Source organism: Triturus cristatus, chromosome 4_1, assembly GCF_964204655.1.
Source record: "Triturus cristatus chromosome 4_1, aTriCri1.1, whole genome shotgun sequence".
NCBI lineage: Eukaryota > Metazoa > Chordata > Amphibia > Caudata > Salamandridae > Triturus > Triturus cristatus.
Window position 1 is genome coordinate 706,117,484 of NC_140585.1, and position 144,179 is coordinate 706,261,662.

The 144,179-nt window shown below is 45.3% G+C and overlaps 1 protein-coding gene across 2 annotated transcripts; it reads right to left on the bottom strand.

Annotated features, from left to right (window-relative positions):
* Positions 1-25,228: 25,228 nt before the first annotated feature.
* On the bottom strand, positions 25,229-108,898 carry SAMTOR (S-adenosylmethionine sensor upstream of mTORC1). Of its 2 annotated transcripts, XM_085653175.1 has the most exons (5): positions 108,668-108,898; positions 97,395-97,536; positions 78,495-78,656; positions 61,507-61,621; positions 25,229-27,098 (listed from the first exon to the last, which is right to left on the bottom strand). In XM_085653175.1, the coding sequence occupies exons 1-5, from the start codon at positions 108,831-108,833 to the stop codon at positions 26,469-26,471; spliced, it is 1,215 nt and encodes a 404-aa protein (XP_085509301.1). In that variant the 5' UTR covers positions 108,834-108,898; the 3' UTR covers positions 25,229-26,468. The 2 variants fall into 2 exon arrangements, with proteins under 2 accessions (XP_085509301.1, XP_085509302.1); XM_085653176.1 differs by lacking the exon at positions 78,495-78,656 and having other exon boundaries at positions 108,668-108,888.
* Between the last annotated feature and the right edge of the window lie 35,281 nt (positions 108,899-144,179).

Consider the following 144,179-nt stretch of genomic DNA (forward strand, 5'->3'; position numbering starts at 1 on the left):
GAGCATTAGCGACTACGATGGAATCCAGAGGCAACTGGCCTCTAATGTACGTAGGGTCTCCAGGCGCCGACCTATATTTCTTGTCGATCCTGGGGTTTATCACTCTTGCCCTGGTGGGTTCTTTGAAAATGTCCTTTGCTGGTTTGAGGACACCTTTCAACATGGGTAGAGTTTTGATATTCCTTTCTGAGGATGCGAAAGTATCCATTAGAAAATCGTCCTCGATTGTGTCAGAGTGGAGTTGCACACCATGATTGGCCGCAGCACGTTCAATGAGGGCGTTGAATGCGGCAGTGTCCTCTGTGTGAGACGTTTTCGCGCCATATAGCTGCGTGTCCTGTGTATCCATAGGTGCACCCGGGTCTACAGGGTCATCCCAAGCCTGGTCAGGGTCCTGTTGGCCTTCAGGGTCCATCTCTTTGGGGTAGGGGACGTCGTCACCCATGTAGTCCTCCAAAACGTCGGTTTCGGAGGGTGTCAGAGAGAAGGGCTGTGGATCTAGGTAGGAGGTATGGAGACGTTCGTAAAGAACTGGTTCCGAATCTGCTGGCAGCTTTTTCTTTAGCGGGATCTGGTAGGAGTCCAGAGGTCGCTCGGAAGATATTCTCCGCTTGTGGAGCATAATTCTGCCGGTGTCGGCATCGATGATGTGGGACGGTGACGTCTCCGTAGGAGAGCGGTCGGCAGGTGTGATCCTAGTTTGGGTGACACGTGTTCTGATTTCAAACATTTTGGGTGCCGTGGATGGCGGCAGGCCAAAAGTGATGTCGGGTGTTGCAGGAGAAGCTTTTTGAGCTTTTTTCGGCTCGGAGCCCGACGTGTCCTGGAGGGCTGCCTTCTCTTTGATGCGTTGCAAGGACGCTGCAACTTGTCGCACCTGGAACGCCGACGGTTCTTTGGCGCCGAGCGGTTCTGTAGAGGCAGGCGTGGACTTCTTCGGGGCCACGGGGTCATCGAGTCGAGGAGAGGTAGTAGCCGTCGACGGCGTCGATGATTGGGCCTTAGGTGCTGCTTTCGAAGTGGTATGCGACGCAGCGGCCATTTTGACCTTCGTGGCCGGAGCCGATTGTTTCGGTGCCGGGGCGGTTTGGCGGTACCGATGGCCTTTTTCCGTGTGTCGGCGCCGACGTCGGCTGCTGCGAGTTCGGCACCGAAGTCCCGTTTGGTGCGGTCGGTGCCGACGGGTTTGGCTGGCGTCGAAGGTGTAGTGGGCTTCGATCCGACCAGTGTCACTTTCAGTTTCGGTTTCTGTGGAACCGATACGACTTTTGGTTTCGGTTTCGAGGAAGGGAAACCAGTCGTTTTGGGCACTAATAGCTGTCGCTGAATGTCCGAGGCCGGGCCCGAAGAACTGCGGGATAGGTCTTGGGTAAGGCCCGAAGGCGATCCCTCGACCGGAGCCATAGACTGACGCACTGGGATATCCTCCGTCTGTACGGGTAGGCCTTGCTCGTCACCGGAGCTACTTTCTTCGGCCCCTAAGGCCTCATCGTAGTCTCCTACCTCGGTGTCGGCTTCATCCCTGTGAAAGAGTTGTTCTTCGATGTCTTCCGATCCGGAATCGTGTTCGGAAGCGGGGCTGGAGGGTAGGTTCTCCACGCCTTCCACATCTTCGTCCTCGGCGCTGAAGATGTTGGTCGGGGCCGGTGCCGCTTGCTGCGCTTCAAGTCTCGCTGCTCGTCGATTCCGGAGAGTCTTTTTGGATTGGAATCGGGCACAGGCCATACATGTGGATTCGTCGTGATCCGGTGAAAGGCATTTGTTGCACACCGGGTGGACGTCGACATGGGGATATTTCGCATTGCAAACAGGACACCGCTTGAATGGTGTCCTCGATTCCATCGTCGATGTGGTCGATGGTCGGATATGATGCGAAAAAGTTGTTTTTGAAGTCAGTAAACTAACAAGTAACTGTCGATACCGATCAGGAACTGTACCGACGCGAACTAAAGGCCTTTTGGCCAGAAAAAAGTTTTCCCTAACTTGAGTCAAGATAAGCACATCCGAACCCAATGGCGGAAAAAAACAATCTGAGGATGGAGAGGATGCCCATGCGCACTGTGGTCCAGGGGAGGAGTCACCTATCTCAGGATACTTCGAAGACTCTACCAGGACAACAACGTGCAAACATCCGGACCCAACACTAGGCGGCGATCTATGCACAAATATAAATTCAGCAGCCCACATGCCTCGAACATGTCTGTTTCTGTCTAATGGTTGTCACAGCACACATCTTATACTAGAATGACGGTGGTTCAATAAATGCTTATTGAAAACGTCTCCATCGTGTATTTTGTATGTCTCTCTGAGAAGTGAGCATGAGTGACTGAGCAAAAAGCACTGTACCGTTTCCAAAATCCCTGAAGGATCAAGGGTTGTCATGTTCGATAGTTGCCTGGAACTATTAGCTCATGCGTAAGGTTAGCGGGCTTATAGTGGCACTGTAAGCTGGCTGGTCTAAAGGCTAACATATCCTTTGGGGGTGTCTTGATACAGTCCAGACACCAATCCCTTAGTTTATGTGGTCTAAATGTGCAGATCCTATGTATTACTAGGAACTACACAACATGATGCCGCCCACGTTGGTTTGGTTCTTCTTCAACGGTCAAATCTGAGTAGTTCAGTCATGCGTTCAAGACTCCTACTCACATTTACCCAGAGAGCAGGTATATCCTATGTATTGGCTGTGGGTGTGTTCAACTTGAAGGATTATAGTTCCCTACTTTGTTCATAAACCTTATCCCTTTTTTGTAAAATACTTCCTCTCATCATGTCTCTAACTGGAGATGCTGGTACGAGTGGTACTAGTGGTATCGGTGCAGAGGAAGCAGAGCTTGAAGGAGCTCTTAATATTTCAAGGAATTGCCGAAATGCACTTATGATAAAATTAGCAGATTATGGGGTCTCATCATTGGGTGGGACCGTAACCTTTGCGATTGAGGCACACAAGTCATACAGGGCAGAGGTGTTCTATTCTTGGGTTGAATTCTTATACTCCGGATGAAATACCAGATGAATACCTGAAGTTCTGTTAACCTACCAAGAGCATATCAATTGGTTTAAAGGCACCCTTCCCCAAACCACAGATAAAGTGAGACTCGGTTTGTTCAGCAGACTTGGCCGGTCCTAGCTGCTTGCACACCACATCCAGACATTGATACATTACTAGCAGCAGACTTCCGTCCACTTCACAAAGAAATAATAAAACTATACAGAAATCTAACAGTTCGTAATGTGAACTCTCACACTACAACCTACACGGGTCACTTAGGCAGGTCAAATACAATGGACTGCAACAAAAATCACCCCACAAACGCTGAACGTGATTATGAACAGAATGACCAATAAACGTTAGCAAATGCCATTCTGGATAGCACAGAAAATAGCAAAGCTTGAAACAGTTTTTCCACACACTGTCCCCAAATAAAAACAGAATACTGACAGCTGGTTGCCAATGGGGAGAGCTCCCCCGATAGAGGAGTACTGTTCTACTTGGGGTACAGTTTTTGCTGCAGTTTATACCAGAACGCATGGTACCCCCTCAAAACGAGTGATACCAGAAGTATTGAAACAAATACAGATTGAGTACGGGGCAGAACCTGCCCTTGATTTAGGGTTGAAATTGATAGGCAATTTTGCCCAGGTATCAACAATTATGTTGGCTAACATAAAAGGGGAGGCAGCAACGGTGGCTATACGCCAACACCAAACGGGAATGCACTCCTGCACAACAGGAGTGAGAATTACCGAAAATTATTAAAAATACCTACGCATCACTGGGTAGAGATTATTTGGGAGCTAGACCAGAGAAACCACAATTGATGGGTAATCCTGAAAAGGATAACTCAAAGCAAACACCTGATTCTTCTAAAAAGAAATGGGAAAATAAACAAACAAAAAACAAGCAAAATGCATCACAATCACGGGGTGGTCTACTCAACAGAAGCCTTATGACAGTAAATATAACCTCAGAAACCATGACAATAAACTGATACACGTTCCTCTTGTTCCCTTCAAGGTTCATCAAAAAACTCAGAGAGAGAAGTATGGTCAGAACACAGATCAGAAGAGTGAGCAAAGCCAAGAGACACACATCGCACTACAGTACCAAAAAAGAAGATAAACCAAAAAGTAAACCTCAACTTAAAAAGGTAGCTGGCCTTAAAATAAGAAATCCCCAGGCTACTGAGGACTCAACTATTGAACAGGGAATGGGCTCTGACGATGCTAGCCAGTGCAGAAGAAGTAACAATAGCTTCCCTGAATATGATGGAATTTCTGGTGACAGCAGCGTTGAATGAACATATCAAGGTGGAAACCCCTGATACAAGGGTAAGTTTCCCAAATCAGTTAAATGAAATAACGCTCCAAATGGAGGGGGACATACCTAGAAAAGTGAAAGGTCTCTTATGGGAGAACCTTACTTTTGGTTACGATATCCTTTTGGCGGAAAGAGATTGGCCACCTGATTACATAATGGATTGCACAAAGGGGGAAGAGGTAATTTTACCAGCTTTCTCCGACCTGGTTTCAGAATCACTAAAACACACACATGCGCATGAGTGGGCAGTATCACTAGCTCCAGCATTATACCGCAATCATGTAGGGCGGGATGCTGAGTTACCTCTCCATGAAATCCCAGTTAAAACTACTCCTACACCACAAAGGCAGTACCCAAAAACATGACGCAAAGAAACAGGTCCGGGAGATCTTAGATCAACTTGAATACCAAGGTGTAATCGAGAATCGCACCTCCTCCATGAATAATGCTTTGTTTCCCGTAACGAAAACCGACAATTCATACAGTCTAGTTTTAATCTATAGGCATTTGAGCACATGCACGAAAACATTTACAGTACAAAATGCACACAGTGCCACATTAACGAATAACATTGTGAGGAAGGAATACAAAACAACACAGGCTATCTATAATGGATTTTTTGGCCAAAATGTAGTACTTGAAAGCAGATATTTCACAGCCTTTTCAGCACTCGGTTCTCAGAGTCAATTCTGTAGACTGCCTAGACTGCCTATTGGGTATAAGAATAGCCCCAGGTTGTTCTCAGCAAGAGTAACAGCGCCACTTTAAAATGTGATGGGGAGGCATTTTCCTATTTAGATGATATTTATCTGATGGACTATGAATTATTGGATCACTTACACAAGGTGAACAACATAATTTTGGGGTCCGCCGTTGAGGGCTACAAATTTACCTTTCAAAAAAATTGCCCACCTCAATGTCCTACTTTTAGGATATGAGATCTCGAGTGAAGGGAAACGCCTGGTAACTATTTGTTTTTAAATGCTCCAACCTCCAAAGACTTTAGGATTCCTAACTTTTGGCAGAACATACATTTTGGATTACACAGAAAAAGTAAAACCTTTCGGCAACTTTATCAGGCCTGATTTTTCAGTTCGACATTGGACACAGGAACACACAGAAACTCTACGCTCCTTACAAGCTGACATGATAGCTTCCAAACACTTACATGCATGAGAAAATACTACAAATTTGGTGATCTGTGTAGTCGCAGGTCAATCTGGGAACACCTACCTCACTTTCAATGAAGGCGAAACGGTACCGATTGCATACAAATCTCATTTGTACACAAATGCTGAAATGTGTTTTGCATCCACAGAAAAAAATACTGAGAGCAGTAGAGACTGCTGTAGTGAGAGTAAGAGCACTAGCTCAGGGAAAATTAATAATTGTTGTGACTCCAGTACTGAACGTAGAGGTTACGAAAGCACTGCATCCAAGATGCATACAGTGGGCTAATTCTCTCACTGCAACAGATATATACTACAAGTTCGATTCTACATGAAAAACACAAGCATTCCTACAATACGAACAAAAATATCTTCTCCCACATGAAATAATGCCTCTAGATCAGTATGAATACATCATTTACACTGATGGATCTGCCCAGACTGCCGTAGAAAGTAAACTGCAATACAGTGCAGTATGTGCTATTGTAAAAGGACGTATGTCCTAGCAATAAGCATACGTAGTCTCTTGGAGATTGTACAGCACAGCTGGTAGAACTAAAAGCCCCAAAACTGGCACTAAAAATATGGATCTGGAATTCCCCACACTTGTTGTGTGCGATTCATTTTACTGTGTCCAGTCATACAATGAATATATTCACTATTGGGACCAGAATGGGTTTAGAGATTCCAAAGGTTGCACAATAAAGCACAAGTTGCTTTAAGAACAAGTGGCGGAGCTGAAAAAGGGCTTGCCACAGGCTCATGTGATTCCTACACTGAGTCATCAGCGTGTTGGTGTTCACATTGAAGGGAATCGTTTTAGTACAAGAATAGACGGACAGATAACTGTAGCTGTGAACGCTATGCGTAACAGCTTAGCCTTGCCAAAAGTTTATCCACTGAAGTACTCCTACAAATTAGATGCTCAAAACATTCTGTATGCTCAATTTCCAGGAGTGAGGGATAGAGTAATACCAAACACGGATCGCAGTTTAGGTTTAATTCTAGTTGCACGCAAGGGTCTTGGTTCAGCACACGCAGGTATTACTGCAACGGTTTCACTACTGAAACAACGTTACTGGTGGCCAGGTCTAACAAAACAGATGTAAGGTTTTGTCCTCGAGTGCAACATCTGTCAGCAGATGAAGGGTTCCACTGTAGCACGCCCACCACAAACACCATTACTGAGATCAGACAAACCTCTTGCATGCATCTATTTTGATCACTGCGGCCCCTTACAATCTGACAAGGTTAACAGGTACATCCCGGTGGCCCTGGATTCATGCTCTAGATTCGTCTGACACTCGAACTGTTATAAACGATTTGCAAGTCTTTGTAGGGACATACACAATGGCCACATTACATTCTGACAGTGGCCCAGCATTTAGCTCTTATGCTTACAAAGAAGCTATGGAAAGTTTGGTTGTGGTCTGTGGTACTCCTCTCCATATCATCCCGAGGGAAATTCGATTGTGGAGAGGAAAAAACTGGGGATTAAAGCAGTCCTTAACAGCAAGTATTAGGCTCGGGTGGCAGTTGGGTCAATCACCTATATGGTGTCCACAGGGCACTTAATACCATGCCAAGAAGCTCCCTGGGGGGCCGTACTCCATATGAGGTCCTGTTTGGAACTAGAATGTGGGTATGCGCCCTCTATTCTGGCAGCGCAGTGGTGGATAAAAATGCATGTGACATCAATGATCTTTGGCAGTTTTACAGGAACGCAATGAATTCCGGGCATTACAAAGTCAAAGTAAAACGCACCACTACTGGGTAAGTGAAAGCTGTTAAAGCAAGACCTGCATGGGTCCAGAAGATTGGGGACCTGGTCAGAGAGACAATTGTGGACAAGAAAGAATTTGGGTAGTCTTAGAGAGCGCCTGTACCTGACCTGGCCTTCGAAAGAACAAAAACAGTACTTCTTCCGCCTCTTGCCGGCCAGAAAGAAAAGAGATTAGTCTTCACTGATCTGATCAAACCACACTATGTGGCCGATACTGAATAGAAGGCAGCGTGGGCTCCTGGGTAGCCACAGATCTCCTCTAGCTACAATACAGGAAGTTCAGACAGAAAGATTAATAACCTTCGAAGATCCTATTCTACAAAGTGATGAAGTTACCAACAACTGAATGGAACTTGTGCCTGTTGAAATTGAACAGCAACAAAATACAAATGAAACCAAGATCTCGATTCCACCTAATACCGACATCTATGTGAGTATGTCTTGAAAAAAACATCTGCCAGTTCTATAAAACCTGCAGAGCTACCAAAAGATAGATCGAAAAGCGTCTGGCTACTTCATCAATTCTGATACTTTATTAAATCCAAGTGAACCTGATGCACCGGCAGCTTCGGTTTTCCACAATCAAAAAATACACGATGTTGGACTTGCCCCTTTTTGCAGGGTCATCCCTAAACTTTTTGCCTTCCTCCTGTATTTTTTCTGACCTGGTGTTGGCTGTTTTATGGCTCTGGGCACCTTACCACTGCTGACCAGTGCTAAGGTGTGTGAGACCTGGCACCATTGGAGTGGGTCACCCTTCCATGTCTGTCTGTGCCTCAATGTGTTTTGTGTTGGTGTTAGCTGCTCAGGGCACTGTGCCATTGCCATCCAGTGCCACAGTGCAAGTGCTCCCTATGGTAAAATGTATTATGTGAATTGACTTCCACGTTTGGTTTATTTGGTTTACTATCAGTCCCTAGTAGAGTGCACCAGGGGTGCCAAGGGCTTGTATATCCAAATGCTGCTAGTGGGCTTGCAGCACTGATTGTGCCACCCACCGAAGCAGCGGGGTAAAATGTGTCTAGGATCTGCCACTGCAGAACCTGCGCGCGGTCGGGTACCGTCGCGCTGACTGAGCAAGTGTCCCCACTTGCCAGTCCCTAAACCTTCCCTTAACTACATGTTAGTCACCCCTCTGGTAGGCCTAAGCGCAGGGTGCATTGTAGGCATAAGGTAGGACATGCCCTGATGGGTGTGGCATGTCTTAATAGTGAATTACAGCCATTTTCGTTTTTCACTATTGAAGGCTACCTGCTCTCCATAGGTCAGAATGGGCTGCTGGGATCACTACACGCTGTGACCCCAGTGGACTCAGAGAGCATGGTAGAAAGTCATGTTTAGTATGCCTGAACTCGGGATAATAAAATACATCTTTTAGTAAAGGTTATTTTAATATCCTGGGTTTGCAAATGCTACTTTTAGAAAGTTAGCCTTTGCGTGCCTGACCATCTCAGTCCGCCTCTGCTGTGGTTGTGTGTTCTGCCTAGCAACAGTACAGGAGCAGGGCTGGGGGATTCCAGGAGACAGGTTGGCTGCCAGGTGGTGGGTAGAGAGATTACACCAGGATGGGTGGGAGGAGTACACCTTGACTCTTGAATAGACCTGTGCTCTGCCACCACAAAGCCGGCTCCGCCCCCCTGTGGAGCGGCTGATGTCTCTGCCCTGCTGCTGAAAGGAAAGAGCCGAGTCACCAAAACAAAGTACTCCAGAACTGGACTGAGCCAGGCCCAGGCCCCCTGGCGCTAAAGAACAAAAGAATCACTGTATAAAAGTAGGAGCCTGGCTCCTAAGAAATCAGATCCAGATTGAACCACGAAGGAACTCTGCCCGACTAGAAGGACCTGGAAGAAGCTGAAGGAGGAGTAACTTTCCCTGACCTGAGGGACTGGCCTGCAGTAGGTGCCTTGCTGAGGAAGGAGAGGAAAAAGACTGAAAGAGACTTTTGCACTTTGTTCTTCAACTATCTCCAAGGGCTTGGAAGAAGAGCTTGCCCCCTGAACTGAACCCCAAGACCAGTGGGTTCACCGTGTCTCCGCTCGTCTGAGAACTCGAGCCGTGTGCTTTTTACCGCCGGAGTGCTCTGTGCACCTTGCCACCCCTCCTAGGGCCGTGACACCCAGAAGCCTGGCCGCCTCCCCTCGCCAAGAGCCCCGCTCTACCTGAGTCGCTCTGGACCCATCGAGGCTGGCCGCCCCGCTTCCCTGTCACCTGCCTGCCAATGGAGCGTGCCTGGTGCCCTCTCGCCCTCCCGCCGGATTTCTAATTGGGAAGTGAAATCAAGCCTCGGACGGCCGCCCGTACGTCGTAACGTATCCGGCCGCCCCGCTTCACCTCCCAGCCTGAGTCTGACCGTGCCGCCCTCCGCAGTGACCTCCCGCACAGTCCGTGTCGGAGGCCCTGGGCCGCACCTGTCTACCGAGAGCCGCCCGCTGAATTCTTGATCCGGAAGACCCGCGAGGTGCAGAACCTGCATCTCCTCCGAAGACTCGTCCAAGCACATCGCACGTTCCCAGGTACAGTGAACTCTCGATCGGACTCGGGGTCCGCAACGTTCGGATTTCCCCGTATCACTGTACCCCGGGTGCACTGCGCATCATCGTGACTGGACCGACTCAAACGAGCCCTGTGAAGCGCTCGTGATCGAATAAGTTCCCAAAGACAAGAACAGTGCCTAATTATCATCTTGTGGCTTCCATTTCACAACCGTTATTGATGGTCTTGTACATGCCTGCGTAACAAAGAATCTTTTATAAAGCATCCGTATTTTTGATACAACTTACGCCTGGTGTCCATTTGTGGGGGATCGTTGTGGTTTACTGTGTGTGATCATAAATGCTTAACTGACTAGCGCCCTGAAGTTTAGCCCTGACTGCTCGCGCCACACTACCTATAGGGTGAGCAGGGGTTGTTCGGAAGGGGTAATTCTCTCGCCCTGAATAGAAGAAGGGACCACTGCTTGTCACAAGTACCTACCTGTGCCAACCAGAGGTTCCCCATTCTAACATTGGTGGCAGCAGTGGGATTTCGAATTTGCATTTATGATTTACATACAGTGAATTATTGATCACCACATAGAGCAGACCTATAACGCAGCCACAGATTGATTGACAGTTGTTGCTGAAGAAGAATCTCCACCTTAAGAAACCATGCCTAGCTCAGTCAATGGAGGCGGAGCGTCCTCTGTATTCTCTGGAGTGGATGACATCGATTGGGAGCCCGAGGCACTGAGGAAGTGCACAAATGATGTCCTGAAAGGATATCTCTCCAAGTACAGAATTAAGCAAAGTGGACTAAGCACCAAGGATCAGTACGTAAAAGCACTGAGAGCCTGGCACGAATCAAAGTTCCCCGAGAATGCACGGGAGGTGATACCCCCAGAAGGTGTTTTTGAGCATAGCAGAGGCCTGTCGCCCGAGGAGATGGCCGACAGGAGTGCGGCACGAGCACATGAGGTGGAGATGGCAAAACTGCGAATGGAGATGGAAAGGCAGAAACTGGCCATGGAGCATGAGGTAAAAATGAGGGAGTTGGATCTCAAGGCCAGGAGTTTAGACAATTCACCCTCTGGTGGCAGCAATTCAACAGAGTCAAGGGTGCACATTCCTAAAGATGTAGTCAAAGAATATTATAAGCAGGATGATATTGGGCAGTGGTTCAGGGCCTATGAAGTAGCCATGTCCTCCCACCGGGTCCCTGAGAAGGATTGGGGAGCGGGGTTGTGGGGAAGGTTCCTGAGTGAGGGGCGGGACACACTGCTAGACCTCCCCTCGGATGTCCACACATCCTATCCACACATGAAGGAGGCTCTTATGACAAGGTATGGGTTAACTCCTGAATTGTAGAGACAGAGATTTAGGGATTGCACCAAGAAACCTGGTACCACTTATGTAGAATATGTGACCTTTTTTTGCAGAGCACTGGATGGTTGGGTGAAGGGTAGCAAAGTGAATGATTACCAAGGGCTGTTTGATTTAATTGCATGGGAGCACTTGTCGGATAATTGTTTTCCTGAGCTACGCCAGCACCTGATCGATAGCAAGCTGTCCAACCCGAGGAAGCTTGCTGAGGAGGCGGACCGCTGGATCAGCACCAGGGTCCACAAGGGTCCCGTGGGAGGCCCCGCCAAGGGTGTTCAGGGTCCCCAGCAGAAGAGTGGGGGGGACAAGGGTAAACAGAGGGAGTTCTACAGAGGGCCCCAAAGTAATTCCCAAGGGAACCAAGGGAAAGGTTCTCAGCCACCCCCACCCCCGAAGCAGACCGGGGCTCCGACATGTAACCCTGTTCAAAGAGGGCCCCTCAGATGTTAAAAGTGTAACAACCTGGGGCACATTTCCGTGGATCCCAAGTGCCCCCTGTATGGTAAACCAGCACCCTCTGGTGCTCCACCCCCCAAGCAGGTGAATAGTGTAGCCTTGGGGAGGGAGATAGATGCCCAAGGGGCGGGGGATCCCGTACAGATGACCCTAGTCTCATTAGGAGACAGTGAGATGGTCGCTGAGGCCCAGCTGCCCCCCAATACTCAAAAGTATGGGCAGTGGGTGACCATAAATGGCAAGAGGGTGGGGGCTCTTAGAGATACAGGAGCCAGTGTGACTGCTGTCAAGCAACACCTGGTGTCTCAAGAGCAGGTTGTCCCGCAAGCATTCTGCCGTGTTGTCAACGCCGACAACACAGAGAGTCAGTGTCCAATGGCTCAGGTTCCCTTTGAGTGGGGGGGGGGGGGTCTCTGGTACTCTGCAAGTGGCTGTGAGAGAGGCCATGCCTGTTGATTGTCTCCTAGGTAACGATTTGGAGAGCTCCCCTTGGGAGAAGGTGGAGAAGACAACTCACCTGCGGATGGTGGGCTTGCCTGATTGGGCGTGCGTGACCACCCGGTCGATGGCAGCCGGTAGGGGTGTTGAAGGAACCCTGGAGCCTGAGGGAGAGGCCCAGGAACCGGCCTTAGAGAGAGGGCAAGGGAGGCACGGGAATCCGGCTCCTGAAGTTCCCACGGCCCAGGAGGAAGCAGACCTTGAGGGGGATGCCCTGGAGCCGACCGGGGAACAGATAGCCGAACTGGGGGACCTGCCTGAGCTGACCCATTGGCAGCAAGAAGGAGGCCCCACCAGGGAGGAATTCTGCAGGGAGCAGAAAGAGTGCCCCTCTCTAGTGGGTATGCGGCAGCAGGCTGCAGCCCAAGCCAATGGTGATCAGTCCGGTACTCACTTGATCTACTGGGAGAACGACCTCCTGTACTCAGAGCCTAAGGTTGCTGAACCTGGGTCAGCCCGTGCGCTGGTGGTACCCCAGAAGTTCAGAACCTTCCTACTGGGGCTGGCTCACGACGTACCGTTAGCAGGACATTTGGGGCAGGACAAGACCTTTGAAAGGCTTGTCACCCACTTTTATTGGCCCCAAATGCGCAGGAGTTCTGACACTCACTGCAGGACATGCCAGACTTGCCAGGCAAGTGGCAAGAGTGGAAGGAAGCTGAGAGCTCCACTCCAACCTTTCCCTGTGGTCAGTACCCCATTCCAGCGGGTGGGGATTGACATTGTGGGGCCACTGGACCCCAAGACAGCCATGGGCAACAGGTTTATCCTGGTCTTGGTGGACCATGCCACCCGGTACCCTGAAGCCATCCCTCGAAGGACAGTGACGGCCCCCGTGGTGGGACGGGCACTGATGGGAATTTTCTCACGAGTAGGATTCCCTCTAGAGGTGGTGTCTGACAGGGGGACCAACTTCATATTGAAATATATGAAGTCCCTTTGGCAAGAGTGTGGTGTAACCTACAAGTTCACCACACCTTACCATCCCCAAGGAAATGGGTTGGTTGAGCCCTTCAACCGAACCCTGAAGGGCATGATTATGGGTCTCGAGGAACCCATGAGGCGTAAGTGGGACGTCCTCTTACCATGCCTTCTCTTTGCGTACCGCGAGGTGCCACAAAAGTCTCTAGGGTTCAGTCCCTTTGAGCTTTTGTATGGCCACCCAGTACGAGGACCTCTTAGTCTGGTCAAGGAAGGCTGGGAGCAATCTCCCAGGAAACCTCCCCAGAATGTATACAGTTACATGCTGGCTTTCCGGAACCAGACTAGGCGTTTCAGGCAACTTGCTGAGGCAAACCTGGAAGCCAGCCAGGAGGAAATGAAGCGGTGGTACGACCAGAACGCCACTCTGGTTGAGCTTCAACCTGGCCAAAAAGTGTGGGTCCTGGCCCCTGTGGAGCCCTGTGCACTCCAGGACAAGTGGACCGGACCCTTTGAGATTGTGGAGCGCAAGAGTTCTGTCACCTACTTGGTGAACTTGCGGTCTCCTAGGAACCCCTTAAGGGTCCTACATGTCAATCGACTGAAGCCCCACTTGGAGAGGTCCGAAGTGGGCATGCTCTTGGCCACCGATGATGGGACGGAAGAGGAGTCCGAGCCTCTTCCTGACCTCTTGGTAGCCTCCGAGCGAGACGGGTCAGTGGATGGAGTTAACCTCTCACCCACCCTGACCCCTGAGCAACAGGGTGACTGTCGCCAGCTGCTGGGGCAGTTCCCTGACCTGTTCTCCCTGGTTCCTGGTATCACAAACTGGTGCGTCCATGATGTGGATACAGGAGACAGCTTACCTGTGAAGCACAAGGCCTACCGGGTAACTGACAGGGTCAGAGCCTGCATCAAAGAGGAGGTCTCGAAGATGCTTGCCCTAGGGGTGGTTGAGTCCTCCAGCAGTCCTTGGGCCAGCCCAGTGGTCTTGGTCCCAAAGGCTGCAGCGCCGGGTGCCACGCCCGAACTCCGGTTCTGTGTGGACTACCGAGGACTCAACTCAGTCACGAAGACTGACGCGCACCCCCTCCCCAGAGCCGATTAGCTCATCGATCGGTTAGGGGCTGCACGGTACCTCAGCACGTTTGATTTAACGTCTGGGTATTGGCAGATCGCCTTAACTGATGGGGCCAAAGAGAGGTCCGCATTCTCTACACCAGATGGGCATTGCCAGTTCCGGGTGATGCCCTTTGGGATGAAGAATGCCCCTGCCACCTTCCAGAGGTTGGTCAACCAGGTGTTGGCTGGGCTGACCGAGTTCAGCGCCGCGTACCTGGATGACATCGCAGTGTTCAGCGGCACATGGGAAGAACACCTGCAACATCTCTGGGAAGTGTTGATGGTGCTGCGCAAGGCCGGCCTCACGATCAAGGCAAGCAAGTGTCAGATCGGGCAGGGTTCAGTGGTGTACTTGGGACACCAAGTGGGGAGCGGCCAGGTGGCGCCCCTCCAACCCAAAGTTGAAACCATCCTGGCTTGAGAGCCCCCAAAGACCCAGACGGAGGTGAGGGCCTTTTTAGGACTCACAAGGTACTACAGGAGGTTTGTCAAGGGGTATGGCAGCATCGTTGCCCCCTTGACAGAGCTGACTTCGAAGAAGCAGCCCAGAAAAGTGATATGGACTGACACCTATCAGAAAGCCTTCGACACCCTGAAAACTGCCATGTGCACGGCGCCCGTGCTCTTGGCACCTGACTTCTCCAAAGAGTTCCTGGTGCAGACGGATGCATCAGAGCATGGTGTAGGGGCTGTTCTCTCACAGATCACTGAGGAGGGCTTTGACCAACCCGTAGCCTTTATTAGCAGGAGGCTACTTCCCCGGGAACAAAGGTGGAGTGCGATAGAACGAGAAGCATTTGCTGTGGTCTGGGCGCTGAAGAAGCTAAGACCCTACTTGTTTGGGTCTCACTTCCGGGTTCAGACCGACCACAGGCACCTCAGATGGTTGATGCAAATGAGGGGTGAGAACCCAAAACTGTTGAGGTGGTCCATCTCCCTACAGGGTATGGACTTTACGGTGGAGCATCGCCCTGGCACAGATCACGCCAATGCTGACGGTCTGTCCAGGTTTTTCCGCCTTAGTGATGCAGAACTCCCTGGGGTAGGGTAGTTCTCCCCACTTTTCAGCAGGAGGGGACACGTGTTAGACCTGGCACCATTGGCGTGGGTCACCCTTCCATGTTTGTCTGTGCCTCAATGTGTTTTGTGTTGGTGTTAGCTGCTCAGGGCACTGTGCCACTGCCATCCAGTGCCACAGTGCAAGTGCTCCCTATGGTAAAATGTATTATGTGAATTGACTTCCACGTTTGGTTTATTTGGTTTACTATCAGTCCCTAGTAGAGTGCACCAGGGGTGCCAAGGGCTTGTATATCCAAATGCTGCTAGTGGGCTTGCAGCACTGATTGTGCCACCCACCGAAGCAGCGGGGTAAAATGTGTCTAGGATCTGCCACTGCAGAACCTGCGCGCGGTCGGGTACCGTCGCGCTGACTGAGCAAGTGTCCCCACTTGCCAGTCCCTAAACCTTCCCTTAACTACATGTTAGTCACCCCTCTGGTAGGCCTAAGCACAGGGTGCATTGTAGGCATAAGGTAGGACATGCCCTGATGGGTGTGGCATGTCTTAATAGTGAATTACAGCCATTTTCGTTTTTCACTATTGAAGGCTACCTGCTCTCCATAGGCCAGAATGGGCTGCTGGGATCACTACACGCTGTGACCCCAGTGGACTTAGAGAGCATGGTAGAAAGTCATGTTTAGTATGCCTGAACTCGGGATAATAAAATACATCTTTTAGTAAAGGTTATTATAATATCCTGGGTTTGCAAATGCTACTTTTAGAAAGTTAGCCTTTGCGTGCCTGACCATCTCAGTCCGCCTCTGCTGTGGGTGTGTGTTCTGCCTAGCAACAGTACAGGAGCAGGGCTGAGACGGGTTGGCTGCCAGGTGGTGGGTAGAGAGATTACACCAGGATGGGTGGGAGGAGTACACCTTGACTCTTGAATAGACCTGTGCTCTGCCACCACAAAGCCGGTTCCGCCCCCCTGTGGAGCGGCTGATGTCTCTGCCCTGCTGCTGAAAGGAAAGAGCCGACTCACCAAAACAAAGTACTCCAGAACTTGACTGAGCCAGGCCCAGGCCCCCTGGCGCTAAAGAACAAAAGAATCACTGTATAAAAGTAGGAGCCTGGCTCCTAAGAAATCAGATCCAGATTGAACCACGAAGGAACTCTGCCCGACTAGAAGGACCTGGAAGAAGCTGAAGGAGGAGTAACTTTCCCTGACCTGAGGGACTGGCCTGCAGTAGGTGCCTTGCTGAGGAAGGAGAGGAAAAAGACTGAAAGAGACTTTTGCACTTTGTTCTTCAACTATCTCCAAGGGCTTGGAAGAAGAGCTTGCCCCCTGAACTGAACCCCAGGACCAGTGGGTTCACCGTGTCTCCGCTCGTCTGAGAACTCGAGCCGTGTGCTTTCTCCCGCCGGAGTGCTCTGCGCACCTTGCCACCCCTCCTAGGGCCGTGACACCCAGAAGCCTGGCCGCCTCCCCTCGCCGAGAGCCCCGCTCTACCTGAGTCGCTCTGGACCCATCGAGGCTGGCCGCCCCGCTTCCCTGTCACCTGCCTGCCACTGGAGCGTGCCTGGTGCCCTCTCGCCCTCCCGCCGGATTTCTAATTGGGAAGTGAAATCAAGCCTCGGACGGCCGCCCGTACGTCGTAACGTATCCGGCCGCCCCGCTTCACCTCTCAGCCTGAGTCTGACCGTGCCGCCCTCCGCAGTGACCTCCCGCACAGTCCATGTCAGAGGCCCTGGGCCGCACCTGTCTACCGAGAGCCGCCCGCTGAATTCTTGATCCGGAAGACCCGCGAGGTGCAGAACCTGCATCTCCTCCGAAGACTTGTCCAAGCACATCGCACGTTCCCAGGTACAGTGAACTCTATCGGACTCGGGGTCCGCAACGTTCTGATTTCCCCGTATCACTGTACCCCGGGTGCACTGCGCATCATCGTGACTGGACCGACTCAACCGAGCCCTGTGAAGCGCTCGTGATCGAATAAGTTCCCAAAGACAAGAACAGTGCCTAATTATCATCTTGTGGCTTCCATTTCGCAACCGTTATTGATGGTCTTGTACATGCCTGCGTAACAAAGAATCTTTTATAAAGCATCCGTATTTTTGATACAACTTACGCCTGGTGTCCATTTGTGGGGGATCGTTGTGGTTTACTGTGTGTGATCATAAATGCTTAACTGACTAGCGCCCTGAAGTTTAGCCCTGACTGCTCGCGCCACACTACCTATAGGGTGAGCAGGGGTTGTTCGGAAGGGGTAATTCTCTCGCCCTGAATAGAAGAAGGGACCACTGCTTGTCACAAGTACCTACCTGTGCCAACCAGAGGTTCCCCATTCTAACAAGGTGCATATGCTCTCCCTTCTGAAAAGTGTATTATGTGAATTGACTTTCATGTTTGGCTTATTTGGTTTACTATCAGTCCCTAGTAGAGTGCACCAGGGGTGCCAAGGGCTTGTATATCCAAATGCTGCTAGTGGGCTTGCAGCACTGGTTGTGCCACCCACAGAAGCAGCCTGGTAAAATGTATCTAAGGTCTGCCACTGCAGAACCTGCATGCAGTCTGGTACTGTCATGCTGACTGGGCAAGTGTCCCCACTTGCCAGTCCCTAAACCTTCCCTTACCTTCATGTTAGTCACCCCTAAGGTAGGCCCTAGGGCAGGGTGCATTGTAAGGATAAGGTAGGACATGCCCTGAGGTGTGTGGCATGTCCTAATAGTGAATTACAGCCATTTTCGTTTTTCACTATTGTAAGGCTACCTGCTCTCCATAGGCCAGAATGAGCTGCCAGATTATAACACTCTATAATCCTAGCAGGCTCAGAGAGCATGGTAGAAAGTCAAGTTTAGTATGCCTGAACTCAGAATAATAAAATACTTATTTTAGTAAAGTTTATTTTGATATCCTGTGTTTGTACATACTACTTTTAGAAAGTTAGTATTTACTGACCTGGCCATTTCAGTCCGCCTCTGCTGTGTGTGTGTGTTCTGCCTAGTAACAGTAAAGGAGCAGGGCTGGGGAATTCCAGGAGACAGGCTGGCTGCCAGGTGGTGGGTAGAGAGATTACCCCAGAATGGGTGGGAGGAGTACACCTTTGACTCTGAATAGACCTGTGCTCTGCCTCCACAATGCCGGCTCCGCCCCCTGTGGAGCGGCTGATGTCTCTGCCCTGCTGCTGAAAGGAAAGAGCAGAGTCACCACAACAAAGTGCTCCAAAACTGGACTGAGCCAGGCCCAGGCCCCCTGGCGACAGAGAACAAAATAATTGTGCTATAAAAGAAGGAGCCCTGCTCCTAAGAAATCAGATCCTGATTGAACCACGAAGGAACTCTGCCTGACTAGAAGGACCTGGAAGAAGCTGAAGGAGGAGTACCTTTCCCTGACCTGGGGGATTGGCCTGCAGTTGGTGCCTTGCTGAGAAAGGAGAGGAAAAGACTGAAAGAGACTTTGTACTTTGTTTTTCAACTATCTCCAAGGGCTTGGAAGAAGAGCTTGCCCCCTGAACTGAGTCCCAGGACCATTGGACTCATCTGCCTTCAAAAACTGAGTTGCCTGGACAATTCTTGCTTGTTTCCCGCTGGATTTGGCCCCAGTACGCCTCGTACTACATCCGCCGCGAAGCTGTGTCTTTGCCGCCCGGCACCGTGTGTCTACGCTGAACCAAAAGCGTTAGTACGCACCGTATCCCTTCCGGCTGCATTGCACCTAACCTTCCCCGTCGATTCGAGACGTACATCCCTGGCTGCCGAACCCTGTACGCCGGACTCAAGCTTCGCTGTCCCGCAGGTACGGTCCGTACGCTGCTAACGTACTGCACCATGCCGTACTCAGAGCCGAGAAGCCGCAGTACGCTGATCATCCCCATACGCTGTACGGCGCCGAGAAGTGTCGCCGCTGATCCGCACCGAAGGTACGGCCCAAACGCCGACGCCACGGACTCTGCAAGCTGATCCGGCTCATCCGCCCGTACCCCTGACGGTCCCGTACCAACGCCGCGTCCCGACGCCGCGACCAGACCAGACCGAGTACGCCGCCAAACTACGACCCGGACCCATCAACTTGTCCCGCACTGTCCGTCGCGGACCCCACAAACTAAAGGTACTTTTTCAGTTCGCACCGCCGTGTGCCCGTCCCGGACCCCGGAGTCCGCACCGATTGTTTGACTCGTACTTTATTTGTTTTGAATGCGGACGAGTCGTACACCCAGGTACGAACCGTACAAAGCCTGAAAAGAATTGAGTAAAAGAAGCCTATTTTTGCATTTTAAGCCTTTTTGCAAGAACATTGAACTTTGAAATAATACTGTGGTCCTTTTAATAGTTATTCTGGTCTTGTGCTAAGCCTTATATAAAGAGAACTATTTTTGATATAACCTTGACTGGTGTCCATTTGTGGTGTGTCATTGTATTACGGTATGTGTTCACAAATGCTTAACCTATAGCGCCCTGAGAATAGTCTTGACTGCTTGCGCCACACTACCTAAAGGGTGAGCAGGAGTTATTTGAAAGGGTGATTCCCTTATCCTGACTTAGAATTGAGAGTCCCTGCTTGTCACAAGTGTATACCTGTGCCAACTAGAGACGCCCATTTCTAACACACGATTTCTACCTTTGACTGAAAAAGACTTACTTTGTTACACCATGGATAGAGCTCTGGATTGCAATTGTTCTACTTTTCCTAGTCCTTTGGATTGGTTTCGTGACCGTCTTATTCCAGCTCCTGAATGGACATTCTCTCCCAGAACGCTCCGCAGTACAACATGTGAACTTGGTTCTGAAACTGCATGCATCAACACACCGTTAACAGAGACCTGTCCTTAGTGATTATTACAGCAGTTTCGGCTCCTGAGGGAATAGTATGGGATAGGGTTGCATATGATGTATATGGTCCAACTGAACTTTTGAAAATACCATACTTGTTTAAAATTTCTTTGAGTGATATCAACACCTCCAGTACTTTCTCTGAGGATTGGAACTTTGAAACTGTACATAGTATGCTGTCAGATTTAGAACAATCAGCTGCGTTTCAAAGTAGTGAGCTGTATGAAGATAAATCTGATTTTGACACCATGTATTGTTTCCAACAACATGGTCATTTCCTGCACACAGCAAGTATTGCATGTAATATTTTCTCTTACCATCAATAGGAACATTAACCGACACCATCTAAAAGTAGTTCACAGATGTTTTCACAAAAGTCTGCTTATTTTTCTGGGTTTTACACTTCAGGACAAAATTTTATAAGCTTGCACCTACATCTGCAAAGAAGAATATGCTAATTAACACTAAACAGATATATTCTGCCTCCTTTATTTCCCAGCTGTCTTTACAGGGTTTGGACTTTTGGAGGGACACCATAGACACAAAATCTGTCTGGGGGACTAAAGACTCAAGTTCAGGGAAATGGGGCCTAATTTAAAGCGTGCTTCATACCACAGAAAATGATCTTCCTGAACACAGTGCAACAGAATTCCTGTCTTAGACTAGCCAAGATGAAGGACCTGAACACACCTCTGATTCCCTCACTTACACACTTTGAGGGGGTTGTGAAATTATACCAAACATAATGAGAATACTCTAGATGACATTATACACAATGGTTCATACAATTCATCAGACCCCAATTGGAAGGGATGGCTGATTTGGCCTATTGACACAAATAGGTGTCAGTCAAGATTCAAGAGTACCACTGAAGGTTTTAGTATTCATAGGCCTGACCTATGCTACGTACAAACGGAACACTCAGGGATGAAGAGATCTTACAGTGTTTGGAAGTTATGCCTAGAGTGGTTAGAAACCTCAACACTGTCCCAGGTGAAACAACACTTGTCCTTATTCTCCGATGGCATGGATCTTAGGGATTTCTTGCTAGGTCCCCAGAAGCCACATCAGAAGCACTTCCTTTACTCTATTTATAACAAGATTTGGAAAATCTCCCGCCATGAGGAGGCAGAGAGATTACGTGAACTTGATAGGGTTAACCTAGAAAAGGCTTTGGCAGTGGTCGACAATGGTATGACCACTCTGACATCCAGGATTTATTCACTGGGCAACAGTGTCTTCTATGACAGATATGATAGAGCAGGATTTGTCTATTCTTCAACATGGGCAATCGCAATTGCGATCCATTCTATTATTGAGCTGGACGCTGCAACCACTGCATTCTGGTCATGTGCCTTGCAGTATATTAACAGTACGTCTCTGTTTTCTGCATACAATCTGACAGAAAGACAGACAATAATGGCACAGAGAGATTCAAATTACACAATGCTGCACATTGAAAAATTGGACCAATTACCTTTTACCGTGGCTGAATCATCCTCCACAGAATGGTTAACCCATGGCCATATTACATTGCCAGTCAAGACATTCCAGTACTGTCTACAGTATCACCAGGTAGGCAGGTATTCAACGTTGGGGAATAGGTACATACATGAATCTTGGGAATTGCCGTACAGATTTAAATGCAGGAAGGGGGACACTGAAGTTTTTCTCAGCGGTTCAGACAGTGAGAGTTCTTTAAGTGGGTCTCTAATTTGTCAGGATATTGCGCTTCAAGGAGCATGTAATGCTTCAGTTGCAAACCCAACGTGTCACTTGAAAGGGTCCCCTGCTGCAGTGATTCACCCGGTTTTCAAACTTCTCTCAAATGGGAGTTATTTGATGTTGAATGATCAAGGTTGTTGTGGGATGCTGCCTGGCATCGCATATCTGATCACAGTAAGTTTGAGTTACTTGTTGTATGCAAGTAATGCCAGTATTGTTTCCACCAGCTCATACAGTCAGGGAGGCACCGTTATGGCCTTCATTTAATGTTTCCCTAATTCAGTTTAATCCTCTGAGCAGAATGAGAGCCATGCTTTTACAGAACGATGTGGCCTTAACCTCAGCCCGAGACACTTGATCTCCAGGATGCAAGGTCTTCAGCTGAGATACAGGGATTAGTCTGAACAAACTTTCCGCTCCATTTCGGGGAAATGGTACATCGTATCTTTAACATGTCCGATACGAGTGGGATAGTGCACCTACTTAAGAGTAATTCCAACATTAATACACTCCGTGTTGGAAAGCGTTTTTGGGTGGCTTCCGCTGGTCCTACTACTAATAGTGGGTATCAGGGGCGGCTGGTGACATTTGAAAGTGGGGAGGCGTAAAAGCTGTTGAGTGTTGCATAAGGAGGGCTCGGGGGTTCTCCCCCCCCCCCCCCCCGAGAAAAATGTGAAAAAAGGAGTGAGAAAATCCTGCATTATAAAGAAAATTTGATGAAGCAAGATGGTTTAGAAAGCACTTGCTGATAATGTAGACTTGAAATCTTGAAACATATGAAAAATACCCCATAGTTTACCTCAGCCGTGCCTCGTGGGGAGCAATAGCCGATCTCCTTGGCTACCAGCCGGTTACACACATTGCTACCTGTTTGATATGAAACCTACTCTAGCCCGGATCTGAACGGCAGTGGTGTTCCGCAGTATAGAAGCATAGATAGGAAGCCCACTATGAAATGAAAATAATCAGTCACAGATTAAAAAGAAATGAAAAGTAATGGTGACGCGGTACACTAGGTAACTAACTCTAACCGCTGCTCCTCTGTTCACTCAGCCAAACATCATCCCGCCTCGAGCCCGGCAGCGCGGTGTAGCTCCGGCTCTGAACAGCGCGCGCGCCCTTGCTGTCGCTCCCATTAGCCCATGTCCCTGTGTCTGGGCTTTCAGAGGCTCTTATATTTCATCTCTCTGATTTATGGTGCGCCGCTAGGCACAGGGATGGGATTGGAACAGGTGCGATTCACTTAACAGGTTCCAGAAATGGCTTTGAAAATATTAATAACAGTATAGATTATCAGATCAGACATGCCCCATCCGCCCATTATTCCTCTTTAGGCCTCGCTGTAGCTTCGAGCTTGCCTTGTCGGACTGAATTTGTGTTTGTTTGTGAAGTGGCCTGCGCTTTCCGCTCAGATCTAGGCACGGCCCTTAACTAAGGCATCTGAAATAATCCATTCATGATTCAACATAGAACATGCACGCACTACGTGACATAATACGAGCAGCTAGCTTTGTAGCGCTAAGTAAAATTAATCAGTGCTTCTAATTACATTTGCAGGTCAACAAACAGTGTTAAACATAATCCCAAAATTGGGAAGCCTTTCTGAAAAGTGCGCACTCTGGATATATTCTGGTGAAAGCATCGGAGGTAAGGCATGTTCCTTCCACTATTTAAATATCCAGCTATATTTTTAAGAAAGTCGTTAATTCTAAAGAATGGACTTTAGTAAAATTACTCATTCATTCAGACCGATTCTAGAAGAGAACATGGGCATATTGTTAAAGCGATTTGTCCAAGATCACAGTTAGGTTAGAGATGCTGGAATCAGAACTGACTCCCCAGTCAGCAATTTAGCCACCAGACAATCTCAAGCCCGGTTTAGTCCTCCCACTTCAACGGGTCCTCTGCTGCAGGGAGGGTTGGGCAAAGAGACTCTGCAGGCATTAGCTGGGAACAAATCCAAAACCAGCCAATCATATCCTGGAATTAGCAAATAAATATCGCGTCAAACTGGCTATAGCTAGTTCAAAGTCATTATTTTACACAGACCTTGTTAATTTAAGAAATGTTCTCTTCTCACCCGAGCCTTCCGCTGTGACTGCACACTGCACTGCAGTTATACTTTGCACGCCAGTGCTTTCCCTCCTGAACAATGCACATGAGCCAACCCGAACACCTGCTGCATGCTCAATACCACGGAAATATAATCTGAGCTGCGCTGTGTAGACAAACTCCTCCACAGCTCACTCCCCCCAGCTTCCATTGCCCAATCAGGAAGCTTAAACAAACAGTAACGCAAACATGTGCCACTGGATTCAAGATAGCCTGGCTGATGAGGCTTATGAACCCGAAACCGGTGCCAGAATGCTGGTTTCCGGTCCAGGGAAGACATGGCTTGGCAGTTCGGGCTGGACTGTTCCCATGAGGCACAGGGTCAGACTGATTTGCATATGGCCATGTCTGAACTGGGGTGGTGGAGTGAGCTAAAGAATGATGGTGGATTAAACCCTGATCAGTTGACTGGGGGTGAGTGTTTGATTTGCTCAAAAGCTCCGTTCATCATCCCCTTTGGTATCGCTTTGTTCGCCCTAAGTTGGCAGGGTATGCCCAGACGTGGGTCCCTTGCTCACTTTGCCACTGGATTCTAGATAGCCTGGCTGAAGAGGGTTATGAACTCGAAACCAGTCCCAGGATGCTCGTTTCCGGTCCAGGGAAGACATGGCTTGGCAGTTCGGGCAGGACTGTTCACATGAGGCACAGGGTCAGACTGATTTGCATATGGCCATGTCTGAACTTGGGTGGTCGAGTGAGCTAAAGAATGATGATGGATTAAACCCAGATCAGGTGACTGGGGGTGAGTGTTTGATTTGCTCAAACGCTCCGTCCATCATCCCCTTTGGTATACACCATAATGCAGTTCGAGGGTCAGTGAAACAAATCGAACGGTATGTAAATCACCCTTGTAAAATGTTAACAAACTCTTCCCAGCAGAGAGGCTGTCAATCATTGTCTGAGCCAATGGGGATTGCACAAATCTTTGTTGGGTACTTCACTGCTGCTACTAACGAGAAACATGTAAGCACCTCAGGGAATATTCTTTTCTGACAAGAGAAATTCATGCAAGCATATTTCTAGCACTGGCTGAGCAAGTATTTATAAGCCAAAACCTAGCCAATTGGAGGTGAATACCTGATTGAACTGCAAGTAGCATAATGCATTAAAGGGACTCGTGTATTCAGCACAGCCTACAGGACTCACCTACGTTGAGTGTTAACTTTCTTCCAGCATGCTGAACTATTTCAGGTTTTACCTGATCAAAGGTATCACAAAAGTGCATGATCTGTTGATAAAGCGCAAGAGAACAATTTTCATATTTGACCAAAAACAATGGCACTACGGATTCTTAGCATTGTGTTTCATAAAGTATTAGATTAATGCAAGTGGACATAATGACTTCCAAGAATAAATGTGTATCAACGGAAATCAATTTCTCAAAACTAACACAAACTTTCCCAAGTAGACTTTATGTATACAAATGAAACTGACAATTATTAGTGTAAAACCTCATTATGAGGCAACTTTTTATTATTTGCTAAGCACAATAGCCACTTGAAATAATTTCACACTGTGCAATTTTGCAATGGCCCTTTACTTGGAAGCTAGTGGCTGAACACCACATTATCAATTTTGGCACGGTTTGGGTACGTTTCAAACAGGACTATTAACTCAAATAAATGATGCAAGTTTAAAATATTGACTACAAATCATGGTCAATAATTCCTTCAAGAGTCATTTACTTTTGTCAAAAAAGTTAATAGTCAGGACAATAAATTGATCAGTCTGATGTATATTGTTAATATAAGATCAACGGTTATAAAGTGCCAGCAATCCTTTTTCAATGATGGACTAAATAATGGACAAATGCAATTCTTATTCCATGGCGAAAATCATATTCACTCCTCTAGTGGTTAGTCTATTCATATTTGACATTCGCCAAACAAATGAAACACTTGCAAAAAGTCGCATTATTTGCACTCTGGTGCACAGCACAAAATTGTGGATACCATCGTGCAATTTGAATACTTTGAAAAAGGGCTCCTTTTGATCCAATCGTTTGTTTCTTGTATCTATCTCGCGTGGTATAAAATACACGCTATTTATAAAAATACATCATAAATGTTCTTTAGAAAGGAGCTAAACGTTTGCAAAATAAACTGTTTTGCAACAGAAATCAACTGTGAATTCTTAAAAAAAATATAAATAGTCTTATTTCGTTGGCAGCTTTTTAGAATGACCTCTATCACGTTCATCTGCATAATTTCTAGCAGTGCACAAGCTACAAACTTCTTAAGAGGTAAAAAAAATTGCAGGAGCGTGGGTGCTTTGGTATCATGGACACCAACTGAAACGACTTGACTGCTGATCTGCAGTACAACATTACACTAATCTGAAATGTACTCGAACAGCACACACACACTGTAATTGAAATATGCATTAGTGCTCAATGCACAGCAGCAAACATTAAAGGAGCACCTTTTCTGGAAAATGTTAGCATTACATATTGTATTATAGGAAACTGCTCTGTATAACAGGCTCTATGGTGATATTTGTTCGGACAGCATTTTAGCTTCTTATAAGGTGAAACTTTAAATTGTACAGGTAGCAAAAAACAGCAAATTATAAAGGTTCACAATTCTATAAGCATAACTAAAGTTCATCTACTAATATGTTAAGTAGGAGAATTCGTTTGGCAATATAGTAATTCAGTCTTCGTGGATAATTAAACCAATTTCAACTAAAAAGTAATATAGGATCTTCAAGCTCATAGAAAGGTACTGAGCTAGCTTGGCTTTCTCCAGAGTCAGAATCATACGGAGTGTCGGGTAGCTCCATGAAAGTGTAAGCTAGCTGTTCATCTTCCATGTCCGAGCGGGCGTAGCAGGGCATTTCACTGTATGCTTCATCTTCGATGTTGTTGAAGTCCTGTGGGATATACAACATCTCTGGATAGTTCCTACTGACCAAATCACTAATGGTTTTCAGGGATACTTTTCTAAACGCCAATAAATGCATATGAGAAAATTTCGAATATTTGAGACGCTTAAATCCAAGAGACTCTATTGCAATCTTCCAGCTTTTCATCATCATTGCATGGCGGTTCTGGTTGGCGGAATCGGGAGTTATTATAAGTAGCAATCCGTTAAGTGCAAGAAGTTCATGTGCCTTTTTACAGCAAATCCAACGTTGGTAAGGTGCTGGAAAGTAAGAAAGAAGCAAGGAGAACACAACCACATGAAAAAGTTCTCCAGGAAGGGAATCAATGGGATTTTTCAATTGTTTGAGAAAAGCATCTACAGCATCTTGTGCAAGTTGAAGAGGCTGCTGCAGCTGCAGATTTAGGAAATCGCATTTGTAGACGCTCTAGGAAAAAAGAAGAAAAAAAAAACTTTAGTCACTGTCCTGATTAGAATTCTTATGCATTTAATCAGCCAAAAAATAAATGGTACGGCCATCAGCTACTGAAACCCAATATAGATCAGTTACGTAACCCATAAAGTAACAGTTACTCACCATAGCAACTTTAACTCCTAGCGCAAAAATCCTGCTTTTCCAGAGTAATTTGGCACCCTCCCATCAAAAATGCAACTTCAAAAAACAAAGACACTTGGGAAGCCAAGCGTGTGCAATGCAGTTACTGCTCCCCAGCCACAATCATATGCCTGCCAGCTTTCTATTAGGTCAACGCCTCTCATCTCCATCTACTTAACAAGAGAGAGCAGCAAGGAATCGGGCGTTAGTGTTAGGGAAAGGAGATATCCATAAATACAGAAGACCCACTTTGAGGAAAGTGTGTGCGAGTGTGTGGGAGCATGAGCGAGTGTGTGTGTGTGTACGTCTATATATATAAGTCGAGATGGCCGCCTGATTCCGACGCTCCGTTGGTCCGGGGGAAGATGCTGCCCTTCCCGTGTCCTGTGGGGATTGTTTGTGGCTCAGGTTGAGCTTATCCCGCCGCGCATGATGCCGGGCACAAGAGGAGCCCTTTGACGCCAGCCGCTGTCCCTGCATTGGCGAGCTGCGGATCATCCTGCCTCGCGGTGAAATCCGAGGGGAAGGAAACAAGATGGCGCCTCCCCGCTAATCCGAGCGAAATCTCCTCGAGCATAGACTCGTGGTCTGCCCGCAAGTACCCTGCTTGTTTCTCTGATTGTATGGCTGTGTGCTCTCACTGTTGGTGCCTTGCTGGCACGATTTCATAGGCGCCTTGTCTCTACGAGCGGATCGTCTCTAGTCGACATGCCTGACCTTAAAATGGCGGCGGAGGTGACGACGAGACGGAGCGATCCTAATCACCACAAGCAGTCCTAGCATGGATTTCACCACCTCAGCCAACGTTATCCTGACAAAACCTGCCATAGAGAGGGTTGCCCACAGAATTGCCAGCGCGACCCCGGTGCCAGTCTGTCCCAGACCACGATCGATGTCTGTCTGCCCAGTTTCGCTTTCAGACAGCAGTGCACAATAGCGGAATTAGACTCCCACTGCTCCCATTCCTGCTTTCATGAGCTGTGAAGCGCTCTTGGGTTAGAGACTGGGGGAGAGAAGGATCTGTGAGTCGGCCTTTGCCGCGCTGGGTCCCGTGTCCAGTGCGCGCTGGGGGAGATTCAATCGGCGATACATCGGAGGGCAGGATTGGGTCGCCGGACTGGGTGCGACTTTGTCCCTGTAGCTAAGGGTATTTGACCACCTCATTAAGGCTCCTGCTGCCTCAGAGGCTTCGCCATACGGCCTTTTGGTGGCTTACCCTCCAACGCCCCTGTGTCTGGTCGACCGTCTGCAGAGTTGTGGTCATTTGGTCTGCAGGTTTCACGGATAGCATGCGACTCCCTTAAAAATCAGCCTTTCTCTTCTCCAGTGCTCGGCGCTGTTGGAAGTCGACAGTCAATCTTGTCAAATAGTCAACATTGTCAATATTGTAATATTGCAGACCGGGTTCACAAGCCAGCTACACAAGACAGTTTCTCCTCCACTTGTTGCCACGGCCTCCAGAATGGCTGACCGCGAATCTAAACTGGTGCATAAGAGAAACAAAGGTGAACCTGCTCAGTCAGACTCTCCTGTCAAAATGAAACCAGATATCAATAGCACCTTGGAACTAATTCTGAAAAAGCTGGCCGACGTCCATGACTTAGCCAAGTCGACCAAACAAACTACGGACACCATACAACTGGAGATAACAGCCATCAGAGCAGACATGAACGCAGTAAATAACAGACTTTCCGCTGCTGAACAGAGGATCAGTGATGTTGAGGACATTGTTTCCAAATCAAGTAAGGAGATGAAAGCCTTTTCGAACACATCCTCCATGCTCCTGAGACAGACGGCCGAGTTGGAGGACCGCAACCGTAGGGGCAATATCCAAATTCTTGGGATTCCGGAAGGTTCAGAGGATCCTCTGGGCTCCTGTTTAGCCTTCCTGGAGGATTGGATTCCTAAGTTCACTGGCATATCGTTTGACCAGCCCTTTGAATTGGACAGAGCACACAGAATCCCTGCATTCAAATCTTCCTCTAGGCAGGGTGTCCGCCCAATCATTTGTAAGCCTCTCCGTTTTCGCCACGTAGAAGCATTACTTGCCCATGCCAGGAAAAATCACAACCTCAGCTGGAAGGGTAACAAAATCATCTTCACCCAGGACTTTTCGAAACCTACTGTGGACACTCGTAGGGGGTTCCTAAGCTTGAGAGACAAACTAAAATCCAGAGGCATTCTGTTCTCCTTTGTAGGGCCGGCTAGGTTCAAGATCACCGAGGGGGGGAGACACCTCTTTTTCACTGACCCTGGTGCTCTTGCCTCCTACTTGGAAGGCCCTCCTACTCAGGACATGGACTCGTCGCAGCTTCTGGCCAGCAAGAGAAAATCCTCACCGGGCCCGGCGTGACGCATGTACTGACTCCTCTGTTCCTCTTGCTATTGCCTGATCCAGGTGTTCCGAAGGGATATATTGGCTCTTTTGGTATTTGTGTCCTATGGGTGGTATGGATCTTTCTTTGTGGGATTTGCCATGATGATAGGTCAATAGTTATTTGTACGTGAGCTGCATTCTTACCAACGGTTTTTTGAAAGTGGGATACTGGGAAGGTACGTTTACGTTTATGTATATATTTCGACATGTTGTTTCCCCTGGGGGGCGGGTGGACGCTTCTGTCGTCGCACCTCCCACATGCTAGGTTTTGAGGGTGGGGTGGGTGGGTGTGGGGGGAAATGGGATTGAGAGCGCCCATGTTTATACGACCATTTTGATGGTTTTCACAGTTGCTTCCTCAATTGCTCTCCTTCTACTTTCCTGTTGTTTTCTTTTCTCTTCCCTTTCCTCCTTCTGCCTGTCTCCTCTCTCTGCCTGGCGCCTCCTACTCTCTAGTTATGACAAGTGGCCTATGTACCGTATGCTTTGCTCGGGTTGGGGATGTCCGTTCTCCAGATGTGGAATACAGTTATGGTTGTATATTTATATTGGCGTCCACAGTGGGCCTGCGCCGGTGTCATTAGAACTTTCACATTTGTTCTTATGTTACGACCCATATTTGTTGAATTCACCATATAGACACATTACTCATGACAACTAACAAGCAGGGGATCCTTCTGAGTGATCTGAAGATAGCTTCCCTGAATGTCAAGGGCCTTAACCACCCTGTGAAGAGACGTAAGGTCTTGGAGTATTTAGCCAAAACCAAAAGTGATATAGTTCTCCTACAGGAGACTAAGCTCTCCGAAGTAGACAATAATCTGGTAAAGGGCAGCTGGATTTCGCAATTGTCAATTTTTACAAAATTTGAAGACTAAAGTAGCACTCCCACAATATGTGAGGGTTAGGTACCCTACTGATACAGGTTATCAGTTCACGTTCAGGTCATATATGCCTGTCCTATTGCCAAACACATGAAAAACAAAAGGAATTTCCTCAATTCCTTCAGGTGGTTTAAGATATCACGTGAAAAATCCAGGACCCTTTGGATATTAGTTGTTGTTCATCTTTCCTTTATTGATGCAGAACGGTGTTGAACGGTGGGAGAGGTGTTCGGACTTTCATCCGGGTGATGACAAGCAGTGGGTGCTATCTTATCACGGAGTGAGCACGCCACTATCACCTATCTGCGCATTGAAGGAAATAACTATTTTACACGTATTCCTCACTTGGAAATACGACAGCTTAATACTTCTATTGGATGTTGTGATCACATGTACAATATCTATACTTGGGAATTTTCAATTTAAGAATTACAGAGCTGGATATACCATCTACGACCGTATTGAATTTTTTGCCTTGAAAAAGTCTTTTGTTAGACGAAACACGTGTCGGCTGGTCCGTGTATTTGGAGTTTACCACTCTGCATCAATAAAGGAAAGATGAACAACAACTAATATCCAAAGGGTCCTGGATTTTTCACGTGATATCTTAAACCACCTGAAGGAATTGAGGAAATTCCTTTTGTTTTTCATGTGTTTGGCAATAGGACAGGCATATATGACCTGAACGTGAACTGATAACCTGTATCAGTAGGGTACCTAACCCTCACATATTGTGGGAGTGCTACTTTAGTCTTCAAATTTTGTAAAAATTGATATTTGTATGTCTTGTACATATGGATGATGTTCCCAGGTAGTGGACATTAACTGAAGCCTTGAGCACCCCACTATTACAATTCACTTTCTTATATTGTTAACGCCTCAAATTTATTTATATTAGCTACTACTCATATGCAGTTTGGTGTGCCGTTCTTCCCTATGTTTAGGGACGCTACTACCTATTTTCTAATTGTATGGATTTCGCAATTGGCATGCTCATCGGCAGTTAAGAAGAAGCGAGGGGTCTTAACCTTGATCTCGAGATCTGCGAACATCACGCTAGAATCCTCCCAACACGATGATGAGGGCCGTTTCTTGCTTACTCACTTGAGAAGGGGCGAAGACGTATTCCATGTGATCAATATTTATGGGCCCAACACAGATGATCCCACCTTTTGGTCAGGCGTCTCCGACAAGTTGGATGGTATCCCTCGGGAAGATTTGATAATAATGGCAGGCGACTTCAATCTTCCCCTGGACCCGATAATTGACAGACAGTCCACTTGCCAATATCACCCCACAAGCGCGCATGCTGAGCTCACCTCTATTTGCTCAAAATTTAACCTTAAAGATCCCTGGAGACTCCAACACCCAGACTCAAGGGATTATACTTTCTATTCGCCCCCCCACAACTCTTACTCCAGGATCGACTATATCCTTGTCTCCGGTGCATACACCAGTCTCATTGAGTCCTCTAATATTGCCCCACGATTGATTTCCGACCACTCATGCATCTCTCTCACCCTGACCGGTAGCCACAGAGAACAAACTCCCAAACGGTGGCGGTTTAACAATGATGTCCTATCGGATCCTGAAGATAAAAAAAATATTACGGAGGCCATCTCAGAATATCTTGAACACAATAAGGTGTCTGACACTAATATAAACACACACTGGGACGCTCTTAAGGCCACTATACGGGGTACAATCATAGCGATAAAAACTAAAATAAATAAACGATTGAACCAGGGACTCTAGAGACTTGGAGTCCGCACATATTGCCTCCTTGAATGACTCCAATCTACTCTTGACTCTGACACAGAAGAAGTATGAGTACAATAAGATACTGAGTGAACGGGCGGGGGTGTGGATTAATACATTTAAAGCACTGAATCTCTGCGAGGCCAACAAGGCGGGGAAACTCTTGGCTTCATACCTTAAGCATAGACAAAATCAACACGTAATCTCTTCCATCAAGGACGCCAATAACGGAACCCACACATCTCACAAGGCCATTCTTGACACTTTCAAACAATTCTATCAGGACCTATACTCAAATAACCAGATTTTCGACACTGAGAAGTGCTCTGCCTTTCTCCGTGATCTTAATCTGCCATGCCTTTCAGACGATGACTCTGCCATGCTAGCAATGAAAATCAGTAGTTCGGAACTGGATAAGACGGTCAGGTCTTTGAAGGAAAATAAAGCCCCAGGGCCGGATGGCTTCACGGCATCCTTTTATAAGTCTTTCTTAACCCAGCTAGGTCCTGTGATGTTGCAGGTTTTTAATCATATGGCCGACTCTGGACATACACCCGATTCCATGACTGAAGCAAACATTGTAGTTATCCCCAAGGAGGGGAAGGACCCTGTTCTTCCAAAAAACTATAGGCCAATCTCGCTTATAAATGTTGACTGCAAAATCTATGCCAAAATTCTCGCAGTCAGACTCAATTCGGTCCTCCACAAATTGATAAGCAACTCTCAGGTGGGGTTCCTCCGTAACCGTTTATCTAATGACAACACACGACTGTTATGCCACGTACTAGAAAACGCTGCAACCAAAACTGTGCCCTCGATTGCCATCACATTAGATGCCGAGAAGGCCTTCGACAGAGTCTCCTGGCCATTCCTGGAACGCTGTCTGCACTCTTTTAGGCTGGGTAAAGACTTTATTAAAATGATTATGTCACTCTACCTAAAACCGACTGGGCGTATAGCTGTCAATGGGGCTCTCTCGGAACCCTTTCCCCTATATCAGGGTACCAGGCAGGGATGCCCTCTGTCTCCATCACTTTTCCTTCTGGCGCTAGAACCCCTTCTTCAGGCTATCAAACTTAACAGGGATATTGCGGGTGTGGATATCAATGGCATCCGGGTCAAACTGGCTGCGTACGCGGATGACATTTTGATTGTTACAGAGCGTCCAGACTCCTCCATTACTGCTCTAATGGAGACGATTGCAGAGTATTCCCTGCACTCTGGATACAAACTTAACAGAGATAAATCGGAGGTTAAACCACTGAACATTTTTTGTACTAGCGACATACTGGGGGACTCTGGGTTAGCTTGGCAACTGAGTTTCATCAAATACCTGGGGATTGAATTTGGTAATAACGTCTTGGAAACCCTGTATCAAAATGAGAAGGTACTCTTGCAGAAAATCAAAACACTCCTGGAAACCTGGTCCCCTAAATTCATCACATGGTGGGGGAGAATTGAAACTATTAAGATGATGGTTACTCCTTTAGTCAATTATCTCATCAGTATGTTGCCATTGCTACTTACCGACTCCTTTCACCATAAACTAGATACTCTTCTAACGTCCTTTTTATGGCGTGGTAAAAAAGCCAGAATCAGTATCCGTAAACTGAGGCTTGACAAGTCTATGGGCGGTGTTAACCTTGCGGACTTTCGTTTATACCAATATGCCTTCCTAGCGAGACAGGGTTTGCTCTGGGTCTCTCCTCCTGCTCACTATACGCCGGTGTGGCTAGAGGTGGAAGGGGCTCTCTTACAGAACATACGTCCTCTGTCAGTTCTCACGGCCAACCGCCTTACTGCCACCCACTCCAGATCCATCTTTAGGAACACTAAACTGGCTCTCTTAAAGGTGTAACAACGTAAAAGAGAGGGGCTACATTGGGGACCAGGTCAAGGCTTCAAGATTTCCACGTTCTGCAACGGGAAATCTTTGGAATCTCGAGAATACTTGTGAATCGAGATCCAACCAAATACATCAGCTAATGAAGTATGGATATTTAGGACGGATATGCTCTTAAAAGAATAGAGTATTTCCTTACCCTTGAGACGTTTTTTAGACGGGATTGTTCCCTATTTTTATTTAAACCGGTCCCACCTTCCTCATACTATGAGCGCATTTTAAAACGGATACATAGGATGGCAGATTAAGAGGTGTGTTCCCTTATGTACCCTATGAACTTATCGCACTCCCATTAAAGAGAAGTAAGGGAAGGAATCCTCAAGTACCTACCGCTTGGATGTACTGGCTAGAATAGAAGATTCTCTATTTTGTGGGAGACCATAATTAACTGTCCTGAAGAAGGTGGTCTTCTATTTTCTGTTTTCCACCGAAACGCGTCGACGCAACCTAAAAAAAAGGAGACTATAGATCGGAATGACATCTGTTCTCCGGAAAATGCAAACACTAAGTATCTAGTGCAATGAGAATAGTTGATCTAGATCATTGGTCTTCCTTTGTTTTTTGATTAGAAAACATCTTTCTTACTTGTGTTCTCCCAGTGTTTACAAATGATCCTTAGGATGAAATTGGTTTAATATATTTTTACTGTATGTTTTTTATTGTAAATTCTTTATTTGTTAACTGTCCAACAATTATAACATTGGGCGCAGATTTTACTGTCTTGTGATTGCTATAAAGAAATGTTTTATTATGTCATTGTTTCTAATAAAATATAGAAATTTTTTAATTACGAGTCCACATGTGGTTAAGACAAGGGTGCTTGTTCTGGTGAGTGAATGTTTTGTTGTGAGTAAGAATCTTTGAGTTCACCTGATGACGTGCCAAATAGGGGAATTCTTCTCTTGACTTTTTACTCTTAAAGGTGGACAGGTCCTTGGAGGTTGGTATGAGGGGATCCGATATGGAATCACTCTGGCTTAATTCCAAGTTCCTTTATAATGGCGAACCTTTACTCCTTGACTCTTGGTGCAGAAGAGGTATCTTTTTTCCACACCAATTGATGGAGGGCACATATCCTCTGACATTCAGGGAGCTCCAAACCCGCTTCCACTTGGCTGATATCGAATTCTATAATTTCCTGAAAGTAAGGGCTGCCATTACGAAATCCAGAATGTCTCCCAGTTCCCCTTCGCTTCCCAACTTTGTAGCAAAAATTAATAGGCTTGGTCACCATGTCTCCCAAATCTACCGACTTCTGCGCCCCAAATCCTCCAAACTCAATTCTAAGGTGGTAAGCTATTGGAACGATCTGTCTAATTCTCAGCTATCTGACGCTGCTTGGCCCCAGTTATGGAGATCAGTCACACGTAATAAGATTGCCCCAGTCCTCTCCCAAACGAAATTTTGGCTATTACACAAAGCCTTTTGGACACCAGCCAGGCTATTTTCCGTGGGGATCCGGGATGACGATGTGTGCTGGAATTGTAAGCAAGACAAAGGGGATTTGGCTCACCTTATTCTGCACTGTCCTATTGTGAAACCCTTCTGGGATAAGGTCTATCTGTTTTTGTATAAATTATTTAACTGTCTTCTTCCTAGGTCCTTGTCATCCGTGGTAACTGCTTTTTTACAGGAGGATTTGCATTCGGAGGGGGATCGTGATCTCCTTGATCTGCTGTTACAAGTGCTGGATGAACTGGGTCATTCATCTCAGGGGAGCAGATAATATTGTCCTACAACAGTCACCCTGGAAATCATCCACGAGGAACATATGGTCTACCCTGGATAACTACTTTGCTTCCCATAAGCCGCCATGACTTTATTTTCTAGAAGAAAAGTCGCAAATTGTCATCACACCATGGTTACTGTTAGATGGTTACTTGTTGTTGCATCACGGCATTTTATTGTGTAGCTAGAGGCGCCGGATAACTCTCCCATTCTTCTCTTCCCCTCTTTTCTGTCTCTCCATTCACCCTCTCTCCTTTCTCTCTCCTTTTCTTTTCCTCCCCCTCTTCGGGAGTTGGAGTTTCGGGGGGGCATCACTGGAATGGTGTTCGTCTAATGTTGACAACTGTCCGCTGATCCGATGAAACACAGTCATGAGTATTGGGGGCCCGCGCCCTGAGTCCAACTCCTGTACTGTTTATCTGTTTTGTTTCATAAAACTTTTCAATAAAGATATTTTGAAATCAAAAAAAAAAAAAAAACCCTACACATTGGACACATATTGCATGAAGAGCTGTTAGTTAGGTTGTTGTTCGCAAGTCATGCCATATCCAGACGAATGGAAGGTGTTGGGACGTAAGCATACTATACAAGAGGACGCGATTGTTCTCGTAAGCATACTATACAAGAGGACGCGATTGTTCTGTCCCTTGATGCGCGAATGGCCTTTCTTTTTTGTGGTCCTCACAAGGATGGGGTTTGGACCTAAATTCTGTTCATGGGTGAGGCTATTGTATACAACCCCCATGGCACATGTGGTGGCCAATGGTCACATCTCAAGAGAGTTCCCACTGTACCGCGGAAAAAGACAGGGCTGCCCATTATCACCGCTTCACTTTGCACTTGTACTAGAGCCCCTGGCGGCTTGGGTAAGACCAGATCCGGTTATTCGGGGACTCTGCTGGACGGAAAGCTGTGAGGATCGAATATCCCTATATGCCGACAATGTCCTCCTGTATCTGGCCTCTCCACGGCGTTCCCTTTCATGCCTACTCGATATATGTAGCTCTTACGGCAGACACTCAGGGTATACGATTAACTGGGTTAAATCGGTCCTATATGTCCTACACAGGCCTACACCAACACTACCAATGGGCTGTGAAGTAACGATAGTGCAGGATACTTTCAAATACTTGGGAATCCATATCACACATGACCCAGAATGACTCTTAATCTCCAGGAACCCCCTGCAACGATTGCAAAGGGACACGAAACACTAGCAATCGCTGCCACTAACGCTCTTAGGGAGGGCAGCTCTTTTTAAGATGATGGCGCTCCCCAGATTTCTTTACGCACTACAAAACACACCTTTCCTTGTCCCCTTGTCATACTTTCGAGCCATAGAAGAAGAAGTTACCAGGCTCCTATGGGATAATAAACCAGCCCGAATAGCTATGACGAAGCTGTTTCGGACATGGTACGTTGGTGGCATCGCACTCCCCAGTATACAGATGTATTATTGGGCATCCCAACTAACCGTAATCCATCAATGGATTCATGTTTCCCATACAGACCCGGCCTATGGTCTTGATAGAATTGATCTGGGTGAGGAAGGACTATTTTGAGCACTTTACAACAGGACCCGGGCCCGGCTAGGTCCAACGCAACACACATTCCAGATATGGAAATTAGCGCGTAAAAAGCTGGGATGGCATAATAAGATCACACTGGCTACGCCCCTTTGGGTTACAGACAGATTGGGCTGGTTGGGAAAGAGCAAAGGCTTGAAGCGCTGGGATGATATTGGAATCTCCAAGGTGGGGCACCCACGAAACAATTCTGTTATCACTAGATCAAACACGCCCTAGAGGCAGCAATTCCGCCTAACGCTACTCCAACAGAGGCCTCACCACTAGAGTACAGATTGCTAATAGATCACCTACACACTAAGGCAATCTTGCGGACATATCTAAAGATCATAGATAACATGGCAGACCTCATGCAAAAGCTACGGGAAAAATGGGGGGAGGAGGTAGGCGACCTAGACGACACTGATTGGCAAGAAGCAGTGGCGTCACCCAAGGAGGTAGCGATTACATCTCGCTGCGCCTTGTACAGCTCAAAATCCTCCATAGAATTTACTACACAAGAACCGCTTTATACAAGATGGGCAGGGCGGATACCCACTTTTGCCTAAGACTGTGTGAAGCGACTGGTTCCTTCTTTCCCACACTCTGGGCCTGCCCCGCCATAATGCAATATTGGAAATCTGTCATGGATATCATTACAAGAGTCAGCGGGCACCCTGTCCCTCCGGAACCCAAGTGGTGCCTTTCAAACATCTGGGAGGCAACAGATCTTACTGCCAAGGAGCATGAGTGACATTGGGAATGAAGCTAGCAAAGCGGAATATAGCTAAACACTGGGACGTAGCAGCCACTCCCACACACTCTGACTGGTGCAAAGATATGGATATGGCCATGGTGACGGAAACAATGGTATATGCACACAGGGGTGTCCAAAAATGTGGATAAAACTGTGGGGAGGTTGGAATACCTACAGGGGCGAAATATGTGAATGGGCGACAGTGACTAATAACCTAGGAATGTAATAAGATGAAATAAATCAGCATTTTGTATAGATGTAAGTGGGTGGTACGCGGTGTATGCAATGTCTCGGCACCAGCGGTGACAGAAAACTGCCAAAGGAGTGCGAAACTGTACAAAATTCATTATGTAAATGTATAATCTCATACTGCCATATATTTCTAAATAAAAAGATATTTTTTTAAAAAGATCCAATTTGTAACCACAGTTTTTTAATTTTGCCCAGTAATCAAAAAAAGAATAAAAAATGAAAAAAATGATGTTCATAGATGTGAATACAGAATAAGTAAGATACCAGTCAATACATATGTACTGATAGAGATGCAGCAATCAAATATAACCCAGGGGTTTAGGATAAACTTGTGAGACGTACTGAAAAATGCCTAGATCTTATGAACCAAGCTCCAAGAAGAGATCTACTGGTGGAGACCACGATGATACTTTTAAGGATCGGTTGTAAGAATCCTGCGAGCCACCAGGAATCTATTGATACCCAGATTGAGACACAAGGGCAAATTCATTTGCAAAGAAGGTGATGATAAAAGAGCAAAAAAATATGAAGTAATCAATAGCCTCACATTTGTGCCCGCATAGTTTGCAATCAATTGTCGAAGAGAAGTCTAGCGTGCAGTTGCTAGTGAAAGCCCTCAAAGGCAAAATGCCATAGCAGAATTTGATATATAAGCTTTTTGCCACAGGAGTGGTGATCCCATCGAGGTAACCCTCGAATTTTGGGACAGTTTTTCAAGACAGGAATTCGCGAAGAGGAGCGCAGGGATCTTAATTCCACTCAATGTCGAGGTAGTTGACAACCCCATTGATTTATTAAGAGAACAGAGTGTGTGTGAGTACGCACCCGTGGCACACTCCCCTGCTAATGGGAATATGATCTGTCAGTTCGCACTCAGGGCCCCATCTTACCCTAGCAATGTTTGCTTGGTGAAGTCTGATGACAATGTTTAAGATATCAGAGGGAACGCCTATATCACCAAGGACCTCCCAGAGAGTACACCTGGGGATCAGATCAAACGCAGCCCTAAGGTCTCCCTTTTTGAATATGGGGATAACATGCCCCCTGGCCCAAGTTGAAAGTCCGCCCCTTTAAGAATTTCCTCTGATAAGGAGTTGAATAGGGTGTACAAACGACGACCTCGGGTTAAATAGGTTGGATGGAATGGCATAATGTTCGGGCCTTGCCTCGTTGTAAATTATTGAATGCCAGCTTTGAATATGACAGAAAAAAGGACAGGTATTTACACGCCAAGGGAACAACCTGAAAAGAAACAAGAGAATGGTCATTAAGGGGATCCAGAATAAATGGTTGAGAGGTGCTCTGTCCAGACTGCTGATAATATGAATTGATCGGTCTGGGTGGTAGCACTAACATGACCATGCGCAATAATCCGCCAGAATAACGCATCTTGCTTACCCTGGGAATTATCAAGGAGGTCCTGCCATACCTACTCGTCCCATTTGCATCGTTTAGCTTTGAGGATCTTCTTGCAGGATTGGAGAGCAGCAAGGGTAGCAACTATGCTATGATCTTTAATTGTCCTTAAAGGTTACGTCTTAGCACTATGGCAGTCTTTTTCATTCAAACGAGATTTGGATGGTTTATTCTGGAGGGATTTGGATGGTTTAAAAACAAAAAATCTTTAAGAGACTGATAAAAGAAGAACGATTGGCTAGAATCACTTTGTTAGGACAAGATAGAAAGTCATCATTAGCAAACTTGGCCAAGAAAAGGTACAAATTCTGGCTAACATATTGGAGTTGTTTGCGATAGTGGGAAATTTAATGGCCCCCCGTTATTAGAAACAGTTAGAAAAGGTGAAGCTGGAGCTGAATGGAGTGAAAGATTGCAAAAAAACTCACTAGTCAGTATTAGTTCTAGGGTGTTGTGGTCACTCATCTCTAGGCGCAACCTTGACATCACTAAGATTTTTCCAGAGTCTGGTGTCAATGATAAGGCAATCAATGTTATTTCATATCACCCTTCTTGAAGGTAAAAGCTCGAGCTTTATCAGACTCAAATCTTCCGTTGCAAGATCTAAGACCATAGTAGAATGTCAAAGAAGCTAACTGTAGGGCAGCAGTAGACCACACTTTTAGGGGCCTGCTTCCAGAGATGGAATTCCCAAGGCTTCAGCTTTGATTTAAATAATTGATTTTACAAAATGTATAGGGTCGTAGGTGGTATTGACATCGCCCAATAAGAACGTAAACTCAGAATTAGGTTGCGAAGAGAGGAAATGATCCACAATGACAAGAGTTGGTGATTCCTTATTTTTAGGGGTCGTATGATCATAGATATGTAAAATATTGATACAATGCCCTTTAAAGGGGTTAATTAGGCCTAAAACATGAAGAGATAATATGTCCAACCTTGTGCATTGACAATGGTATGAAATTTTGATCCATATAATCAATCCGCCCGAGGCCCTAGCTTTGGAAGATGGTAAGACATTATTACAGAGGGAGAACCTGTTCTATGAAGTGGAGATGCCGCACAAAATTCCTGGATTAGGAAGAAGTGAATAGAATCCAAAAAAACATTCCAAGCAGGGTAAAGAATTTTGTGAGCGATCCCAGCTAAATTACAAGAGATCACTTGAATCGGTTTAATCGAGCTCGGTACATCAAATGTTAACATTTCATTAGGAGGAATCGACAATAGTTTCAAGTGGAGTGGAGAAAAAACAAACAGTGTGCAGAGGGTTTAGATCGAGGTAGTCAATCTATGGAATTAGGTGAACCATTTGGGTTTGAGATGGAGCTCAAAGAATTGCTCAGCAATGACTGATCATGTTATGATGCCGATTAATGTTTGGACATTGAGATGGGATTAAGGGGTTAAACACAGGTGCCAGAGTATAGAGGGACCCACCTGGAAACCATAGTGAAAATGAACAACTAGAACACGAGGGGAGTGGTTGGTGATCTAACCTAGCATTATGGGAAATGTCAAGTTTGAACTGTATTAAGGATCTATGGATGGGAGCTATGGGACGGAAGTCCATGCTAATCTAGCACTAGATAAGACATTCTCTGCCAAGACCCAGGCAACTGCAATACCGGGAACAGTTTCTCATTGGAATCCTGTGTGCCCTAATTATGTCTGGGAAAATAACAGAAAGACTGTGTTTGAAGCAATAAACTACCTTAATAATAAGAAAGTGTTTGTCTTCAAAAGACCTTGGGCCCAGCTTTGGCACGTTGATCATAAATACCTTATGTCCTGGGCAGTGCTGCTGGGTTGGATTAGGTTTATGTGTCAATGGACAATGATAGGGCATATGTAAAGAATGGGGCTTCACAACAAATTACCTAATAAGTGGCACACTCAGATTGGACTGGGAAAAGGGTATGTGAGATTGCAATAATTCTTTACTGAGAGGCCTATGAGCTCAGGGGAGTGAAAAGCTCTAGCTACTATGCTGCAGATTTGGTAATCTAGTAGGACAAGCTTGAGGTAAAGTTACGTAAACTAATTCAGTTGCAGAAGTAGGCTGTGACAAACAAGTAGCCAGAGATGACTGGCAAGGACTATGGTTAGACACAACAACAACATTCATTCGAAGCAAGCCTAATGGATTTTACCTGGTCTGCCAAGAGTAATCTCAAAACCATAATTTTAGGTTCGATATCTCATCTTTAAACATCTGCATGGTGTCTAGAGGTTTTTATATTGAGAAATGGTCCACAACCAGGGGTGCAAGATTACTGCCAGATTCAGGGGGATTTAGGTGCTCTAGCTCTTGAAGAGCTGCATATCTGTTGCTGCATATAACTGGCGTACTGATAAGTGCGGGGCCCGCATTAGAAACGGGAGTTGAGGCAGAAGGAGCCAATGCACTATCAAGAGTAGCTTTTGGGGGAGGAAGCAATGTACATCTGGAAGGTAAAGCTGAGGAACAGCCTTTATCAGACTTATTAAAAAAGTGGGAAATATTAGGAGTAGCTTTTTTGCCATTTGCTCTCTCTAATGAGAAATTCCACCTAATCAATTAAGGTGTCAATCTCTTTTAGGGTACAGTTCTTGGTATTGTGGATTTGGACTTTTTTGATCTTACGTGGCCCGAGAGAGCACTCTTAAGCTTTTCTCTTACCCACGTTTGACAAAAAGATGTAGCAAAACAGCTTACATTTGGGCACAACCAAAGGGCTGCAACCCCCAATGTATTACAGTATATGAGAAAGCTACAAGCGTGTGAAGGATAAGAAAAGTGTCAGAAAAGGAGAGATGAGAAGGTGTAACCCATATACAAGAAACATTTTGCTTGTGAGCACCTAGATCTCACCTGTTACCACAAAATAATATATCAAAAAGAAGTACAATGAAGAAAGAAAAGCGTAACAAATATAAGAGTTAAGAACGTGTCTAAACCCACCCAGCAAGTCTGGGGTCATGTAGAAAATCGAAGAATAAAATAGATTATAAAAAAAGGAGATAAAATAAACAAAATTCGCCTCTAAAACACCTCTAAAGAGAAAATAGTAAAATAAAAACGACAATAGGGTTTAAAAAGCAATATTGCGCTCCACAATGTTCTTACATGTCCCACCTCACTGTTAGGCTCCGTTAGGTCATGCTGCGGCCGCTCCGCCCACGCGGCGCTAATTCCCTGCCTGTGCGGGCGATTAGCGCAGTGGGCGGAGACGTGACGGAACCACTCCGTCATGAGCACAGCTCACCCGAGGCTCGTGACAGAGTAGTTCCGTCACGAGCACAGCACCACCGCAACTGCCCCCAAACCCCCCCAGCGCTGCGGCGGAATTCCTGCCGCGGCGAAGGGGTTAATTAATTTGACTCGATTGGGTAACAGCTTACAGCCCTTCCCAAGACCCCAAGTAAAATCGGGGGAAGGAGGCTAGGGCCAAAGTACGAACAAGATGCAGCTCAAGAAAAGAAGTCATACACCTCGCCATCCCCCAAAGACAAAGTGTCTCAAGCAATGAGTAGCAGGGCATTTCCCCAACCGGCCTAAGAGCCAGTTCAACCCCAGCATCGAGGCCCATAGACAACAAACAATTAAGGGCTGGGCAATGACAAAAGGTCAGATGAGCATGGGTGGGAGGCAACTGTATAAACACACCAGTTAGTCACCAGAAGAGCCCATTCAGAAAGCAGTCAAAGAGATAAGGCCCCTCTGGGGCCTTCCAGGGCAATACAAATAGAGTAACAAAAGTCAGTGCCTCCATAAGCCCACCTGACCTCACTTTTTAATGCAACCAAGCTCGACTAAGCTGAGATGACAGAGCAGGTGACAGCCCGAGGTTTATCCAGCAGGTAGCGAGAAGGTGACAACACAAGAGCTAAGGGGGTGGCCCTACCCTGGCTCTTTCGGGCACAAGACGGGCCCAGGCTTTGCCTAGGCACGTCCCGCATCACAGGTCAGAGTACTGCGCTACATGCGCTCAACTGACCACAGCTGTCGGCAATGGAATGGGGCTCCTTCACCTGCCCCTGAGTGTTCTAGGACCTGGAGTCCCTCAGCTACCGTAAGGAGTAGTTTCTTTTCTGTAACTCCAGTTCTGTAGTAGGGGTATCTCGGTTATAGTCATAATCTAGTGAATAGTCCCGCCCATGTGCGCGGACCCCGGAGCAATAAAAATAATCTCTTAAGTTGTCAAGTCATGCAGACCTGCATCTACACAAGAGAGAATTTCAAAGACAGATAATGCAGCCTATATCCACAGGCTACACTGTCCAGTACTTCAACTAGAAAGAATTCCACCAGCAACCACCAACAGCACTGCCTGTCCAGCTTTTTCCATAGAGAAAAAACCTGCCTCTTCCAGCAAAAGCCTCTGGAATGATAGAGAGGAAGGAATGGACAGACAAGCCCCATAGGCTGCCATTATGTGGCTCAGAACAGGATACTGTGCCTTTAAGAAAACTTTCCAGAACTTTTCCAGTATCCCAGAATGCACAGCAGGTCCCTTTTACTTTCAGTTCTTTTTGAAGACGTAGCACGCCAGACCTGTAGCATTCCTTATATTAACATTCATCTCTCCAACGGGGAGGAGGGCGGACGCTTAAGACTATAACAGACATACCCCTACTACAGAACTGGAGTTACAGAAAAGAAACTACTCCTTCTGTAGTAGGGGATCTCTGTGTATAGTCATAATCTAGTGAATAGAATGGCAAGCCCATCCCCACACAAAAACGGCGGTGGAGAAGATTACACAATAATACCACTACGGTGCGAACAAATTTCGCAGCGAAGCCTGCCCAACCTGAGCATCTGCCCTGGCATCCGCGTCCAGGCAGTAATGCGCAGCAAAGGTATGGACCGACTTCCAAGTGGCCGCCTTGCAGATTTCGGCAATCGGAACATTACGCAGCAAAGCAGCCGTGGCAGCTTTGCCCCTGGTGGAATGAGCCTTAGGTTTACCCCCTAAGGTCTTATTAGCCTTTTGGTAACACAACTGTATACAGGACACAATCCACCGAGAGATGGACTGTTTGGAGGTAGCAAGACCGGTCCTGACTGATCCATAATTGATAAACAATTGGTCTGACCTACGAATATCTTTGGTCTTATCAAGATAAAACTTCAACACTCTCCTAACGTCCAGGGAATGTAGAGACCTTTCCGCTGGAGAAGAAGGATTCTGAAAAAACGTAGGTAAAGTTATGGTCTGGTTAACATGAAAATCAGATATAACCTTAGGAAGAAATTTAGGGTGAGTACGCAGAACAACCTTAGCAGCATGAAATACAGTATAAGGTTCTCGGCAACACAACGCCTGGAGTTCACTCACCCTGCGGGCCGATGTAATGGCCACGAGGAATGCCGCCTTCCAGGACAGGTGCTGCAACGAAGCCTTGTGAATATGTTCAAAAGGCTCCTTCATCAATCTGGACAGCACCACATTCAATTCCCAGGAAGGCGAGGGAAGTCTGACCGGAGGGAACACCTTCTTAAAGCCTTCCAAAAAATCCTTGACCACAGGGATCTGAAAGAAGGAAGTCTGTGAAGGGCATTTCCTGTAAGCAGTCAAAGCAGCGAGATGAACCTTAATGGAGTGGAAATTAAGGCCAGACTGCGTCAAATGTAAAAGATATGGAAGGATGACATCTTCCTTACAGGTCGTCGGGTCAAAGTTCTTGGATTTGCACCAAATGCAGAATCTCTTCCACTTGTAAGCATAGGAAGTCCTAGTGGAAGGACGTTTAGCCTCCTTCAGTATGCCCATACAATCTTCTGGTAGATTCAAATGGCCATATTGCACTATCTCAGGAGCCATGCCGCCAAACTCAGACGAGAGGTTGGGATGCACCATCCGCCCCCCGAACTTCGTGAGAAGGTCCGGCCTGCACGGCAGCCGCATGTGAGGAAGGAGAGACCGGTGAAGCAGATCCGTAAAGCACCACTGCCTGGGCCATTCCGGGGCAATCAGGATCATCCGCGCCCCGGACTTGGACAGTTTGATGAGCACTGCCGGAATCAGGGGAATGGGTGGAAAAGCGTACAGAAAGCTGTTCGACCAGTCGATCCATAGCGCATTCCCCAGCGTCCCCTTCTGGTAGTACCTGGATGCGATGTCTCGGCATTTGCTGTTTTCGGCGGTGGCGAACAGATCTACGTCTGGAGTCCCCCACCTTGCGAAGACTTCTCCTAGTACCTCGTCGTTTATGACCCATTCGTGGTTCTCCTGAAGCAGCCTGCTCAGCGCGTCTGCCTGAACATTCTGCACACCTGGCAGATGCGTGGCCGTGATCATCAGTCCGCGGGCCAGAAGCCAGCGCCAGATCGCCTGCGCTTCCTGCGACAGAGTGCGCGATCTCGACGCCCCTTGCTTGTTGAGGTAATACATCGTGGTTGTATTGTCCGTCTGTATCAGCAACGAGGTGGTCTGGAAGGAAGGATGGAAGGCCTTAAACACCAGGTACACGGCTCTGAGTTCCAGGCAATTGATGTGGTACGTCGACTCCAACGGGGACCACTTTCCTTGTATCTGTAAGTCTCCGGAGTGCGCTCCCCAACCTTGGAGAGACGCATCCGTCACGATAGTCGTCTCGGGAATGTCTTTGTGGAAGGGAACCCCCCTGAGGAGAGTCTCCGCCGAACACCACCATTTCAGAGACTGAAGAGCATGTAGAGACAGCCGGATCTTGTCGTCCCAAGAGCCTGTTCTCTGATCCCATTGATCCTCCAAGCACTCCTGCAGTGGTCTCATGTGCAGCCGTGCGTGCGGCGTGAGGAAGATACAGGAGGCCATCGACCCCAGCAGCGAATACACCTTCCTTACTGTCGGCGATGGAGCGGCCATGAGGTCCTGAGCCTTCCGAAGGAGCGATAACCGTCTCTCCTCCGAAGGAGACACGCTTGCTGACCGTGTTTCGATGGAGGCCCCCAAGTACTGTATGCACTGGACAGGAGTCTGGACATGTTGACGTGTAACCCCAGCTTGTTCAAGAGAACGCACGTCCCCCGGAAGTGCGCCTGCGCTTCCGAAAAAGATGAGGCCTTGATCAACCAGTCGTCAAGGTACGGGTAGACAAACACCTTGTTCCTTCGCAGGTGCGCCGCTACCACTGCCATGCACTTCGAGAAGGTCCTTGGAGCAGACTTTAGACCGAATGGCAGTACTGTGTATTGATAATGATTGGTGCAGACTTGGAACCGCAGGAACTTCCTGTGTTTCCGTGCAATGGGCACATGTAAGTATGCATCTTGTAGGTCTATGGCACAGAGCCAGTCTCCCTGTTGCAGCTGTGGGTAAATCTGATGCAACGACAGCATGCAAAACTTCTCTTTGCGAATCCATTTGTTTGCTTGCCGCAAATCCAGAATGGGCCTGAACTCGTTCTTGTCCTTCTTGCGAACCAGGAAGAAACGAGAGTACAGACATCTTCCCCTGTGAGACAGAGGTACGTCTTCCACCGCCTTTTTCCTTAACAGGAAATGTCTGCCTCCGCCTGGAGCTCTCGCAGTTGATACCGCGAGCTTACCGGCGGAATCGCTGGAGGCGGCCTGATGAAACGAAGACTGTATCCATTGCAAACAATATTCAGCACCCACTTGTCCTGAGTAATTTTTCTCCACTCTGCCGGAAAAAATTGAATGCTTCCCCCCACTGGAGTGGGTAACGGTTGCAGGGGAAGTAAATGTTCAGGGCCGCGACCCGGCCGGGCCCTTGGTAGCAGGAGCGGACTGCTGGCCCCCTCTACCCTTCTGGTGTTTCTGGAAGGGTTTACGGAACTGCTGCTGCTGGTGCTGCTGCGGTCCCGAGGCCTGCCCACGCCCTCTGCCCGCAGACCCGAACCGTCTCTGGAAGGGGCGTTTCTTCTTTTCTGGCTTCTCCAAACCGACAGCCGTCAGGGTCTCCGCCTCTGTCTTCATGCGGGCCACCTCGTCGTCCGCATGCTGGCCGAACAGGGTTTCCCACGAGAAAGGCAGATTGGCCACTCTCTGCTGAGCCTCCGGCTTGAGCGAGGTAGGGCGAAGCCACGCGTGCCGTCGTTGGTGGACGCCATGACAGTACCCATGCGCCGCCAGCATGGACACATCCGCTGCCGCACTGATCACCTGGTTGGAGACTAGCATCCCCTCGCGCAAAGTCTCCAGGAAGTCTTCCCTCTTGTCACGAGGCAGCAGCTCTGCATACTGCTGGAGAGACTCCCACAGGGCACGGTCGTAACGCCCCAACAGAGCCCCGGCACTTGCCGCCTTCATGGTGGTGGCAGCCGTACCACAGACCTTCCTGCCCGCCGAATCCAGCCAGCGGCTTTCCTTGTCGGGCGGAACTGTCGATGAGGGGGTGGTAGCATGCTGCTTCCTTGCCGCCGTCACAATGACTGAATCCGGCTTAGGGTCCATCCTCAAAAAGGTCGGGTCCGAGTCCGGGGCCCGATACTTCTTCATAAGCCGGGAGGGGGCGGATTTCGTCACTGCCGGAGTGAGGAACAACTCCATAGCGGGCTCCACCAGTCCCGGCACGAGAGGCAGCAGGGGGCGAGACAGGTGCTTCTTGTGCAGCGTCTCGAATATCACGGACGTCGTAGGTGTCGGTACCGTCACCGTGATTCACAACTTGGCTGCACCTCTCAGCAGCACCTCCTGGAAGGAGACCAGATAGTCAACCGGCGACACCCTCGTCCCGGGTGAGTCCGACAGTGTCGGTGAGAAGTCCCTGGCCGATGATAGAGTTCACGATCTGGATCTGCGCCTCCTGTGCCGCCGTCTCTATGTTGACGACGAACGCCCACGGCTCCGCGATCTCCCTCTCCATCCGGAGCACGATCTTCTTGGCTTTGGTCTGTCCGCTGGCCTCGCCGGGCCCGGCGACGGTGGCCTGGCGCCGCGGCTTAGGCGTTCCCTGCGGCGGCGGATACCTGGGCAATGAGACCGATCGCGTCGGAACCAGTGGTGGGCCCGAAGGCCTGCGAGGCGGAATAGCAGGAGGAGGCGGAGGAGGAGGAGTTGGCGGTGGTGGTGGCGTCAGCGGCGGTGGCGGAGGAGGAGGCGGCGTATATACCACTGAGTACCCCGAGCCCGGGGACTCCGTCGAGGGACTCCTGGTGTCCGGGCGCCCCCTGCGCCTCCTCGACGTCGATCGCCTCCTCGACGTCGATCGCCTCCTACGGCGAGTGACGCCTCGACGGCGAACGCCTCGACGGCGATCGCCTCCTCTTCGCCGACGACGAACAGCGACCTCCCCTCGACGGTGAGCGCAGACGCTGGGCCTGATCTCGACGTCGATGCCTCGACGGAGACGTTGACGGCGTCGACACCGACAATGCCGAAGTCGTCGATGGCGGTCTGATCAGTTCCCTCGACTTCGAACGTTGACGTCGCTTCTCCCCAGAGCCCTGGGGGGACGGTGAACACACCGTGGTCATCCCTCTCGACGCCTTAGTCGACGTCATCGACGCCGGTGGAGAGTGGGGGCGTTTGCCGGTCTTCCTGCCCCTGGGGAGCCCCCCAGAGGCCTCAGCATGGGCAGAATCAGCCCCTCCTGACCCACCTTGTGCCTTCAGCCTTCTGTCCTCCAGGACTTGGAGCCTGATCTTCATTCTTTCCCTCAGGGTCCTGGCTGAGAACGAGTGGCAGATATAACACTCTTCAGGCACTGGGACTGGGGAAGGCAGCCTATACACACCTTGTGTGGATCTGACTTAACCTTCTTCCTGTCGCACTCTGGGCACTTGTCGAACAAGCCAGGCATGTTGACAGCACCAGAACACTAAACACTTGAAAAATTGACAAAAAACACCAATAAACCCTTGAAAAGGGAGAGCTCAATGCTCCAGGGTCCTGCTAGCAGGAGCCGGAAAAAAGAACTGAAAGTAAAAAGGGACCTGCTGTGCATTCTGGGATACTGGAAAAGTTCTGGAAAGTTTTCTTAAAGGCACAGTATCCTGTTCTGAGCCACATAATGGCAGCCTATGGGGCTTGTCTGTCCATTCCTTCCTCTCTATCATTCCAGAGGCTTTTGCTGGAAGAGGCAGGTTTTTCTCTATGGAAAAAGCTGGACAGGCAGTGCTGTTGGTGGTTGCTGGTGGAATTCTTTCTAGTTGAAGTACTGGACAGTGTAGCCTGTGGATATAGGCTGCATTATCTGTCTTTGAAATTTTCTCTTCAGTGTAGATGCAGGTCTGCATGACTTGACAACTTAAGAGATTATTTTTATTGCTCCGGGGTCCACGCACATGGGCGGGACTATTCACTAGATTATGACTATACACAGAGATCCCCTACTACAGAACCAGCTGTTCAGTAAATCACACAGGGTGGTCATCTTGGAATGGAATTGTGCGTAGTCCACCATTATTGTTCAAATCCAAGATCGCCAACATGTTGCTACTAAACCTGGTGGCCACAGAGGATTGGAAAAACAATGAAACAGTATGGGCAAAACCATTCCAAGATTGCTATCTGGTTTAGAAATAGAAGCTGCATGTGATGCAGTGCACTGCAGATTATTTGAGGAGCACATAAGGGTCCTGGTAGTATCCTCGTGAAATCTGCCGGTGATCTATTAAACAAAATTAAAAGAAGGGACAGGGCACCTGTAAAAGAAGTAAATATAAAACTAAAAGAGTGGTGCGTCAAGGCTAGCATTGATGCACACATTTTAGGTTGATGGAGGCATGCTATTAGGTTAAATGCGGTCACTCCGTCAGCAAGAGAACCAATGGTTGAAGTGGGCTAACACTGCCCTATTCACATTCTACTTCACCCATAGTTTGTGAAAGGGGAAGACCAAAATCAAATCTCTTGTCTCCCTATGGTAATATGGGAACTTCAATAGAACAAAATAACTTTCTACACGCTTTACCGCAGCGTACTAACAATTCACTCCTAAAGGCATATTGGCTTTAACATATGATTTTCACAAGAAAAAGGTGAGGTTTACTGCCTTGGCCATAATGTTTCATGACAAAGAAATCAGGCCTGTGGCATTGGACATAACCCTTACCAATGAAACAATTAAGCTTATAGCCTTTATCACTGCCTTGTCACAGATAAAACTCAAACACACAGAGTTGAGCATGAGCTTTCCCACAAGGAAGCCACCAAGAATAGAGTCATACAACTACAATTTTTTAAGAAGTTACAGTTAGCAAAATAATACACAGACCCTCACAGGGATAATCAAAGTGCACATCTGCCCATCTGGTTTGACAGAGGGAAGTAACCAACAAAACACCCTTGCCTGCTACAGTCATCTGTGAAATTCAGTGTAAAAAAATATCTGTCTACAGCAGGGGTGTGTCATTCTTTTAAAATCTGCTTGCCCAAATGGAAAAATGATTCAGCAATCTACACGCCCTTTAGAGAAATCCGCTTGCCGTACTTATCACCTAAACCTTAATTGGACAAAAACAGACAAGTTCATAGCTCTTAAAAACAAGCATTGGTATAGCCAATAGGTCTCGCCTTTGGGACCTTATAAGTGTTTAGCCATGCAAAAGTTGCATAACGGAATACTTATAAGGTCCCAAAAGCGAGACCTATTGGCTATGCCAAGCGGCCCTGCGGCCGCGAAAGTGATCACGATCAAACATCAAAGCGGCCGTGCAGCGCGAAAGTGAAAGTAATTGCGGTAAAGCACAGCGTGCGCGCCCGCGCACATGCACTGTAGCTCTAGGCTGGCCTGGTAGCACTTTTTGGAGCCCTCTCAATAAGTCTCGCCAGACCAGCGCATGCGCTAGGTCAGGCGAGACCTAAAAATTAATCGCAAAAACATAACTAGAGTTCGGACAGCTTGAGGTGGTCTGGGGTGTGAAATGGTGCAATTTAGAATGTTTTCATTTATTTTTCAAGTTCACGCATTTTAACCCCTTTATACTGATACAGAGCTCCAACTGGCAGTGCCGAGGTGGAATGGAGCTATTTTATTAGAACTGGTACATTAACACACTTTTATAAAAGGAAGATGATTGAAACTTGGGACCAATAAATTACAAATAAAATCTGCGTATGGTGCATTAACCCCTTTAACTACCAAACTAGCACTCAAATTGGAGACCTTCAGTAAAATACGTGGCTCCCTCCAGTAGGTGCATTTACATAGCTGTGTGACTGGGATTAAAACTCAAACCGTAGCTCTGAAGTTGGTTTAAGTATTGGTACCACTCAAAAGTTAATTACATCGATAAATCTTTAAAGGTCACATTCACAAGGCATCTAAATCACATTTTAACACACAATATGCAATTCAACTTTTTACAATTTATCAATAATGTTCTGGGGGGCAGTGGAGTGAAAATCATAAAATATGTAGTTTATTTTGTCAGCAGAGACAACCAGGAAGTCAGGAGAAGGAATTTCTATAAGAAAGAAAGGATCAGTCTTCAGAGATTTGCATTTCTTCTACATGTACCTTTCCACTCATATCAGTGAGAAGAGAGTAAGGGCAGTAGGCATGGTAGACTAGTCTAGTCCTGTAAGCAAAGACACAATATTGAGTATCTTGAGTCTGCTCTACTTACAGCCTCCTGTAAAGTGAATACATCATTCGTGGGAGTCCCCCTGTAAGAAATGTGGGATTCTTGCCCAGTTGGTGCATATACGCGACGTCCAAAGTACATGAGGTTGGAGAAGAAAGCTGCTTCCAAGGTGAGGGGTCGTGTGGCATATCTGAAAGAAATTAGGATTCTGGTTTTGGAGGTCTGCCTTCTCTCAGTCCTCATTTGCCTTGAATGAGAGAGTGATGTTGCTCCTTGCTGCTTGGAGGTGCCCTACACCCAATGCTTTCAATGTCGCCTGAGTTATAGGAATAGCTGTCAGTAAAGCTTTGCTCAAGGATGGTGCATGAAAGGAAGACACATGTAGTGGAAGACAAACAATAACAGTTCCTTTGCCATAGAAAACGTTTCCATTATTAATGTTGTCCAAAGTATGTGTAACGAATAAACAAGGAGAATTCTTTTATTGACAAATTGTGCTACAGGCAATTTTTACTTCCTTTTTAGGTCTTGAATGCACAGCACTTGCAGTGTGCTCGTGAAATCTATTGTTTTTACTATATATTTAAAGGGACTTCAGTTCTTATTGGCTCATGGCCTTGCCAGTTTACTTTCCTCAGTTTGTTGGTTGTAGCCTATTCTCCTGTCTGTGTCACTCCTATCAGTTTCCCGAGGCCTAACTACTCATTCCCATCCGCGTCAGTGGTTCGAACTTTTTTTCTTTTGGTTAAACTCCATACCGTTTACTTTCCTTGGCTGCATGCATTTAGAGCTTGCTTTCTGTTTGTGTCATCCCGTATGACATTTTGTTCCTGCTTTCTCCGTCTTATTTAAACTTTTTTAGCATGCATATCAAGCGTGCTTGTGAACCGACGCCCAGACGAAACAAGCGCCTTAATTAGGCAGGAGTCTGGAGACAGATGGTGAAGGTGACTCTTGCGTTCACTCTTGTGTTTTATTAGAGACCTCCAAGGCATAACGTGGAAAGGAAACTATGAAATCACTATAAAAAAAATGGAGTGATAATTGTTTTGCAAGGGAAGAGACGCTCCGAGCTCACGAGTGGAGAGGAAAATGCTGATGCTCCTTGCTAGCCGAAGAGAGTGAGGCTGTGATGTTAACGTGGGATAATGTTATTTGTACAATGATGGGTGCATCACTCTGTGTGGCGTGCATGTGTTTCTGTAAAAAGTGCTGTACTCGTAGCTAGTGTTTGAGCATTTGTATCTGTTTATATGAGCGTGCGCTGCATATTTGTATTCCATTGCACAGTGTACTGGTTTTGGTCTTTTTTTTCTCAAAGTCTCAAGCTTGGTGTTCCTGTATTTGCCGGGCACGTGGAAAACATCCAGGGAATGTGTGGTATCTATAGTGGGGGGAAGAGCTCTGGTTTAGGTAGTTTTCCTAGGTCTCGCCTAGGCAGCGCATGCGCAGTCTCTTTAAGCAGACCCCCCCAGGATATTGCCAGAAAACAAAAGACACACAATTGGACGGAATGCAGAACAAATCAAAACATTCACCCCCAGTCAAGAGATCTGGGTTAAATCCATCATTCTTTTGCTCACCAAGCCACCCCAGTTTAGACCTGGCCATATGCAAATCAGTCTTGACCCTGTGCCTCATGGGAACAGTCCAGCCCGAACTGCCAACCCAGGTCCTCCCTGGACCGGAAACAAGCATCCTAGGACCGGTTTTGGGGTTTAACCCCTCTTCAGCCAGGATAGCTTGATTCCAGTGGCACAGTGAGCCCAGGACCCACTTCTGGGCATACTTAGCACACTTAGGGCGAGAAAGCAAAAGACACACAATTGATGGACTGAATGCAGAACACATCAAAACATTCACCCCCAGTCAAGAGATCTGGGTTAAATCCATCATTCTTTTGCTCACCATGCCACCCCAGTTTAGACCTGGCCATATGCAAATCAGTCTTAACCCTGGAATGGCAGGGTGAGCAAAAAAACTATGGATTTAGGCCCAGATCTCTGTACTGGGGTGAATGTATGACATTGTTCTGCATTCTGTCCATCAATAGTTCTTTTTGCATTTGTCCCCCCGAGTGGGACGGGTATGCTCAGACATGAAACCTGTGCTCTACATGCCACTGGAATCAAGCTATGCTGGCTGAAGAGGGGTGAAACCCTGAAACCGGTCCTAGGATGCTTGTTTCCAGTCCAGGGAGGACCTGGCTTGGCAGTTCGGGCTGGACTGTTCCCATTGGGCACAGGGTCAAGACTGATTTGCATATGGCTGGGTCCGAACTGAAATGGCATGGTGAGCAAAAAAACGATGGATTTAGGCCCAGATTTCTGTACTGGAGTGAATGTATGATATTGTTCTGCATTCTGTCCATCAATAGTTCTTTTTGCATTCCCCAGGAATGGATTAGCAAATTTAGCGGCACAAATATGGAAATTTAGCTGCACTTTATTTTACTCCTAATCTTTCATTTTCAGCCTGAAATCAATGGAAACTGTTGTAGAAGTATTCCACTTTGCAATAGGCATGTTTAAAGTGTCTGCAGCTCAACTCGTGGGAGGGAGCTGTATTTCTCCCTGGGATGTTCTAGTGTCCATGAATGCACCTCTGCCGGGGCACCCCTGCCTCCCGGATCCGTGAGGTGGGAAACCTCTTCCTATGGCACCCTAGGGTGCAGGATCGTAGTGGCTGATCCAATTAAGTGAGACAGACTGCATAGGGAGGTCACCTCCTGCTTACTCACTGTTCGGACAGGAGTAATCCGATATGGTAGAAAAATATAAGGGGTGAAACCATCTGCTATTTGATGAATTGTGTCTAGAGTTTCATAGACCTCCAGTCGTATACGATTAAATACATCACCTTGAATTATATGGGTGATCAGATCCTCTCTTATGTTTCAAAAGCTGGTTTCAGTTCCCCCTTGAAGGTGGAGACGTAATCATTAGTTCAGCAAGATTCCATATGGATGCAGGCAAGAGGAGTGTTGTGATGGGAGTAAATAATGTAGGGAATTCTCAGCAATATCTTATCAAATACCTATCTCAGTAACATGTTACCCAATACCTATTTCAGTAAGACCTACCCAATACCCCATCTTGCCCAAAACCTACCTCAGTAACATTTCACCCAATACCTATTTCAGTAACACCACCCCCTAAGTAACACCTTACCTTTTACATCTCCCAGTAGTATCTTACCCAATACCCCCCTCAGTAACACCTCACCCAATACCTCCCTTGGTAACATCCTACCCAATACCCCCCAGTAACATCTTACCCCGTACCTCCCTCAAACATCTTACCCATTACCTATCTCAGTAGCATCAACCCAATAACCCCTCAGTAACATCTTATCCAGTACCTCTTTCTGTAACACCTCACCCAATACCCCCCCAGTCATATCTTACTTATACCTCGTTTATTAGCACCTTGCTCAATACCTCCAACAGAAACACTTTACCCAATACCTCTGTCAGTAACACCTTACCCAGTACTTCCCTAAGTAGCAGCTTAGCCAGTAATTTTTAGAGTAACAGACAGCATTGTGTTCTGTGGCTCCCCAACCTACACCTCTCATCCTGCTAGCCACCTCAGACTTACCATCTCCCTCTAACATCATTAAGCTCTGTGGTAGTTTAGTAGTGGTCCTTTTTGGAATATTTCTGCTGTAGTATTTTCCGGAGCATCTACCTTGATGCAGAAGTCATATCGGGCTCGACTGGCTAGCTGTAGCTGCCTGCCTGTTGTGTCCCCCCTCCCCCAATCAACCCGCATGCCTGAACCTGTTTCTGTACAACTGTAGGGCCCCCATGGCTCTACGGAACAGAAAGGATTGTCATCTGTTCTGGTGCATAGCGGGATGGGTTTATGCTCGTGTAGAAGGCCTACGTTGTTCTGATGTGTCTAGTATGTTAATCGAGTTACCATACATACATGTATCGAAATACCTGTGCGTTCCTAACACAACCACTCGATGAGACATGTAGTACTCAAACCCCAGACCATTTCCAGTGACCCCACTTCTCTAGCAAGATTCCCAGGTGACCGTCTAGAATGTTCTATGTCCTTCCCTGGACACAAGCGCTCTAAAGTGGTCACCAGGTGACGTGCCAGCCCCAAAGCACCATGATATTTAAATACGTAAATTAATGTTTTACTTCGTTGATTAATATAAGTTTAGTCTATCACGCGAACAAAAACTGCTAATATTGTGGTCATAAGATGGCCACAAGAGTTCCTCGTTTCCCAAAAGTTGGGAAATGAGAGGGAAAAATATCCGTTGTGTTTTAACAGCCTTGTAAAAAAAGAAAATGATTGCGTTTTTCAAATTTTGCGGGCAGTTTTGTAAAAATTGCGGCCTTTTTACAAAACTGACAATTACGCGATTTCTTTGTAAATCGCAAAATCCTGGAGGGTCTTTCAAGACATGCTGTAAATAGAATATGGGGTGTAAGGACCGTCCATCTTTTTAATTGCCTCCTTTGACTGTTCTTTGCAAATGGCTGTTTTTCGTTGGGTAATTTGCTTAGTAGACCCTCCTTTTTAGGTCGAGCCTAGCACAGCGCGCATGCCCTGCTCGAGGAGAGGGCCTCTTGGAATCACTCCAGACATTCAGAAAGCTTTCAGAAAGCTTGTGCATCTGGTTGTCAAATTCTATTGGCCTTTGCGTGTGGCTTTCAAAAATTGAAAGGACGCAATTGGCCAAAGGCAGGTGCATGTCCCACCTCTTCTTAAAATGTTCACTCCCATGGCGTTTTGCTCTTGGGAGCAAGCAGGCTGGCAGCTGCATTCCTCCTTGGTCAAGTGCTTTCGCTTGTTATCTACTAAAGCAATTTATTGCCTTTCCGAACGCTGCTGCCCTTGTTTAACCTAGTATCCTGTTACTAATTGATTTTAATGCCCGCCCTGAAATGCTTGCGCTTGTTAATTAAGCGCCGCTGCTTGTTTACCGCCCTCCTCCCGGGGAGGTCTTGACATCCACATTTTCGTTGGTGAAGACATGCCCCTCAGCTGCAGAGCTGTCTTAACAAGATAAGGCCGTGGAATGGCTCCAGGGAGTGCTCTGCTTAGTTTCACCACAGACCTCCCCCCCCCCACCGCCCGGCCTTTGGCCACTTCTGGGCCGTGAGAGGAGGTGGCTGTAACCGAGGCCGCATCGCCTGGGGTGCATTCATGGTGCACATGGGTTGTTTCGGTTCACGCCGGGTAGCACTGCAGTCATTGACTCTGCCCCAGCCCTACCCTACACTGGCTTCTCTCACGCACCACCCTGTTAGGGTTGGGCTGGGCCAAAATACAGGCACGATTACCAAAACAAAACACACGTTTGTTGTAAGCGGTCTGTTTTAAACAGCAATAAACCAGTAACATTATGTAAACTGTATTCGGGACCGTAATCGGGACCGTGCCACTTTCTTTTCATTTAGCCGTTAATTGGGACCGTGCCACTTTTTTGATGCAGTCTCAGCTGGTTCGAATTTTTCAATCTCGAGAGCGTGTTTACACCCTGCCTAAGCGCATATAGTCAAAGGGTACGAACAGACTACCCAGTACTGCCGTGCTATGTAACTATATCTGTTGTAAAACATGGTCGTAGGCTGTAGAGCGGCATCTGTCACTTAGTAACCGTGAATAGTCGGGTCCAGTGTCACTCAGTATGTCGCTCTATTGACAACCCTGGATGGGCAGGACAGGGAGAGCGAGTCATCTGGAACAGGAATGGTTACGATGGGAGCATGGCGGCGCCTCAGCTCGGGTCACATAGCAGCTGATGAGGGAGAAGACAACATGGCGGCCACGGTCAAGGCTGTAAGCAAGAGGAAACTTCAGCCCTCACGCACCGCCCTCACTCTGGTGAGTAACTGCCACACTCGTAACGGCATGGGCTTTTGTTGTTGAGGTGTGGACCGCTGTTGTGTATTCTACGTTGCACAGACACCATTGATCCTTTTCCCCTTGAGAATCTAGGGCCTGATGCATCGAACGAGTTTGTCAGTTCTGTGTATGTGAACAAACAACTTTAAACAATACGAGCCCCGGTTTGATTTAGCGGTTAGGCCAGTATGCTTCTTTGGTGGATGTCTCAATCTTAGCAACCCTCATTGTTGTTACAAACACGTTTAACATCCCCTGCACCGCACAGTTGCATTCTAAATCCCCGCTACTTTTTTGCAAGCTTCAGGAGCTTCCCCTAAAAGGGATATATTGAAATTACACGAGATGTGTTGCTATCATATTATTTAGCACCTCTCTCATCGCTCCCGTTTTATCGAATCATGCTGATGTGCTTATCTCCCAGTAGGTAGACTCTCGAAACTGTGTGGTTGCTTCTCTTTGCAACCCCTTGTTAAGCGTACCGTTTCATATTCTTATATTTTCGCGATTTCGTATAGCAAATGCATTTCCTTTTAGACCAGCTATACTACGTCCTCTGGTGAATGAAGCATCAGAGCACTGATGTATGTTAAGTGTTCAGTAACACATATTGAACACAGCTATTACCTAAACCGAATTACTGCACAGGAGTGGATGGACAGCCCTTGCTTCCGAGGAAGGTGCAAGAAATAACCGATGTGAACCAAACATAACATGTGCAAGCGTTGCGCTACTCAAAGGGGCGCAACTTGCTCTTCAGCTGTGTTCCTGTGCCTCTGTTTGTTCTGTACGGTTTCTGATTTATGTATGTAATTGTATTAGATTCAAAGCGCTTTTTTCCAGATGTATGTCTGATCCGTGTTTCTCATGTCTGCGGTCTCATACCACTGTGTGTCGCATGGCTCTATCTGTGTGTGACTTTTGCGTCTGTTTATATCTGCTGCCCATTGCCTCTGATTGGATTCAGGTCCCAGTGGTCATAGGTCTCTGCAGTCTTCAATCTATCGGATAATTGTGTTAGTGTCCAGTCTAATTCTGGGCCTGCAGTCTGCAACGTTTGATATTTGTGCCTGCAATCGCCTCCTCAGGGCTGTAAGCTTTTATGGACACTGTGTAAAATATTAAATCAAATAGTGTGTATTAAGTACCTCATTATTCCATATAGCTTCAGTGTCTGACGCAAATCAGCTTGCTCTATGTGGAGACATACTGTAAGATCGGCTGGTTTCTGCTGATTTTGTCAGGAGATCTGTGATCTTCTTTATTTCGATCGATCATTCCATATTTATATTACAACATTTGGGCCTACATAGAAAGAGGCAGATAACATGATTGTATCCAGTTACCAAAAATGCATTCTCAATGCTATTTATCGAAACATCAATTTAAATGCAATGGTAGCAAACCTTAGGTTCCAGTTTTTTGCACTTCCGAAGGGGATTTTTTGTGTTATTTTGACCGGAGTCCTATATGGAATTATATAAACCAGAGAAATGACGTCTCTTTTTTTCAATTTCAAAGCGTGGAAGGTGATGTTAATGTATGGATTATCTTGCGTGAATCTTAATGGGGGTCAATGCCTACAGGAGGACTGTCTTATATACCAATTGCAGGTGGTGTTAGTGTTAATCTTCTGTGCCTTCCCAACGAATTCAAAAGAAATTCATGCCATGCGAACTAGTGCACAGGTGATTTATAGCTGAGAGGGAAAGAAATGTCATATCTTCTCCTTGATATTGGAGCGACTAAATTGTGCCAGTTTCTATTAAAAAATTTATAAAAAATGGTGGGGAGCAAAAATGCCCTGGAGTTTGTCATTTTGTGCTGTAATCGTGTGGAGCAAATATACTAGAAATCAGCATGCAACATTTTCTTCCACTCACTCGTTACGGGTACCGCAATTACCTTTTGTTCTGATGGTCAGCTTTTATCTCTGAAAACTGATTCAGCGTGTGCTGCGTAGGCGTACCATTTTCGACACAGAGAAACCGGAAATGTGAGAACCGGAACCCGCTTAAAAGCTGATTTTCTGACCCTCACACTTCCTGTTATCTTTGCCTGGTGCCTGAATTTCCTTTTTGGAAACCTACTTTTCGGCCTAAGATGTTTTGTATTCACCTAACTTTATAGAGATGCTCTTTATTAATTTTGCTGCGCTTGCAGCCAAGAGATAGACATGGGCCATGCCTGTGGAATCATTTTCATTTCCATGTTGGGGTGCCCTTCCTCCTCCCACCACCACTGCCTGCCCGTTGCCTGACTCGGTTCTGAGTGGATGCACCAACAGGGCAGAGAGGTGGCCCGCCCCTTATTGGACACTTTTTTAATGAATGTTGTTGAGCTTGCAGCCCGGGGCTTAGCTGAAGAACCTTGTTACTTCAGATTGTCAAGCAATGGCTCGCTCCAGCCCTGGAAAGCACCAGGCTTTGTGTGTGTCGGAAAACATCCTCATTGTATATGGCTCACGTCAGGCCCTGATGCCCTGCAGGTAAAAAAACAGCCCCCCTTCTGAGTGGAAAGCACACGCTTTATTACATAAAATAAGCTTGGGGCAGAAGAAGATTTATTTTTGTGAGCATCGCATTCGGGCTCACGGATGGAGGGTCGGTCCCAATAAAAGGGGCGGAGCTTGAAATCCACCCTCTTTTTCTCCTCCTGTTTTTTTAAGGGAGATTCAGCTTGTTTAGGACTTGTGCCTTTGACATAATGTTTCACTTTTACTTCAAGCCGCCAAGAGAGCTGTATTTCTTGGTGCACATGACATATAGGACCAAGCAACTGGATCCGTCATCTGTGCTTTAAGTGCAGTCCTCAGTGGATTCTGGCAGAGAGCGCTGCTGCCCGCGCATCCCACAAGAGGTGACCTGGCATGTCCGAGAGTCCCCATCGGAGTATTTACTACCCTCCTGGCTGCAGCAGCACGCAATTCAGTAAAGCTGTAAATACCTTCCATCGCTGTCCTCCAGCCTACAGTGAAATGCTGTCTTTTTTGGACATTTCTCTTATAAGGGTTTTATGTGATTAAAATCCGTACCTAACTATAACATTCTGTAACCTTTGTTTTTGAAGTGATTTTTTTAATATAATATATTGTAACAAGGTAGAACTATCTCTGTCACTTAGTTTTGTACCTAATCCCTTCTTTAAGTAGGTTTATCAAATGAGTGTAAGTGACTGGACTGCTGCTTCAGGGGCTGGGGTCAATTATGGTTCTATATCCTATATAGAAAGGTACAATAGGAAAAAGAACAAAATGCTTCCTTACCTCAACAGCAGGCACAATGTCAATTCCAACTGTTAAGAATTCATCAAACTTCAAAAATGGATTAAAGCAGCTTCCAACATCTATTAATCGGATTTTGCCTGGAAGGTGTGTCAAGCTAAAAACAAACATACATATACGTTCAGTTGTGCAGTTATGGTGTATGTGATGGGTCAAACTCACTTTGTAATTGAGAGAAAGCAAGAATGACAGCAATAAAACAGTTCTACATTATTCAATGAAAATACCATGGCACAAGCTTCCCAAGTTCCCAATGGCCTACTTTCGCACACTGTGCCTTACTCTGATTTTATTTAACCACGGTGATGTTACAAAAAACAATATCCAAGGGGAAAACAGATGAAAAGTAGTTTCCTTACACAATAATAAGCAAAAGGAGACATGTAATCTTGAAATACCAAAATATTTAGTATGGAAATGCATACATTTTCAAACCATGTGGTCATGTTTAACAATCTTAAATTTAGTCAACCTAATCAGGATATGCTACTGGCAAAGTATTTTTGTTTTGAACAAAAAAAGGCCGACATTAAAAATGATGGTGTTTGTACAGATATTTTTTCTGCACAGAATGTAGGCTTCAAGAGCAAGAATCTTTCCCTGCATAGTGTACTAGGGACATGAACAGACTGGAATACAGAAAGATTAGATAACATTTCAATGGAAAACTGTACTTTCCAAATGCAGGAGCCTTTGGCAGAAAAAAAATCATCCATTGCCAAAAAGGCACAATAATAAAAAAACATTTGTACTGTTATGTTCTAAATTGAACTGTTCCTCACAATTGAAGAGCCCTATTTTAGAATAATTCAAAACTGAAATTAAATGCTGCTGTCTGGAGCTTATACCCTCCTCCTCAGACATGAGTTGCCATAATGATAGCACACTAAGTTCTGGCAGCCTGCATAGCCTTCAATTGTTGCAACATTTCCGCTGGGTGCTTCTGATGTGTGCCTTGTGATGGGACAAGTATCGAGTGTATATTGCATAAATGGATGTCATATTAGGCGGACCACCAAGTTTAACAGAGTATATATACTTTGATCCTCGTTGGGTTTTGTGAGTGTGTTATGAACACCTGTTTTCTATCCTGGCATATATGATTGAATCTTTAATTGAAAAGGTTCTCTGGCACTGGTATTTTTCATGGGGAGAAATGAGGCAGGGCCCTTGCATACGCCACTATGCTTCACCACATTTATGTGCATTTATAGTTGCTTTGGTTCATTTTCCACATACGAAGAGTTCCTGAAACTGCACCTCAGCCATCCAGGGAACAGTCTGTTGATCACTGTGAAAATAAATGGCTGTAGTGTGGAGGGCAGACCTTTAGCGATGTCTTATTATGTTGGTACACCACCAAAGAAACAACTTCTTGCATGCTGTTACAGTTACTTTACTTTGAAGGACTCTCGACATTGCACCCATTGTTCATCTAATTCTTCTTCTAGAGGCACTAATGTATTTAAGAAAATCATGACAACATTGTACCCAGATTAAGGCTCCAGGTTTTCTGTATTTGCTGAAAGAAACAGGAGGTGTTTTGCACATGAAGCATGTGTTCGTCCAAAGGTAAGGCCTTCCCTTCCTTGGTATTCAAAATGGCGCCTAAGAATTGTATCAGATTAGCTTGAAAGAGAGAGGGCTTTGTTGGACTCTGAGGCAGTCGGAGTCTGTGGAAAAGCAGCAGTCAAGCATTGGTGGAGAATGTTGCTTGGGACAGATCTCCCTTATAAGCCATTCATCGGAGCAATGCCACCTCAAGAGCCAAACACTTTGAAAAGATGCAAGTGGAAGATTTTAATCTTTAAACTACGAATTGGTAGTAATAATCGGCTACTTCAAAGTGGTTGTACTTCCTGTGCCTTGATTGTACTACGATATGAAAATATGAATCCTGCAAAGCAAACAATGCTATGTGCTCCCCCTCCTGTAGGAGCAACAGGATTTCTTGATGGTTGACCATCCAGAGAGATTGTTTTTTTTCCAAGGTAGTTGTCTAGATTGGTTACCATTCTTCGAACTTATATATATATATTTTTTTTTAACAAAAACAAATGTCTTGTAGAAGCCCTTGCTTCACTGAGACTGAGGATAGGTTTGAAGGCCCTCTTAAGTAACACGAAAAGGATCTTTGTATAGGAAGATTTTGTTCCTGTTGGTGCGGGGAAGGAGCAGGTTATGGTTGGTGGGGGTGGTAGCACAAGGTGTTTATTTATTAATAAATTGATGTTGTCACTCTACCAGATACACATCCCACGTGACGCAAGTGAGATGGGATCATTTCTGAACAGGAAAAGACCCTCCACTATTAAGCAGAGGCAAAAGAGACGGCCATACTTATAATGTGAGAAGGATCATGGTGTGTGAACTGCTGCTGACAAGTAGGCTGGTAGTTAAAGTTGCAAGAAGAAGTGTTTTTCTTTTGACTTCAATGCAATAAAGACTGCTAACATTAGATAGAATGTTTTCTACTCATTACATACGTCAGCAATGGAGATAAGATTAATCAGTTCCAATATGGCTATTCCCACATTTGTAACTTGTGTTGCAGATGATTGATAAGTAGAGAAAATGAAGGATGTAGCATAGAGATTGGAGAGTTGTTTGTGAGTTCGGGCCACTTGTCAATCAATCAATCAGGCATTTATATAGCACACTACTCACCCGTGAAGGTCTCAAGATGCTAATTTTGAAGGGGGGAGAGGAGGGGGTTCAGCTCCATGATCATCCAAAGAGCCAGGTCTTGAGATCCTTTCTGAATAGGTGTAGTGTCAGGCTTGGTCTACTGCTGAGAGGGGAGTTCGTTCCAGGTCTTGGACACGATGTAGGAGAAGGATCTGCAACCCGTTTTGGCCCTGTGGATGCGGGGGACCACAGGGCCAGAACGGGTTATCCCTTGCAGTGGTTGGGAGGTATTGTGCTTAACATGGTACACACCTCCGGTGTCATACCCGTAACTGTCTCTCGGTGGAGAGAAAGTGTACAAATAGAGAGGACGCACGATTCAGCTACTGCACATAGCACTAAATTAAACCTCTGACAAATTGGTTTGAATAGGGCTGTCAAGCAAGAGGTGGGTGGTGTTACACTGGAAACTAGGGTAATCAGGCTGTTAATTAGCTCAATATTTGCATGCCCTAGGACATTCTTCTGGACTTAGCATTTGCAAGATCTTTGGAAATCCCAGAATGTATGACAATGAAATACCACTTGTAATACAAACACAAAAGCTATTTATACTACACACAGCCATACCAACCTCAACAATCAAAAGGTAAAATAATGATGAGCTCAACACATATCAATTTCCTGAAGGTGGGGAAGTTAGGAGCAAAAACCTAGCATATAAATGTGAATCAGGAAAGAAAAATCATGCTTTTGACAAGAAAATCAAGGACGTTGTTGAAATTTTTTCACATCCAGGTTAATCCATTGAGAAGTAGCCCTCACTCTTTAGAAAGTTAGGGATTGATTTACACTGTGCTTTAAAAAAAAAAAAAAAAAAAAAACGAGGAAGTGTATTGGGTTGGAATTATTAGGAAGGATTTAGGATCTTGAGAAACAGGATACAGTGGCTAGAGCTTATGTAATTCGTAGAGAGTTAGGCAGAGCAAAGGGGTGGCCTCAAATTGCCAATTTTCCATGGAATGGAACAAAAGCTACTGAAGAATGAACTGCTTCTTTATGGTCGGGTAATAACGCAAACACATCACTAGTTTAGAATCACAAATTTGACAAAATAAAAATATACATAAAAACTAGAAATGAAGACCGAAAAACTACATAATAATACACAGAGAAACTTCCAGTTAGTAAAGCTCAAGGAACCTACAACTAAAATGAAATTCCTTGAGGATTTGCAGTATTGAACACATTGGCTAGTGTAGTGACTGACCAGCTAGTATCCAGTCATTGACTACCAGTGGCTGACAATTTACTGATCTATTGGAAAGCCCCATCTTACAGGAAGAGATGTCTGCTGCCAGTGCTTATTTTCAAACATGAAGGCACCCATGATCATATGAGTACAATGCATTCTTTCACAAAACATTTAAAAATAATCTAGCTAAATCGCTGTGCCAAATATTTAACTAAGTAACACTACTGAGCACAGTTATGAAAACAAAGTCTAAATGTTCTGAATTTGATAATTAAGGCAGGTAAATCTCACCAGAGAACTTTTTAGTACACCAACAGAACCATAAATACAATTGCACCAATTTCAGCCAGTTTTCATGAATACCAATGCATGCTGAAACACATTTAACCATGTATAATTGTTGTATCTTTCCTTGCACATTAAAAACAGATTCTGATATGATTATCTTAAACTTTACAGGCTCTGTTTTTTCGAAACATCTACAAGACATCCCTGGTGAAATACACTGAAACAGATTAACCCAACAGTAACTTTAAGTAGTATCTTCAAGTTACTGTGCAGTATCTCTCTCTAACAAAGCACCCACCAGTAAAAACTATTCCCACTGCTTTCTGTTGCTCAGAGTTCCCTAAATTACCAGAACTATTTTAAAACGGATGCATAATTGAGTTTAAAATACACAATAATATGCAAAGATGTCTTCACTGGGTAAGGAAGGAGCTGGATAGGTGAGTGTGGATCATTAAATGTGTGCGTGAAAGACCATTAGTGAGAAGGGCAGATTGTGAGCTTACAAGTGGGTTGATGTTAAAGACAGTAACTTATTTAGGCACTTCTGATTGTCTCAATAAGAGTGTGTGCATATAAGCAAATCTGTCAGTTACAGAATGAAAGGAGAGCAAGCATGCCAGAGACAGTGAGGGCCTATTTACGAGGACCACCAGACTCTGGAGCGTGGTGGTCCAGCCACCACCGAACCGGCGATCTCACCACCCAATTAAAACTTTGGCAGTTAGACCCCCATTGCACCCCCGCAACATCCAGGAAACTGCAGGTCCCTGGCAGTGGCGCAGCAGTTATGGGCTCAGCAATATGCTGGTGGTGCTGCTGCGGCACTGCCATGCATATTACGAGTTTCAGTATATTTACAAGTAACAACCTAGGCAATCAAGGAGTGATAACATTAATGAAATATGTGTCTCTAAGTTAAAAATGACAAATTCTTATAATCAATGAAATATAGACAGTAAAGAAACATTTATTCTTAAGAATTCTGAACAATGTTTCTAAACATATCTTTTTATATTGTATTATATCTCATTTATGTGACATATTTTTATAAGTAATTCTTGGTATGTCTTCATTACATGTATATACAATTATCTTTTGTAGGGTATGACCTCAAAAAGAGAGATGTAGCAAAGCATGTACTTACATCTGTTAGACGGAATTGCTCTAATTTGTCCGATTTCGATAGACAGGCTGCCATCATGAAAACAACATTTCTAGAAAGAGGTTATCCTCACAGATTAATAAGAGAATCCTATAAAAGAGCAAGATTTTATGATCTAGTATGTGTAACTAGACACTACACTGAATGCCAAAGTAAAACACATAATTAATACAAACTGGCATATTCTAAATTGCAACCCTACCAATACCAACAGACTAGAGAAACCTCTCTATGCCTACCGTAGGAATAAAAATCTTAAAGATATCATGGTTCACTCAAGATTTTCAGATCAAAACACAAACTCTTCCTTCATACAAAAATCTATTGACGGCAAAACCCCGATAAAAGGAACAATCCGATGTACAAATTGTATGTCCTGTGATTCCATCATTCCTGGCGAGACACTCGTACATAATGGATTTAAAATTCAAGCTAAAAACATGTGGAACTGTAAGACACAAAATGGGAAATATATGATTCTTTGCCCATGCCAACTAGGCTACGTAGGAGAAACGTCAAGGGCAGTACAAACCAGAATAGCAGAACATCGCTACTAGCTCCTCTAGTTAAACATTTTTTAGAATCACGACATAAACCAGAAGATCTTCGCTGGCGCGTCTTAGAGAAAATCAATATGCCAAATGATCTTAATGGAACCAAGATTCGTAAAAAAACGCAAAGTATTCTGGATTCATTCGCTTAATACATTTAAAAATGGCCTCAACAGTGAAATGCCATGGGAAAACGCTATCATATAGGTATTTATAAAATCCTATGTATTTTTTACATCACATCATAGGATAACCTAACTGTAAACTATGCCATATATTGACATCTTTAAATTCCAACTCCATGAATCCAGCAACTTGCTAACTTAAAACTAAGTTGAATTAATCATTACCCGTCATAGAATGTTATCTCCTCCATTTGTGGCCCTATGTTGGCTTAATTTTTCTTTATTTACAAATAAAGAATGTTCACGACATTTTATCAGTACAAGCACATCTATTAATATTTTTTATTTAATATAGATAGAGAACCTAGTAACATCCTTGATTTTTTCTATGTCCGTGGCTAACGAACGTCATACGAAATGTGACTTGTGTTCTCCCCTTGATTTAAATGAATCACACTACGTCAATCCTCACGCAATACTACATACACGCCATCGGCGAGTAGCCTTAACGAAAAGTAAGTAGTGTTTTCCCTTGGATTCGAATGAACCATGTTATGCCACTCCTCTTGCAATGTTAGATATACACTTTCGGTGAGTAGAGTTTCACGCATCGTCGAAACGCACTGCGTACGTGCCAATTACGATGCGCTAATAAACGATGCCTGTATTAGATAAATGACAGCTAATTACCACAGCTAATCTTCGCCTGTTACCGAAGGACGTGCCGCGATCTAGCGAGGGAAAGTTTTACCGCATATACAAGCTTTTTATCGAGGTAAGATCCAATATATAAAACCTGGGTAGCCGTTTACCATCGATCATAACATAATGATACGTTTTTATGCTCCCATAGATTCAGGCCACATACAGACATACTCAATGGTTTAAGTGCATGTAAATTCTTTGTAATCATTGCGCTCTTAACCATTTAGAGAAAACGCTATTTACCATTACCCTATGCTAGCAGATATGTGCATAATGACCAGGTATTATTCTACTTACGAGGACGTTCCTAGTCAACTATACACGTCCTCTCAGTATGTAGAGAATTACCCTTATTAATGTACTAAAAAAAGAACTGACAAACAAATCTATAGAGATCTTTAACTTTAATCTATATATGTTTTTACCTTACTCTTTGTTCTTAGGTTATATCAAACCTGCTTGCTAACCAATACTCATATGAGATATGCTCACCACTCCAATCCAGTGACAAAATTAATTTCTGGATAAGTCCCTTACATCTAAGTGAGGTAATATCACCGCTAGACAAGACGTACTCCATTTTTTGGCATCTATATCGAGGCGTATTACAAAATATCTAATCATAAGCATACTTTCTAATTTCAGATCGGATCATCAACCATTCAAATGATACAAGAAAGAAGCTCTACTTTTTACTTGATCAATCAATATCCAATACATCCTGGCCTGATTGATACATAACCAGTAAGGTATAACTATTAATATTGAAGACAGTTAAACCACAGAACTTTTTGTCCCTATACTATTGGTTATATAATATTTGCTTTATATCATCAGGCAACTGTCCCCTTTGAGGCATTTCATATCCACTGAACTCCAATTACCCGATTCTGAAACACAGGTACATTAAGAATAAGCTTTGAACCACCAATTTTCACTGAACATTTAGGAAGATTCACCTTGGGCTATTTGGTATCTGTTATGTCACTCCCTTCTTTCTTCACCTTTATTTTTCTATTCCATTTTTTATGTCTATAGAATGAAATAACTAATACTCCTTTTTCTTCAAATGTAATTACAGATGTAAGTACATGCTTTGCTACATCTCTCTTTTTGAGGTCATACCCTACAAAAGATAATTGTATATACATGTAATGAAGACATACCAAGAATTACTTATAAAAATATGTGTCAGATAAATGAGATATAATGCAATATAAAAAGATATGTTTCGAAACATTGTTCAGAATTCTTTTTTAATTACAGGAATTGTGGCTCTTTCCTGACGAAGGCGTTCACTACGCCGAAACGCGCATCAATATACAAACAGCTTTGCCACAGAAACGTTTGCTTTTTTTTATATAAAAACTAATTCATGATTGTAATTACTATATTATGTATTTGTATTCAGAACAATAATTGTGTTTTAATAATTTTATGTTATTCATACTCAATATATGAATACATTTATAATTTTTAATAAGAATAAATGTTTCTTTACTGTCTATATTTCATTCATAAGAATTTGTCATTTTTAACTTAGAGACACATATTTCATTAATGTTATCATTCATTTCAAAACTTTATTCGATTGTTTAAAAGCACATGGCATCAGTAATACAATACAATACATAAAATGATAACATAACAATACATTCGGTTAACGATAAGAAAAATGGGGCAAGAAGCGGGGGGTGAGCCAGATGGACAACATCTACGAGTATCATTTCACATGTAATTTCAGTAGATCATACTTTTCCTGACGGACACAGATTGCAAAATAAAGGTCGCTGTAAAGAAGCATACATCCGGTTCGTCAAGTGCAAAAAGAAGGCTCATCGCAGATCCGACATTAGACACTGAATATTTTTTAAAAAGTGGTTTGAGGTAGGCAATTCGGAGATATAAATACAGAGGGCAAAGAAGCAAAAGGTGCTCGTTACTCTGCTTCGAAGTCCCATCACAGGGACAGGGCATTGCCGTGTAATTATTAATCAACGGAAAGGCCACTAAAATGCGGGCTATACCTAAACGTAGTCTGGTGAGGACAAACTGATGAGATTGTTTGGTGACCACTTTTAGGTACTTGGCGAAACCTAAACTTGCCTGGTTAAGGGAGTAGTGAAATTGGTAAGTAGCCATCGGGCGGGTTATGTCTCTATGCATTATGGATTTAATCCCCAAGTAAATAAGTTTTAGCTCCTTTTTTGAGGAATCTACAGCCCTGGCAGGGTCCACCAAAACATTCATATCGAATATCTCTCTATAGGATAAGATCACGTAATTAAGCCATGGGATCTGGTTATGTTTATCCAAACGGAGGCAGTCTTGGATAATTTTCCTAGTGAAGCCAGTTTCCTCCTTTGCCCAAATCGATCTCCAGGTGATTAGTGGGCCTAGCCCCGTAAGATCAGTCAGGTATTCCAGCCCAACCTCAAGGTGGGACAGTCCAGTGGAGGCTGAAGTTGGAAGGCAAAGAAGCCTCTTTAAAAAGCTATTTTCCTCCACCTGGAGGTCTCCATGGCGACAATGACCCCAAACCCCTGATCCATAGAGGGCCACAGAAGCACATATAAGGCGGTAAATGAGCAACATATCACAAAGACGCCGGCTTCCTAATTTTGAGGCGAATTTAAAAACACCAGAAATGGCTTTGCCCATCTTGGCCTTAACGTTACAAATCTCCAGTGCCCACATGCCATTACTACTGAGAGTGATGCCTAAATAGCAAAATGTATCCACCACTTGTATCTTTTGGTCCACAAACTGGAAAGATCTCAGGTTTTTTATTTTCTTGCCACAAGCCATAATAAACGTCTTGGAGTTATTAATTTTTAATTTCCTCCCCTGGATAAAACTAAAAAAACTATCCATTAATCTCTGCAGACCCACTGGAGTTCTAGACAATAAAACAGTATCATCTGCGTAGAGCAGTACAGGAATGGCTTGGCCCTCGGCTTGTGGTGCATCAGCGGAGACCAATCTCAATTCAGAGTCCATGTCATTAATAAAAAGAGAGAAGAGCAGTGGGGCAAGGACGCAGCCTTGTCTGATACCTGATTTGACCTCAATATCATCAGTGCATTCACCCGCTTGGCCATAACGAATCCTGGCCGATAGTTTACTGTATAGTCTGGCCAGAAAATAAATAATTGCGGGTGGGGCGCCCATATTTAATAACGTGGTCCACAGAAGGGCATGGTTCACCAAATCGAAAGCGCTGGACAAGTCAGCAAAGCAGAGGAATAAGGAGCCCTGTTTGGCTCGGGTGTATTTACCTATGATAAGATCTAAATTAACACACTGCTCAACGGTACCAAGGCCCCTACGGAACCCAAATTGGGAGTCAGCCAAGATACCATTGACCTCTGGCCATTCCTCCAGACGCTGTAGGAGCACCCTACTCATAATTTTTAGGGAGGAGTCCAGAATCTTGTAGATTGGTATAATAATTGATTCACCCCATGTAAGAGGGGTGCTTACCATAACTGCCGCGTTGAAGACTTTGGGCAGAAGGGGGCCCCACAAAAGAGTGCCAGCTTTGTAAAGGTCTATCGGCACCCCATCAGGCCCTGGGGCCTTTCCTCCCTTGCTGTTTTGGATGGCAGTAACTACCTCGTCCGTTGTAATATTTAGGGAAAGGTTTGGACCAACGGCTGCTGCTCTAGGGCACGTACTAGTTCCCCCCCCGGATTAAAAATGCTATTATAAAACACAACCCAGTTTTCTTCACTAACCTGGGCTGACAATAATGGGTAAGCCTCCTTCTGATGCAAAAAAGGACTACTCACAGTGCTCCAGAAGAGTTTGCTTTAATGTTATCACTCCTTGATTGCCTAGGTTGTTACTTGTCAATATATAGTAAGTACCCTGTCCTAGGAATTGGAATTATCAGGGGGTCCTTGTTACTTTTGAATATTACGAGTTTCAGGACCGCCAGCAGTGTCATGTAGGTCTTTACTCCATGAAAAGGCTGACAATCCTGAAACTAAGTGGGCCCTATAGGGACCCTGTTGCCTATGTGTATGGGGATGCATTCAGGGGGGCACAACATCTGCCCCCCCATGTGTAAGCACCCCAGTTCCTGCACGGCATGGACTTTACTGTTCATACTGTGCATGAACTGTTTTTGGTGTTCCTACTACGGTGCCCATTTTCAGAGGTACTGCTGTCGGACAGTCAAAAAAAAGCCCGCCAGACACATGGAAAGTGCCCACATGGGTTTGGCGGTGAGGGAGCGGGCCGCCAGTGTGGCGGTCTGCTCCCACACTTTCAAACTTCTGAGTGTTTGAATATATGAGGTCATTGAGAATGAATTGCTCAAAATGAAAGTGTTAGTTGAGGACTACAAAACAAAACACGTCTCTAAGCACTTTTGCAGCATCCCACAAAATACATATGAGGTGAAGTCTTTAAGTGTGGCGAGGATGGGGGTTGCCCAAGGTCATCAGGGTTGGAGTTTCACAAAGTAACTCTCTTAACCTGTGAAGTCCTGGGAAGAGAGTTGAAAAAAGTTTGTTTGAAGAAAATCCTTTAAAGTCAATAGACATTTAAGAGTGGATTGTTATTATTTTGTATTAATGCCTATAGATGGTTATTTGGTACTTGGAATCTCACAGATTAGCATAGTAGGCAATGGTTATAGTGTTAGCTACCTCCTGTGACAAACCATTGTTATAGAAGAATTGCACTGTAATAATCCTTGTTTGCCACCTGTAATGTTGTCTCTTTTTATTTTAAGATTGTATGGCCAATGGCTGTCTTGTGGAAAGCATTAGCTTAATACAGTAAGCCTGGGCTGGCTGTGGTGACAAACAATGATAACAGCTAAAGGCATGATTAGTTCCCTATGAAAATTTATTTCAGAAGCCATATATCTTATCAGTTTATTATGTAAAGTTACGGCAAAGGCAGTAGGCCTAACTTAGTATCTATGTAACACATGTTAAAGCCAACAGACCTTTAAAAGTGGATTGTTTCTGTACCGTGTTAAAGCGAGCAGTCAGGGATTTTGTTACATTATCTCTCACAGATTACCTATGTAGGGAAGGATTTAGGTGTTGGTTATCCCTTTGACAAATCCTAGGGATAGAAATTTTAAGTGCAATCATTCTTGCTCGAACCTCTTTGGAAGGGCTGCCAGGTCTAGCTGTCTGCCATGATGACACAGTTGCAGTCGACACCATAGTTATAGTTAGGCCAAAGTTTCCATAAGAACAGTTTTTGGTTTGCCTAATAACTTTTACACCGTCTGACGAATCTACAGAAGCATCCACCATAGCTGTATGCAAAATTCCAATGAGATTTTGCCAAATATGGAAGTCAAATACAGCACCTTCTTCACATGATGCTCGATTCACTTTCCTCAATAAACCACAGGCAGGCACATTTCCTCTTGAATGTTCTGATGCTCATGCTGGATACATTTGGCAGCTATGCAACTAAAGTCAAAGATACCACGTTCTACCTTGTGGCTCCTGCGAAAGGGAATGACCACTGAGGGGGTGGGGGCAGCTATTAAAATCATTCAAATTTTCTCTTGCAACATCATTGATGATCACCTCTGGTAGAGGTGGGGTTGTCTTTCATTTCATGCTCCTTAAAGAGCGTAGGACATGCATTTAAAATAATTTCAAGGGTTCAAAACACTAAATTCCAGAGGCATGTTAAAGGAAATTGAAAGAAAATTGTCATTCAGGCAGGAATAGTTACATTTATTTGACTTAAAAAAGGTTTTAGAAACAGTGTTCTCTTTTGTTCCAGGATGCCATGGAGACAAGACCTGGACAGTGTTAATGAACATTAGAAAAGATCCTCAATTGGAGAATAGTCAGGACAATCTAGGAGTAAGGGCAGAGAAAAAGGGAAAAATAATAAGGAAGAAGTTAGTAGAAAGAAACAGGCAAAAACATTACGTTCAGAGGAGCAGAGTGAGATGGGTGTGGCTTAGAGAAAGACAAAAGTGTGAGACAGCGCTCAACAAATAGGTTTTAATTCAAGTTCAAGAACAGGACTATAGCATCAAGATTTTTCAAGTCCACAGTTCCCATAATCTAGTTTTAATGTCAGCATTCTTTCTAAGGGAAACTGTGTGTATGCAAGTTAATATTTTCCATCTGAAAGCCATGGTCTCTGCAAATGATTGATACCATCTAACACGCTTAATCAAGAGCACAATCAGAGAGTATAAGATCTCCATTAGAGTGAATGAAGGTTCATTTTTCATCATTTAAGATACAGCAACATATTTTGCAAAGGCAAATCAATTTGTGAAGAGAGATAAAAGAGAGCACACGACTTGAAGTAATATTTGCCCATAAATCACTTTAAAAAACAATATGTTTTGCAGCTTGCATGTGAGAAGACAATTCTTAAATTGAACGGAGACTCTAGGTAGATGTTTATGTTTAGAAAGGTTACAAGATACTAAGACCCTAATCCTATTCCCAAGGTGAACACTAAGTCAAAAGAGCACAGCACATGGTAGAAAAAAAAGGACATACTTAATATTACATTAATATAAATCACATTAACGCACTGCAAATCACAGTATATATATCAAGATTAACTCAAATTGTTTTGCACATGACAGTTTTAACATCGTTTTACTACTTACAATCTACCAAACACAGCAATTGTATAGTTTTATGAAAGTGTTCTGCATAACTGTTCTGCATAACTGCTCGGTCAACCCTTGCATCAGCACTCGTGTTCAAGTTCAGACATTTATGCTTTGTGATGTGTAAACAGATCTATTTTTACCACAGAAAATATTCAAGCGAAGCAGCAAGCTTCATAGATTAGACCTTCAAACATGCACAATTTCCCCCACATTAAAGGAATGTGATATCAGTTTTGCAGTCTGCTGGGAGATTTGACAACTTCCTTGTGATTTGCTAATCTTGCATCACAAATGTGCTTTATAGTAGTTCATGAAGGTTATGAAGATTTTACTGAAAGACTGAGGGATGAGGTTAATAAACGAATATAGATGCAATTAAGAATCTTAAGCCACAAAATTTGCCTCAGCAGCAAAAAACCTTGCAAAACACTATTTTGATTCGAACAAATTCAATGCACATTAAAGACACATTACAGGCGACAAAAAAATACTTCCATCAATAAAGTATTTTTCATTAAAAAAGGAAAAACCAATGGGCTTAAAGAAGAGCTCAACGAGATGCCCAAAACAAAATGTAAAAGTTATATATGATGTAGCAGACATACAATGAGCACAATCAGCCTCAAAGACCTTTATTGAAATCATGACTAATACGAGGGCAAGTCAATGAGATCTTTCTATCTATCTATCTATTATTAGGAGTTTCATACTTTTGGTAGTAACATTTCTAGTAATTACATAATCTTCCTGCAAAGTATCACCTTATAAATTATGTTTCCAGGCTTCAGACTGGTCTGGAAAGATTTTCTCAAGCAATAGCTCTCCACCGCTTGTCACTCTACCTCAAGGCACGTACAGAACTGGTCTGAGTTCTTAAATCATTTTCTGAGCCCCACTGAGGTGTGCGAAAATAAATTGAGAGACCAACAGCAGCACAAAAATGCAACATATAGCAAGCTTGCATAGCCTGGGATAAGTGGCAACACAAACATCTCATGAGAGGAGGGCTGGCAGTGTGGAATCTGCAGGATTAGTAAGTATCCAACAGAAATATTGTTAAAATAACTACTTCTGATAGTTGCATCTTCCCAAAGATTATTCACCTTACAAATGAGCCCCAAAGCAATACTTCCAAGGAAGGTGAGATGGAGTGGCGCCAGTTAGCCAAGGGAGACATTGAAATAAGTGCATCACTGAGTTCCTGACATTAGGCAGTAGTGTTATGCATGCAACTTCTTTTGAGGGCTCCAGTCCCTTAGGTGCTAGGTCCCACCATACTTGGTGAATATCATTAACCCTAAAATGCATTCTTTTTGAAGAAAAGATGAACTGGCAGGTGTCTCTCACTGCCCCTCTAGCGACATATGATCTTCTAGAAAGGAAGTGTTATGGGTCAGACAAATGGGTCCCCAATGCATCCCAAATCAGTATGCACACAGTGGTAGGTTTTTCACTTTTATATGATCATTTATTTTATAGTGTTTATCTAAAAATCATGTGCAGCACAATGATTATAGGAGGGTGCAATTTAGATAGGCTCAATCATATTTCATCACAGATCCTTAACCTGTTCTAGTCCCAGCCAAAATGTTAACATGTCAGCAATCCAACTTAAAGAGCTGCATTGGTTTATTAAATCTAAACTATGCCAAGCAATGTGTAGTTTTTTCGCATATATTATGCGGTCATTGGCTCAGCAGTCTGAATTCAGGCCTTGAGCATCTCCTCTCGGCATTGGTCTGGGTCTTACCCGTCTCCTGCACTGGTACTATATTTGCCTTCATTACTAAAGATGTATTTTATGTAAGGAGGGGACACTCGCTCTCAGCTCCTGTTTTGTTATAGAAATAAGTAAACAAAGCAATTTTGCACAAACGCACAGAAGCTGCAGAAGCTAATGCTACTTCTCCTTTCTTCCTTCCAAGACTGATCTCTACAAGGTCATCTACCCTTGCAGTTGCAACATGTGTACCAGAGAAGTCAAATGTTTTCCTTGTCAGTCTTCCTAGTTTGAACAGTGCCCAAAAACACGGAGTTTCCAAGCTAAAATGATGGTGATCAAGCGCACAGCTGTTAGCATTACCAATAAGTCTGGTGTTCTAGACCCTATGCCTATTACACATTTTCTATACAATAAATGCAGTTAAATTTGTATGCAATCATGCTGGACTTGCACGCAACATGCATTATTACGTAAAAGCCCTGCCACAAATAAAAGCAGTGCTTGGCAAAAAAATGCAAAGATGCTCATGGAGACACCAGGCAGATATGAACATGTGTATGCCTCTGAAAAGTGTCCTAAAGGCAGCCTCGGCTATTGGAGTGGATACAAATGTCCTCCACACACTTTCTTGGACAAAGAAAAACAGATCTTGAGAGAAAGGCTCACCCAGCATGAGATGGAGCATTTAGGCACTGCCTAACCCTACTTAACTCAAGAGAAACTAGAAAGTGCTAATCATCCAGTCTGTCCACATAGCAAGACACTACTCAACTGGGTCCAGTCTATACAGTTGCTTGCACTCCTATGTTTAGACGTGGAAGAACTGACAGAAGCCGAAACTTTCTCATCCCAAATGCTGAAGTTCTTACCAGTAATAAAACTGCCTTTAGGGTAAGAAGTCAAACCAGACAACTGTGCATCGTCTCAAATGAGAATGTTATCAAAAAAGTCAAACGAGATTAAAATCTCACTGAGAAACAATTAACAGGCTGGGAGGAAATGAGTAAAGCACACCTTTCAAACAACCTGCGAGAAGTTTGATTTAAATTACACTGAGAAACTGTAGACATATGAAGACAGACAGGGCTGCCAGGTAGGCCGTACCTGTAGACGCTGCTTGACCCTGTGTGCAAGAGACAAGGCAAATATCAAGATGGTCTGAGACACCACTTGCAGTTGTCATGGGGATCCGAAACGAACATCGTATTAGGACATCAGTGACGAGGCTTGAAACATGAACGTTTTGGAGCAGACCTATGACCTAGTAAACGCTGAATGCTGAGCTACAGGGAGAAAGAGTTCTGGACCTATGCTACTGAGGCAGAAAAAAGAGGATCCGAAACCAATGTGCTTGTTTGTGCGCAACATACTCTGGGGGTATTCGTTACGGATGCAGTCACAGTTGGAGCCACATGGTGAAACCTGTTACTGCTGGTGAGCTATTGCTAGGAAAAAGCTTTTTGATCCAGTCTGAAGCATTGAAAGATAATTTATAAGGTGAGAAATCAGCTGAAATATATATATGAGAAACAGCATTTCGGTTACCTTAATTACTTGGTACCAACATCTGAACTAAGTGTCAAAATGTAAGACTTACCTAAACAATGAATTTAAAATTGCACTCTATTTACAATGGAATAACTCCTAACATTCCTTATAGAATTTGTTAGGTTTCTTTTTTTTTGCCTCTGTGATATCACTTAATTATTTTTCCCTAAATATGTGGATGTATTTTTATCCCATTTTGAAAGTCATTAGCTCTTGTCTGACATATAGCTGAGGGTTATTTCTTCAAGAAACAAGCTGTAAATGCAGCTGCAGTTAGTTGCCAACTGTGGATTAGCAATGAAAACTTACATTAATCTGGAAGAGCACATAAAGTCAGACGACAAGAAGTTAAGCACTTACTCTAACGATCGGAGGTTCGAAATATTCAAATTATTGGGTACAACTCCATCACATTTTGCAGACTGGTGACCGTTTAAGGCCAGAGCAGCACGTTCCGCTCTTCTCTCATCTTTTTCAAGTGCTTTTCTTTTGCCACCATTCAAAAAATATTCCTCGCAAACACTTAGAAAAGAAATACAACAAATTGCTTTCAAAATTCAACATTTTGTAACAATCACATTATGAAATTATGTTCAATAAAATTAAAATAATGTATCATACTTTTATAATAGGAATTACAGGACAAAGATACAGTGATGAAGTGTTTTCGGACCCGCTTTAAACCTCTACATTTTTTGACATCGTATCACCTGATTTATGGATCTCTGCTGAGAGTCTCACTAATCGAGTCTCACTCCCTGTATGCTCTGTTAAATTGTTCTAACAACCAGTATCGGTCTCTTAAAATAGGGTCACTGCTGCACAACTTGGGTAGGAAGCTGTGCTGGTTACTCGTAATCACCTGTGTGCAGGTTCAGTGAATGGGACTACTGCCTAACTTAGCCCTGTACTGACACACAGGAAACCAGTCGCAGATGGAATCTTGAATAAAGTAGTTATGAAATCTACAGGCCTTACAATTTAATTGGGTATTCCATTTCTTTCAGGCTATACTGTCAGTCTGCAGTGTTTCACTAAAAGTCTGTAATGCTTTAGTGCATTTACAAGGTAGAAAGCTGCACCAGAACATCAATTTTACATTGGCTCAGCCTAGATAGGTTTATCTTTCTATAAGTTAAAAAAGATTAGAGTGCAAATATAATATTAATTTGTTCATATTTGCACTCCGTAATGCCCCGTAGGTGTTGCAGAAGTTTCCCCGAGTCAGTCCCTAATGAGATTTGGTCTTTGACCTTTCCTGTTTTGCCAGGGTATTACTTTGCTACTCAGAGGATAGATCAAAGCCTTCCTGTAGGAAGCTAGCTCTGTATATACTATGCCACAGTAAGGTATAGTGTGCATAGAGTCCAGGGGATCGCCAGAGGTATAGCAGAGGCTAAATTAGATAATCTTTTAATCAAGAGAGGGAGGGTGAAGCTGAGATTAATTTGGCTTCCGTCAGGTATACTTAATATCAAAGGAGAACTAATCACGTCCTGTGTATTTCCAGGGTGTTGGGTTCTCATTGTTTAAAAACCCTCCTTCACAATAAACCTGCGGTGCGGTATATCTTGGTTCTCCGCCTTATAGCTTACGTGAAAAGCATCATTGGGTCTTTTTTTTCACTTTAGTGTTCGGTTCTCAAAGTGACATGCTTTCCTCCACCTGGAGGGAGACCAACCTTTTTTTTAATACAACAGTTGTGTTCAGAAAAAGTGAGGGTGTGATTGAAGTGTGATTAAGATTACCGCCGTCTCTCAATGTGGTTTTTCATTTCTTGAGGATGGGGCAAGATTAAAAGAGTAGGCCGTGCTGGGTAGAAGAGTTCCTGTTCCATAGAACCTAGTGAAGGTCGTGACTGGTCAACATGTTTCGGCCCTTTGGTGCCCCTACGGGTCTGCAGACCTTCTTTAGCACGAAGTAGTGACACATTACCTCGAGTACGGAAGACGGGGTTAGCACAAGTTGCAGAAAGGACTTAGCGAAGAACGAGTCATGCTGCCTGTCCATGACGGAGTACATTCATCTCCAAAACAAGTTTTAGACAAAAGATGCATCTATAACTCAAGTAAGAAGATGAGCGAGTGGGCTCATCTCTGAAGAAGGGTAAGTGCACTGCTTACTCCTAACTCGCTACCACGAGGTAGTGTGTCGCTACTTGTTCCTGAAGAAGGTCCACAGAACCGTAGGGGCACCAAAGGGCCGAAACATGTCGACCAGTCACGACCTTCACTAAGTGCTATGGAACAGTAACTCTTCTACCCAGCACCGCCTACTTTTTTAATCTTACCCCATCCTCAAGAAATTAAAAAACACATCGAGACACGTAGGTAATCTTAATCACACCCTCACTTTTTATGATCACAATTTATGTAAAAAAAACTGTTGGTCTCCCTCCAGGTGCAGAAAAGCAGGAGAGGCAAGCCCGTCTGCGCCCGTCCGCGCACCGGTCGCGCCCAGCGCCAGCAATACTGTCTGGCCGAACAACAGCAGGATTTGCTACTCTAGAGAGTTACTAATCAGTATTGGTAAGAGGGAACGGGGGGCATCAAATGGTTTTAATGTGTGGCCTGATTAACAGCAGGTCCCTGATAAAACATCACCAAGAGATATCCAATCTGCTGGAAGATATGGATCTGGATGTACTATTTATTACAGAGACCTGGGCTAACTTGGACTCTTCCGTACAGATTGTTTTTGCCTGCCCAGCAGGCTATACAATTTTCCATAAACCAAGGACTAAAGGAAGAGGAGGAAGGGGGGGGTTGAGGTGATTTTTAAGGAGAGATGGAACTTTGCACCACTGCAGGTAAATGAGATTGCAGGATATGAGCTTCTGGGCTTCACACTGAAAGAGCCAAAAGGGAAGGCTGTTGACGGGCTTGGTGTGCTATAGAACCCCGGGCTTAGACTCTCAGCACCAGGTACTATTCGACACCATTGCTGCTGCACACTCCAGATTGTTATTCCTAGGAGATTTCAACCTATGGGATACTGAGTTTTTAGGGAACCACCTGCGAGCTCTGAGTCAAACATGCGAGAATTCTGGTTTACACCAGTTAATACAAGAGCCAACACACCGGGGAAGTCACGTGCTGGATCTTGTGTTTGCTAATCAGTCCGAGACAGAAGTGATCAACATATTGCCCCAAAGTTGGACCGATCACTCCCTAATCCACTTTAGGATTACCATACCCAAGGCTACAACGAATAGGAAAGGCCAAATCACCCATCGGTTGGGGAGAGGGCTTGATCGGGGCACTACCAGCACTCAACTCGACGAGGAAGCCCGGACTGATGCATCTATTGAGCACTTTCAACCCCTTACTGAAGAGCTCTTTACAGTCTCGCCCCTTTATCCCCTTTCCCACAGGATCTGGAAGGAGCATGGACACGAACTATTCCCATGGTTGCGCCAAATATCCTGTCAATCTTTGAGTGAAGGAGTAGTCCCTGAGGTATGGAAACGGGCAGTGGTAACCCCCCTGTTGAAGAAGCCATCCCTGGATCAAACAACACCAGCCAATTTTCGGCCCATATCCCTCCTGCCGTTCCCCATAAAGATCTTGGAAAAGACGGTTAATAAGTCCATGTCATGCTATCTTGAGGAAAACCACCTATTGGACAGGGACCAGTTTGGATTCCTGCCAGGCCTTGGAACGGAAACCGCCCTGGCAACCGTGCTGGACAAGTTACGGATGCGAGCCGACAACAGTGACTCTTCGGTGTTGGGGTTACTGGATATGTCGGCCGCATTCGACACAGTTAGCCATGCAATATTGATAGCAAGGCTGGAGAGATGGGGGTGAAGGGCTGTGCCTTGAAACGGATGCAATCATATCTGTCAAACAGACAACAGGTTGTAACCATGGCGCTATTTGCCTACCCTAAGTCTCCAGTCCGCCATGGAGTGCCTCAGGGCTCGGCAATAAGCCCTATCCTCTTTAACGTCTACCTACGTCCTCCGATTCCCATCATAAAATCATATGGGATCGACCTGGTTAATTATGCTGTCGACACTCAATTGGTGTTCTCCTTGGAAGGGAAGCACGCGGTGTCTATGGACACCTTTCAGGAGTGTATGCGCCAGGTCTCGGGCTGGTTGAAATCAAACTCCTCACAGTTCAATGGAGAGGGGAGGGGGGGGGGGGGGGAGGGGAGGGGAGGGGGGGGGGGGGGACAGAGCTGCTATACTGTTCTGCAGCAAGACTGTCAAAACCCCTACCGTGTGAGTTCAGGCTCAAGCCGGAGTTCGACCGCCTAGTGCCAACAAAAACGGTTCGCAAACTGGGTGTTCTGGTGGATGAGACCACCAGATGGAATCTCAAGCCAATAAAACAATTAGTGTTTGCTTTGCCTTGCTAAAAGCACTCCGGCAGATCCTACCTTTTTTACCCAGCGAGGCCAGACCCCTGGTGGTTAGAAGCATAATCCTGAGTAGACTGGACTATTGCAACTCCCTGTATTTGGGTGCTCCTCAATACACTCTGCAGGGGCTGCAAAGAGTCCAGTCTATGGCAGCCAAATTGGCACTTAACAGACAGCGCAGCTCTTCTTCCACTCTGGCCCTGAGGGACCTTCATTGGCTGCCCATTAGAGATGGAATCAGTTTTAAATCCCTATGCACGGTATATAGAGCGCTGCATAACACAGGTGCGATAGCCATGCAAGAGAGATTCTCCCGTGACAAGCCCACTAGACTTCTTCGATCCTCTAGTGTAAGCTTGGTATCTAGTGCCAGATTCAAGTTGGCCAGGATGGGAGGTAGGGCCTTTGGCACAGCAGCATCACGTCTCTGGAATGAGCTACCCCAAAATATCAGACAAGCGGACTCTCTGATGGGCTTCAGGAAGAGTCTAAAGACCTGGCTATTTGCCAGGAATGGGAAGTAATGCTTCTGGTTAACAGTTCAGCCTGTTCTTGTTGACCTAATCAACCTTGGTCTCCAAGCGCCAGGATACCCGTCGGGTGACAGCCGCGCTATATAAGACTTCAATACAATACACTTTGAGAACCAAACACTTAAGAAAAAAAAAACAATGATGATGCGTTTCAAGCAACCTAGAAGGCGGAGAACCATGATATACCGCACTGCAGGTTCACTGTGAATGAGGGTTTTTAAACAATGAGAACCCAAGACCCTGGAATTACACAGGACAGGTGATTCATTCTCCAGTGATATTAAGTAAATTAGATAATCACCAACAGCTCTCTTTGTGGTAGTGCGGGCGAGCAGTTAGGTTTATCAGGAGGGCGTGTTAAGCATTTATTATATTCATTAAATCAAGAACTGATTACACACACTCAAGAGACAGAATCCAGACCAATTGGGTAAGTATAATAATGGTATAATTATGTATTATTTCAGGAACTAAGCAGGACTTGGTACACGTAGGTAAAATGTACTTTCAATTGTAAGGATTTACACAGAAATGCAATTGGAAATGGATTTGCAATCATTACAGGTTTGTATATGCTTTAAAAACAGTTTAAATTACATAGAAATTACTTTTGGATTACATAGACTACTCGCGGTGATACGCCTAGATATCACACAGTGGATCCTACAATACAAGGTAAGTAAGACTTTTTCAACACAGTTCAACACAGACATTTTTACGAACAGAAAACTTGTACCATTGGCTCCTATCGGAAAAAGAGTGTTGACAGTTTACAGGTAAGTAAGTACAAGACTTATAAGTATGGCTTTTGGGGGTTTTGGGCCAACGTTTCTGATGGTCCAGATAGGCACTCAAATTGCACCACCATTGACACTGGGATGGCCGGATGCAGAGTGCAAGGGCCCAATGTTAGCCAATGGGGCTAAGGGGGCCTTTGGTCAGCGACTACTTACGAGCAAGCCACTCAGCTGTGGGTGCTTGCTCGTAAGTAGTCCCTGACCAAGTGCTAATGGGTTAGGATTCGCACTGCTGGGGCCAACAATCAGCACAGGAGCTACACCACGAGAGGCAATGAGGCGGCCGGATGCAGAGTGCCAAAGACACATAGGGAGCCCTGTGGATTGCAATGGCGATCTTCGGCTTGGAAAAGATGTTGTAGGCTCTGTCAGGGAGGCTTCCTGGAGGCTTCCACCAGCTGAAGAGGTAAGATGGGTTTTTGGGGGGGATGTCTGGACACCATCGGTTGGGCCACCCAAGGCCGTGGGGCGGTGTGCGCAGGGGTGTCTTTAGGCTTTACATCTTCTTACCAGCTTCGGTCGCAGTCGGGGGGTAGGGGGGGGACACTTCAGGTTGAGACTACAGGTGTTGGCTTGAAGCACGAGGTAGGTCGGGGATCACCAGATCCCAAATCCGGATCGCTGGGCTGCCTCCTCATGGTGTTGGTACACTCGAACTTGGGCCATGGGCGTCGGCTGCAGACTGGTGCAGAACCGTGGAGCCGCCTGGATCCGGGTTCTGTGTTGAAAGTCTTTGCTGAGCAAATCCAGTGCTCATAGGAGACTGAGTCTTTAAGTTGAGTGCAGGGCAGGTCCTCTAAGGGGCTGCTGGCTGCTAGACATTCCGGGGTATCTGTTGTAGTCAGGTCGCAGTTGGGACAGGCCTGTAGGGCTGGGGCCAAAGCAGTTGGTGTCCTCTTCCTCCTGGGTCAGCACAGCTCTTCGGTCCTTCTTTCCTTCTCGAATCTGAGGCGGCAAGGTTCAGGGTCGCTCCTAAATACTAAATTAGGGGCGTTGCAAGAGGTGTGCAGGTCGGGACCAATGGGTCTCTTCCTTTTGGCGGGTACACCCCCTATTATTTCATCCCCTCCCAGTGGGAGGGGGGCATGAGCTTTTCCCTACTTGGCTGGGTCCCCTCATCTTCAAGATGGAGGGGACTGAGATGTGTGCTTCACCTCGCCTCACACACCTGAGGGGTGGTTTTGGCAAAGGTGGGCACACCTCTTCTCCTAACTCTGTTTCCCCACCGATTTTCCCACCCAAAGTGAGGACCAGAACCGTTAGGAGCCAGTTGCTGAGGGCAGCAAAGGGCATGGACAGCTTACAAAGGCGACAGGCCTTTGAAGCTTCCCCTTTCGTGCACCCAGCCCATTCTGGGGGAGGAGGTATGACACCTCTGCCCTGGATGGGCTTTGTTTCTGGACCCAGAGTGGAGACTATCTACCTAGGGGTCCAGAAACCTGTCTGGTGGTGGCAGATGGCAGAGAACCATTCAGGAACCACACCAGGGCTGGTCGAATTTCAGAGAGCATCTCTAAGATGCCCTCCGAGTTCATTTTACATTAAATCCACACTGATGCCAGTGTGGGGTTTAATGTGCTGATAAGTTTGCTACCAAGCGTCCCAAGTTTCAGTGAAGCCATTATGGAGCTGTGGAGTTCGTAATGAACACCTCCAAGACCATATAATCTTTATGACTTTACTGAACTTACAATGTATAAGAATGGACTTTATCACTGTAGGGGTACAGTGCTCATACAACTGTACCTTCACCTGGGGGCTAGTGCACCCACCTGGAGGGGTGAATTACCTAGGTCCTAGGTAGTGGGTTTGTAGGCATGGCGCACACAGGGTGTGTGCCATGTCGACTATTCACTTTCCTCGGCACCAAAACACGAAACCTGCAATGGCAGTGTTAGGGTACAGGGTCCCTAAGGGTGGCACAATAGGTGCTGAAGCCTTTAGAGGCCTTCCCTGGTAACAATGACTTTGATACCCATGGTAACATTTAAAAGGGGCTTACCTGTGGCCAGAGATGTTCCAATTGTGGGTACAAAGGTACAGTTTTGGGAAGGAACACAGGCCCTGGGAACCTGATTGGCAGGGACCCAGAACACATCAAGTCAAAATGGATCAGATGTCAGGCAAAAAGTGGGGGTTAATCATTCAAAAAGGGACAATAGGATAATTAAGGGAGTAACACCCTGGTTGTGCAAACAGAAGAAGGTGAGACACATGTCTGCATGGGCAAATTACGCTGACTTGCTGCCACATTTAGTCATGCTCACGAAAAATAATGGAAAGGCAGTCTGCTGTCTGACACCATTCAAAGGGGGGGGGGGGGCTCCCTTTTGACGTTTTAGAGGGAGTGAACCAACTTGTGGTAGTTAGGGATGGAGCTAAAAGCACTCGAAGACTTGTGACTGGACCAAAGCTAGAGTTTCGCCAATTTGAAAAATCCAAACATTCTGTTCAGGGTGATGGATCAAGGGAGGAGTATGATGAGGCATCTCTGGACTAAGCAAAGAACTTTCCACCTCCAAGTTTAAACCATAACACAAGGGAAGCACTATGAGAAGCACTGAAACCTGCAGAAGACAAGGATGGCTAGATCTGATAGGATAGACCCTGGTCTAAACTGGTGGGACACTTAGAACTCATACTGACTTGGACTCTTTTGGACCTGTGCTCTACGGCCTGGGGCACTGACCTCCTCACCCTCTCTTGGCAGCATTAGAAGGTGCTTCTTTTGCTGGGGACTCTGTAGGAGATGGTTCTTCCGGACATTCTGTGGGCTAACCCTGTGGGGGGAAACTCTTGCCTCCTGCTGAACACAAAAATGCCCTGCACGTGGCCTTAAGTCTTGGATGCTGAGGAGTGAAGGCAGGGAGTGTAACATGCCTTGAGGGCCATGCAGTGCTGCTGAGGAAGACCCTAAACTAACAATATTACCAGCAGCCCAGACAGAGGAATAGGTCCTAGATGTTGCAAAGAAGCCTTAAAAAGAAGAATCAGGAGGAGGTAGACCCTGAGCTCTTTCTCAATGGCAGGGTAATAATTAAGAATCAGCTTTAGAAAAGTTCAAACATTTTGAGCCAGGGACCATCTGGCCTGGATTCCTTACATATATCTATCTAGTAACAATGATTTAACTGTGATGGTAACTGTAATATCATGTGAGAGGTAATGAGCTATGCATAGGAGTTGAATTGCTCACAAGAAAGAGTTTGTGTATTTCTGAGCCCAAGTCGACCAAGAAAGTCAATACTCCTTTGCCAGTGTGCAGCCACTTCTAGCTGCACTGCACCCAGACAACAGAAAATATATGCGCTCAATCTCAATGCCTTCAGAAGCTGCATGGCCTTGAGTGTACCTAACCTCCAGAACCAGCTCTGGGCTGTTTTGTTCCAATTTTTTGATGTTGAACAAGTTTTGACCACAATTAATTTAGGGTTCTTAAAATTAGAATTCGGATTTAAACTACTCTTTGCCAGATAAAATGCATTTTTTCACTATTCTGGAATATGTCCGAATACTGTTCAGCTGTGCCTTTCTTGCCCCACTTGGCTCACAGAGTTTACCAAAAGAAATGAATTTCAGAACAGTTCTTGGTCCACTGGTGTAGTGTAATGGTCACTGGAATTAATCTTCCATTCTTTGACACAAATCAAATTGCAGGGGTTCTCAAATACTTTGTGACGCACTTGCATAACAAGAAAAACATACACAATATTAAATCTGTGAAGCTACCCGACTAATTTGAGAGCAAACCGCAAATCTGAGCTTTCATGAGTGAACATCAACCTTCAGGCTAAGCCTGAAGAGGTTATACAGGAAGATTGGAATATCTATGAAATTGGACATTTGGGGCCATATGCATGAAAACATTTTCCCATAGACACAGAATGGGCAAAACCCTTTGATGCATCTGGCCCTTGGATTATCCTCCTCCACCATCACACCCCTCACCTCACCCAAGCATCAAATTTGTGCTTCTTCTGATTTCAGTTTCATGATGATTAAAGGTGTGGTGGCACCAGGAACTAGCCAGTTTCAGATGATAAATTACTAACTGTAATCATGTTGGTTAATGGAATTATTCACAATACATTTCTAGGCCTGTTAAATGATATACATGTGTAAGCTACCAAGCAGTGCTGCATGTAAAATGCCAGACCATTTTGAATACATCACTACTGTAACCAAAAGGACCTTAAACACTTCTTTCAATTTTCTATCTATTTATGGTCTTAGCCCAACACTTTCCTCACAAAAAACGGGTTAGTCGAAGCATCATAAGATGTTTTTTTCCAAAGACACCTTCCAGGCTTACCTGCCAGCTAACCAAAGCAAAAACAAGCATTGGCATAGCCAATAGATCTCGCCTTTGGGACCTTATAAGTGTTTAGCCATGCAAAAGTTGTTGTTGCACCAAGGATATTGTGCTGCATAACTAAATACTTATAAGATCCAAAAAGCTAGACCTATTGGCTATGCCAATGCTTGTTTACTAAGTAGACTGCAGAGAGGTGCTTAATTTCCGTGCTTGCACTGAGGCCCACGGCACCTCTGCTGGGTTACGAGGAGAGTCCCTCTGCCAAGTGAAAGAATTGCTCTATGGCGACGAAGGGGGGCTGGGGGGAATTATGTTGAGGCAGGAGATGCTCTCTCCTGTGTGGAAGCCCGCTGCGTGCTTAGGAAGCAGGGGGCAAATTTCACTGCGCAAGTGAAGTCACCAAAAGTAACACAAAGTAGCATTCAGCGCTGCACTATGGTAAAGTGCAATAGTGTGTGCGCGGCGCTATGCAGCCTCAAAGTGCAGCAGAAAACGGAAAGAGAGTGAAGTGCCCCATCTATGTGCACACGGTGCTGTCCCCTCTCGCCCTTTCACGCAATGGAACAGAACAACTTTGGTTGCTGCGTTGAGTAAAATAACAGTACATTTTCCCCAAGGTGTCTTGAAACGAGGTGCGCCCTGCGTGGCGGAAGGAACTGCATGGGAGCTCCTATATTGAGGGGGGCTCTTATCCCCCTTGTGATAAGCCAGCAGGGTCACCCTTGAAGGATGCGGGCTCTCTGGGGTTAGTGGTACTTCGAGGACACACAGAGTAGGAGTGAGCGCCAGACTTCTAGAGTAAGTTGCAGGTTCAGGGGCACCATTCCCCAAACAACTAAGTGTGGCAGGAGAAGGGGCTCTTCTGCAACCACAGAAGAATTGAAGGAGAATAAAAACAGATGGAGCGCAAGAAATGGCACGGGAGGATAACATGAGACGGGGCAGAACAGAAAGGGAAGGAGGATTAAAAGAAAGGTGCAATTGCACAGGGAAAGAAAAATAATATAAAGGAGGGGAGAGTAACTGTATGAAAGGAGGGCTGGTGGCCCGCTGCCTTTAAGGGACTATGTAAGGAGAACAGAGCGTCTTGCTGGTAACCGTAAGAGTTGTGCCCCCAGGCAGGAAACTGAGAATGGGGGGCGGAAAGTAAGAATGTAAGCACCAGAGGTGGGCTGTAGGAAAAAAGGGGAAGAAAGACAGGAGACGAGAGCAGAACCGCATGTCGATACAAGCAATAGGTTCACCAGGGACTTACCTTTCCGCAGATTAGGAACGGGATCTTCTGTCCGCAGCACAGGAAGAGAGGAAAGTGGGGCAGAGGAGGCAGGGGTGGGGGGCTGAGGGGTGGGAGGAAGAGAAGGGGGTGTTGAAGGAGGGAGGAGAGCTGGGATGAAGGCAGACCCAGCCCTGCAGCTGCCTCTGGTTACATGCTGGCGCTGGGAAGCTCCTGCTCTCGCGTGGGGCGCAAGCCCCCTCTACCCGCCCCCGCAGAGCACTCATTAGTGCCCAGGAAGCGGCAGCGCAGAACACACAGCGAGAGGGGGCGGGGCAGACACCCCTTCCAAAACACAGCGTGGGTGCGCTTCACACACAAAGCTACTCACTGTGAGAGGTGTTGAAAAAGAATCAGTGAAATTCCCTGAGGAAAAGCAAGTACAACCTTAAAGTTAAGAGCGATGCAAAGATTTAATACATTACCTTTCATAAAAGAGTGCGTTACGAACTTCAGTTAACAGTCATTGACTAAACACTTCAGTTGTCTCCAAAATGGAACGAGAACAATTGGATGGAGTGATCGAAACACATTTTGTTTAAACGCCCCACTAGACGTGTGCTTGTGGCGTCCCTATAAATCCCCAAATATAAACATTTAAATGGGAAAATTAAATTTAATGCATGTGGCAAAACTTGAAAATCTGCAATGTGGTGCTGCCCTCTTGTGGACGTACAGAAGAACTGGGCACCGAAAGGTGAAGTTAACAAGCGCTAAAAGACAAGCACAGCCGTTAAAGTCATACATGTACAGCGTTTACCTTACGGGAGCGAGTAGCGGCAGGCCCGAGAATTGCTAACAGATGGTGCCGCTGCTCGCTCCCGCAAGGAAAACGCCATACATGCACGAGTACTAATAGGAAACAGTGCAAAACATGCACGATTTTCAACAAAAGCCTGGAGTGAAGAGGTCACTCAAAAGCAGCGCATGCGCGCTGCGTAGGTGAGACCTAAAAAAAAAAAAGATACAGCACATTATTCATGTAGATGAATATTCAAAGGGTAGAGATAGTGGCCCACATGATAGATCTTATTATTTCAGGTAACTGAATGGTGGGAATAATGTTTTACATGCATCACTAACAAGCTAAAATGGGGCACCGCTTTAACTCATGCTGGAATGCCCCCAACACCTTTATCAGTCAGGAAACAGTAAGAAACACCATGCACAGTTGCCTGTACGTACAGTAAATGGGTAGATGAGAAACCAGAGATAACTGTGGGTTTGACGATGTGCCCTCCAACACACTGTCCTCTTCAGAAATATCTTGGCTCATTGGATTTACAAAAGGTGAAGCATGAACAAGTGAAGCAGGGAGATAATGAGAAAGGTTTCCTTCAGATACACATAAGCCTACATTGTTTTTCTGAAGACATTCCACTTGCTATAAAAATCTCTAAATCTCAGAAGAGGTGTACTTCACATACTTCATATGCACACTGAAAGGAATAAAATAGAATTATTGTTTCTCTGAAACTTGCCTTTGAGTGATGCGCATCATGAATGCTGCTAAGGGTTCAATAAGATGCCAAACAATTCTCAAACATGCTCATATACTGTTCTTGAATGTAGATGCAAGCTTGAGAAAAATGCATGTGTGCCCTGGAATGTAATGTGTGATTCCTTAAATATGCTTGAGAAATCGCTGCTCATTACTGTGCATGGGACTCCCGCAATGCACCTTGCTGGTCTTGAATATGTATTTCCCAATCACATTCTTGGAAGTCTATACATGTTCGCCAAACAAGTTACTAATGCACATGCACTTCAACGAACGTATGTGTTTAACGACCCTCTAAATGTAAGAAATAAAGTATAATATTAGTTGAGTCAACAATACTGGCCGACAAAGTAAAGACACAACCAGGACGAGAAGTTCATTGAATAACAGGAAGAATGCCAAGGAAAATAGCATGATGTAGCGGACCCTTAAGCATTAATGTCCCATGCAGTTGAAGATGATGTCGGAGAGCAAATAACAGAGTTGATGGACGAATGCATGAGAAGTCGAATGACTCTCTAAACATGTAAAGTATTGTACATTATAGATAGCAATCGTTAAGAGGGAAGACTAGTCATGAAAGCGGATTCCTGGCAACGTACCAGCACGTGTTTTGTGCTTAAACCTGCTTCTTTATAATTCTCAGTCCCACTACCGAAGCTGCTTTTTTTTCAAATTATCAATACTCCACACTTTATCCCCATTTTTAGGTCTCGTCTGACCCAGCGCATGCGCTGGTCTGGCGAGACTTTTAGTAAGGGCTTCAAAAAATGCTACCATGGCCGGCCTACAGCGCATTTGCGCGCGCTTACGAGCAGAGGCGCCATATTGCTTTCCTCGTCATGCTCATTAAGCACATCGCTCGCCGCGCTTGATCGCGATCACTTTCACTTTCGGGGCCGCGTGGCCGTGTCACTTTCACGGCCAATGCTTGTTTCAACTGGCTGAAATGTTTTAATTCTGTGGTGCACGACCGAAGTGTGCATTTAACGAGATGCGTGAAAAAAATAATTGTATTCCCCGCCAAAATAGAACATCGGTAACACCACCGCGCTCCGGTAACCATCCCCTGTGTGCTTGTATGCATCCAGATGCCCTGCTCCTCTCGGCGTGCACGGCCTGGCATCGGTCTAGTGGAGGTAGGAAATAAAGGACAGCCAGGCTCATTCATGTTGGGAAACCCTTTCATCTTGCAAGGCTTTGCTTACTCGGTGTAAATTCAAAAGCTCGTCGTTTCTAAACACGGCTATCCCTTAACTTCAGAATCTCAATGCCTATCCGACGTTCACGTCCACAGCTGTGAGCAAGGCCAGGAGTGCTCCTGCGCTCACAGTTAATTTCTCGTAGGAGAGTAAACGGGCAAAGCGGCATTCCAAGTCAACACTAACGATAGAGTCTCGCAAGACTTTCTAATTTTATGGTAGTGGCCACCACCCCGCAACTGGACTGTGGTGCAGCCGCAGAGGGTCGTAAACGTCTGCTCTTGGCGCCCGAGTTCTAATTCTCAATGGTTTGGATGTTGATGCAACTGAAGCAGGGCCTACGTCAGAGAGTCAAAAATATTAACTAGACTGTCTCCGCCTTTCATCATAAGAACACCAATATCATGAATTAATGAATGTGTTCCCACAGAGGGTCACTTACCCTTTCCAGGTCATTACAGACATCAATTCCAGTTCTCTGGATTTGTGTCCTCGCCTATTGCATTCTGGGTGTTGTAGTCTTGTTATGCCTGCACTGACCTTTTTAGACAAACACACCTGAAAACAATGATTTGTGGGAGAAAAGTCCAGGACTGTAAACAGTGCCGTAATGACCTGGAGAGGAGTGTTCACCCTAGCTGCCCACCTCTGTGTCTTGTGCCTTCAATGGAAAACGTTTTCTGTACGTTGTTTTAACTTACAAATTGAATCGCCAGCAGCTACTCGCCAGATGTGTAGCACATGCGTGAACCACGTGATTCACCCCATCTGGACTCCTTGCGTGCACATCTGTGTGATGCAGCTATCTCAAAAAGCTGGCATGGGTGGACCAGCGACAGACGACCCCGACAATAAGCGCTTGTTTGGCAGTATTATATTGAACTAAGACTATCTTTTCAGGTAAGCATGCCCTGTTCTTAACTGGGTGGAGGTAAGAGCAGTAACTATACCCTTACCTTACTGTACAGTGGTCGGTGGAGGTAATGGATACTATATCATTGCCATGCGATATATGAACCCCCCCCCACCTTACCGACTTCTTGTCACACGCTATATTGCTCACAATATAGTGCGTCCCTTATAAGGTCTGGCATTAGCCAATGCTTGTTTCCCCCCCAAAAGTTATCAGTATGCAGTTTTTGTTCAGTGTAGAACTCACCTATTCTTCAATGTTTGGGCGCTTTAGTTATCACTCCTACCGCTTGTTTCCTGTCCTGTGCACTTGTAATCGCCGTGTCCTTTCTCACATCGGATATATTGTTCACTAATTCTTCCTCCCAGAGTCAGAGCTGGACATTAACCTGAGCCAGTATTACTTTCTCTGAGCCTCATTGTCCCTGTGTTTTCACTTGCCCCCCCTTCTATTGCACCTACCACCACAGAGCCGCTGCATCAGCAATCCCCTATTCACAAGGCCCCTCTTACCTGTCTACCTGTCCACCTGTCCCTTCAGCTACCCCTGAAATTACACGGATGCTTAACGGATGCTTAACGAAATTCTTTTTTTATTAAGGTGTAGAAAGACACACACTTTTCGAACCTTTTGGAATTCATTGACTCATTTTCCGCGTCTGTAATTTGAATCTGTTATTGTTCAAACATAATTTTATGACTTATTTTGTCAGCAGAATTCTTTTGGAATATTTCACAGCGCACGTAGATCAGGCATCTCACACGTGGTTTTCCATTCATGGTGATTTCTTTCTAAGGCATTTCTGTCTTCCAATAGCAGTTCAAGGCTTGTGGGGCAATGCAGGACTTCGAAGTAAAGGACAGAATTTGCTCTACATATCTGAATTGTTTTTCAAATATAATTGGAGTGATTTACAGTTGGTTTAGCTACGTCGCAATTTTTTTCAAGTGAATGCAGTGCATCGGTCTGAAATGATATGTCTTAATGTTACCGATTGTGCCTTTTGTGTTTTTGGTTAAAGTTTTAAACGTTAGCGAAAGAAAAAAAAAACGGAATATTAACTATTTCACAAAACCTAAGTTCCGGCACCAGGGAGAGACAACGCATGCCCTGTCTATTTATAGTTTGCATAAACTATCCTAAAAAAATATTCATTCTCAAGTTTTAATGCAATCCGTGGTCCTTTTGCATACGATACCAGTATTTCTGGTTGGATCCCAAATATCGTTAATCAAGAAGCATATTAAAGATTGCGAGATAATTTGTGTGTGCAAACATGGTATTGCATGTACACTAACTACAGCCATAATTGTTATTACACAGGTTCAAGTGGGGCTCGATTCGCCAGACCTTTGTAGGAATGAGAAAGGGATGAAGAAAATGTACAAAAACGTAGTTTCTTTCACACAAGTTCTCGTTTAGTGGATTTATTTTCCACGAGACGAGAAAATATTGTTTTATCATCAGGTTCGACCCATATGAACTGTCTTCGAAATACGAAAGTTGTAAATATATTAAAAGAGAAAATGTACTTTCTACCAGACGCGTCCAGCAGTTTCTAGAATGCAAACATTTCTTCAGCACTTTTTAATTTAACTTTTTTGTACAATTAAACAAAAGATGTTTACATGGTAAAAATGAGAGGCATTTTCTTTTACACTTGAACCGGAACATGCAATATAAAAAGATTAAGAAACATGCACAGTCAAGATGCGCTATTTTAGGACATAATGTGCACCTATTAGTTGGAATAGTGCATGTATTCTATACAAAGGCTAGAAAACACTATTTCCGTTATAGCCTAACTGCTTCCGGGACATACCAAACAAGCATTGGCATAGCCAATAGGTCTCGCCTTTGGGACCTTATAAGTGTTTTGCCATGCAACAGTTGATGTTGTTGCACGAAGGATATTGTGCTGCATAACTAAATACTTATAAGGCCCCCAAAGGCGAGAATTATTGGCATGCCAATGCTTGTTTTTTTAATGTAAAAAGTCCTAAAAATATTGGTAAAAGACATTTCTTCTGGCTTCGAATGAATGCTCTGTGCAGTGAATGCTACTGGCACAGTGTTTCTGCGTAGAACTTGCCAGGATCCACGTCCCGTGTGCAGAGGCCATGCACAAGGGCCTCTACAAACAAGCATTGGCATAGCCAATAGGTCTCGCCTTTGGGACCTTATAAGTGTTTAGCCATGAAACAGTTGCATAACTAAAAACTTATAAGGTCCCAAAAGCGAGACCAATTGGCTATGCCAATGCTTGTTTTGGCTGCTGCAATCTATTGAAGCCTCACGGAGAACATCTTCGTGGCTGCGAAAGTGATCGCGGTCAAACATCTTCGCGGCCGCGAAAGTGAAGCGCGCCTGCGCACATGGGCGAAAGTTATCGCCATTGCAAATCAAACATCTTCTTGGCCGTGAAAGTGAAAGTAATCGCGGTAAAGCGCGACACGCGCGCCCGCGCACATGCACTGTAGCTCTAGGCTGGCCTGGTAGCACTTTTTGGAGCCCTCACAAAATGTCTCGCCAGACCAGCGCATGCGCTGGGTCAGGCGAGACCTAAAAAGGAACCATGCTAAATGCCATGTCCTAAAAACAAAGGCTCCTGTAAATAGCCAGAGCCTATATACACGGCGGGTTTCTGGAGAAAATGAGCTGAGCAAATGGCAATGCTCTAGCCCTACGTTTCACCCAGAAACTACGGCATTTAGCAGAAACGGTGCACAGTTGGTTTTGAGATGATAGGAGCTGGGCACAGCACTTGTTCAAAGCCCATGCCAAGCACGCGGGCACACTGGGCTGAAAGCAAAACTTGTGCCTGATTGAATGCGTGGCCAGTGGTTTCGAGTTTCACTAGGGGCTAAAGTACATCATTACAAACCCATTACATTTGTTATAAAATAATTATTGAAATACCTCTATAAAAGCTTAGTTGACATGGAGTTGTGTTGATGATGTAAAACCTAAAAACCAAAGAAATTAATAAATTAAGGAGAACTGAACAACCATAACTTCCTTTTGTACTGCTCACGAACTAACACAGAATGTCACAGGTGGTATCATAAATGACGTCAGTGACCGTACATACCACTAACCTCATACAGGACATCAGTAAAGTCATAAAATGGCGCTACAGCTCGCGGCCATTGGTCAAAATCCGACACTTTCCATGCAGGTACTGGAATTCGGCAAGGCTCTGCAGAAAGGTGGTAAAGAAAGCAGAGGGCAGAGACTACTTCCTCTGTGCCTATTGGTCTCAGGGTAGCGAGTCTTTGCTTTATCCTAGCCCACCACAGAGCAGAAATGAATTAAACGGTCAGGGTCTACTCTGGTCATGCTCAGCAGGCTGGCGTTCATGGCCGGGCTAATGGCCAAACCCAGTTCTCAATGCCTCTATTCCACTTACTTCCTAGGCGCCATCTAGACTGTGCCCTGTGGGCTCACTTAGACCTGTTATGAGCACCCCATCTAATGGCCAATGGAAAAGTGATTGCATCCATGCCCAGTGAGCTCCGTGCATAAAGCCCACCCTTCACATTCATAAACAGTAGAATAGCGTAATAAGCTAAAGCAGCCATTTTCTTTCATGTGGAATCTAAAAGCATAGAAGGAAAGTTACATTAACATCAAACTCATTGGTTACAAAAGATGCTTGATCCACCAGTGTATGTGTCCTGGTATCAAAATCCGTAAATGTTTTAGATGTCTGGAAGGAGACATTCCACAAGATAGCAGCAGTAGCTGCCTTGCCTTTGGGAGAATGGACATCGGGTTTACCGTTAAGGTCCATTTGTTTTCTGATACAATGTAATAATGCAGAAACTATGCCTCCTGTTATGGTCTGCTTTGTAGAAAGCATACCAGTGCAAACAATCCCACAGTTGACAAACACCTGTAGGAATGCCTTATAATCTTTTATCATATCTATGCAGTATATGAGAACTTTTTGAACCCATTTCACTGGAAAAGGAGCAGGATAAAGGTAGACAGTTTCACTTGATGAGTGCTCGAGAATACTTTGCTGCAATACAACAGCTTGTAGGGCTATTTGGTGCACAAAGCTTCAAGCTCACTTGCACCTGCTGTCCACATTTGGCTAGATAGAAACAATTTCTATAACAAATGGCAGGGATATGATTTGTGAATGGGTTCAAAAGGTGGGAGGATGAGCATTAGTTTTGAGAGAGTGAAAGAATGCCTTCTTGTTAGGGACAAAAAACTTCCTAAGTAGATAGATTAAAAAAAAAAGGATTTGGTGTTCAAGGTGAGCACTGCTGAGCCACTACAGTCGCTGCCAATCTCTTCAATACAAAAAGCAGGTTTTTCATTTACTTTGCTCATTTACAATTTATTACCTGCGACACCATTCAATACGACCTTCGCCTTCACAAGTCTTCGCCCAGTGATTATCTGCCAGGTTCTTCATTGCAACTGCATATTCAGAAAGAGTTTCTTCATCATTGCAGTGCTCGCGCCAGATCTTGTCAAAATCTCCCACTAAAAACAGACAGTATATAAATGTTGAGCAAACGTGTATTTCAAACAGATCTACATTACTTCCATAAGCAATAAACTATAAATTAAACTACAGATCACAGTACGGTTTTTCATCTAAAAATAAATACTGGTATCAATATTACCTATTAACCCTTTAGCCTCTGAGGCTTTTCTTCAGTTATGGAGTGCTTAAGCCTTTTTCCCCACAAAAGTAATCCAGGTCACTAAAGGAGAAACTAAAATAGACTTGGGGCCAGATGTACAAACATTAGAAATACTTATTTCAGAATTGAGATTCTCTCCAAAACACAATTAGGGAATTGGTATTCCTTGTGTATGAAAACTCATCGAGTTTCATTTAGGGATTCCTTGTGGGTAGCGAATCAACCTATCTTTTGAATATTCATGAGGCAGGTCGCAGTTTGCGATCCATTAGGAATCAATCATCATTTGGACATTCTGTTTGTAACCGGGACTTGGACTGACGCTGCCTCAGGTCCTAACCTGATAGAAGCCATTCACCCCGGATTTGTTCTTCACTCACTTGATAGACCTTTCAAAAGAAGAGGTGGGTTTGGCCATCTCATATACCACAATTCATTCGCTACCTCGTGCCTAGCTGCACCCTCTTCTGTATGTGAAGCTTTGTTATTCAATGTTCAACCCACACAGCATCACTGCTTTAAGGGGATTCTGTTATATCGCCCCCACGCACAAGGTCCCCTTTTATCATTAAAGTAAGATCTCTCCTGGAAGATGGGCTGCGTACAAGCAATTTCACCCTGTTGGGCAATTTTTATTTCCATCTGGAAGCAGTCACAGACCCTGATTCTGTGCGTCTCCTAGACGTGATAAATAGTTCAGGTTTAACACAACTGGTACAGTGACCCACTCATGATGCGGGACACACGCCCGATGGAATATTTCAAATCACCAGCTCCTCACTTTTCAAGGATCATTGCCTCTTACAAGGTCCGACCACGCTGCGTTTCAGTTTAACCTGGCTCTTTCTCCCAACCCATCCATCACGAACACCATTTCCAAGCAAATCAAGACTCGGTATTGGAACAAAATCGACCCTTTTCTTTTTCAGCAGCATCTTGCCTCTTTATAGCCTGTTTACTCTGATGTTGTTAAGACTGCCACCACAACCTTTACAGGTTGGCTTCACGCAGCGGGTACTGCAGTTGCACCAGCGACACGTAAATATTCTCGTTGCCTTCTCCCCTTGGCACCATGGTACTTCGAGGACCTTCTAATACAAAAACAAATGTGTAAGTGGCAAGGACACTTTGATGCAAAGCCTATGACAGTCTAGAGAAAGAAAGATCTAAAACCTGCCTAGCTACCTACAAGGCATTTTTAGTGATGGAAAAAGCTTCATATTTTACCAAAGAACTGTTTAATACACTAAGGAAATCACCTCCTAGAACGACCAAAGTCTCCAGCAATCAGTCATGGTGCGATACTATTGCTATGCATTTTCAGAATAAAGGAGAACGTATTTACTTTGATGTTTACGGCCATTCACCCGAAGTCCCCCGAAAGCCGATCAGGTGATGATGACCTCCTTTCATCTCATCTCCAGCCTACTTTCTCCAATTGTGGAGAAGTGTGGCTCAATGATTAGAGCGGCAGACCCTGATGCAGAGGTCTAGCCCGGGACCAGGGTTCAATTCCTCGCCTCGGCGGGTCTTGGGCTAAAAAAAATTCCACGGTCCTGATAATTCTCGCCTCGGTGCCATTCCAATCATGGAGTCCCACTCTGCAACTCTGGGCAATAGCTTGCTTAATCTCCACAACGGCCCCCACAACGCTAAGGATGCCTGGCCTCCACCTTGGGGGTGCCCAGGAGTGGACGCCTCACAGGAAAAGCCAGGATGGGTTCCACAGCGGTATTCGTACAAGCGCCTTGAGACCCTTGCGGGTGAGTAGTGCGCTATACAAGTATCAATTTATCAATGTATTTATTTATCAATTTTGTCCCTCTTTCCTCTAACCAGGTCATGGACCACATCCTCACAGGTAAGCCTGCATCCCCACTGGATGCCCAGTATCTATCTTTAAATTGGTGCCTGAACTAATAGCTGACAACACTGTTCAAAACTGGGTGTTTTCCGAAGGCCTGGAAAACGGCATTAATACTACCTTTGCTTAAGAAACCCAATGTTAACCCTAACGACCCTAAACATTTCCGGCCTATTTACCGGCTTCCTTTGTCAGCAAAATAGGTCAAAAAACCACGAATCTCCAACTCTCCTCTTTTATCTAGGACAATATTGTGTTAGATGAAGCGCAATATGACTTCGGAGGAGGCCACAGCATCGAATCAGCCCAGATTAAATCAGTTAAAGAAATCAAAGAGGCTTTATATTCTGGAGGTAATGCTTCCCTGATCTTATTGGATCTCTCCACAGCCTTTGATGTGGTCCACCATAACCTCCTGCTGGACTGCTTAGCATCGATAGGAGCACAGGAGGTAGCCCTCACCCTGATGTGCTCTTTCCTCTCAGAGAGGACACAGTCTGTGGCACTGGAATCCCTGGTTTGAGCCCTTTACTCTTCCTGGTAGGGTCCCCCAGGGTTTCTCTATCAGCTGACCATGTTCAATATTTATGTTACAGTGCTGGCACCTCAAAATAGATCCTTTGGGTTCACCCTGACATCATACGCTGATGACACTCAGGATCGTCATCTCAGTCTCAAACCAAGATAAAAACACTGCCAGTAATTTTCATAACTGAATGCTGCCCATCACCTCATGGATGTGAAACAACCGCATGAAATGTAATTCTGACAAAACTGAAATGATTTTATTTGGCAATGATCCCTTCTTTAGGTCCCAGTATTGGTGGCCAGCAGAATTGGGTCCATTGTTCACTCCTGTTAAGAAAGCTACAAACCTGGGAGTTATCATGGACAATAAACTTTCCTTTGGAGGCCAGGTCAATTCCCTGACAACCTCTACTTTTTTCATTCTTAGGAGGATCAAAAAGATCCTACGATTTATTCCTGTAGCATCCCAAAAAACTGTTGTGTCCTCCCTTACCCTAGCAAGGCTGGATTATTGAAACAGTCTGTATCTTAACATGCAGCAGCAACATCTTAATAAGCTACAGGTGCTTCAAAATGCTGCTGCAACACTCCTCTCCGTTACTTCTAAATTCTGCTCCGTTAAATTAGTAATCCAAGTACTTCACTGGCTACCGGTCAGGAAGAGAATCAAGTTCAAATCCTTGTGCACAGCCTTCAAGGCTCGTCATAATACTGGCCCTGTTCATTTTAGATAGAAATTCACATGGTGCATTACCAATAGATCGCTCCGGTCTTCTAGCACAAGAACCTTGAATGTTCCTAGATTTAAAAAAGTCGAATTGGGAAGGAATATTTTTTATCATTGGCACAGCCAAGGCATGGAGTAAGTTGCCTCTCTTAATTTGTTCTTCTCCTGGACTGCTCACATTCAGAAAGGGTCTAAAAACATGGTTATTCAGCAACTAGGCCCCGCCCTCTGTTTCCTGATTCTTTGGAGCTAGCACCAGGAAACCGCAGGGTAACAGTGCCCTTTATAAAAGTATTTAACATTAACTAACATCACCGGGATGGTGGCCTAGTGAGGTGAGCAGACCACCATTCCTGTGATTACTTTTTGTAAAAAAAGCATCTCTTTTTTTTATTTTGGAAAATGCGGCCTGTTTTCTCTAAAGGAAAATGGGATACGTTGAAAAAGAAATATTGAAACCTTGAAGTTTCTTTTTTTCAGAGCAGGCAATCGCCAGTAGGACCACAGTGCTTGCTCTTAAAAAATATTATTATTTACATTCACAAGTGAAAGGGGCCCATTGGGGACCCATTTTCTTTTGCATATGGGTTACCACCAATTCTAAACTGGCGGTAAAGTATTACAGGGTTGCGACCTTAATTCGGGCACAAAACAATAATAAATACCGTACCGATTAAATATTTGGGTGAGACACCCTTAAACAAGCCCCTTCCAAATACTGAACCTCAAATGCAAAATGTGATTTGGTAACAAATTACCGAATCGCATTTTGTAAATTTGAAAAAGGTTGTTTCCTGCAATTACCTTTTGAATGAACTTGATAAATGATTACTGTAATCATTATGGTGGTTAGAAACTTGAGTTTATGTAGATAGCATTAGATGCATCAGGTTATTTAACCACTTATATCCTTCACTGTTGGTTTGAATGATACCTACGAGAGCCATTATTTCGTTTGCATTGCAGTAGCACTGAAGCATATCCAATTAGTCAGAAAAAACCTTGGCACACCTTGGAAAACAGATGCCAAATGTCTCTGTTTGACCAAGGAAAACGGAGGAGGTAGAAGCTGAAGTGCAACGGAAATGCTATAGGGCAGATGCACAATTCATAGAGAGAGCGGGCCTAGCCGACTGGTGAGCGACTGGTGCCTGAGAGCCTCAGGCATTGACAGAAAAGGCTGGAACAGAGACAGCCCCCACTCTTCCCCAGCAGAAGAGGAGATAAACATAAGTGGCCTCAACAAAGAGGAACAGTGCGCTCCGTGAAAGTACCGTAACCACTGAATGAGATGAACAAAGTGCCATACACATCACAGGAGGACCTTTCAAAGACTACAGCTGGCAGAGCAATGCGTCACTGGGAGCTAAGGAACCAACCCAACTCAGCGGATGAGGCAAGATATCACCCTTCTCAATAGTTAATAAATGAAATTACTTTTGGGCTGGTTGGGATAAGTGATAGGAGATTGGGTTCAGCTATTTTATTCCAGGATGACCATTGGCGTGCAATACCAACTTGGGGTTGTAACAAATGAAAATAAGACAGATGACTGCAATTGTTTGGACACACAGAATGTATTTAATCTGGAAGAACTTGAAGTTCTCATGTGTGGGATTGGATAATTCAGGAACACCTGCCCAGTTCACTACATCAAAAGCTGTTCCATATGAAGGAGTGTTGGCAGTTGTGTACATGTATGTGTTGGCCTCAGAAGAACTATGTATTGCTAAAAGTACCAGACAGAACTGCCCACTGTCGTTTCTTCTCTTTACATTGTATATAGACCATTGGCAATTATGATGCTAGAGAAGAAAGAAGTTGAGAGTCCAGGATGAACCCCAGACACAGCCAAGATCGGTCTCTATGACGAGGACTTGGTGTTATACTTGGACTCAAATCAAATTAACTTGGAAAAGCAATAAATAAGGTTATTTATGGTGTAGTCCCATCAAAAACATGGCACATCAAACTAGATGGTTTACCAGAATAGAAGGCACAATCCAGAACTGTGGTAAAAATGAAGCGACTAAGGTACTGAACGGTCCAGAAAGAAGCAATCTCGCTAATGTGCTTTTTCTTTCTTTATTTATGATTTTCTCTCTATGGGACAGTTTGGGGCAGGTGTGAAAGGGGGTGTTTGGGTTTATAAAAACGAATGAAAGTTTGATGGACATAATATTCTTCATTGTCAAAGTTACTGTACTGATGTAAATTTAACTTATTTTCAGGTGCAGTGACAATGTACTTGAATGTGCATTGTATCTTGCATTACTGTTTAATAAAATAGTCTGTAAAAAAATATTATTAGACCAAGCAGAACACCTAACTTCCTATGGTCTTTCAAAAAGGACATGTGTTTCGGAGTATTTAAATACCTGCGAGTGATTCTCTCAATAGATCACGATAAGCTATATGATTTAAATTATAGACCACAATACAGTTATAATCCTGGAAGAGACTACCTCTCATGATTGTGGGAATTATGAATCTTCTTAAACTGTCAGTCAGTCAGTCTTACCAACATTCCTTTTCTTGTAATACCTGTATACACAATGGCAGAAAGATTCATCTGGGGTGGTAAGACTCCTAAATTAGTAAATTACAACTATGTCACTCTCTGGCAGAAGGAAGATCTGAACTGCCAGATTTTGAAGGATACTGTTTTGCAGATGCAGGAAGGTTTTTTCAGCAACTGCTACTACCCAAGCCAGCTACAAGGCATGACAACAATTGGGTATGAATGATAGGAGAATACAAACTGCAAGGATTTCTACTTAAATTTCTGAATATTAAGGTTTATTAAAAAAAAAAATCCTAATTTAAGATGGTGGTGCATCTCTGTAAAATATGGGAAGCTTTCAGGGAGCATGCTAAAATCTGCCTGTGGAATAGACATATAAATACCATTACAAAAAAATCCTGAATTCCCAAAACAAATTACAAGCATGGCCTTTCAGCCTTGAACTGAAAGCAGCATAGTGACTTTGGGCCATCTGATACGGGGAGGGGAGTTTAAATCAATCTATGAGCTGGTAGTTGAGAACAGCATCCCTCCAAGAGCTTTTTTTTTCTTCTTTTAAACATCTCCATCCACAGAGTTGGTGGGGAGGCCATGCTGAGGATTAGATAAAATTCCTAAAGAATAATGTTATTAGAAAAGAACAATAGGCTATATTTCCAATTTGTACTACAGTTTAGCTTAGTTTACATCTCTCTGCCTATGAGGCAGATGAGGAAAATGGCTAAAGGCTAGCAGGTCTAGAGACAAGCTTAGATAAGGAGGGGCATGTTCACCAATTAACACATAAAGCTTTAACTGGATCCACTTGAGAACAAATCCAATGCTTCTGTATATATATATTGAATATTGGAAGCCAGAGAGAATTCATAAGGCTTACCCCATTCCAGCGAAAGATGCTCTTCATGTCAAATTTATAGGAACATATATTCGATGAATGTCCTATGCTGAGAAGCTTCTGGTCAATGGTGTAAATGGATTTAAAGGTGGCAACGGAGAAATACAATTTATAAGTTCATATTGGAAAATAGCTGTAGCAGGTATCAACCTAATGACTATGAATGCAAGAAGCTACAATAACACTATGTTACACTAGAATGTTAGTAGTAAGAATGTTGATTTCAGAACACTGGAAAAATAAACATTACCTCACCTGCATGGAATGGAAAAAGAAATGATATAATGTTTCAGGGACAATTGTTTCACAAGTGCCACAATTTAGATATAAACGACAAAAGTGGGATAGTGGGAGAAATATATACTCCATCTAAGAACATTTGGTGCACTTTTTACCTACTGTATATTGAATTAATTTGTAAAGGTGTGGGTTATGGACAGCTTAAAATGAACAAGGGAAAAACAGATTTATAGAATAACTACAGTAATATTGTTTTACAGACACCACTTCCTATACAGCACTGTGGAAACTATCCATATATTGTATGAAATGTAAGTATTAGTTGGGGGGTGATAATTACCCACTTCAGGTAATAACCAAACTCTTTTTAGGGTGAACCACTAAAGTACCCTAAATAAGTCTGAGCTCAACCCCCTGGTAGCAATGGCACAGGACAGACAGGCTTAACTTAGAGGCAATAGTACAGTTTTTATGCCGTACTAGAACAGTAATAAAGTTGAAATGCAAAACAATAAAAATCTCAAATCAAATTTAGAAAAATGGAGTAACATTTAAAAAAACCAAAATGACACCTAAATGATAAAACTTCAATATGGGGAACAGTAGATGCGAATTTGAAGTTCACCCCAAACGTCATATGAAAAAAACCTGCAGACCTGTTAAGCAGGTCTGGACACTCCAACAGGGTCTGACACTGATGTCAGCAAAAGCCCCCCATGAAAGAGGCCGGTGTGGAAGTGAGAGGAGACAATAAAAGGATGCAGGCATGAGTGTTACCTACCTATGCTTGTGACAGGTTAGACCTCTTTGAAATTAATCAAGTCTTTAGGTCCAGCCACAAGCCATCCTGTCAAGGGCACAACACCACCTCCCCACATCCAAGGCCTTTTGTCTCTGTCCTGGGAGCATATTCACACCTCATACACGCCCACCAAAATTCTAATTACTGGCTGGTAGAGGGGAGAGAGCAAAATGCAGGATTTAGCTTCCAAAGACTTCAGGAAGGGTGAATGTGACTTTTTAAAAGTCATCCTTCCAAAATATGAATTAGCATTTTGACTTCACCAGTGAATTGTGCTTGTAATAAATATTTCAAAAAGTTCAAAAATTAAACTAGTAGCTATTTCCTACATGGAGATCACACCTATTAAACCTAATACTATATGCTAATGCGGTCATATAGATCAAACAACAAATCCTTCTAGTGAAAATAGCTTGAGGGCATTTTCACTGTAAAGACATGTTTAGCTTTAAACTTTTACGTGTCCTACTTTTAATGGCTTAATGGCAGGCTTACGTGTGACATTAATATTTAAAAGGAGGGTTTTAGGCCTATCAAAGGGATTTATTTTGACAGGTCCTGTTTGCAGTTAAAACCTGCAGTTCCGTAGGCTCCTTAAGCCTGCATTGTTCTAATCTGTTCCTTTTCTCTGGCTGGACGAAAGCAGTTCCTTAGCGCAGAGATACCCCTGGCGGGGTGATTCAGGTGCTTTATAAACTATAACCTAAACAATAAACTAAACAGCCAGGCTACCGGTGCCAAGACTGCATTGTCACTGTAATGGAATGGCACAAAGGGTGCTGCAGTCAACTTGTGACATTCAACCTACAGGCCCTGGGTATACCTTGGTATCATATACTAGGGATATATAGGTAACTTAAATAAACCAATCAAGTGTATAGCAATTTCATTGTGTCAAAAGGAGAAGCAAGAACACTTATCAATGATTAAAAGGGGTAAAGTGCAGGATTTTATAGCTATCAAAAATAGGGTTCCACAAAAGGCAAAACTAATCCAAGGAGACCCTACAGAAAGGGCACATTTTCCAACATAGCTCCCCATCCAAAAGCTAGTGTAGACTAATCAATACTCACGGGACAGAGCAATCTGATTAGCTGGCCCCAACAGGAACATAAATACTGCTGCCGCCATTTCAGGACTTTGGTACCACAGCACCAAACATTTTAGAAACATAAAAAATCTGGGGTGAGGTCAGTGGGTTGTTAGACACCTACAATGGGTTGTCCAAGCACGGTGGGGTGTTGGCTGTCCAAGAGGGATTGGGCACAGTGACGATGGCCAGGCCCTGCAGCAAACCACACATGGCATAGAGCTATGCTCAGTGAGGGAGTTGGGTGAATATGATCAAAAACCTCAGACATTCATTCATGAAATGTTAAATGATATACTCATGGAATATCACTGATCACATCATCCAAAAGACTAAACAGTTTGCTATAAACTTTTCATATTAGAAGCTATTCAACAAGACACACTCAGACCCACTTTTCCATAACATCTGTAGTACTAATGGGTTTATCATTTCACAACAAGAGGAATAAGCACAACATCAAGCATATCCGTAAAAACAACCTAATTAAGTTGATATTATGCCCTTTTTTTTTTACTGATATTGAGGTACGTAAGAAATGTAGTGGCTCTGTAGACATTAATGCTTTCAGCAACATGTTAAACCTTAAATACCGTTCAAAAACACAGTTTGGTTCATATTTAATTTAATGAAATGTGAAGTATCTCACCGCACATCAAATTTTAAGGCAACAACCTCACTTCAATATATTAGCCAATTATAAGGCATACACTTCCAGGCTCTTTATGGACAACCCTCCGTAGTATGTAAAAAATTGTTTGTACATGCTCCTGAAATGAGCAGAATAGTGTACACCATTTTAACGATGCTTATAATCATACTGTGAGACGGACCCATACATTATATATTCAGCAAGATCCCAGGTTTTTCACTTTACTTTTGAAAATATATATCTGTACTTTATACGACTCCAATTTTAACAGAAATATCCCATAGTACTACATGACAACTCTTTAACATCAGCAGACAGGAGATTAACGTATTGTAGGGAGAAGCTTTAGTATTTCTTGCATAATTTAGTAACAGGCCTAAGAATTAAGGCACTACCTATCTGACAAGTACAACTGCAACTCACACTAGATTTGCTCAGCATCTACCTTGCTTTAGTGAAGTACTGGTTGCAAAAAGCAGACTTTTCTCCAGTACTAAACTGTTTCTATTTGCTGAGCAATAGCTTGGATGATGTTATCAGTGATGGAATCAATTATGTCATTTAACAGGTCATGAGTGGTGTAACATATGAGGTTATAAGCAGTGCACGGTGGGGGCATAAGTTATAATTAGGTCAATAAAGTATAACTGGTGAAGTTCAGTATTTTTCTGGATTTTGAACATAATTTTTGTATTATTTCCTTACCTAACTACAACTTCACTTTAACCTTTGACTTTTGCAGTAATTATTTTTTAAACAAAAAACATGTACTATTAAACTATACTCTACCTATTTAATGATATATACACTTTTACCATACATTCCTAAAAATGTGGCACTCACCCAAAAATTCTAACTTAATCCATCTTAAAACCTCATCGGCGGCACAATAGAAGGATAACTCTTCAGGAAAATTATGCCATGACAGCGATAAATCTAGACTTCCAAAACTGCTCATAATACCGAAAAAAACTACTTTATGCTGAAAAATAAAGTACACTTCAGAAAATCGGGTGCTAGGACACTTCAAAAAGTGTATGTTTGGTTTAGATATTAATAATATTTTGTACATATGTGCAGATCCATATATTATGTATGGTAAAGTGCAGTTATCTCAGTTTTCGGTAGAAATCGGCCTGTACTCTATTAAGCGTGGGGAAAGGATAGGATAAGACTGCGACATCACTTCCTCCACACACCACTGTGAAGGGCCTCGGGTAATTACATTCTCCCCATCAACCACCTCAAAAACACAGTGTTTTAGGACACTAATACAACATGTTGTAGCTTTGGCTTGTATAGAACCTCGCCAAAAGTCTGCTTGATGTCAGACATATATTCTGTGAAATGTTCCGATAGTGAGTTACGGCTGGGCTAGCCTATGGGGACACTACCTTGGTTGTTACCTACAATAAAGTTCAGCATATTTCCCTGCTACTGGTCTTGCCTGCCTATATATATCGCTTACTTCCTCTAACCCAGACAACTTCTCCCCTGACCCTCAGAAATATTATTTTCTCAACAGATCCAGTAACACCAGCCTCTTCGCTCACTGCTTCTAGACCCGACAACTCTTCTCCGCTAATTCTTAGTTACAGTCTCCTGATCACAGTCCCACCTCCATTTGATAGCCCCACCTCCTTACCTTCACGGTATTTCTTGCGCAGACGGCGGTGGACACTCTTTACAACCCCGGATAACTTCTCCTGCTCCAGCTTTCGTTGTCGATGAGGAGGAGCATCTGCCCACGCAGCAGGAGGCCCTGGACTACTAGGGCCCCAGGTGGCTTGAGATTGTGCGGCCCGCTCCATGGTTCAGGGTGCTGAGACCACTCCTCCTCCACAGAGCAGCGCCGGGGCTGCCGGCACGTATTACGTCACTGGTAAAAACAACTCTCATAGGCTGCAACACTAGGAAGCTGGGCGGAAACGGAAAAGGGTCTGAGCCAATAAAAAATGAGATGGACCTCTGTCTCCAAGGCGGATTTTGTCTCTGTCAAGTGTCATGTATAATGCTACTGGTAGTTGCCCATGCCCAACAAATAAGCGCCAGTAGAGGCGACCGACGGAGACAGGGTAAATAGAAGAATGGTGACAGCTCGTAATCGCGCTTTGCTGAAATCGGGAATTATTATTTCTGTAACCTTGTGCAACAATGCCCGTCTCTCTTCCCTCCACTCAGCTGTTCTGTCAGCAAATTATCTAGAATGATATCCTAGCACGGAGCAGCCTTTTTTCTGAATAAACCAAAAAAAAAATGCTCGTTGCAAAAATGCAACTGCCTCTCGGGAAAAGTCCGAAGTGTTAACCTTCCAGAACAGCAAGGATGAAGAGATCGTTAGGCCTTGCTGAAATTAAAACAAAAATTGCCAGCCATTAAGTACATTGACCCACCTTCAAGCAAAGCAAACCCACAAAATGCTCACATTTAACCTACATCTAAAACATGATTGTGAATTTGCCACCCTTTACCTAAAACTATTCGTTTTATTCGCCAAGTGCAATACTGAAAATTGAAAAAAATTATTACCGAAACCATTTATTTAGGAGACATCGGTGGGGGTTAGGGGGTACTAATGATAGTTTAACCCCTTCAGCGCTCATGACGGAGTGGTTCCGTCATGCTGCGGCCGTTGGCCGCCGCTCCTCCCACGCTGCGCTGATTCCCCGCCTGTGCGGGCGATTAGCGCAGTGGGCGGAGTCATGATGGAACCACTCCGTCATGAGCACAGCTCAACCGTGGCTCATGATGGAGTGGCTCCGTCATGAGCACAGCGCCACCGCGCTGCCCCCAAACCCCCCCCAGTGCTGCGGCGGAATTCCTGCCGCAGCCAAGGGGTTCAGAACAAAAGGGAGAATTTATAACGTGCATGATCACAAGTGTAAAATATTGATGTTATGCGCTCTTAAGACCCTTGTTGTTCTGGGTGGACTCTGGAGAGGAATCACGTAGTGTTGTGTGAGTTATCAATGATGGAACCTGTCGGCTTGTGATGGCCTCCTGGGAACTGTGACGCAAGCGTTAGGGCATAGCGAAGTGAACGCAGGTTTAGAATGATAAGGTTGCGGTTATACGCAGAAGAATAAAGACGTTTTCTACTAAGCTGTGTGGCATAGTCATTAGTGGGTACCCAGGCGGGGGGGGGGAGGGGATGTTACAACTGGCGACTAGATAAGGGATAAGTAACCCAAAGATTGACAGTGCTCTCCCAGAAAGTTTGCTGTGGTCCAGCAGTCTGCGCATGCGTGCCACGTATGCCTCTGTTGAAGTGCAGCATCGAAGCTTAGCGTATGTGAAGTCAAAGCTCAACTCCAGCCTGTGTAAAGCATTTGAAGATAACAAGAGCTTCACTGGAAGTCTACACATCGTTGGCCACAAAACTACTGGAAAGACCGTAAAGAGAGGTACAGTGCTGCTACGCAACCTCAAGCTATACATCCTACAGAGTGAGAACGCTGCTGGGTGGTGGCCCGGAACAACTCCAGAGATCTCCAGAAAACTGAAGGGCGCCCATGGAGACCAAGAGGGAGGTCACAGTTTCATCAACTGTCAAAGATGACACAGAGGCCAGAAAAGCACGGGGCCTATGAGATGGTATGAATGAAGCTTGTCCTAGAGGACAGCAGACAGTGTCGGACAGACCGCCACTCTCAGTGTCAGCCAATCATAACAAGCATTTGCAATGCAATAGGTCTCGCAATTATAAGAGTTTGAGCTATTGGCATTGTAAAATTACAATTCCTTTTATTTATGTTTTGGTCTTAAAACAAACAAAAGGCATTGTCATTTACAATGTCAGTAGCATAAACTCGCATAAAAGCAGTGTGGGGAGTGCAGTAGTGTGCGGCGTGCAGCATTGTGCGGCGTGCAGCAGATGTGGGCAGTGTGCGGCGTGCAGCAGTGTGCGGCGGGCAGCAGTGTGCGGCGGGCAGCAGTGTGCGGCGGGCAGCAGTGTGTGGCGTGCAGCGTCATGCAGCAGTGTGTGGCTTGCAGCAGTGTGTGGCGTGCTGCAGTGTGTGGCGTGCAGCAGTGTGTGGTGGCATGCAGCAGTGTGTGGCGGCATGCAGCAGTGTGTGGCGGCATGCAGCAGTGTGTGGCGTGCAGCAGTGTGCGGCGTGCAGCAGTGTGTGGCGGCATGCAGCAGTGTGTGGCATGCAGCAGTGTGTGGCGTGCAGCAGTGTGTGGCGTGCAGCAGTGTGTGGTGTGCAGCAGTGTGTGGCGTGTAGCAGTGTTACGCGTGCATCAGTGTGTGGCGTGCAGCAGTGTGTGGTGTGCAGCGGCATGCAGCAGTGTGTGGCGTGCATCAGTGTGTGGCATGTAGCAGTTTTGGCCTTTAAACAACATGTCCTCCCCATTTGTAGGGTTTCTGTGCTCTGTGTTAGGCAGGCTAACCATTCAAACCTGCTCTGTAAAGCTTCAACATGATAAAAGCCCCGGCACCTCTTTGGTTACAAATTAAGCACTAGGAAAGTGGCTGTAGCCAAGACACTATTGAATTTTAGTTTATATGCTCTGTGTTACGCAAACTAAATAAAGACATATACAGTGTGTGGCGTGCAGCAGTGTGCGGCGTGCAGTAGTGTGCGGCGTGCAGCAGTGTGCGGCGTGCAGCAGTGTGAGACGTGCAGCAGTGTGAGACGTGCAGCGGCATGCGGCAGTGTGTGGCGTGCAGCAGTGTGTGGTGTGCTGCAGTGTGTGGCCTGCAGCAGTGTTTCGTGTAGCAGTGTGCGGTGTGCAGCATTGTGCGGCATGCAGCAGTGTGCGGCGTGCAGCAGTGTGTGGCGTGCAGCAGTGTGTGGTGTGCAGCGGCATGCAGCAGTGTGTGGCGTGCAGAAGTGTGTGGCGTGCAGCAGTGTGTGGCGTGCAGCAGTGTGTGGCGTGCAGCAGTGTGTGGCGTGCAGCAGTGTGTGGCGTGCAGCAGTGTGTGGCGTGCAGCGGCATGCAGCAGTGTGTGGCGTGCAGCAGTGTGTGGCGTGCAGCAGTGTGTGGCGTGCATCAGTGTGTGGCATGTAGCAGTGTCACGGTTGCAGCAGTGTGCGGCGTGCAGCAGTATGTGGCATGCAGCAGTGTGTGGCGTGCAGCAGTGTGTGGCGTGCAGCAGTGTGTGGCGTGCAGCAGTGTGTGGTGGCATGCAGCAGTGTGTGGCGGCATGCAGCAGTGTGTGGCGGCATGCAGCAGTGTGTGGCGGCATGCAGCAGTGTGTGGCATGCAGCAGTGTGTGGCGGCATGCAGCAGTGTGTGGCATGCAGCAGTGTGTGGCGTGCAGCAGTGTGTGGCGTGCAGCAGTGTGTGGCGTGCAGCAGTGTGTGGCGTGTAGCAGTGTTACGCGTGCATCAGTGTGTGGCGTGCAGCAGTGTGTGGTGTGCAGCGGCATGCAGCAGTGTGTGGCGTGCATCAGTGTGTGGCATGTAGCAGTTTTGGCCTTTAAACAACATGTCCTCCCCATTTGTAGGGTTTCTGTGCTCTGTGTTAGGCAGGCTAACCATTCAAACCTGCTCTGTAAAGCTTCAACATGATAAAAGCCCCGGCACCTCTTTGGTTACAAATTAAGCACTAGGAAAGTGGCTGTAGCCAAGACACTATTGAATTTTAGTTTATATGCTCTGTGTTACGCAAACTAAATAAAGACATATACAGGGTAAAGCTGCTGCCTCATCAAAACACCGGCACTTCCTTTGTTACAAATTAAGCACTAGGAGGGTGGCTGTAGCTACGTGTTTGCAGCTACACACAAATAAAAATAATAACGTAGCTCCACTTTAGGTCATATTTATGTTTGTGTCTATAGAAATATCAACTAATTTGTCCACAATCACAGGCTATTAAGCATATTCAGACATTAAAACCTGGTTTCAAAACTCGTAGGTTAGCAGTAGTGGACTTTAAAGAACATCCCCTCCCCATTTTTCCGGTTTGTGTGCTCTGTGTAAGGCAGGCTAAACAAAACAACATGCTGTGTAAAGTTGCCACCTAATCAGAGCCCCGGCACCTCCTCTGTTACAAATTAAGCACTGGGAAAGTGGCTGTAGCCAAGCCACTATTAAATTACAGTTTATGTCCTCTGTGTTACGCACAATAAAAAAAAAGTATGGCGTGCAGCAGTGTGTGGCGTGCATCAGTGTGTGGCATGTAGCAGTGTCACGGTTGCAGCAGTGTGCGGTGTGCAGCAGTGTGTGGTGTGCAGCAGTGTGTGGCGTGCAGCAGTGTGTGGCGGCATGCAGCAGTGTGTGGCGTGCAGCAGTGTGTGGCGTGCAGCAGTGTGTGGCGTGCAGCAGTGTGTGGCATGCAGTAGTGTGTGGCGTGCAGCAGTGTGTGGCATGCAGCAGTGTGTGGCATGTAGCAGTGTCACGGTTGCAGCAGTGTGCGGTGTGCAGCAGTGTGTGGCGTGCAGCAGTGTGTGGCGTGCAGCAGTGTGTGGCGGCATGCAGCAGTGTGTGGCGTGCAGCAGTGTGTGGCGTGCAGCAGTGTGTGGCGTGCAGCAGTGTGTGGCATGCAGTAGTGTGTGGCGTGCAGCAGTGTGTGTCGTGCAGCAGTGTGTGGCGTGTAGCAGTGTTACGCGTGCAGCAGTGTGTGGTGTGCAGCGGCATGCAACAGTGTGTGGCGTGCAGCAGTGTGTGGCGTGCATCAGTGTGTGGCATGTAGCAGTTTTGGCCTTTAAACAACATGTCCTCCCCATTTGTGCAGCAGTGTGTGGCGTGCAGCAGTGTGTGGCATGTAGCAGTGTCACGGTTGCAGCAGTGTGCGGTGTGCAGCAGTGTGTGGCGTGCAGCAGTGTGTGGCGTGCAGCAGTGTGTGGCGGCATGCAGCAGTGTGTGGCGTGCAGCAGTGTGTGGCATGCAGCAGTGTGTGGCGTGCAGCAGTGTGTGGCATGCAGTAGTGTGTGGCGTGCAGCAGTGTGTGTCGTGCAGCAGTGTGTGGCGTGTAGCAGTGTGTGTCGTGCAGCAGTGTGTGGCGTGCAGCAGTGTGTGGTGTGCAGCGGCATGCAACAGTGTGTGGCGTGCAGCAGTGTGTGGCGTGCATCAGTGTGTGGCATGTAGCAGTTTTGGCCTTTAAACAACATGTCCTCCCCATTTGTAGGGTTTCTGTGCTCTGTGTTAGGCAGGCTAACCATTCAAACATGCTCTGTAAAGCTTCAACATGATAAAAGCCCCGGCACCTCTTTGGTTACAAATTAAGCACTAGGAAAGTGGCTGTAGCCAAGACACTATTGAATTTTAGTTTATATGCTCTGTGTTACGCAAACTAAATAAAGACATATACAGTGTAAAGCTGCTGCCTCATCAAAACACCGGCACTTCCTTTGTTACAAATTAAGCACTAGGAGGGTGGCTGTAGCTACGTGTTTGCAGCTACACACAATTAAAATAATAACGTAGCTCCACTTTAGGTCATATTTATGTTTGTGTCTATAGAAATATCAACTAATTTGTCCACAATCACAGGCTATTAAGCATATTCAGACATTAAAACCTGGTTTCAAAACTCGTAGGTTAGCAGTAGTGGACTTTAAAGAACATCCCCTCCCCATTTTTCCGGTTTGTGTGCTCTGTGTTAGGCAGGCTAAAGAAAACAACATGCTGTGTAAAGTTGCCACCTAATCAGAGCCCCGGCACCTCTTCTGTTACAAATTAAGCACTGGGAAAGTGGCTGTAGCCAAGCCACTATTAAATTTCAGTTGATGTCCTCTGTGTTACGCAAAATAAAAAAAAAGTATAAAGTGTAAAGCTTCTGCCTCATTAAAACACCAGCACTTATTTGTTACAAATTAAGCACTAGGTGGGCGGCTGTAGCTACGTGTTTACAGCTACACACAACAAGTAACATGATACCTACAACAAGTTAGGACTATTGGCTTTGTCAATCGTTGTTAGTTGCATAAGATAAATTAGCAGTAACTGTGGCTTGTATATATTATTGAAAAAGCATCCACTTGAAGCCCTAGTGACACCACGACAATGTTACTGCTCCTGAGTTACAAAAAGAGGCACAAGAATCCAGAGCAGACATGGCGAGTAAGTTGGCTGAAGAGGTGGGGGTGGCAAATGGTGTTCACGGGCGCTTTGATGTCCTCAGTGGCCGCGCGGCTCACTGAAAACATCAAAGCGCCCTCGAAATGTAAGTGATCGCAATCGCGATCACACTTCAAAGGCTGTGTAACAGGCGAAAGTGAAAGACGAGTGCTTTCAGGCTGCCAAATGGTGCGCGCGCCCGGCACACATGCACAGTAGTTGGCGGCCTGAAAGCACTCGTTTGCACTTCCAAAAGTGCTTACTATAAGTCTCGCCAGAGCAGCGCTAAAGCGCTGTCTCAGGCGAGACCTAAAAATGGTTATAATGCTGCCGCCTTCCTGAAACCACCACCACTATTCGATACCACCAAAAAGCTGACTGTTGGTGACAGATGGACTGCTTGGATAGAGACATTTGATGAATTTTATTGATGCGCTAGAATAAACAGATGACAAGAAGATTATCAAATACCTTAATAATCTAGCTGATTAAGGAGTAAAAGAAGCCATTAAGAAAATGCAGCGAGTTGAATTAAAGAAACCTTTAACTATACATTCAATCCAGTGCCAAATGTAGGTTATGAAAAGCAAATTTTTTGTTAAGAACGTCAAAAAGAGGGTGAAACTATTGATAAATTTGTTGAGAAACTAGATACGCTCATCGAACACGGTAAGTAAAATGACTTTAAGGATGAGGAAGCCCTACGCCTCAGAGTTATTGACGGATGCCTGTCAGATCCATTCAGACAATGAATGCTGGCTGAAACTCTTAGTCTGGAGTGAGTTCTCATGGCTACCTGAACTGAAGAGCATTCCAATCGACAAGCTGCTAACATGGAGGCCGGAGGTGCTCCGAGTGAGTCAGTCATGAACGTGAAAACTAAGCCAAAACACAAAGCAGAGGGACTCAGATTGATGTCTCCACATAAGAAAAAGTTGTGCTTCAGGTGTGGATTTTCATTTCCAGGCGACCATAAATGTCCCACCATTGAACAGATTTGCAAAAACTGTGAGAAGGAGAACCATTTTGTAATGGTTTGCAAGATGATGGAAAAAATAATTGAGTCATGGCGCAAAGACAAAATGGGCATCCGAACGCTTCAGAAGCGACCCTCGACGCACACCCACAAGGCCAAGTGACTATACCAATTAAGGTAAATCAACACCAAATGAAGTTGATCATCATCTAAATCATCGTCAAAGAGTTCTTCAGTACCTAAATCAAGTGAAAGTGTAGACAATGGTTGTGCAATGTCAATGTTTAACTCAGGAAAATACGCGCATGTTGGACTGACTGCTTGTGAAGAAAAATACAGGTCAAAGAAAAGTCGACATGAAAAAGCAACAGCCATTCAAACATTGTCCAACGATTGCACCAAAGGTAAACCGTTGCTCAATACGTTTTATGATAGACAGTGGTGCGTCGATAAATATAAAGCCTGAGGAGAAATACAAATCTCCATTGCCCCGACTTAAGCCATTGAAAACTAAAGTGTATCCCTGGGCTGCATCGACGCCATTAAAAATTCAATGGTGAGGCCACGATGAAAGACAAGAAAACGAAAGTACAAGCACCCGTTCATGGACTTCAAGGTGGGTCGTCAAGTGCCTTGCTCACTTGATTCAAGCTAGCCTGGCTGACGAGGGGTGTTACCCTGAAACCAGGCCCAGGATGCTTGTTTACGGTCCAGGGAAGACCTGGCTTGGCAGTTTGGGCTGGACTGTTCCCATGAGGCATAGGGTCAAGACTGATTTGCATATAGCTGGGTCTGAACTGGGGTGGCGAAGTGAGCTAAAGAAAATTGATGAATTCAACCCAGATCTGGGACTGGGGGAGAGTGTTTGAAATGTTTCAGCACTCCATTTATCATCTCCTAGTGTTTGCTTTGTTTGCTCAGTTTCAGTACAGCTGATATGGGACTGATATCAGTGAACTATAACATGAATGCTCCTCACGAAATAGTAAGTCAGGTCCTTTTGTTATTTCATGGGTTAGGAAAACTCAAGACTATGAAAGTACAATTACACATTAATAAGGGCATCCATCCTATTGCTCAAAGACACAGACGAACTGCATTTAATCTACAGGATGCTCTTGAAAAAGTACTTGAATCATTCCTCAAACATGATATCATTAAACTTTCCACTGGTCTGACACCTTAGGGTTCTCCCATAGTGGTAGTACCAGAAAAGGATAGTGAAGGAGCTGTATACATCTGCAAACTCTCTGGGTTGCACAAAGACCTGCTGGAAGGCATGACTAAATTAGAGCAGTTATAAGAGCAAACAGGAGGGTCAGCCGAGGTAACTAACACCCATATAGACCTCTTCAAGCAACTCAGCTCACATTTTCTGTAGTTAGGCATCAGCCAGAACATGGGAACGCCAAAAGAGACCCTATAACTGGGTTCAACAAAGAGTGTAAAACCTGTTGAATCCATCTATCTAAGGCAATTACATCTAAAGATAGAGGGGACATCAGAGCTGCGAGGAAGAAATATAAGACATCCTTACAAAAAGCCAAAAGAGAGTGGGACGAATCACGCTGGCAGCAAATCAAGGAAGCTTGTAAAGCAAGGGACTCGGAGAAGTTTTGGGCACTCATTGTATTAGGCAATGAAGCAGGAGCGTCATCCCCCCAAACTTAATTTTGGCATCTGCCTGGTATGACCACTTCCACCAACTCTGTCAAGATAATGATGCATCACTACTACACAGGGAAGCTTTCACAACAGCAGAGCCACAAGGCAGCAAACATTTTTCTATGAAGGACATTGAAGCCTCCACTGGCAGAATAGTCCAGTCAAAAGCCTCACACCTGATGCCATACCAGGGGACCTCTTTTTATCCAATAGCTTGAGTTGGTCCTGTTACATTCTACTGCTCTTGAATGCCATAGCATGAAGTGCTCCAATCCCAAGTCCATGGCGTGGGGCGGAGCTGGTACCCATATATGAAAAAGGGGATTGAGAACTCCCTTCAACTATAGGCCCATCAGCCTAATTGATGCAATACAAAAAGTATTTTGCTGAGCACTTTCACAGAAAATACAGACGTGGCTGATGAAAATGCCATTCTAACCCCTTTTCAAGCTGGTTTCAGGGGAAAAACTGGGACAGTCGACCAGGTGTTCCACCTTCTCCTACTTTATTGGAAAACAGTGACCATCGGTAAGGGTAGCTTGAATATAGCCTTTATCAATCTGAAGACAGTGTTCGACCTAGTCCCAAGACAGAAGCTGTGGCAGATACTTGAGATATGGGAATCCCAACTGAAATTCTTAACTTAGTCATAAGGCTACATGAAGACAACTTCGCCAGAGTGAGTTGGGGAACACAGGGATAACTCACTGATCCAATCCCTGTTAGTAGGAGAGTAAGGCAGGGATGTGTACTACTCTTCTCACTTTACATGAGTGACATAGTACAATTTCTTTCCCTGAAGTCTGCCGATGCCCCAACTCCAGGCAGGGAAAAGATTGTGACCATTCTTTTTGCAGACAATACTCTGCTGGTGTCCAAAACCCTGAGCGGGCGCCAGCTACTCCTAGACAGATGTAAAGTCTTTTATGATATGTGGGGCCTAATGATAAATACCACCAAAACTAAATTTATGACCCCAAATCCCCACAAATCTTATAGGGGCAGACCATCAATGAGAGGGGTTCCACTAGAAAGAGTAAACATGTTTGAATATTTAGGCATTAAATTGTCAGAGAAAATGTCCTGGAGATTCCATGTCCAAAAGACGGCCCTGAAACATAAACAAATAATAGAGGCATTAGGGAAGGAACATCGTTTGTCAACAAGCAATCCAGTAGCCGCGGCCTTATATGTCTATGATGCAAAGGCAGTTAATTGTGCCTTGTACGGGTCTGAATTGTGGGGTTTAGACAATTTAGATGACCTCACCAAATCCGAGCACAACTTTCTGAGGAACCTGGCATCGCTTCCTTAGAGCACTCCACTTCACTCTTTAATGTTAGATATGGGCAGGAGACCGATTAATGATACCGCTAAGCACCGCCTGTTGCTGTTCTGGGTTAGAATTAGAGTGGTCCCGGAACTTCCTCTTACACAAACGCTTTGACAGAAGTAACCCGCCTCGACAAAAACAATGAGATCAGCTGGTTGCGTAATATAAGGAGGCTTCTACCAAATATAGGACTTCAGAAAGTTTGGGTCAACCCTAGCATATCCTTGCTGCAAAGAAGCATAATTAAACAACACTATTAGGATTGGGTCACACAGAAAGCCTGCCAGAAATCTTCCTGGGGGAGGCTAACAGCAGAATTCAGACTCCACAAGCAAACTGGCTACTTGGAACCCTATTTAGATTCAATCCTAATTCCGCTTGACAGAAAGCTGTACATTCAGCTTAGGCTCAGCTCCCTCCCTGTTCATGACTTCCCAAAGTGGGTGGCATAACAACACACTAGTACCAAGAAATTGACCTGGATGTAACTCCCACACAGAATCCATGCCTCATGTTATGTTCGTATGCCTGGCTTACACATGGCCTAGATCGAAGTGGCTAAAACCTATTTGTAGGCAAATGGGAACACAAGATTACCAGGTGGTCATGAGAATCCTTAAATTGGATGCTAGACCATTGCTTGCCAGCGCCGTCTCCAAGTTGCGTGGCCAAGTGTGGTGCATTAGGCAAAGAGCACTGGTCGGAAGGCCTTGAAGTTGTATTGGTAATCTATCGAGTCTGATTATTTAATTTAACTGCAAAGATGATATAATTATGTATTACATGTTTTTTTAAATTTTATTCTATTATTTTTTTAAAGCTGAGGTGTGTTCTATTTTAATGGGTTTTAACTTCTCACAGATAATTGGAGTATTTTAAACAACTAACTAGAAAAACCCATTTCATGGTAATTTATGACGAGTTGTGATTGAGGGTATCTTTTATGGCATGTAGCCAAAATAAAGTATTTTTGAAGTTTTGAAGCATATGCATTGACGTGCATCAAGCGAACCAGGCTATTGAACGAGAATTACATCCAGGTCCACACATCGCCGACATGATAACCCAATTAAATGGTATGGAGGCCTTTGCTCACCTTGATTTGAATAAAGGATATCATCAGTTCGAACTCGAGGAGAGTAGCAGGTACATTACAATGTTTTCTATACCTATTGGTCTGTTCCGATACAAAAGACTAAGTTTCAGTGTGCAAACAGCTGCAGAACTGTTTCAAGATGTCATTCAACGTATCATACAGCCTGTCATGAATGTGTTTAATTATAGTGATGACATTAGTTTTCGGAGTTACATAGAAGGAGCATGATAAAGCACTCATGCAAGTGTGTCCTTTACTTGCGGATGCTGGTGTGACTTTGAATGCCGACAAATGTGAGTTCCATAAGACAAAGCTAAAATTCTTTGGCCATATCTTTTCTGATGGGGGCATGACACCCAATCCAGCTAAAGTGCAGGCATTGTCAACTGCCAGTCCCCCACAAGATGTTTCCAACCTGACAAGGTAACCGAATTTGTCTGCAATCTCAGAGCATGACAACTCTAATTCCCCCAAGGAAACCGTGGAAACAAATCTTACCCTTTCGTTTAGAACTCAGGCATGTCCAAAGAGGTACAAAAGAAAACATAAGTGGCATCTCAAATATATATATATATATCATTTGAGATGTCATCAGTGATGTCATCAGCGATGTCACCCACCATGTCATGAGTGATGTAATATGTGACATCATCACCAGTGCATTGCGGGCGCGCGAGTTATAGTTAGCTCAACTAACTATAACGGGTGAATTTCTCTGGTTTTATATGAGTCAAATGTCCAACTAACTATAACGTCCCTGAAACCTTTGGTTTTTTCAGTGAATTTCTAAGGTTTTTTAAATGCTAATTCCTAACTATTACGTCTCTAAAACCTATGGTGTTTTCAGTGAATTTCAAAGGTTTTTTAAATGTTAATTTCATATTTTATTATTTATAAAACCTATATTTTTTCTATTTTTTTGTAATATTTTGAAACTCTATTATCCTTTTTTGTTTTTAATTTGAAAAATATGTAATGTTTTATACCTTCAAAAAAATGTATGTATATCGTTTTTTTAAAAATAAAACTGAAGTCCCGTACCGGTAGTGTACCAAGCTCCATCAACACGCGAATCCTATCCGCCATATTGCTAAACTCGTAAAGGATGCGCATTTCGTATCCGACGGGTTCGTGGCACCGTGTTCCGCGCAACATCATATACGTATGTGGTCGCGCCAGCTGCTACTTTGGTATGCGATGGGTACGCAGTACCAAGCCGCGCCTTACGTCATGTATGTATGGGGTCACGCCCGCTGCGCGTTGCGTATGCGACGAGTTCACGCTGCCAGGCCCTGTATTACATGATAGACGTATGGTGTTGCGCCGGGAACGCAATTCCCTCATTTTTTTTTGTCACAAAACTATATCTAAATAAGTTTAAAGTGTATATAAGCCATAATCTAAAATATTTTTAACATTTATATATTTATATATTTCTGACTGTATTAAACGTATATTATGGTAATATTTTCTTAAAATCGCGTCGGGTGCGGCCTCCTTGCGCGCTCGCTGCGCGATTGCCATGTGACCTTAAAGAAAAGCATTTGATTGGTTCATAAAATTTCCCATTGTAACAGTTGTAGGACCCCACCCATTTTCGCCATTCTCTCTACAGCGTTTGATGAGAGACTCCTCTTCTGCTTACAGAGTTTTTTTGAAACCTTTTGCTATGTACACATATCTGACACTACACACAGCATGCAACCATCATCTTCATCAATATTCATGTTCTGTAAAGCAGCCTTCCACCTGTGATAGCCATGCATCTAAAAGCTACATAACAGAACTTTTCCCCACTGCCAGAGGTAACATGGTTGTATACGCTGTCCACAGCACAATGTAATGTGGTACGGCCCAGGGGCAGTATCATGCATACATAATGAACACACGGACACAGATAGATAGTGGAAGTGGGTACGGGCACGTGCGCTTGACTCCTTTTTATTACCAGGGTCACATATCCAGTGACGTCTGTGCTGGATGCATGTGGGGTGAGTGTAAACCAGCCCTCAGGGAATGGTTGCTGCTAGCATCAACTACAACAGTAATCATTGGATCACACACTGAGATTCAATAATGAAAGGGTCAATAGTTTGTGCTGCAGTGAGGTAGGGACACTAGATGTGAAATAATACAGAAAAGATTCTATCTTAAAACAACCATAACTTGTGGTATGCTAAGATACAGGCAGTAGATCTGAAATAATACACAAAAAGATTGTATCATAAAGGGTCCATCAGGTCTAATGCACTTAGATAGCGACATCAAAAGCATTCAGCATGTGCACAGCCAGCGATGATGCGTGCTGCGGGCGGGCCGTACTAGGAGCAATGTCTGTTGCCTACAACGCTACATCATCTGCAATAGTGACTCGATCTGAATTGTAAACACTGCTGTCTGCAGTGTAGGCCAGAGAGCGGTCAGCAAGGGCCCACAGCCATGTGGCATTGACTTGAGCTGTCCTGTTAGCCATTACCGAAGCAACAAAAACCGTGTGCGGACTCTGTGATGATGCGTATGCATGGGGCGGACAGAGCACACTGGAGCAATGTCTGTTGCCTACAACTCTACATCATCTGCAATAGCGACTCGATCAGAATTTTAAACACTGCTGTCTGCAGTGTAGGCCAGAGAGGGGTCAGCAAGGGCCCACAGCCACGTGGCGTTGACTTGAGCTGCCCAGTTTGCCATCACCGAAGCAACAAAAAGCGTGTGCGCACCCTGTGATGATGCGTATGCGTGGTGCGGACAGAGCGTGCTGGAGCAATGTCTGCTGCCTACAACACTACATCATCTGCAATAGCGACTCGATCAGAATTGTAAACACTGCTGTCTGCAGTGTAGTCCAGAGAGCGGTCAGCAAGGGCCCACAGCCACGTGGCGTTGACTTGAGCTGCCCAGTTTGCCATACGCGAAGCAACAAAAACCGTGTGCGGACCCTGTGATGATGCGTATGCGTGGTGCGGACAGAGCTCACTGGAGCAATGTCTTTTGCCTACAGGACTGCGTCATTTACAATAGCGACTGGATCTGAATTGTGAACATTACCGTCTGCAGTGTAAATTGAAGGCAGTAGTGAGCACAGTCTTCCATGAATACTTTTTCTCACGTCCTCTTCACAAAATACAACAACATAAATTACACAAAAATCTGCAATAAATAAATCAAAACAATTCAAATTGCGATCTCTGCTGTCCACTGTGTACACTGTTATTCAGTGTTCTTTACCACTACCAAGAAGAATTTGGTCATTGTACTAGTCCTATAACTCATCTTAAAAAACTTCTTCAAGCAAGCATACTAAAAGGCTATTGTGTACATTTCAATAGACGTTGTAGTTAGTTGCCTACTGTATTCTGTAATTAAACAATCACCACTCGATCTGAATTGTGAGCCCTGCTGACCGCACTGTAGGCCAGAGGCAGTGTTCATTAATGCCTCACAGCCACGTGCCATTGGATTCGGAAGCACGCAGTTGGTTGCACCTGATCAGAGTGGGCACACAGAAATCATCACAAACTTTAACTTCTGACATCCTCAATCACAGAATCAAGACCCCGTTTCACTGTTCCGACCTGCTGTACCATGGTGTACTCCACCGACTACCGTCAACCAAGCCCAATTATCATGTGCAGCAGTTAGCTACGAAAGGACAGAGTCTGATGCACCTCAATGGAGGGAGTTCCGTGAAAACCAAGCAGCACGTAATATCGTACATCGTACATTTTGGGATCAAGACACCATTCCACTGTTGAGACGTAGAGTTGGTTGCACCTGTTCGAAGGGAGTACCTTCATCTTCACTCTCAGATGCAGTTCTAACATCGTACATTGTAGGATCAAGACCCCGTTTCACTCTTCACACCTGCTGTACCGCGGTGTACTCCGGCGACTGCAGTCAGCCAAGCCCAATGATCATGTGCAGCACTTAGCTACGGAAGCACAGAGTCTGATGCACCTCAATGGAGGCACTTCTGTGAAAACACACAAGCAGCAGGTAATATTGGACATCGTCCATTCTGGGATCAAGACACCGTTCCACTGTTGGGACCTAGAGTTGGTTACACCTGGTCGAAGGGAGTACCTTCATCTGCACTCTCAGATGCAGTTCTACCATCGTCCATTCTGGGATCATGACCCCGTTCCACTGTTCGGACCTGCTGTACCTGCGGTGTACTCAACCGACTGGTGTCAACCAAGCACAATAATCCTGTGCAGCACTTACCTACGGAAGCACAGAGTCTGATGCACGTCAACGCAGGGACTTCTGTGAAAACCCACAAGCAGCAGGTAATATCGGATATCGTCAATTGTGGGATCAAGACACCGTTCCACTGTTGGGACCTAGAGTTGGTTACAGCTGGTCGAAAGGAGTACCTTCATCTGCACTCTCAGATGCAGTTCTAACATCGTCCATTGTGGGATCAAGACACCGTTCCACTGTTGGTACCTCTTCGACTACTGTGTTAGTAGTATAAAGAGCACTTCATGGTGCTGGGCCTCAGGCTGGGTGCTGTCTGCCTGTGTCGCGGTAGCCTGGGATTGTTCTCAGGAGCCTTCCCAGCTCGCAGACCTCGGCCCAAAAGCTTCCGCCGACACGTGGTGGGCCCTCTTTCACATACGACGGTGTCGAAAGGTGAACTGTGGGGCATATGTGCGTCGCAGCGGCCATGACGGCTTCTGGGCAGCAGCAGGCTGAGAGCATTATTCCCGCAGCCACCTTTGCTCACGGCGTCAGCCTCGTGGCGGTGTAAGCTGCGCAGATCTGACAGACATGTTCGCCATACCGGAAGAGGACCACACCCAGAGAAACGGGCCTTTTATTCATACCCCTATGCTAGCCTTGCGTACGCCGAGCCAGCCCACTATGCTAAAGATTTTTTTTGGTGGGGGGCACGTACGTGCTATGTTTTCGTAATCTTCCTTACTAACTGTACTATCATGGTTGCGTCCACTGTCGACTTCACTCAATAGACCATCAGTATATGTTGACATGTAAATGTCTGTGCTCTGCATACTCAAGTCTGTCCAGCACATCCCCTCAACACGTTGCACTGTATACTTTTATAATCGAGAATCACTTGCCACCTTTGCACATATTTTGCTCCCATCATTCTGCATTGTGTGGCAGAGGTGCCATGCCATGTTTGGTTTGTGTACATGGCTAGCCACGGTTCCCACAGTACGTAGTCTCATTGTGTCTGCTAGGTGTACATGTTGTTTGTCATGTTGTATGTGATTATTTAAGGTAGCGCGTTTATTTACGAGCAGTGGTTTCTCCCATTTACATATCGCTGTCTTTTCTCACAGGTGAAAGGTGGGACCACAATGGCAAACATTCATTACTATGCAAGAATGTCCAACTGCACGACGCTTCTAAGCTTACAGCCCCCAATCAGACCAACATTCACACAGCTTTCTAATGGCAGTTATTTGGTTCTTAATAACATGGACGGCTACGCAATGTGAGCTGGCATATCGTATGTCCTTACTGTTTCAAACCGGATAACTTCCTCTGGCAATCTCTATTCCCACCCACACAAAGTAACTCCCAAAGTTCAATTTGGCCTTCAATACCTACTTTGAAAACAGATTTTATTAAACGGAGCAAACTGAAAGCACTTTTGTTTCAAACAGAAGTGTCCCTCACTTCTCCAAAATTAATTTACATATACAGTCATTCATGTCTAATAGATATTGTGTATGTCAAATGGAACTGTAACATGTAATGTGGAATTGACTAATGCGGAAGCTTAGCTTTGAATAAAGCAGAAGCGGTTGGAGTTTGCCTTAGCTCTTGCACCAGTGGTTCCATTTATGGCACTTACATAAAGACACTTTTTATATAACTTACAGACTCCATCGCTTTATCCCACACAGCCACTTTCTTAAACACACCTGATTTCACCATTTGTCTTCTGTGGCATTTCAACATTCTGCATTATATTCTTCACGATTATTTCTTTATTCCTGCTTGCTAAAACACTCCATTCGAGTCTTCAGACCGGTAGGAGGTGAGTAGTTTGCTTCCCACTCCCGCTATAGTCTAAACCCATACTAACACCACTTGCACAGCTATGCTACAGCAGCCAGTATGCTACAGTGCCAGGAGCACATCAGCTCACGGTTTCCTCCCGAGTGTACTGGCACCTCACCACAGCACCATCTCACTCTGGTCAAAACAGCACTTTCACACAGCTAGGGGTGAAGACTTCACTTCACACTCCCTGTATAGCACACCCTAACCACCCCACAGAGCTCACACCGCTATACTCTAAACCCATACTAACACCACTTGTACAGCTATGCTACAGCAGCCAGTATCCTACAGCGCCCAGAGCACATCAGTTTACAGCAATCAGCTCACGGTTTCATCACCGAGTGTACCGGCACCTCACCCCAGCACCATCTCACTCTGGGCAAAACAGCACTTTCACACAGGTAGGGGTGAATACATGGCTTCACACTCCCTGTGTAGCACACCCTAACTACCCCACAGACCTCGCAGTGCTCCTACCCTCCTCTTTCCTACTCTTTTTGCCCTTTTTTCCCCTTACTCGCTTCAACGGAATCACAAAATGGCAGCCAACACTTCCTAGTTCCAACCGCTCGCAGCGCTCACAACCAATAAGCAGCAAGCTCGTGCTCGTAACGCCTCAGCCAATCAGATGGCAGAATTCCCAAATATTGATATCTGTAAATTTTTATATTTCTCAGAAACTAATGAACGGGATTACACCAAATAAACAAAAGTGTGCTTTCTAGACCAAGACCCTTCTCCCTGCCAATTTTGGAGTAATTCCGTTCACCCGTTCGACCTGTAGCCTTGTCTAAAGATTCCTATGGGAATTAACATGGAGAAAACATGTTTTGGGACCCCCTTTTTTCTCGGCCCCCCTTGACGAATCACCCCCAAACTTCCCACATATGAGCTGATATGAACAAAGAATTATTTTGGAAAATTTCATGAAGATTCATCAAACGACGCCAAAGTTATAAGCAAAACAAACAATCCTCTTCCTATGGAAACTTGGTCGTAACTATAACTACCTACTGGCGACCGCCAGTAGGTAATATAGTCACTGAAAAAACCATAGGTTTCAGGCATGTTATAGTTAGAAATTAGCATTTAAAAAACCTTAGAAATTCACTAAAAAAACATTGGTTTTAGGGAAAGTTATAGTTAGTTGGACATTTCACTTTTACAAAACCAGAGAAATTCCCCCGTTATAGTTAGTTCAGCTAACTATAACTCGCGCCCCCGCAATGCACTGCTGATGACGTCACATAACACATCATTCCAATCATGGAGTCCCACTCTGCAACTCTGGGCAATAGCTTGCTTAATCTCCACAATGGCCCCCACAACGCTAAGGATGCCTGGCCTCCACCTTGGGGGTGCCCAGGAGTGGACGCCTCACAGGGAAAGCCAGGATGGGTTCCACAGCGGTATTCGTACAAGCGGCTTGAGACCCTTGCGGGTGAGTAGTGCGCTATACAAGTATCAAATTTACATTTACATTCATGACATGGTCAGTGACATCACTGATGACATCACTGATGACATCTCAAATGACATCACTGATGACATCATCCATGTAATAATTGGATGCATCTTCTCACACCCTAATATAACCTTTGACACACCCACTCTAAATTACAGACTGCCATTCTCAAAACCATAGACACTCCAATACCAATAACTACATACCCACTCACTGATTCTTAGGTTTACACACACATCCACTCACTAACCCATACAGTCACTCATACTTATGGTCACTCAGTACAGGACTATCATATGCACTCATACACCTATATAGGTACTCACACACAGCCACTCATCCATAGAAGTGCTCACACACCTAGTCAGTCATGCAAATATTTAATCACACTGCCATTTACTCACCTCTACAGTAATACACACACCAGCTCACTTACTCATACAAATACTAGCACATTCTTACGCTCTTATGCAATCACTGATACAAGCACACTCTCATCCATACAGCCACTCTCACAATCACACACTCTCACTTATAGCCATTTATATACTCCAACACACATATATACTGCCTTTCACATATGTAGTTATTCACACATGTACCACTGAGATATACATTCATTCACTAACACACCCATACACACACTCACCCACCCATACAGTCCATAACAGATGCACTCTTGATACCATGCTCCCAGTGAATCACCCACTCACACATCTATGCACAGAGTCACACACACCCCACCCACACAAACACTCAGGCACACATACAGATATTCAGACAACCAATCAATAACCCATATAGACACTCATGTAGCTATTCATAAACCCATGCAGCCGCTTACACACCAACAGAAAGACGGATACATACATTCACACAGTTTAGTCACTAACCCATGCATGTCACTCACTTAGAGAGTCAGTCACGCACCTACTAAATCATCCATTCAGACACTTATACACCCACTCATTCTTCAATACGCCTTTCCCTATATATATTAAACATATTTAAACTTTACAGAAACACACAGTCACTGGATGATGTCATCAGTGATGTCACTTGACCATGTCATGAGTGATGTAATATGTGACACCATCAGCAGTGCATTGCGGGGGCGGGAGTTATAGTTAGCTGAACTAACTATAACGGGGGAATTTCTCTGGTTTTGTACGAGTGAAATGTCCAACTAACTATAACTTTCCCTAAAACCTATGGTTTTTTCAGTGAATTTCTAAAGTTTTTTAAATGCTAATTTCTAACTATAACGTGCCTGAAACCTATGGTATTTTCAGTGAATTTCAAAGGTTTTTTAAATGCTAATTTCTAACTATAACGTGCCTGAAACCTATGTTTTTTTCAGTGACTATATTACCTACTGGCGTCCGCAGATTTTACAGCCTGCAGCAATCCACCGTGACCCTGCTCTGCCTTAAAGCGAGCGAGGGTCGGACAGTCTCAAACTACAGCAGAATTCAGCAGCAGCTTCGTGACGCCTCCCCAGCCCTACCAGCACCATCGGGACACTGCCTTTCCACGCTTGCTCTTCATCCAAGCCCGCCGTGAGGGGAACGGCCAGTATCAGGTCCTTACCTGTAACATCTTGTCAGCTCCTGACTCTGCCGTGAGGGGAACGGCCCTGGAAAACTACTATCCCCAGCATCCCCAGCGCCCGACGCCTGCCGCCGCTGTCATCAGGCGGCGCCGGGGCGCTATTTGAGGCGGGGAGCCGCCTCGCTGCGCGGGACGCGCCGCCAGCCCTTGCCACGCTTGCTCTTTATCCAAGCCCGCCGTGAGGGGAACGGCCAGTATCAGGTCTTTACCTGTAACGTCTTGTCAGCTCCTGACTCCGCCGTGAGGGGAACGGCCCTGGAAAAACTACCATCCCCAGCATCCCCAGCGCCCGACGCCTGCCGCCGCTGTCATCAGGCGGCGCCGGGGCGCTATCTGAGGCGGGGAGCCGCCTCGCTGCGCGGGACGCGCCACCAGCCCTTGCCACGCTTGCTCTTCATCCAAGCCCGCCGTGAGGGGAACGGCCAGTATCAGGTCCTTACCTGTAACGTCTTGTCAGCTCCTGACTCCGCCGTGAGGGGAACGGCCCTGGAAAACTACCATCCCCAGCATCCCCAGCGCCCGACGCCTGCCGCCGCTGTCATCAGGCGGCGCCGGGGCGCTATTTGAGGCGGGGAGCCGCCTCGCTGCGCGGGACGCGCCACCAGCCCTTGCCACGCTTGCTCTTCATCCAAGCCCGCCGTGAGGGGAACGGCCAGTATCAGGTCCTTACCTGTAACGTCTTGTCAGCTCCTGACTCCGCCGTGAGGGGAACGGCCCTGGAAAAACTACCATCCCCAGCATCCCCAGCGCCCGCCGCCTGCCGCCGCTGTCATCAGGTGGCGCCGGGGCGCTATCTGAGGCGGGGAGCCGCCTCGCTGCGCGGGACACGCCACCAGCCCTTGCCACGCTTGCTCTTCATCCAAGCCCGCCGTGAGTTGAACGGCCAGTATCAGGTCCTTACCTGTAACGTCTTGTCAGCTCCTGACTCCGCCGTGAGGGGAACGGCCCTGGAAAACTACCATCCCCAGCATCCCCAGCGCCCGACGCCTGCCGCCGCTGTCATCAGGCGGCGCCGGGGCGCTATTTGAGGCGGGGAGCCGCCTCGCTGCGCGGAACGCGCGCGGGCCGCGCCCGGGCGAAGCCCGGGCCAAGGGCGGGCCCGTCCTTGCCCGTCATCGACTGGAGGAGACTGGGCTGGGCCACCCCTCTTTCATTGCAGCCATCTTAATGTCTACAATCAGGTGAGCCAAATACACTGACTCTAAGATTCTACAGTTGTGCAGCTGCCTTTGTGAGAGTTTAATCAGTTTCAAAAATAAATGGGGAAGCGAACCATCCCACCGGTTATGAAATCTGCCACTACAAGCATTGAGAACATGCTGGAAAGAGCTGTTAGTATTGTAAGTAATGAGATCGAACTTACTGAGAGGCGCTTGTCCCTTGGCTTGGGGAAATCAATTCTATCCTCAGGTCTGCCTACTGATACTATTGATATCACCGCAAGTAATACTAACGTTCCTGTTCCTACTGTGGCTTGCGAAGAGACATGCGAAATTACTACAGTGGTCTCGCCAGAACTAAATCATGTATCATCTGACGTCCCATCTTTGGGGGCAAAACGTAAAAGGAAAACCGGGAAGCCCACTTGTGTAAAAAGAAAACAACCACTACGCCCATGTTCCACTCGCACAACTTTAAACTCGTGGATTCGCTCATCCGCAAATCAAACATCTGTGGAGGTTTTAACGCATGATCCACCAACCATGCACACCGCATTGCCCAAACCCTGTTCTCACTCAACCGGAACTCAGACTGAGACTGATTTTTTGCTCCCAATTACCATGGTCAATGGAAATCAAACTAGGGCTATTGACATTAACATTTTAGTTGGTTTGATTACTGATTGTGTTAAACCCTTGTTTGATAACCTCCTAGCTGTAGTGAAAGAATGTACTTTAGCTGCTCAGCCTGTTCCAAACCCACGGTTAACTGTTCAACCAACGGACATTGTTCCCTCTGTTGTAGACAAGTCACCTATTCTGGCAAACACTAGAAACTTGGCCCAAAATGAATCCACTGCTAATATCCCTACAGAACGCCAAAATACTCTTGCTCCCCCCACTACTAATCGGCAAATTAGTGATTGCATGACATGTAATACCATTCGTTCCTGTCTAGACAATAAGGGAATTCCGGGAATTACAGAAGGCATAATCCCCCTGAAAAATATAACTGGGACTAACATCGCCAATCCACCAAATAACTCACAAATTTCTAGTAATGCTTCCATCCCCTTACATCATGGTGATGGTCTAGTTAACATGCAACATAATAGTCAGTACAATGTAGGCACTGATTCAAATTCTAGCATCCCCATCGAGGGAAATAAAGAGTTACTCGACCTACCCCCGGAGGCCTGTCCATATGTTGTGGTACTGGCTGGCGTCCCTTTTTTGAGACAGGATCAGAAAGAATCTTGGGAGCAATTACGTTGTAAATGCGTGGATTGGTTATCTAAACATAAGCGGTTTAGGCCATCTTTAATTGATAACATTATTATGGTCAGACGAGTAGGATGGCTTGGAACATCCCCCAAATCTATTAAAGGGGACTGTATAATTATTAATTTTCGCAGACAATCGGTGGCAAAAGCTATTCTATCGCCACAGAGAGAAGAGGCCAGTTATAGTACTGGTATATGGGCACTACCCTTAGGCTACTTTTACAAACCGGCTTTTGAAGCCCTCACTCCCAACATGCGTAATACTATCCCAATTAATAATAGATTCACATCGCTGTCAGGTCTGGATTGTCAAGATTGACTGCCATCCCTATCAACAAGGGAAGTGTTAAGCGATGCTTCATCATTAGCACTGAATGATATATATACTCAGGCCAGTCCACAGGATGTCCCGGTCACAATAGCAGCAGACTCGACACTTAAGATTCTGAGCTGGAACATCGCCGGCCTGGCATCCAAGTTAAATTTACGAGATTGGAGGGAGCTAATAAGTGGTCAGGACATTGTAATGTTTCAAGAGACCTGGGCAACCCAGGAGCTGTCTATGGAGGGTTTTGAGTGTTATAACATTCTATCCCCCATTCCCACTGTAGGAAGGCCCGCTGGTGGCCTTTCCACCTGGATAAACATCAAGGCAGGTGGTCGTACCAGGGTTGTGCCCACAAACAGCGACATATTTCAAGTATCCCTTTATACTCGCGGGGCCTCTTTATACATAATCAATTTTTATAACAATGATTTTAAAAATGTTCCCAATATGAACGTTTCTAAGTTGTTTGATTTTATTTCCAAGATAGAAAGAGAATATGGCGCTCTAAATAAAGGTATATGTCTAGGTGGAGACTTTAATGTCAGGCTCCCTAGAACTATTAACTCTGATAACCGGTCTAACATCAAAAGCACGTTATGTAAGAGAGGTGAGCAGCTAATGAACCACCTAACCTCGCAGAATTTTTCAGATATTATGGAAATAGCAACTATTGATGGATGTACTGTACCAACCTATAGAAGTCGGGGCTCAACATCTACCATCGACTATATCTTTGTATCAGCACCCCTCGCTAACTATGTGCTAAAGGCAGAAGTAATCCCGACAATACATGGAGATCATAATCCCATTAGTACCATTTTAAGTTTCACATGCCGCCCAATGTATGAACACACGCATGGAGCAAGGGATATAATGACATCAACTGATAACCTCCGTCTTGTGTGGCGTGGCATTGATAACAAGGCATTATTTCAAACAATGGTTAAATCGCACCATAACTTAATTAATGTATGCCTGACTTATAGTGAAAATAACAGCGAGGTAGTCCACGCGTTTTCCGCGCTCTGCAACGGCATTAGGAAAATATTGTCTAAGCCATTTAAGAATAAAAATCTAGATCCTAGGTGGTTTGACGCAGAGTGCTCTGCGGCTAATAGAGCGTTAAGAAAGGCTCTCCAAACTAAACCTAGAGATAGTCTTCTTGTGTCAACATTGAGAAATAATTACAAGAAGGCTACCACACGTAGGAAGGAGGAGATCACTAACGATCATTGGACTCAACTTGTGCGTGCTAATGAGCTAAAAAATGGTAAAAACTTCTGGAAAACTGTCAAAGATATGAAACTGGTGGGAAATACATCCACACCAATTAGCTGCAATATTTCCAGTGAGGTTTGGGAGGCTCACTTTAGTAAAATCTATGCAACTCCCATTGTTCGTGAACCCAGGGAGCTCACATATACTGCTAACATCTTGATCGATCTCTCTGAAGTTGAAGAAGCAATTAGCCAAAGTCTGGGAGGAAAAGCCCTCGGCCCAGACGGTCTTCCTATCGACCTTATTAAGAGTCACCCTGAATTTTGGGCGCCATTACTTACTAATGTTTTTAACAATTTGACCAATTCATCCATTCCCGAAACCTGGTCCTGTAGCACTATTGTCCCAATTTTCAAGAAGGGCGACCGTTCAAATCCGAGTTGCTACAGGCCAATATCGTTGATTGACAACACCCTTAAAATTTTGGGAAGGGTGCTGTTTAATAAGATCAATTCATGGGCTGAGGATTCTAAAGTGCTCCATCCATGCCAGTTGGGATTCAGGAGTAAGGTTGGCACTGTGGAACAGTGCCTCAACCTTAACTTAATTATTGGTAAATACAACGCAGCCAAGAAAGTCCCTATGTACCTGGCATTTATGGACCTTACCTCGGCCTTTGATTTCGTTAATAGATCACGATTGTGGCAAATCTTGTTGGATCTCGGGCTGGATGAATCTTTAGTTTCTTTTTTAGCTTACCTGCACAGAGACCTAAAAGCCAGGGTGCGTATTAGTATGGCTGGTGAGATTTCCAAAGCTATTGAAGTTGGCAGAGGGGTCAGACAAGGCTGCGTACTGGCCCCTCTCCTATTCATCTTATATATCAATGGCTTAACTAAATCCTTGACAATCTCAACAATAGACGTCCCAACAATTGGTGGCAACAAAATCCCTGCACTGCTATATGCTGACGACGCAGTCTTGATGGGGCGCACTCCTAAAGCCCTACGCAGCCTGGTCCAAGATTTTGTAAAGTTTATGGCATCCTTGGATCTGTGCACTAATTTTAAAAAATCCTTTTTAATGTCGTGTGGGTCTAAGAAATATTCCAACCTTACAATAGCAGTAAATTCTAATCAATTATTGAGTACCTGCACCTTTCCATATCTTGGTCTGACTTTTGCATCAAATGGTCTATGGAATGATCACATAGCGAATTGTAAACGAAAGTTTATTAACTCTATCAACACCATACTTAGGTTACCAAAGCCAAAGAATATAGAGGTTGTATCATCCATTATTAAAATGTATAGACTGCAATGCATACCAACAGTAACATATGGGGCGGAGGTATGGGGGAATACAGTTAGTGTACCCATACAACGTGAAGAGAACAGATTCTGCCGTAAGATTCTAGGAGCACCTTTCTCTTCCTCTACATATGCTGTTCACAGTGAACTCAATTTATCTTATGTGGAGGACTTCATCAAAGCTCGTCCTATTTTATTTTGGTTAAGAATCTGGAAGAATCCGGCTGCTCAGCTGACTAGGGAAATAATCACTGACTGCCTAAAATGTGACAAAGGGATGGACATACCATGGTTAGCAGGGGTCTGCAAAAGCCTACGTAGCTTAAATATGGAACATCTTTTTTTAACTCCACTTGAAATCAATTCTGTCAATATTAAAAAAGTGGAAAAAACTTTGTATGATTCCTATAAAATAGCACGAGCATCAACTGAGTGTAATAAAACCTCAGTTGCCAGATACATGCTGATAGATGCACCCCCTGCTATGCCTATATACCTCCTTAAACCAATCGGTTGTTGGGAAAGGGGCCTGTTCTTTAGGTTAAGGACAGACACCATGAAATACTTGCTGTCATTGCCTATCGGTTTTATACATAACCTTAACTTATTACCGTGTCCATGTAATAATACTCACGGGCAGTCAATGCTTCATTTCCTGTTCTTTTGTAGTTACTACTCAGCTCCTACGAAAAAATTCCTGATCCCATATTTTAAGTCTCGCAACATTATGGATTATAAAGTAGCCTATGAAAAGGTACTAGCTATTACTGATGATGAACTATGTTTTAGAGTTGGATCATTTTTGAAAACAGTGATGCGTATACGTAACTCGATGCACCCTGATTAATGGACCTTTTTAAAATCTGTGTATATTTTGGCTTTTTTAGCATTTTTGTGTATTATTTATTTTATGCTGTACTTTTATGGATATGTTGTTTTATCCGAATAAAGTTCATATTGATTGATTGATTGAGTAGGTAGTTATAGTTAGGACCAAGTTTCCATCGGAAGAGCATTTTTTGTTTTGCTTATAACAAGATGTGCAGAAAGAACCAACAGAGGAGCAGAAAGAGGCCTTGTTGCAAAATCTGCCTGTGCCCACAACTTTTTCAGACGGGTACTGGTGGTAACTGACTCTGACTAACCAGGCCTAGAGCCAGTGCTATGCTAAAAGACACTTAGGATACAGTGAAAACACCTACATACACTAGGAAACACTATGCGTTGGAGTACCCCTGTGATTTTCATGACCTTCTCTGTAAGGCCCTAGTACATAATAGGGCAGGGGGATTAAAACTACCTCTAAGTCAGAGGTGCAGAAATATGCTACTTTAACAAGTAGTCGTGTTTGCAGAGTGGTGGAGAAAGGGTGCTGGGCGTCCAACCAACGCTCAGGAATTCCGCTGCATAGGACTTACAGGAGGTACCAGGAGGGATTCTCGGCCCCCAAACTCCCTCAGGACTAAATTGGACTTCATCCCCCATCCCGTAGTCTGCCACGAGGCATGTTTGCAGAGTGGTAGAGAAAGGGGGCCATGGCCTCCGAAGACGTCTTAGCAATCCTACTGTGTGGGACTTACTGGAGGTAACAAGAGGGGTAGTTGGCCCCAAGGACATCCTTGGGGGCCAACTTCTCAAACTATTACCTCCAGTCAGTCCCACACAGCAGCACTGGTAAGTACTCGTACCAGGCCACGCCCACTTTGTCCACCACTCAACAAACGCGCTCCCTGGCAGGCTCTTGGATGGGGATTGAAGTCCCATTCACTGCTGGGGTTCCTTTAGGGGCCGACTAGCCTACCTTTTACCTCCAGTAAGCCCCACGCCGTGGGTTTGGTGAGAGTTAGACAAAGGCCATGCCCCCTTTCTCCACCACTCTGCAAATGCACCCCCTGGAGCTTTGTACATTGGGGGATTAAGTCCCCTTGAATCCTGAGGGTCCCTGGGGTCCAACTAGCCTACCAGGTACCTCCAGTAAGCGCCACAGAGCTGCATTGCAGAGAGGTGTAAAAAGGGGCATGGCCTGGACCACCTCTCTGCAACGCAGCGCAGTGGTGCTTACTGGAGGTCCAACTAGCCCACCAGGTACCTCCAGTAAGCGCCACAGGCTTGCGTTGCAGAGAGGTGGTCCAGGCCACGCCCCTTTTTACACCTCTCTGCTGGGACCCCATCCCCCGGGGCATGGCCAGTGTTTATTTAAAAAAATATATATTTGGAGGGCGGCTGCGTGGCCCCCTCCTCAGGCCATTTATGGCCCCGAGGACCCTGTCAGTCCAGATCCTCGATGAGAACTCTGACGTAAGAGTACCTACATAAAGAAACTGGAAATGACGGGAAGTAACGAAGTCTCCCCGTGCAGGCACAGACATTGGACATTTTTTCTTTTGAGCAGAGGGACATTATAAGCTGTAGAAAAATAAAACCATTTTACGCAATCCCACAGAGTGTCTTTCTGCCATATAAGGCTGCCCCGCCTTCGCGGGTAGCGTGACAGAAGTGGTGGAGAATGCGGGCATAACTCCTCTGACACAAGATGGAGCAAATAATAATCCAGTTGCGTGAAGCCCAAACTAAGCTGGAGTGGGCTATGGAGAAAAGCTCCAATCAAGTAGAATTGGACTGTACTGCGTTTACCGCCGCCATTCAGTTACAGGCTGATAACTTGACCAAGCTGGCGGAAGGACAAACTTAGCTCCTACAGGCATTAGGGCAGGGCAGAGCTCCTGCCTTACCAGGGACTGTTGTTCCCCTTCAGAAGTACGTCCCTGGGGATGATCCTGTCTCTCTTTTTTTAATTTTGAGAGGGCTGCAAGGGCAAGTGGCTGGCCAGGGGATCGCTGGCCTTTCTACTTAGCCCCCCTTCTTACACGTGAATCCCAGGCAGCATATCAAATTTCCAACCGCGATGGTACGGCAGCATATGGACATGTCAAGCAGTATATCCTTGACCGACTCGGCATAGATGACGAAGCTCATCGTCTACGCTTTCGGCAGGAGAGAGGAGTCACTGGTGGTACCCCCAAAACTCTCTTCTATAAAATCAAGGACGCCGCGGATAGATGGCGTAAGCCCTTGGAGTCTACTCGCGAAGCCATAATGGAAAAGATCTATTTTGAACAATATTTAGAAGCCCTTCCCTATGGGACCCAACGGTGGTTACGTCAGCATGCCGGCCTCACCCTGGAACATGCAGTTGAAATGGCCACCTCCTATGTAAGGGCTCAGAGTCGAGGACTATCAAAAGAACCAGAGAAAAATCAGAAATCGCTTCCCCTGGGGAGGATAGAAAGGAAACTCGCTAAACCCTTCTACGAACAGTCAAAACCCCGGGTAGGGCGCCCCGAGACATCCCCGTTGACAGGTCCACAATGTCATGAATGTGGGGAGTGGGGCCACATTGCCAATTTCTGTAGGAGACGAAAGGAAAGACCAGACGACGAACCGATGGACGTCAGCTATCTACCACATTCCATCCTCTGCGCACAAGAAACCGGTCCGGTGTACTATGTGAGTCTGATTTTAAACAACCAGTACATAACCGCCCTCCTAGACTCCGGGTGTAAGCACTCAATCATACGGGAGGAATTTGTGCTTCCTGCTTCTTTGTTACCTGGAAGGCACGTCTGTATAAGATGCGTGCATGGTGATATAAAAGAGTATCCCCTAGCCAGAATCAACCTCCAAAACCCAAAAGGCCTAAACATAGTGGTTGATGTAGGGGTCTTGACCCAACTTCCTGAGCCTCTCATTATTGGTATCGGCAATCCCTGGTTCTTTGACATGTTATGAGGGGCGTTAAAACGAGGGCCTCAGACCGCTCTTCTGGCCTCTGAACCTTGGGCCATGGATACACACTTTAGGACTGCCCAACTGAACGATGGCAGCCTTAGTAATGTCTGGCAGAGTGCTAGGGCTTCCCTTCAACATCCCTATAGAGTGTACCCCTGTTTTATTGAGCAGAAACAGCTATTATATAGAATAGGCAAGGAGGGGGAGGAACCACAACTGTTAGTCCCTGCGGCCTTTAGGGACCAGGTCCTTTTTTTGCCCATACTCACCTTCTGGCAGGACACTGTGGGGTAGAAAAAATATCTCACTCCATACTCCAAAATTTCTTTTGGCCAGGTGTGCATGCTCAAATAAAAATGTACTGCCAAGAATGTGCCATTTGTCAGAAGAAAACCCATACATCCCACCAAAAGCCCCCTTGTGTCCCTTGCCTATAATCGCCAAGCCTTTCGACCATGTAGGCACGGACCTCATAGGTCCCCTCCACAAATCCAATAAGGGCCATCAGAACTTACTGGTGATTGTCGATTACTCCACCAGGTATCCTGAAGCGTTACCTTTGCATACCGCATATACCACTACAATAGCCCAGAGGTTGATAGAGGTGTTCTCTAGGATGGGGTTTCCAAGAGAAATTATAACAGACCAGGGAACCCCCTTAGTTTCCCGCTTGATGAAGCAGGTCTGTCAGCAACTAGGCATTAGACACATAAGATCTTCCGTATATCATCCCCAGACCGATGGTCTGGTGGAACGATATAACGGGAACCTAAAATTAACTCTGAAGAAGCTACTCACCGATGATGGAAAACGCTGGGATCAGCTTCTCCCCTTAGCCCTGTTTGTGCTTCGTAGCCAGGTCCAGAGCAGTTTGGGCACCTCTCCCTTTGAACTACTTTTTGGCAGGAAGCAGCAAACCCTTCTTGAAATAACAAAAGACAGCTGGGAAGTCAAGGGCACTCAAGAAGCTAAGGCCCCCCTGGAGTACGCTAATCAGGTCAAAAGTCGCCTCCACAAATTAAGGGCACTTGCCCATGCCTCTCTGGAAAAGGCCCAAGAAAAACAGAGACAAACCTATGATAAGGGAAAGAAATTACGAGAATTGAAGGTTGGTGATCTGGTCTTAGTTTTGCTCCCGTCATCTTCTCTCAAACTACAAAAAGAATGGCAGGGCCCTTTTCCTGTGGTACGTAAAATAGGCAACACTAAATATCTGTTACAACTTAGTACAAACAAAACACAGATGTACCACATAAACCTTCTAAAAAAATTGTTATGTCCCCCTCCCAAGCCAGCACAAACAATATCCTTGGTGGTCCCTGGCTCTTCCATTGTCGAATCCACCATCCTTAATAACAAACTAACACCTGAGTATGCCAAGGACATCCACACCGTACTAGAGCTCGCCCAAGACATCTTCTCAGATCAGCCTGGTAGCACCCATCTTGCCCTACATTCAATTCCCACACAGGAAGGTGTCACTGTTAAACAACGACCCTACCGGGTCCCCGAGGCCAGACGTCTGGCCCTCCGACAAGAAGTAAAACAGATGTTGGAGTCGGGGATAATCGTTCCCTCCCACAGTAATTGGTGTTCACCAATCGTACTAGTGCCTAAACCGGATGGCAGCATCCAGTTTTGCATCGACTTTAGGGTGGTAAACCGCATTACCAAGCAAGACAGCTACCCCCTCCCCAGAGTGGATGAGCTGATAGAACGCCTTGGTGAGGCCCGATACATCTCGACCATCAACCTCACCAAGGGCTATTGGCAAATTCCTCTGAACCCCAAGGACCAGGAAAAAACGGCCTTTTCCACCTCAGACGGGCTTTTTCATTTCACCGTTCTACCATTTGGTCTGCACGGCGCCCCAGCCACATTTCAAAGGTTGATGGACACCCTCCTGCGAAAGCATACGAGGTATTCGTCAGCGTACCTAGACAACATAGTGGTATTTAGCAGGTCATGAGAGGACCACTTGAAACATCTAGCGGCCATATTCCAGGAGATCCGTTCTGCACGTCTACACATAAATGCCAAGAAATCCCGTTTTGCCTTCCAAAAAGTCAAATATTTGGGGTACCTGCTGGGGGAGGGCATGATTGAACCACAAACAGAAAAAGTGAGGGCCATTCAGGAGACAGTGTTTCCTTCATCTAGGAGGGACTTGCGAGCCTTTTTGGGGTTGGTGGGATATTATAGACGTTTTATTCCCCAATTTGCAGAGAAGGCGGCTCCTCTCACTGACCTCTTAAAGCAAACAGTTACCTCCGCGAGGCTGGCCTCCCATACCCCCCTGGAACAATCTGCCTTTAAAAACCTAAAACCTTCCCTAACGTCTTCTCCGGTGTTACAGACCCCTGATTTCCGGAAGCCTTTTGTTCTCCAGACCGACGCCTCGGGGGTGGGCTTGGGTGCTGTCCTCTCCCAACATGATAACGAGGGTAGAGAGAGACCTGTCCTGTATATAAGCCGCAAGCTCATCCCCGTGAAAAGGCCTATCCTACCATAGAAAAGGAATGCCAGGCGGTGAAATGGGGTATTGAGAATTTAAGATATTACCTGGAGGGCAGACCCTTCCTCTTATACATGGATCATGCCCCCCTCACCTGGTTACAAAGGAACAAAGGTTGTAATGACCGGGTGCTCTGCTGGTTCCTGTCCCTGCAGCCCTTTCAGTTTAAGGTACGACATCGGAAAGGGGCTAAACAATGCAATGCAGATTTTTTGTCCCATTTTCCTGTTTCCCCCGATCGGGGAAATCCTGGGGGAAGGGTGTGTCGGGAGGAGCTGGGGATACCGGATGCAGACTTCCCCTCTGATCCCCATGTCATGGCCATGCAGGTACGGGATGAAGACGGTCCTTTTAAAACAGTCCGACATCAGGAGGAGGCGGGACTGACACCGGTGACGCCACGCCTCAAGGACCTACCAGGAGAGGAAGTGGGGCGGAGAGACGGAAGCATCGATGAAGAAGATGCGGAGAAGTCCTGGGAAGCTGCACGAGGAGGGAGAATGCTGACGGCGGGCGGCGCCAAGACCCCTGCAGTGAGAGAAAGACCAGGAAGAGAAGCGTCCGGCCTGCTTGCTGGAGAAGACGTCGGCCACGACCGACACCGCGCCATCGCCCGCCACCCCCCAGGAGGAGGGTGGCTCGAATAGGTATGGGGACGCCTCCGGGGAATTCCGAACACATCAGGAGGGCAAACATAAACGAGGGCGGTCACTGCTACTAGGCTCTACTTGGGAAACACCCTCTATAGTCGCGGTGTCATATCCCTCATGGTCTGTCTTCCCTTACCCATGCTCTCACTGAGGAAAACCACAATCCTGATCCTTGGTTTCTTTTGTTTTATTTCCCTCCTTTTCTCCGGCTCCCCCCCCTGCAACTGATACGTCCGTCCAGATCCTCGATGAGAACTCTGACGTAAGAGTACCTACATAAAGAGACTGGAAACGACAGGAAGTAACAAAGTCTCCCCGTGCAGGCACAGACATTGGACATTTTTTCTTTTGAGCAGAGGGACATTATAAGCTGTAGAAAAATAAAACCACTTCACGCAATCCCACAGAGTGTCTTTCTGTCATGTAAGGCTGCCCCGCCTTCGCTGGTAGCGTGACAGTGGAATAGGTGTTTTAACTTACTGGATGCTGCTGTTCAGTACACTAAGGCTCATGAACAAGGGCGGGAGCCTGAAACGCATGGAGATGTACTTTGGGTGAAAGGCGATCACGGATTCTTGTGCAGCCCTCTTGCATAGGAAGCAGCACTCCAAAGAGGCCTATCCCATGAGAGCACTCTTTTGTTGGATATGAGCACCTTTGTCCGGCCGCAGAGATGGCCCACTGCTGAACTGCGGATCCTGGATGTTTAAAGGTTTTGAACACCCGCACCAAGGAAGCGGAGTGTTCCATCGGAGGAGCGTTTACATTGCTACAGACACAATGTTTTTAACTTTCGCCATCCCACTGGGGTTGTTTAGTGCAGTGAATTAAGTACAACAGCACCACCCACTGTGGTATTGATTTAGTATGTTGAACTGCAAATACCAGAATGCTGTGAAGGCGCTATTGAATAAAGAAACGCCCACTGAGGCGGGACTCTGAAAGTGAGGAGCAGGTGTTTTAACTTACTGGATTCTGCTGTTCAGTACAGCAAGGCTCGTAAACACGGGCGGGAGCATGAAACTCGTGGAGCCATACTTTCGGTGAAAGGCGATTACGGATTCTTGTGCAGCCCTCTTGCATAGGAAGCAGCACTCCAAAGAGGCCATTCCCATGAGGGCACACTTTTGTTGGATATCTATCTATCTATCTATCTATCTATCTATCTATCTATCTATCTATCTATCTATCTATCTATCTATCTATCTATCTATCTATCTATCTATCTATCTATATATATATATATATATATATATATATATATATATATATATATGTTTTTTAGGTCACGCCTTGGCAGCGCATGCGCTGCATGCGCTGTCTCAGCGAGACATAAAGTAATCTCTATGTTGGGTGAAAGTCCATTTAATTTGTCATACTGCTTGCGATTCGTTGAACTGTGGCATTGCTGTTCTTATCTTGCTTCCTGTTGGCTGTTGATCCGTTAAGAACTTCCGTGTAGTCTCAAAGCAGCGGTGCCTAACTACAGTATTTCTCCGCTCGCAGTTGTTTGTTTAAGCCCTGTCTCCTTGTTGGCACGCCCATGTGGACTGGATTGTGTACTAGCGGGTCACATGCTGGGCTTTATGTGGTACTGGCATCTGTGCATCGATATCTCGCAGCTTTGTTCACCGGTTAGTGAGTTAGTGTGTAGCTTATCGGCGTTCCGCGACAGTATTTCACTTATCTCATTGTCCTGCTGTACAGTGTTAATCTCTTTGCGGCGCTTTGTTTCTCTGTATTTCTTTTGTTCACGTGCGCACAGAAAAGGAAAGGATTGCAGCTCAATGGTTTCATAATTTCCATAGCAGCTTTGTGGCCTAATAGTTAAGGCACTGGCCTCCTAAGCTGAGGGGTTATGGGTTCGAGTCCCATTTGGGGTGGGGAAACAAACAATTCTGTTTTTTAAAATTTTTGTCAGCGTCTTCTCTCAACAATATTAGTTGGGTTATATCCTGGGTTATATCAGTTTAGACCAGTGATGCCCTTAACTTACACAAGGACAAGATTAAATGCAGTGGTACAGAACTGCACAGTGTTCTGTATCACAGATCCCTGCAGCCAGTATCTAACCTGCCTTTTATGAAGGCGGTGCTATTGTAGTCTTTCCTTGGTTTTGATTTTGAAACATTAAGGCTTCCGTGTGTGAGTGTCAAACTGATAGTTCCACAATGCTGGGGCATGTTTTTAAAGCTGTGCCGCGGTGTTGTGCAAACACGGAGCTAATCCACTTTGTGATCATGTTTCATGTCACATTTGGTGTCTGCAGAATGACGAACGGGCTAATACTCAACTATTGCTGCACCCAAACAGCACATCTATTTGTCAATGGAAGGAAAATAAATACATTTTATTTTGGACAACTTTTACTGTGTACATTTTCCTTCACTTTAGACCCAAATTTAACTTTGGAAGAGTACAGAAAAAGTTGTATCCGCCTCCTTCTTCTATGAGCAGTAAAACAGTAGAGACATATCAGCAGTCGTCATTAAGCGCTGGTAGGAAGCAGCTTCTTTTGTTTAGAGATTACAAATGCTTCCTTCAATTAACCAGTCTGATGTGGAAGTAGGCATCGTGCAGTGCATCACCTCGAATGGCTGTTCGGAGATAGCATGAAAGGACAGATGGGTGCCAAGAGTTTTGAAACATGAGGCCTGCAAGTGGGTCGAATTCATAATCAGTAATTAAAGGGTTGCGCACATATTTTATA

Excerpts from the sequence above, each read along its gene's own strand:
- SAMTOR (XM_085653175.1), bottom strand. The coding sequence starts at position 108,833 with ATGGAGCGGGCCGCACAATCTCAAGCCACCTGGGGCCCTAGTAGTCCA. Across the intron at positions 97,537-108,667 it reads GCGCAAGAAATACCGTGAAG|TGGGAGATTTTGACAAGATC; the intron begins GTAAGGAGGTGG and ends GTCTGTTTTTAG. Across the intron at positions 78,657-97,394 it reads CGTATTGAATGGTGTCGCAG|TGTTTGCGAGGAATATTTTT; the intron begins GTAATAAATTGT and ends TTCTTTTCTAAG.